This window comes from Acinonyx jubatus, chromosome A1 (assembly GCF_027475565.1).
Source record: "Acinonyx jubatus isolate Ajub_Pintada_27869175 chromosome A1, VMU_Ajub_asm_v1.0, whole genome shotgun sequence".
In the NCBI taxonomy this organism is placed as follows: domain Eukaryota; kingdom Metazoa; phylum Chordata; class Mammalia; order Carnivora; family Felidae; genus Acinonyx; species Acinonyx jubatus.
Genome location: NC_069380.1, coordinates 183589753 through 183733931, shown reverse-complemented (window position 1 = coordinate 183733931; position 144179 = coordinate 183589753). Strand labels below are relative to the sequence as shown.

Here is a 144179-nt window from a genome sequence, read left to right as displayed (position 1 = left end):
TCAGAGGCTATATAGATTTAAAAAAATTAAACAGATACACGAAATAAAGTGCTGGATTCCTGGTTCCATAATTTCTGTTCTACTGATTGGATGAACTTATAGTTTTGTAGAACTGTAAAACTATCATTTGAAATGATCTTTTATTAATTTATTTTAATTAATTCATATTAAATTGGATGTATTATTAAATATATTTAATTAAATTATAATTATTTTATTAAATATATCCATATTTTATTAATTATCAGTTCAAGCTTGTGCTGTGAAGTCCCCAGTAAATGAAGTTTGATAGTAATATCAGCTACTGGATAAACTTCAGTTGGAAAGTATATTTGATAATGACTCTTACAACTTCCACATGGATTGTTTGTATACAGGAGTATGGGATGAAATTATCAGCAAAGTTGTCAAAAAATAGAAATGATCTATCTTCATTCCTTATCTTGTGCTGAAACTGCTCTGTAGACTAAGAATTGGAAGCAAATTTTGTAATGTGTACAAAATTTGTAATGTGTACCTCTTAAAAAGACAAGTGAACTTTGACATTACCAAAACTGTAGATTGGGAAATCCAATATTTTCATATTTGTGTTTCCTAAGCCTCGGAAACCGTTGTTACGGACTACTCTGATAATTATTCCTATTATGTAGAACGGGGAAGCCATATCTCAGGTTAAGTAAACTAAGAGAGTAAACACCTGATATGACAAATGCAGATTTCCAGTTGAAATGTTTCTGAGTCTGGCACCTGATATCTTAAGTGTTAAGGCATGCTGTCCGTAATAAATCAGGGGCATCTCTTAATATAGAAGATTTTTCTGAGCCCCTGAAATAATGGTTATTTACCCTCCTGTGGAAAGTCAGTTTGACACCACTCGCCATTTATTGATCTCACCATCAGGGACAAATTTATCCATATATAGATGGGAAATTCAAGATGCTGGGATTCTTTTCTACCTATGAAAACAGGGTCAAATAACATAACCCTTTCAGAACTCAGTTTCCCCTTTCATATAATGGGAAGATTATAACAGATGATCTTTGAGATCCCTTTCAGATTGAACACTGTTCACAATTCCATCACAATTTTCTCGTTATGCCTAAGAATATGATTTTAAAACTCTTCCAATACAGAACTCTTTTGGATAACAGGGTCAGACAATAACTAATTAAATTCATAATAAATAAAAAATAAAATTGTTGTGACAGGGGTACCTGGCTGGCTCAGTCAGAAGACCACGTGACTCTTGATCTTGATGTCGTGAGTTCTAGGTAGTGACTCTAGCCCCACACTGGATGTAGAGATTATGCAAATAAGTAAATAAGTAAATAAATGAATAAATAAAATTGGTGTGATATCAATATTTTTCAACCTACATTTTATAGATCGACTTTATCCATTTTAAATGTTGTATAGTGCTCCATAGAACTCCATGCTATTCTAAAATGCAACAAATATATTTAGTCCTACAGCTTTGTAAGGGCCTTTCTATTTCCAAGGTTTCTTTTTCTTTTCCTTTCTCTCTCTTTTTATTTATTTATTTTTGGCTTTTACAAGTAGGTTGCAATGTATATATTTTATTTAAACTGGACATATTCTTAAGATTTCTAGTATTGCTAACTGGGACAAAATGAGGTGAAAATTTTAGTTTATTTAGTTATTTGCTGATGATTATCCAAAATGTTAAAATAATTTGTGTTATCACTGTTAGTATTTGAGATCTGGCCAGGGTACTTTGGGCTGCAATGAATAGAAAGTGTCAATTTAGTGTATTTAAATAATAATAAGATTCATTATCTTGCTTAACTCTAAGTTCAGAAGATGAAAGGATACTCTTCAGATCTCATTCCCCTTATGTTCTCCTATCCTTTTATAGCTCTCCAAGATATTGAAAGAGGCTGTAGCTCTTCTGGGTGTCTGTTCTAGATCTAACACCATTCAGATACAGAAATGGACATGTTTAATTTTCCTTTTCTTTGAGTATAATTGACACAGAGTGTTACAGTAATATTGGGTGTACAGCATAGTGATTCAACATCTCTTTCCATTATGCTATGACCCCACAAGTGTAGCTGCTGTCAGTCACCATAAAATGTTGTTACGATATTGACTATGACTATGTTCCCTATATTGTGTTTTATATTTCCATGACTTGTCCATTTCATAGCTAGAAGCCTGTATCTCTTGATCCTCTTCACCCATGTTGTCCATGCCCCCATCTTGCTTCCTTCTGGCAATCAACAGTTTATTCTCTGTATTTATAGGTCTGATTCTGCTTTTTTGTTACTTCATTTATATTTTAGATTATACATGACTGAAATCATTTGGTATTTGTCTTTCTCAGACTTAATTCATTTAGTGTAATATCCTCTAGATCCATCCATGTTGTTACAAATGGCAAGATCTTATCCTTTTTTATGACTGCATAACATTCCGGTGGAGTGTGTGTGTGTGTGTGTGTGTGTGTGTGTGTGTATGTGTGTGTGTGTGTGTGTGTGTGTGTGTGTACACCACATCTCTATCCATTCATAAATTGATGGACACTTGGGTTGTTTCCATAGCTTGGCTTTTGTAAATAATGCTGCAATAAACACAGGGTTACACATACCTATTTGAATTAGTGTTTTCATTATTTTTGGGCAAAGACCCAGTAGTGGAATTATTGGACCATACAGTATTTCTATTTTTAATTTTTTGAGGCACTTCCATAGTGTTTTGCACAGTGGCTCTAACAATTTACATTCTTACCAAAGGTGCACAATGATTCCTTTTTCACCACCTCCTCATCAATAATTGTTATTTCTTATCTTTTTGATTTTAGTCACTTTGATAGATATAAGGTGATACCATTGTGGTTATGATTTGCATTTCCCTGATGATCTGGTGTTGAGTTGTTGATCTGGTGTTGAGTTGTAGAAGTTCTTTATATATTTTTGGTATTAACCCCTTATTGGATATATCTTTTGCAAATATCATCTCCCATTTAGTAGGTTGCCTTTTGGTTTGGTTGATGGTTTACTCCACTGTGCAAAAGCTTAGAAACGGATTTCTTAATTTATTTTATAAAGAGTGTGCAAACCTGTAGAATTTTACCTCTTATCTTATTGGCCTGAGTTATATGAGAAATCCATGCTTAAACCAATCACTGGAAATGGATTGACTCAACAATATTTAACCCTGGAATTGCAAGGAGAGCCAGCATAGTCTCTAGTATTTGAGTGTGTTGACAAGGATGAAAAAACTAAATGAATTTGGTTATTTTCAGAAATAAAGAGGTAATTGGTTGTGGTTAGGCAACCAACACATCTCTTATTTTCAGTCTTGGAAGGGTAGCATTTGCTCCCATCTGATGGGCATAAGGATAGCACATAATTCTTTTAAAAAGCTTTAAAATTTTTTTTAAATATTTTTTATTTATTTTTGAGAGAAAGAAAGAGAGACACAGAGCACAAATGGGGGAGGGGCAGAGAAATCCAAAGATGCAGAATTGGCTCCAGGTTCCAAGCTCTCAGTCCAGAATCCGATGCAGGGCTCAAATTCATGGACTGCAAGATCATGACCTAAGCTGAAGTCAAAAACTTAACCAACTGAGCCACTTAGGTGTCCCCACACAGTTGTTTTAATATGAATTCCCCTGGCTATTGGTATAATTAAATCTCTTTTTTTTCATTTATTTATTGGCCTTTTGTAATTTTTCTTCTGTTAACTGACTGTTAGAACATGTTCTCATTATTCTGTTGGAATGAAATGCTTGCTGGTTATATAAACTCTTGGCAGAATAATGTAATAATACATTTTGAGTACAATAAGTTTTTAAAAATTTGTGGTCTATAGTTGGGCTTTGATTTCTTTTATATACCACTTTTATTATGAAGGTTTCCATTCTCCTGACTCCCCATCTTTTTGAATCCTGGATTTTTGTCTTACTTAAGCTATAAAAACATTTTCTTGTGACTTTTCAAGTAAATCTAACTCATTTAAATACTTATTCTGATATATTTTGATACAAAAGTATTCGGATAAAGTGAAGGGAGAATTGCCACAAAGTGCTTATTTATTAGAATAAATGAAGCATCACAGGGAGTATTTGTTAAGGACTCAGCGAGGCCTTCCTTGACCCCATCTCAATACAAACAAGTTCTCCATTCTGCGATCGCTTCTCACCCAACTTATTAGTTTCTCAACAGCGCTTCTCACAACTGGTTTGTTTATATTTATTAGTATGTGTTTTTGTTTTTAACAACAGTCTTCCCACCTAAAAAATAAGCTCAAAGAAGGAAAAGACTATTCCCTTTTTAGTCATTGCTATATCTTCAGGACACCTAGAACACATTGCTTGGCACAGAGGTTTTCAATAGTATATGTTAAATAAATTAACACAAAGTGAAGTGGGGAGGTGTGTCATGAAGAAAAAGAACACTTAGCTTTCCATTGTCAAACAAGTGAAAGAAAGGAGCTATAACTCTGGACGGTCTGTTTCTAAATTCTGGTTGCCGCCAAATTCCACAAGTTTGGCAATATTGATCAAAAGTCAAGAATTATAAAAATACTTGTGCCATTTTACTTGGGTGGCTGAGTTCATTAAGCATTCGACCTCCGCTCAGGTCATGATCTCACAGTTTGTGAATTCGAGCCCCACATTGGACTGTGCTAACTAGTGAAGAGCCTGCTTGGGATTCTCTCTCTCTCCCTCTCTCTCTGTCCTTCCTCCATTTGTGTTTTCTCTCTCTCTCTCAAAATAAATAAATAAACTTAAGAATACTTGTGCCCTTTGACTCAATAATTCAACGTCAAGAAATGATTCCAGAGAACCAAGTAGAGAGGTAATCATAGGTTTACACATAAGAAGTTTTTGTAAGTATTATTTACAACAGCAGATATTTGGAAATTATGTTGATGCCCAATAAAAAAGGACTCATTAAAAAATAAAAAGATATGTCAGACAAAGCATGATGGAATATTATCTAATCATCACACTTGGAGTTTTAAAGACCAAAGCAAACAGCCAGCATTAATGTAATGACCAAAGCAAACAGCCAGTATTAAAAGGGGAATTTCTTTTACTTTCTTCTCTATTGTTTATACATTTTCCAAATATAGTAAAACCTTAGTTTGTGAGCATAATTTGTTCTAGAGACAATTTGTAATCCAAATTATAATTATATGATTATATATAATCATATATATGATTATATATAATCATATATATGATTATATATAATTATATATTATATGATTATAATACTGTAGTATAATATAAAATATTAAAGAAAGTACAAAATAAAAGGAAAAATAAAGAAATTAACCTGCACTTACCTTTGGCAACTTTTGTGGCTGGTGTGAGGGAGACAAGAGACAGGAGGGTTATTGTGTAGGATGACTGTGATTATTACTAACAGATGTTGACTACAGTACAATGTTATTAAACTCTTGTTACATACTGTGTTTAATGTAACTGGCAATAAGGCAATAGAGGGAAGGGTTTAATCCTGCAGTGAGAGAGAGAGAGAGAGAGAGAGAATGAGAAGAACCATTGGATCAGTTGTGATCATGTGATGTTCAGGGTCATGTACTACTCATACTGCAAGACATTGCTCATTTATCAAGTTAAAATGTATTAGAAATGTTTGCTCGTCTTGCAGAACACTCACAGAACAAGTTATTTGTAATCCAAAGTTTAATTGTAGTGCACCTGGAATGTGGATTCCTTTTACAATCAGCAAAAGGGGAATATTATAAAAAGTATAAAGACTGATTTCTCAGAAGTAACATCAGCATAGTCCGTGAATTATTCTTAATTATTTTACAGACTTTCCCCCCTGCCCCACAACTAGAAATTCAATTGACTACAATCTCCCCAATCTCCTACCTATGAGTGATACCATTTTGCAAATTGTGACTGAGATTTAATAGTTTCTTTATCATTCTATTTCTAATAGTTGCATCTAATGAGTAAGAGATGGAGGCCAACACAACAAATATCACATTTTACTTATGTATATTATTTCCTCCAAGATATTCTCGATAGTTCTAGGAGACTGAAAACACTTCTTTATTCTATTTTTGCTCCTGTTTTTCCCACTGTTGTTTGCATAAACTATAGGAAAGAAAAACATGGGATGCCTGGCTCGCTCACTCAGTGGAGCATGTGACTCTTGATCTCAGGGTCATGAGTTCGAGCCCCATGTTGGGTGCAGAGATTACTTGAACAAAAGGTAAAAAGAAAGAAGAAAGAAAGAGTAAAGATGGAAAGAAAGAAAAACATTAGGTAGGCTTGAAAATATTTGTGTGTATTGATGCAAACAATAGAGGAAGGGCGCCAGAGTGTAAACCTCTCATCAGAACTGGATTTGACTTCACTTATTCCACTTCACAAATATCCTCTTTCCCTAGTGATCTTGTCCCATTTACTTCTGTTTAGGAATTTAACCCAACAATAACCTTTGCCACTTGTTAATGTCTTTGGCTAGAGATAAATAACCTAAGGCAGTGTGGAGGTAGTTACACAAATATAGGTTAGGTTTTTCATTGAAGGGGGCACAGTCCATATATAATGAAACATATAATTTTCAAAACCGAAATAAAAATCAAAACTTGAAAGATTGTAAGTGTACTAAGCTTATGCTTATCTGCACTGGTGGTTTAGAATTTAATACCATATTAAACTGTGTCATGTCGATTAAGCACCAAAATACCTGACTGAAAGCTTTTGCAAATAAGTATCTTTCTAAGGAGCAATTATAGAATTTCTGAGAAGGTATACAGAGTACTAAAGTGCACAGAGCATAAAAAACACCTCGATGATTCAGTTCAATTTTATAATGGTTCTTTATTTAATGCATAGTAGATGGGTGTAAATTAAATGAGAAATGCAAGGATGTCTTTTCTTTTGACTTGAAGTTTCTCTTCAAGGACAAGCCATAATTTTAAAGGGTGGAGGAGGGAAGGAAGAAGGGGGACATGGCATGGGCGGCAGAGGATCTGAAAGAATTTCTTCCAATAGCATGGAATAGTGGATAGGGACATGGCCTCTGTTATCAAGCAGATCTAGTTCCTAAGGGAAGCTCTGACACTTATTAGTTGTGTTACTTTTTAAATGTAACTTAATCTCTTTAAGTTTCAGTTTTCTACTTGTGAAATTTACAAACACTGCTTCCTATTTCAAGGAGTTGTTGAGACTAAAGGAGATCACACATATGAACCAGCTAAGATGTACTTGGTACAAAGCATTCACTAATTCCTTTTCTGAGGCAGCTAGTATTGAGGGTTCATGACAGTGACCACTTCGTCTTGTGACCCTGTCCTCTTGTCATAGTTGATTTAACAAAGGAATATATCTTACACACATAGTACCAGTTTTCTCCCTCTGAGAAATGTGTATTTTCTGATGGAGGAAAACACAGAAAGATTAGAAGACTTCTGCCTGCTTCTTTTGCCCTTTCTTTATATTATATTAGGCAGTCACTCAGTGTTTCCAGAATTCAAGCTATTGTTTTTAAGTTTTATTTATTTATTTTGAGAGAGAGAGAAAAAAAAAACAAGTGGAGGAGGGTCACAAAGAGAGGGAGAGAGAAAATCTCAAGCAGGCTCTGCACTGCCAATGTGGAGCCTGGTACAGGATTTGAATCCATGAATCATGAGATCATGACCTGAACTAAAACCAAGAGTTGGAGACTCAGCTGACTGAGTCACTCAGGTGCTGCAACTTCAAATTATTTTTTTGGAAATTGAAGCGGTGTGGGTGCCTGGGTGTTTCAGTGAGTGAAGCATATGACTCTTGATTTTGGCTTAGGTCATGATCTCAAGGTTGTGGGATCGAGCTCTGTATCAGGCTCCACGTGTGGAGCTTGCTTAAGATTTTCCCTCTCTCTCTTCCTCTGCCCTTCTCCTAAGCACATGTTCATACCTGCACTCTCTCTCTCTAATAAAAATATAAAAGAAAAGAAAACAAAATAAAATAAAATAATAAAAGAGGTTAGATTTAATTACCTGTCACTAGAGTTCATTGAACAAATAACTGTAGGGTTCTGTTTGAAAACAATAGTATATAATTTATAATTTGTTTTCCTTAATTGTTGGGATTTTAAGTTCTCAATGCTGCATGCAAAGCAAAAATGAGAATAATTTAAATAACACTGTAAATACCAACATTGTCCATGAAATTAATTTTATTAAAATAATGTCAGACCTGGTAGAATGCTCAATTGTGAGGGCATGTAGGAAATGAAGACAGATAAGGCAATAAAGAATTAAATTCACTTCATCCTCTGCTTCCTCTTGGGTGTACAGTATGTATAAAATTATTTTTGATGTTTATTTGTTCTTAAGAGAGAGAGACAGAGCAGGAGCAGGGAGGGGCAGAGAGAGAGAGAGAGGGAGACCCAGAATATGAAGCAGGCTCCAGGCTCTGAACTGTCAGCACAGAGCCTGACATGGTCCTTGAACTCACAAGCTGTGAGATCATGACTTGAGCCGATGTTGGACGCTTAACCAACTGAGCCATCCAGGCACCCCTACAGTATGTTTAATAATAGAAATCATGAGAAAAAATCATGTGGTCTTTATGTTCTCATTTTTGAACTTTCACTCCCTGGCTCTTAAGTTTGAATTCTCTTATTTTCGCTTTCCACCCACTGTGATTACCATTCTCTGACTTCATAGCATTATGGCACATGTATATGTCCATATCTCTCTCACAAACCTATACATAATAGGTGATTGATAAATGTTTACTGAAACAAATATCAAATTCAAAAATTTAAATGTTTTTTGTTTACCAGTGAGACACTTATGTAAAAATTTGCACACAGCAAATTGTATATAAAAATGTATATAGTTAAAATATTAGCAGTAAATGTTCACTATTATGATATTGCTCATTATTATGTTATGTACTTGACTGGGATTATTTTACTCATAATGATCTGTAAAGTAGTTAACAGTGTTACCCACATTTTACAGATGTGAAAACTAAGACTCAAAAGGGTAAATAATAGACCTGGGGGTATAGCTCAGGGGTAGAGCATTTGACTGCAAAAGGTTAAAAAGTGGGTATTAAGGGGCGCCTGGGTGGCTCAGTCGGTTAGACGGCCGACTTCGGCTCAGGTCATGATCTCGCGCTCCATGAGTTCAAGCCCCGCATCGGGCTCTGCTGACCACTCAGAGCCTGGAGCCTGTTTCAGATTCTGTGTCTCCCTCTCTCTCTGACCCTCCCCCGTTCATGCTCTGTCTCTCTCTGTCTCAAAAATAAATACACGTTAAAAAAAATAGGTATTAAAAATAATTAATACAGAACTAGTGAAGTTCAGCCACTATCCAGTCAGTCAATTCTGGCAGCCACAATATAGTCTTTCTAAGTATCTGTCTATCTACCATCCCCCCATCTACCTCTCTCTCTCTCCTCAACTTTCAATAATTTATAACTTTATTAAAATTATATAATTACATACTTTTCAATCCTGCTTCTTTATTTAGCAAAATGTCACCCACATTTTCCATGTCACTAAATATTGTAATATAGTCTTGGTGAAACACACATATTTCCTTGTTTTTAACATTATCTTATCTTTCATCAAATGTAAATTGTGCTATTTTTATTTTCTTGTTACTTAACCTACGCCTCAACACAAATCAATCTTTAGCTTTTTAAAAAATTGAAGAAGCATGGCATTTTACTCAAGAGCTATTCATAAAATAAGTAACATGTTGTTCTAAAGTTAATTCTGTATTCATTAGTTAAGTATGCCTAAAAAAACAAAGCAAAACAACCAGCCCCTTTAAGTAGTTGCATATCGCACTGGAGTTTGAATTGTCCAGGAATTTTTCATTCTTTTAAAGACTGAAGCCCAAAGTCTGAAATAAAATGATAAATGACCAGATAAGTCCTCCCTGCCAGCAACTGGAGATGACAAGGTTAATATAGTCTAAAGCAAAATGAAAATGTTTGAAAGCATAGATTTTTATATTAGGAAAGAACATTTTGTTTTTCATATCTCTTTGCTCATACTAAACGCTTAATGCTAGCCTAGTTTAAATGAACAAATTTTTCTCAAAGAGAAATAAAACTTACAATCACGGCTTACATGAATGTAGACTTAAGGTATACAAAGTACTTTTTTTAAAAGTAGTGAAAATAAAATAGTCAGTTGTCAGTCGGTAATTACCTGGGTAGAATCAAGATTCCAAGAAAGAAATAAGGCTATCTGAAGGGACAAGTAGGAGGTTGAGAATGTTACCAATACTATGGTTCAAACCAAGTTGTATTATTGAACTAAACTCATGACCAACTGCAACTACCTACCTGAACACCCCAAAACTCTGCCTTTCAGGAGTATGCATGCCTTTCTTCTTCATCCCCTGGTGTCATCAATGATAACTGGCCTTCTACCATATTGAAGAGTTAAATGGCAAGACTCAATAAAAAGTAAATTATCCATTGAAGACAGGATAAAATAAACAGGAAAGAATCTCATATTGCAGAGGATTCAAGAAGTACTGAAACAAATATTTTATGGTGATAATGTATACTGTTGTCTTAAACTGTAAACTAAAGTTGTTTTTTGTGGTTTGGGAGGAAGATCATTTCCCAGTCAGGAACACTGTATTTATTTCTTATCCTCACTCTGCTATTGATTATCTGAGTAACTTTGGATTAGTCATTAAAACTCTCTTGGCCTGATTTTCTTTTTCTTTCTTCTTTCTTTCTTTCTTTCTTTCTTTCTTCCTTCCTTCCTTCCTTCCTTCCTTCCTTCCTTCCTTCCTTCCTTCCTTTCTTTATTTTCTCCTAAAAGTAGAAACATTAGTTGACTATTTTCTAAAATCAGTTTTAGGCCCATATTATATTTCATAACTTTTTTACTGAATAATTTGATAGTGATTAATAGAAATATGGAAAGGTAATAAAAAGTATTAAAGTATTTAATTTTACAAGTAGAATATCAATGAACTACAATCATTTAAAAATGTTTAATTGATAGTTAAATTTTTTTAAATGTTTATTCATTTTTGAGAGACAGAGAAAGAGTGCAAGTGGGAGAGGGGCAGAGAGAGAGTGTGGTAGAGCCCCTCCCTAAGGGATGTGGTAAAAACCTCGAGATAAGGGAAGACAACCTGACTATGTGCACATGCACCTCTGTAATACAGACTACCCATTCAGACTGTATGCTGCCATATATGGGAGACAAAGGAGCAAAAATTGTACAAATGGCAAACCCCCACTGTGCTCGGGGCTCAGCCTTTTGGGTCTTAGCCTGCTGAGCCCATGCTGGCACAAATAAAGCTGCTTCCTGGAAAGGAAAGCCTTGATGTCCCGACTCTATGTGTGTGACTCACTGCTACAAGATGAAGACAGAGAATCCGAAGCAGGCTCCAGGCTTGAACTGTCACAGCCCAGTGCGGGCCTCAAACTCAAGAACCATGGGATCGTGACCTGAGCTGAAGTCAGACGCTTAACCAACTGAGCCATTCACATGCCTTTAGTTGATAGCCTGTTCAACATCAAGTTCCCAAAATCAGCCACGTATAATCTCTTAGAATACCAACAAGTATTTATCTTCTTAAATCATTTTTCCAAAATGTATATACAGTGCCCTGAAAGTGAACACCAGGCTGCCCTCCTTACAAATCTGTGTAGGGCTTGAGAACAAAAATCATGGTGTACCTACCTCTATATCACCAACACCTGGTGCAGTGTTGACACCTTAGCTGACAATTAAAAGTACTTGTTAAATGAATGACTGCATGAATTAATAAATGAACTTGAAAGCATACTGGTTACCTGGGTGTCTGGAGAATGAAGTTCAAAAGAATTTTCTTTTAGGAAAAGGATTCAAGCAAATCAGAATAAACTTTATAAATAAGTGAAGTAGTTGCTTTACTAATATGAATTGAGGAATCAATGTCAACGGAATTCTCTCTTCTAATTTTTGAGTAACCATTGCCATCATCCATCTCCAAAACATATTACTTCTTATAAAACTGACATTCCATACCCATTAAACAATAATTCCCCATTTCCTTCTCACTGCTGCCCTTAGCAACCATGTCACTTCCTGTCTCTATGGTTTTGACTGCCCTAAGTAGCTCATATAAGTGGAATCATGCAGTGTTTGTCTTTCTGTGACTGGCTTATTTCACTTAGCACTGTGTTCACAGGGCTCACCCATGTTGTCACATATGTCAGAATTTCCTTCCTTTTTAAGGTTAAAAAGTTTTCCATTGTATATAAGTACCACATTTGGTTTATCCATTTACCTATTGACACATACTGGGATTGCTTCCACTTTTTAGCTGTTAGGATTTCTTCCCTTCATTTTAGGCCACAGGTTTGGAATTCAAGAGGACCATTCAAAGGGGTGCCCAGTGGCTCAGTCGGTTAAACCTCTGACTCTTGATTTCAGCTCAGGTCATGATCTCATGGTTTGTGGGATCAGGTCTGGTTGGGCTCTGTGCTGCCAGCATAGAGACTGCTTAGGATTCTCTTTGTCCCTCTCTCTCTCTGTCTCTGCCCCTCCCCTGCTTACAAACTTTCTGAGTCATTCTCTCTCTCAAAAAGAAAAATATATCTATATATACACATGTATATATATATGTATATATATACGTGTATATATATATGTATATATATACGTGTATATATATATGTATATATATACGTGTATATGCGCCACTCAAAGAGAATGATAAGAGTTCTTTGGAGAATGATGGGGGTGAGGGCGGAGGGATCTGCATATGACTCAGATTTTAACAGTCTAAAGACAAGAGACTATGACTAGAGTTTTCTGGTAGCAGAGGAAGAGACTGGGTGCATTGGAAACACTCTGTACTTTCAGAGCTTGGCAACAAAATTGTGTTTTCCATGAGTCAGATATGGCTCCCAGGAAAGGGAGTTGGCTGTGGGCTGTCTTGAGAGATTCCATATAAAGCCTTTCTGATCAGTACGAAGACGAGATCTACCTGGCAATGCACAAATTTAGGGAATCCTCACCACCACTCAGATGCGTTATCTGTACCAGAAAACTTCTGGTGGCTCTTAGTGGATATCTCTTAGGAACACTCAAAGGTGCACTATGAGAAGATAGCAACTATGTATCTAAGGCCCTTGCACCAGATGCTGATAAACCAATCAAGTGATATCTACCCTTTGCCCCTTGTTAAAAAAACAGCTAAAAGGTGTGTACATGTTTGTGTGTGTTTGCTGTGTTTATGTGGGTGCTTCTGCATTAGGGACAGAGTGAGGGAAGATATACCAAGGAAAAGCAGAAATGCCAATTTGCCTCCCCTTCTCTTTTCAGATATCTTATCATGAGGTAGGTCTCTTCACTGCAGCAGGAATGTTTATACACTGGAAAATGCTTAGAGTTTGATGTTAAGTTGAATTGTACACGTTAGTACCTGGTAAATTCCTAGTCATTTGTCAGCTTACAGTGCCAGGAAAAGCTATGAGATATGCCTGAAATTTCATGTGCAAGAAAGAATAATGAGCACAGAGAGAGACTTGAAATGAATTTTTGCAAGGAAGATATTATAGAACCTATGTATTAGATATACTGAGTTTGTTCTGCCTGCATTTGGACATAGGAAACGGAGGAGTATGGGGAAAGGGTGTGCTAAGAGTGAGATGGTAGCAGTTCAGATAGTTAAACTGTAATTTCTGCAAGGGCACAAAATTGGTTTCAAGCAACTTCATTTAAATGATGCCTAGACTGGGGGTGCTTGGGTGGCTCAGTCCATTAAGCGTCTGAATTCAACTCAGGTCATGATCTCCTGAGTTTGAGCCCATCAGGCTCTCTGCTGTCAGTGAAGAGCCTACTTTGTATCCTCTGTCTCCCTCTCTCTGCCCCTCCTCTGCATGCACTTGCTGTCTCTCTCTCTCAAAAAATAAATAAACTTTAGAAATGAAATAAATAAATGATGCCTACACTAAGGCCTGATAACTTAGGTGCTAATAAATTTTGATGAATATTATTAAATAATAGAAAAATACATAATGATAATAATAGATAATATTTATTAAATTTACAATATAGCCCATCAATTGTATAATGTGTGTGTGTGTGTGTATATATATATATATATAAATACACACAGCAGTATTATTAGCCCATATATGGATGAGGCAAATATAATAAATCCTTATCAGTTGTGATTCACACATGTAGTAAGATTTCTAGTAAGACTTAAAACATGGATTAATTTTTCATGTTGAAACCTCTCCCTTTTTGACAAAGGCAGTAGAAATTTTCACATATTTTCTGTAACTTTAAAGAAGCCATGTTTTAAGTGTCAATTTGAGGAGCTGAAATTAGTTTCCTCAATACAATAGTCTGAAATTTTAAACTGAAAGTTTTTTTCTTAATGTTTATTTATTTTTGGGAGAGAGAAAGAGAGAACATGAGCACCTCTGCTGGGAAAGGTGTAAAGAGAGAGGGGGACCAAGGAATCGAAGCAGGCTCTGCACTGACAGAAGAGAGGTTTCTTCTGTGGGTTTCTTCTGATGTGGGTTTCAAAATCAGGGACTGCAAGATCATGACCCGAGCTGAAGTCACACATTTAACCACTTAACTGAGCCACCAAGTCCCCTGAAATTTTTTTCAGTTTGGTAGATCCATATTGTATTTAAGTTTCCGCATTTGTTTTCTACTGATGAAAACTATGTCAAATAAACTGTGATGTTTGCAATAATGATGGGATTTATATTTATATTTTTACCACAGTTAAATTTTTTTTAAATCTTCTTCTTCTTGGGGCACTAGGGTAGCTCAGTCAGTCTGGCAGCCGACTTCAGCTCAGGTCATGATCTTATGGTTCATGGATTCAAACCCCACGTCAGGCTCTGTGCTGACAGCTCAGAGCCTGGAGCCTGCTTCAGATTCTGTGTGTCCCTCTCTTTGCCCCTCCCCTGCTCATGTTCTGTCTCTCTTTCTCTCCCCAAACAAATCAACATTAAAAAAAAGAAAAAAAAGAGAAAAAATTAAAAATCTCCTTTTTTTTCAAAAATCTTTATTTATTTTTGAAAGAGAGAGAGAGCACAAGCATGGAGAGGCAGAGAGAGATGAAGACAGAAAATCCCAAGCAGGTTCCATGCTGTCAGTGCAGAGCCCAATGTTGGGCTCGAACTCACAATCCATGAGATTGTGACCTGAGCCAAAATCATGAGTCAGACACTTAACTGTCTGAGCCACACAGGCACCCCCTACCAAAGGATTTAATTTTAATTTTAAAAATTAATTAATTTTAAAAATTAGAAAGTTTTAATATTAAAATTAATTAATTTTTAAATTAAAAAATTTTAATTTGAAAATTAAAATTTTTTAAAAAATGAAATCGTTTAAAAGCTGGTTGACCTTTCAACTGAACAACAACAAAAAGAATGAAATTAAACTGATTTGAAGAATGCCATAAATTATCAATATAATTATTTGCTGTTATATTTATTTGCCCTTATTTTCCCCTGTGGTTTAAAATCCTCTTGTAAGGGGTACTTGATTCTGGAGCCAGTAACAGGGAGTTCAAACTGTATACAGCTTCAGGCCTGTCTGCCCCACCAGTCCTATCCACTAACATTGCCACACTCAATGGCACTCTTGTGACTCCAGAGTCTAAAAGAAAATCCCTGGGAGGCCCATAATTAGCAATGAGAGACATTAGCCTGGGAAAAGTCTGCTTTACTGTGTCATGATTGCCTAGAACATCTGAGAATCATTACAAGGTAATTCACAGCATTGATCAAGTGCTTACATGGTGTGCCATGGTAAGTATATGTTGAGAATGCTTGTAATTTTCAGACCATACTTTTGACATTAAAAAAAAAATTATACGCTGTGATTTTGGAAGAATGGCCAACTTGGCATTCTTAGCATTTATGCACTGTTATTACAAATGTAATAACAAAATGTAAATGAGCATGCTCATTTCTGGAGCATGCTTTATAAGATTCAACTTTTAGATTTTAGCAGATACTCATTGAACACATACCATGTTCCTGGTTCTCTTCTAGGTGCTGGATAAAGTGCACTGAAAATCAAGCAAGCAAATGCACTGTTGTCACAGAGAACTGATGTTTTTATGTGATGGCAAGAGCATTCCAAGGAGATGAAGATAAAAGTGGAGATGCCCTTTGAGGCTCAGACTGCAGAACTCACACATCTGTACATTCTATTGGACAAAGCAAATTCAAGGTCAGTCCAAATTCAACTATGGGGACATAGACTCTTCCTCAGAATGTGGCTTGTCTAGTACCCTGAGCATTGAGGTACTTTGAGTTTCCCAGGAAACAGAAGGAGACTGAGATTGAGATAATAAAGCCAAACTTTTTTTTTTAATGCAAGAACATAGATATCGACCCTGTGAATGTCATGCTGTAATTGAGGGAGATAAATCTATTCGGAGGAACTATAGATACTCCTTCCACGCCACTACCCTCAAAATGCTATTGGAACCATAGGTTGCTGAATGTTAGAACTGAAAAGATCCATCTATACCACACGTATCATCCCGTATTTTATTGATGAGAAAATAAGTCCTAGAGAAATGAAGTGAATTTCCTAACGTCACAGTTGATAGAACCAAGATTCCTGACTCTGGACTCTATGCTTTCTGTATTACAACATAATGCTTCTCAAGTTTTAGAGAAGCCCATAAAAACTGTCGCTTTTTAAATTGCCATCATGTTACTCAGAAACTGCATGCAATTGGGCTTAAGAGTTCGGTTTCTTAAGTCAGATTGCCTGGGTTTAATATTTGCTCTGCCATGGACTGTATAACCAGTCTGTGTGTTATTAAAGGCAAATAATTGAACCTCCCTAAACTTTAATCTTCCCTTGAGGAACACTGCAATGGTAATAGTTCCTGCCTTGTGGTTTTTTTAGGAAGATCAACCAATGTCACACAGCACAGTTCCTGATAAAAATTATGCCTTTTGATAAGGATACTACTTATTTTATCCATAAAATTTTAAAATTAAAGTGAAATTAACATATAGTGAAATGCTTAGGTTTTAAGTGTGAATTTCATAAATTTTGTCAGTAGATAAACCAGTCTACTAACCTTCCTAATCAAGATATAGAATATTTCCTTTATCCCAGAAATCTCTCCTGTGCCTCAATTAGCACTTATTATAGTCAAACTTTGTTCTGATTTTAGTCACATAGACTTATTTTGCTGACTCTGAAGATCATATAACTGGAATGCTTTATTTATTTATTTATTTATTTATTTATTTATTTATTTATTTATTCCTGGCTTCTTTTGCTTAACATATTTTTGAGACTCAACTATGTTACTGAATGTATATATGTATGTGTGTATATATATTTTATTTATTTATTTTTATTTTTTTGGGAGGGGGGAGAGAGAGTACAGCAGGGGAAGGGCAAAGGGAGAAGGAGAGAGTCTTAAGCAGGCTCCATCCTTAGTACAGAGCCTGATGCGGGGCTCAATCTCATGACCCTGAGATCATGACCTGAGCTGAAATCAAGAGTAGGGCACTCAACCAACTGAGCCACCCAGGTGCCCCTATGTGTATGTGTGTGTGTGTGTGTATGTATGTATGTATGGATAGATAGATAGATAGATAGATAGATAGGGATACGTGTTTATATATATGTGCATGTGAGTAAGTGGCTTTTAAGATTATTGCTAAGAAATTTATTTTTCCATTTTTTAAATATGGCATGGAATCTGATTATTCATTCTTCTGTTGATTATATTTAGATTGTTCCACATCTAATAAATCTTCAACACAATTCTTGTATAGGGCTTTTGGGGGGACATACATTTTTATTTTTATTTGATAAAATATCTTGATGTAGAATCACTTGGTCATATGGTAAGCAGAAGTTTACCATATGTAAGAAACTGCTAAAATTGTTGTACCATTTTACATTTTCACCAGAAAAAGAATGAGTTTTGGTTGCTCTCCACCTTCTAAAATTTTGGCATTGCCGGTTTTGTTAATATGAAAAAAATCATTGTGGTTTCAATTCATATTTGGTTAATGAGTACTGACAATGAGAAACTTTTCATGTCTTATTAGATACACATACAATTTTTTCATTAAATGCCTATTCAAGTATTTTGACCATTTTTATTAGGTTATTTGTATTTTCATTCATAAGATGTAGAATTTCTTTTTTTTTAATGTTTTCATCTTACTTTTGAGACAGATTGAGAGAGAGAGGTTGAGAGAGAATGAGAGAGAGAGATTGGATGAGAGAGCAAGCAGGAGAGGGGAGAGAGATGGAAACACAGAATCTGAAACAGGCTCCAGGTTTGGGCTAACAGGACAGAGCTCAAGGTGGGGGGTGGGGGTGACTTGAACTCAACCCGTGAGATCATGACCTCAGCTAAAGTCAGCTGTTTACCAGATTGAGCCACCCAGGTGCCCCAGATTTCTTTCTTTCTTTTTTTTCTCAATGTTTATTTATTTAATTTAAGAGAGGCAGCACAAGCAGGAGAGTGGCAGACAGAAAGAAAGAGAGGATCCTGAGTTTGCTCTGTGATATCAGCACAGAGCCCCACATGGGATTGTATCTCATGAGCAGTGAGATCATGGCCTGAGCTGAAATCAGGAGTTGGACACTTAACCAACTGAGCCACCCAGGTGCCCCAAGATGTAGGATTTCTTTATGTATACTGGATACAAGCTCTTTGTTGGATATTTTCATTGGGAATATTTTCTCCCTGTATGTGACTTGACTTTTCTTTTTCTTTCTTTCTTTTAATTTTTTTCTAGTGGAATCTTTAGATAAACAGAAAATTTGATTTTTATGAAGTTCAACTTATCAATGTCATATGTTTAATAATTTTTATACCTTCTCTAAGAAATTTTTCCTACCCCAAAGTCATGAAGATAGTCTTTCTAAAGACCATAATTTTTAGCTTTTGCAAGTATGATAGAATAAAAGGCAAAGATTATTTGAAAAAAAACTTATCCATCTGGAGGCAACCTGGCTGGCACAGTCCATAGACCATGACTCTTAATCTCAAGGTCATTAGGTTTAAGCCCTATGGTGGGTGTGGAGCCCTACTTAAAAAATAATAATTATAAGATAAAATTTACCCATTTTTCCAACATGGTTTAAAATATTAATCTGTCCCCTTTAAAATGGCTTATCTTTGTTGAAAGTCAAATGAATATGTATATGTAGAACTCATTAATTGATTCTTTTTGCTAGCTACTGAAGCCAGAAGCTTAGATAATTAATTTTAATTTTTCTTCTTTCCTATATATATACAATTATAAATTTTCTCCATATCCTGCTTTAGCTCGACAAAACAAATGTTGATATGTTGTATTTTCATTTGTTTTGAAGCAAATGTGGTTTCCTCTTTGATCTATGAATTATTTAGACATATATTGTTCAATTGTCACAGTTTTTGGAACTTTTCTATTATTGTTTTCCAATTGAAATCTTTTGTTGTAAGAGAATATATACTATAAGCTTTCAAAATTTTGAAATTTACTGAGGTTGTTTAATGAACATTTTATAGTTATGCACATTGGTTAATTTACTCTATAATTATTGAGCATACTGTTGTATAATTGTGAAGTCAGAAGACTTTTAATATTGCCAACTGGGACTGTGGGATAGATCTATTTCTCCTGTCAGTCATTGCTTCATTTTATTTTTAGCTCTATTATCAGGTGTGTAAAATTTTCTAATTTTTATGTCTTCTTTATGAATCAATCTTTTTGTCATTATAATAAATAGCACTTTATATCTTCTAATACTCCTTGTATTTATATCTATTTTCAGCCAGCATTTTGCTATTTGTATTCTCCTTATCTTGTTATTTCCTCCCCATTCTGTAATTTTTTGCCGTCTTTTGCATTCATGAATTATTTTTTAGTATTTGGTTTTAATTTCTCTAATGATTTTTAGCTACATCCTTTTGTAGTATTTCCAGGGGTGCTTTAAGGGTTGCTGTATTCATCTTTAACTTATCAGTCTATTTATAGTTGCTATTATGTCACTTCATGAAATGGAAGAAACTTGGAACAGTGTAATTTACTTAACCCCATCTCTGAGATACTTTGTGCTATTATACACATATGTGTTATTAACTCCAGAATGAGCTGTTATAATATTTGCATTAAAATTCTGGTCTCTTGTGGGTGCCTGGATGGCTCAGTCAGTTAAGCAACCAACTCTTGGTTTCAGCTCAGATCATGATCTCACCATTCATGAGTATGAGCCCTGCATTGGGCTTCACAGTCAGTGCCTGGGACTGTTTCTCCCTCTCTCTTTCTCTGCCCCTCCCCAGTGTGCACAAGCACTCTCTCTGAAAATAAATAAAAATAAACAAAAAGAAAGAAAGAAAAAGGTCTCTTTTACATGAAACACAATAAGGTATGTGGTTTTTTTTTCTCACATATTAACCATTTTCAACGCTCTTCACTTGTGTAGATCTGGGTTTCTATATGGTATCACTTTCCCTCAGCCTGAAGAATTTACTTTATTAATGCTGTCGCAGCTCTGCTGGTGACAGATTCTCTCACCTTTCATTTATTTGAAAATGTCTTCTTTTTTATGGGGGGTTCACTTTTGAAGGATCCATTTACTGGATATAGAATTCTATATATACTTTTTTTCAGCACTTTAAAGATGTCACCCACTGTTTCCTGCCCCAAACTGTTTTGATCAGTCAACCATCATTGCAATGTTAACCTCTAGCAATTAAAGTGTTTCACTGTTCTCTGAATATTTTCAAAATATTCATTTAATCTTTAGATTTTATATGTGTGATTATAAAGTTCCCAGGGGTACTTTTCATTATGTTTACTCTGCTTGGAGTCCACTGAGCTTCTTGGATCTATAATAAATTTTTTATTACCAATTTTGGGAAATCTTTTGGCTATTACTACTTTAAATATGTTTCTGCTTTACTCTCTTCTCCTTCTACGATAGCTTATCAGGAGGCTTGAGACTGTCACACAGAGTTTCGTAGCTCTTTTAAATTTTTTTTAATATTTTTTTCTGTGATTTTTATGTCAGATAATTTTTATTGATCTATTTTTATTTCTACTGATTATTGCTTCCATTCTGCATTTGTCAATCTGTTATTAAAACCCATACCTTTCAGGTATTATACATTTTGGTCTAGAATTTTCTATTTTTTAAAGTAGTTTCTATTTCTTTGCTGAGATTCCCTACTGTACACTCACTGACCACATAACTATCATGATAAAATTAGTTGACTGAATATCCCTTATTTGCTAATTACATATCAGGTTTTGTTTATATTGAATGCTATTTTTAAAAAATATGTGTCCTATTATGCTGTATGTATAAGACTTAGAATGTCTTTATTTTTTTATCATGAATCAAACAATTTTACCATGTATCAAAACAATTTCTATGTTATCAACATTCTGATTCTTAATAGTCCTCTAAAGAATGTTGATTTTTGTTTTATTAGGAGTTAAATTATTGACAAATGACCTTCATCTTGGGCAGGATTAGTTCTATATTGTTTTCAGGTTAGTTTCAGTTTTGTCCTTAGGCTTAGAACAAATCCTGTTCCTACAGCAGAGAAGGGTCATGGTCCTTCTAGGGTTTTTAAGAAAAGTGTGATGTATTTATTATGATCCTCTAACTTGGTGGATTGAAATTCCAAACTCACTCTCTCCTGCACTGAGTGGCAGTTGAAATACTGGCTTAGCTTTTTCAGTCTTTCTGTTTTTAACTTTTTTCCAGGCTTTTTGGTGTCTTTCACCCCAAAACAAACAGGTAAGGGAAGTTTGCTTACAGATTTTGACTCTTACTTCTCTGTTATTTTTTTTTTCTGTGATTTCCCCCTCAGCTTGAGCAGCTCAGGCACCCCCATGTCCTTCTTTGGAATCTCAAACTAATAAGATTGCTGCCTTCTGATTCTAGCCATCCTTTCTGGGGTTGAGGGTTTTCCTGGAATTTGGGACCTCCCATGCTCAAATCAGGCAAATTGGAGGCTAATAGGGACAAGTTGGTCATCCTTTAACTGCCTTCTGTGGAAAAGCCACATAATTGTACATCTCATCCAATTCAGTTTCATCTTTCTGTGGTCAGATGTTCAACACTTTCTGCTTGCTTTGGTAACTTTCTAGTACTTTACACAGTTTGTTTAATATTTTGTCCACTACTTATAATTTTTAGCATGCAGGATGGCTAGCCAATTTCTACATTACCAGGACTAGAACTGCAGTAATATACTTTGATTTCCCAAGTGATAAGAGATTTGCTATCAACAACCAAACTGGTCCAACTTTTGACCTCATAATTCACTTTTGATAATAATCATAATAATATAATAATAATAATGTCAAATTATTAGTAAAAATAAAACTTTATTCAGGAAAAGTTAAACTGCAAAAAGAATCTCAAACATATTGACAATGGCTTGCTTAGATGACAGAATCAGGTAGTAGTTTTTTTTCTGTTTTATTACAATTTTAAAATTTTAATATAAATACATATTTGCATAGGTATACATATATTATTTACAATGAAAGTATAAGCATCATAATTACCAAATAATGGTTAAATATGTGTTATAAACATATTTTCTTAAAAATGGGCAAGAATAAATGCCCAAAACTAAAAGGTAATTAAAAAATAAATTAGTGGATAAGGTGTCTTCCAAATACCAGTGAATATAATATGTATTGCAAATCTTAGAAAATATATCAAAATAATTTTCTTCAGAGTACTCACCAGACAGGAAAGGTCCTGAGAGGCAAACTGAAGCTTAGCCAGGAATAGGGCAGGTAAAATTGTATACAAATGCTATAAAAAAATTTTAAAAAAGTAAAATTTCACAGATTCTTTTAATATGCTGAAAGGTGTTCCATTATTAAAATAGATTAGAATTTACAGAGACTGTTATGATACTGAGAAGGGATCAATATATGAATTACTACTTTGGGAATATGATAGCATTCATTCTCTCAGGTTAATATGCTTGTCACTAAACTCAGGAGAAAAAAAACCTTAAGATGCAAAATTGGAAATATAGAAGACAGAATTGTCACATCAATTTTTCATGTGCTATAAACAATATTTGCAAGCTAATGGCCTACATATGTTTGGTGTGGCTTCCTTTGTGTTTTAAAAATGGGAACATTTCTCATAATTTTATTTCCATTTCCTCTGGCAACTCTAACTAGAACAGAGCAGTGGCAACTCCATTCAGAAGCGGTGTGAACACTTCAATGTGTATCATTTCCAACCCTTAGTTATTCAGAAACACAGCCCTTTTCTTTCATTTATCTTATTGGCTTGGTTTTGGTAGGCATCTGGCCTTAGCCTACAAAAATACAGTAGGATATCTTCATTAAAAACAAAGATACAGCTGGGGCGCCTGGGTGGCTCAGTAAGTTAAGTGTCCCACTTTGGCTCAGGTCATGATCTCATAGTTCCTGGGCTCGAACCTGATTCTCACTTTAGTCTCTGTTGACAGCTTAGAGCCTGGAGCCTGCTTGGGATTCTGTGTCTCCCTGTCTCTCTATACCTCCCTTGCTCATGCTCTATCTCTCTCTCTCTCTCTCTCCCTCAAAAACAAATAAACATCAAAAATTAAAACAAAACAAAGATACAACTATTAACAACCTAGCATCTTTTTGTAAATAAATGTAAACATAAAGAGGGCCAAAGTTCTTCACAGTGTAGCAAGGAACAAGAAAATTACAAAGATAGACATTTACAATTTTTCTCCCTCTCTTTTAATAACAATAGAAAGAAGTCACTTGCCTGCTTCCTGTGACTATTGTTTTGACTGGATTCTGTTTAAATGTCATAAAATGAGGCAGATTTTTAAGGCCTTTAGGATTCCAGGTGTGTCTGTTAGACCCTTTTTGCTTCATTGTCAGAATGAATTTCCTCAACTTCTATCAATTCTCTCTGCTTTCCTTGGGCAGAGTTTAGGGTTGTGGTTGGAATATTCTATTCCTCTGCCTCCTGGACTCCTTACTCAAGTTCCCCAGTTGGAAGACTTTCTGGTTTTGAAATGACTCCCTGCTATATGGCAACAAGGCATCTTATTAGTCCTCTTCACCTGTATCTGTTCATAAACATCTTTGCTGTGGTCTGGACTCTACTGGAAACTTGAAACAATTTTCACTTTCTTCTTATGATGAGTAATGGGGTTTCCTCTGAGGCATATGAACTAGGATGGCACAGAGGGATATCTCCCATGTATCAGTATCCATGGTAACATTCTAAGCAAGAAGGAAGCATGCTACCACGACTCATCCGCCCCAGAAATTTTCAGGATTGTCACCAAGCAGAACAACAACAAAAAAGGCAATTCCCATACAGTGAATAGAAATCTCCTTATATTATTAAATGTCCTCTTGACCTTTCCCTTTTGACCAACTCTCTTCAAAAAGCAGCCACTATTTTGTGGTCTATATTCTTTACTTAAACAACTATCTCAGTGTAATTATTTTCATCCTTCAAGTGTTTGTGTCTTTACATTTTCACTGGGGAAGGGGAACAAAAAAGGGAGGAGTGAATCCTGGGGAGCGTAGAATTTTTTCTTGTCTTTTAATTCTATCAATGTTTTCTCCCTTCATTCAAATGGAAAATTCACCAAATCTGTTTCCCTACAGGGAGATTTAGAGAGAAACGGTCATTCCTCCCCCATCCCCCACTTCTGCCCCTCCTTCTCCTACAGTGTAACCGTGACTTCTAAGACTTCACGATTTTAATAAGGATTCTTGGCAGATCTGATGAGACAAACCTGTCACTGGTGATATAGTTTAGGGGCTTGCTAAAGCATCTCTCGTTCCCATGAAAGTCAGTCTTTGCATGCTTGTGTGTGCAATAAGGAGTTTAAAAGCGCTGGGAAGACACCACGCATGTGTTAATTCGTGCTGCAGCAGCGTGCACCACTTCCACTTTGACCTCATAGTTAATCTGCGTGATAGTTAATCGCGCAGAGACTCTTTGATTTTTTTTTTAAATTTCTTTTAAACACACACACACACACACACACACACACACACACACACACACAGCCTTAGCCCTGCCTGCTCTCACTAAAAGAAAAAAATCAAAACAGCAAACAAATAATCCTAAAACGATGGACCGGGGGAGTATGTGTAAGTGTCAGGGGCAGGAGTATGTGTAGAGTGTGCGCGCATCTCTCTCCCTTATTTGTCTCGGTGTGCGTCTCTCCCTGTACCCTCCCCCTGCCTCAAATACATTATTCCCCTAGTCTTGGAAGCCGCTCCCAGAGCTGACGCTTTGATGGTATCTGCAAGCGTTTGTGTTGATCTTATTTCTGCCCCCCTGAATATTAATTCCCAGAGCTGATGGCAACACAGCATCTCAGTGAAGGGACCTACTAGAGGCAGGTGGGGGGAGCCACCATCAGATCATAAGCATAATAATAATACAAAGGGGAGGGATCCTTCTGCAACCAAGAGGCTAGAGGCAGAGGAGGAAAAAAAGCGATGAGTCCGACAAATATATGGAGCACAGGAAGCTCAGACTACTCGACTCCTGTATTTTCACAGAAAATGACGGTGTGGATTCTGCTCCTGCTATCGTTCTACCCTGGGTAAGATGTGCTGTTTTCAGCGTTGTTTTGTTCCGGAGACGTGGGGGAGGGGAGAGGGATGTGGAAATAGGGAGACCACCCAGATTTTAAACACTGTTCTGGGATATGGGGTTATAAATGAGGGGAATGTGAAAATAGGGGGGCAGAAAAGAGAGGGAGAAAAGGGGAAGGTCACTTTCATTTATTTCTTAATTTTTTTGGTTTTATTTGTTTTGTTTTAGAGTAGAAAAGCTAACGTCATGAAGACTTTGTATTTGGGGAGTAGCATTTTGATAATACTGCAATCTGATATGGAGGTGGGCTGAACTGATACATGCCGGCAATTGAGGCCATGTTGGAGGCATTTTGGGTGGGGGGTCTAGAGCAGAAAACTGCAAATGGGATCCTGGATCACACCCAGGAGATGTATGTATGTGGCAGGGAGGGGTTCTGTTCCTGTACACCAAAGTATTGCTTGCTCCTGCACCTGGACATTCTTAAGATCAGTCAGCCAGATTTTCTATTCAGCCCCATTGACCTAGCAGCAGATTCCCTGATGGGCAGACATGGTTCAGCACCAGGGACAGCAGTCCCAGTTAGGGCCAAAAGGAAAAGAAGCTTATCTAATCCCATAGGACAGCTCTAATTCTATACAGGACATCCCTATAGTGCAGACAGGCCAAGGGAGCCAGAGAGCACTAAAAACCTCTGGGGTGGGGGGGGGGGGGCTATTCTGTTTTCTCTACACCCTCCAGGAGGTGGGAGGAGGACTGGGGCATGGGGTGGATAATGTAGTGATGGATTTATAGAGGATATATGGCTAGAAAAGAGGTGGTCTTGCTGCAGTGTTGAAAAATAAGCTGAACGAAGTAAATGTTAAGCCAAAATTGTGAAGTTATGCATTGATACCTTAAAGCCTTGCTGCACTAAATGGAAAATGGGTAAGGGAAGATGAATTCCTAAAAACGCTGAGCAATTATATGCTCTGAAGTGCTTTGCACCCAAATTTTCCTGAACTTCATTGCACCAAAAGTATCAGGAGAATATTCTTCCACCTATAGATCATCATTTATTTACACACCTGAATAGCCCCTGGACCTCACGTACACATACCCTCAGGATTTCTAGCCAGGGCCAAAGTCAAGTTAGAAGTCCACTACTTACACTTCTTACTTTCCTCTATACTGTCATTTTGAAGTAAAGCTCTGGAAGAATTACTCTCATCTTTCTCCACCTAGCACCCCACAAAAAGAAGAGAAAAAAACTAGCTATAGAAGAAATCAAGTCATTGCCCTAAGGTTTTTGTGAGAGTTGATACTCTTGTGTAGTAGTTGTGGCAAAAGAAGACAAAAGGCATGTGGGTTAAACTTTTATTTTATCAAAATTTTCTAGTTAACTTCTCTGGTCCTCCATTCTCTAGGGTAGGTATTGGCAGATAAAGATTTCTGATAAAGAAGAGACACAGGGAAAACAAGGAGTGAAAGCCTTTTTTTTGGAGTTTTTAAGCAGAGACAGGTTCTGCTTAATTCTTTCAGCACTTTTCATACCTTTGTTCTTTACTATAAAAATAGAATGTGTTTTCATTAAGAGTATAAGATTAGGTAGCTTTCTCAGAAGTGTATACTACCTTTCACTGGAAATTGTTCTACGTAATACATTTGAGTGGAATCCTGGAAAATCATTTTTTCTATTTAAAAATTATGCATATATATTTCTGTTCAGTGTTTTGTGTAGCTCTTAATTTGTCTCAGGAATTAAAGAGTTGATAGTTGCTTATGGATAGAATATCATTCTCATATTGTTACCAGTTATGAAACCTGTGGATTGAAATCTAGACAGGACATAGGGAAATATGTCTTTCCTTCCTCTTCATGTCTATCTTAGTAAACAATTTTATAACTAAATCAATGAAGATATTCTTATTTATCTCCAATAGCCTTATTTTAATGAAAAATATATAATTTTATTATTTTTCATAATAGTGTCATATTTAACATGCCTTTTTGTTGCCACAGCTCTGACTTTTCCAATATTACATAAAAAGTAAAACTTTAGTGATACATTTTAATTTTCAATTCTTTGCTTAGTACCCTAGATGAGCTTTTTAGATAGTTCTAAATAATGTAAATAATGTGTAATGTAAACTCTCCAATAGGAAGATTTGCATGTTTTCTCAGTAATGAGAGGGAATGGAGTCATTGCAGTTTAGTGCAGAGAATGTGATCAGAGTTTTAGTTTGCTGCAATCTCATAAAAAAAAGCCATTTGAGTGGCTGAATAGGGCCGGATGGAAATAGAAGCTTTGATGTCTAAAGCTGATTCTAAAGGAGGACAAAAAAGCATCTGGGAAAATGTGGGATCCTAGGAGCCAATTTAAGAGAGGTTTGGGGGGTAAATAGTGGCAGTAGAACCACCTAGAAGGTTGAAGGGAACTTTAAGAAACAAATATTTAATTGACTTTTTCATTTATATACCTGCAAAGAATAAGTTTTTACCCCTTATTAAATTGACTAAATTTATTACGTTGTGTTTATACCAAAGGAAAACAAAGAGGATATAAAGCATTGGGATGAGGATGTTAGCACCTAATATCTCTTCTTGTGTGGGAAATATTAGTTTCTGAAACTCAAAATTATGTATAGTGCTGTCATAAGAATCACCTAAAAAACTTGCCAAAATGGAGATTCCTGAACCCTACACTGAAAGATTCTGAATCTTTATTTCTGGGATGGATCTCAGGAATATTCACTTCCAATAAGTACCCTAGACCCACATTGAAAAAAAGTGGTATTTACTTTGCTGATTTCTAGAAGTTTATTTATCACCATATTTAATATTTACAAGTGCTTTGAATAATGCCATTTTATTCAACTGAGCATAATGAGTCAATTTCATATACAGAATTTTTCATTTGTAACATTGGGCATATTATATAAACCACAAAGGATAAGGAATACCTAGAAAGAATTTTAGTAAACCCAACTCATGTGTGAGTAAACATTGGCTGAAAAAATAAAATATGCATACATGTGTGAATGTGTGTGTAATTATATTCACAAACTACATACACTCCATGTACAACTTTTCATACATACAGGTTTTAAAACAAATTTTACAATTTTATAAACTCTTTCAATGTAACTGCATTCCACCTCAGAGTAAAGATACCCTAACAAGAAAAAAGAAATAGAAATTTTAATGTAATAGAAACTTTTTAGAATAAATAGGAATAAGTGTTAAAAGCAAATATATTTTTATTTCTATCAGAATAAAATAAGATTTTTATAACATAATTTTTTTCAAGGATAGATTGAATAGACATGAATTTGATTAACTTTCTGATATTAAATGTAACCCTTACCTTGAAGTTTGAGCACTGAATTTTATTTCATTTATTAATTTATTTTTTTTGAGTTTATTTTGAAAGAGTTAGAACATGAACAGGGGAAGGACAGACAGAGAGAGAGAGAAAGAAGGAGGGAGAGAATCCCAAGCAGGCTCTACGCTGTCAGCACAGAGCCTGACTTGGGGCTTGAACCTATACAGACCTTGAGATCATGAGTTGAAACCAAGAGTTGGATGATTAACTGACTGAGCCACTCAGGTGCCCCACACTGAATTATAAAAGAAGAAAACTGAGTTCAAGACTTGTAAATATTTTCTGTTCTTAGCTGTTCTCTAAACAGAAATGCTTCAGGTGACTCTTACGGTGAGTTGCTAAAGATTTTGACCCATAACCAATTTTTTCATAGTTTTAACTTTAACAGGCTATGATCCTGCTTGTAGAGAGGATCTTGTGATTCTTCACTATAACCCTGTTTGTTAACAGAATTCATCTCTAGCTACAACCTTATTCTTTCCTATATTTCTAAATCCTCCACTTGATTTTATTTAGAAGAAAAATAATTTCCTCAGCATAGTTAATTGCTTAGTTGTAGGTGTAAAATTTCAAACAGTCTACCCTGGGGCAAACATGTACCTGGAAAAAAAAGAGAAAAGAAATATATGATCACCCAGTATTTCTCAAAATCCAGCTGCCCATCACCATCTACACAAAATATTTGACTTATAGGCAGGAATTTAAGAATTGGCTTTTAATTTAAGTAGTTACATAAATGTCTGTCTGATATCTTAGACTTCATTTAGAATAATCTCAAAATAATTGAACTACAGAATACTTAATGATACAGGTCTCTGTTCTACACACTTGAAATTTGCTTCCATGTCAAAAAATTTTCAAGTTGGGAGTGCCTGGGTGGCTCAGTTGGTTAAGCATCCGACTTTTGATTTCATCTCAGGTCATGATCTCACAGTTCATGAGTTCAAGCCCCACATTGGTCTCAGTGCTGGTAGCGTGGAGCCTGTTTGGAATTCTCTCACTCTCAGTCTCTCTGCTCCTCCCCACTTGCACTGTCTCTGTCTCTCTGAAAATATATAGACTTAAAAATTTTTTAATGTTTTTACTTATTTTTGAAGGAGAGAGAGAGACAGAGCATGAGTGGGGGAGGAGCAGAGAGAGAGGGAGACATAGAATTTTAAGCAGGCTCCAGGCTCTAAGCTGTCAGCACAGAGCCTGACTTGGGGCTTGAACTCACGAACTGTGAGATCATGACCTGAGCTGAAGTCGGACGCCCAACTGACTGAGCCACCCAGGTGCCCCTGAAAATAAACAAACTTAAAAAAAAAAGATTTTTTCAAATTGAAGGGAAATAATGTTAACTTTGGAGACTTTATCTTTGTTGTAAATATGTTAGTAGGGCTCTGGCTCCTTGTCACTGCCACAGTTTCCTAGCCATTCCCAAACAGGCTTTTCATTGTTCAAATACAAGTAGACTTTGCTGGAATGACACATACTTGTTTTTTTTAATGTTTTTTTTTTAACATTTGTTTATTTTTGAGAGACAGAGACAGAGCACAAGTGGGGAGGGGCAGAGAGAGAGGGAGACACAGAATCTGAAGCAGGCTCCAGGCTCTGAGCTGTCAGCACAGAGCACGATGCAGGACTCAAACTCAAAAACTGTGAGATCATGACCTGAGCCGGAGTCAGACGCTCAACCAACTGAGCCCCCCAGGTGCCCCTGGAATGACACATACTTGTAATTGAAGGGGAACAAGTACATATTTGTCTTACTACATAGACTTTCGTTCTACAACCAAACTTGTGTTCATGGCAGGGTTTCAATGATTATAAAGGATCTTTGCTTAAAAGTATTGTTTTCCCCACTATTATTTTATTTGCTATTCATATGGTTTTCCTTATTAATGGGTGGAGAGTGTAATGCCAGTGCTACTTATTTAGCATTTACATGGCATTTTATCTATAGAGTTATACAATGATTTTTTAATGATATAGAATTATTACCATATTTTGCAATCTTATCACAATACTATAGGGATTAATATGATTTGGAGTTAAATTTTATTTTTACTCCAAGCCACTAATGTGTAACTTAAAGAAGGGTTTTTTATTTTCTTTTAAAGGATATTTATTCTCCAGAATATGGGAGAAATGAATAGCAAACAAACCTCTCAGTAAAGTCAACTAGAGAGGCCTTTCATATCTCAAAACAATCCAAGTATTTTCTTACCGTTAGAAAGCAAAAGGGTGGCTATACTTGTGTAGTTTGGATTATTGCCCTAAGAATGTGATTAGAGGAGTTTTAATCCTGCTGTACAACTAATATTCAAGAAGACTCAGTCTAGTCCCTTAACTCCTCCATATCTCATTTCCTACAGCTTTCACAAAGAAAATATTATTTTCCTTATCAAACTCATGAGACCAGAGAAAAGAATGTGCATGCAAAAATTCTCAGAAAAAAAATAAAGCCCCAATTTCTAGGTATAAGTTCATACTCCTCTGGAAATTAAAGCTTAAGCACTTTGATATTAAGCTATCATATGCCAAAGTTAATTAAGCAGTTGCTTGTATGATTGAGGTGATTAAAATGTCAACCTTAACTATTAACATATTGAACATAGAGATACCCAGATATTGAAGTAGTAATATTATTTCTGCTTGAATATTTAGTTTAGTTGCCTTGATTTCGTCTTTCATTATTTTTTTTTCTAAGGATTTTTGTAGATCTTTAATTTCATGTCTTCTCTTAGGAGATGATACTTAAAATTTGCCTGAACCTCCCAATAACAGATTTATTGAACTTGCTATGTACAGCCTAGAAATTGTGTTTCTCTTCAAACCTCATCTGTTGAATCTCTTTTCCTCACACCTGGACAATATCTAAGACAAATCCTATAAGTTTTCTCTTTATTTTAGAGTTTAGAATAATCTTGTTTTTAGGTATTAAACTCTCATCTAAATTGATCTTTCAACCTCCCAGTGAGTTTTGTTTTGTTTTTTCTTCTATTCTTTTGATCAGGCTTGACCTAGGATTTGGCTTGTTATGCTTGTTTTTGACTATTTTTTGTTATGCTGTTCTTGTTATGCTGTTAGGCTTGTTATGCTCTTGTTATGCTGTTTTTGACTATTTTTTGAGATTGGAGTGCAAAGATAGAAGATAATTAAAGGAGGAGAAAGATCTTACTTTGTATTATCTGGGTGACAGATATCTAAATGTTGAATTATTCTTTCATGGGGAGATTGGATGGGTTCTATGAAGATACCCTCTTTCTCCTTCCCACTTTTGGGGACCTATAGCATCACATTATTCCCTGACATGAGTTATACTATATGATGGCTGATGTTGGATGACACCCCTTCAGCTCCACTCCAAAATATATCCACCCTGATTCCCTGCTAGCATCATCTCACCAGATAGACAGTTTTTAAAGACAATTCCAACATGATTTTGTTTCATTTTGGCATTTATTTGTTTTGGCATTCATGGGAAGGGCAGAGAGGAGAGGGAGGGAGAGAGAGAGGGAAGAAGGAAGGAGGGAGGGAGTGAGGGAGGAATAAAATATGAACTGATAGACTTAGCAAACTCCCTGTCAGATTCTAGAAGTGAAGATCTTTCTAACTCTATTCACTATTGGGTCATTCAAATAAGCCTATTACCTTTAGATTTCTTCAGGAAAGAATCAGGCTAGTCATTTAGACTCTTCAGATTATAGAGAATAAAGGCCAAATTTACCTAAGAGTTCTCTATCCACTCTGTTTCAGAGAGCACTAAAGCAGGTATGCAATTTTCTGTTTGGGGTAGGGATAGCAATTGCCCTCCTTAGTTTTCTCTCACAGTGGACATCTATGAGTAGATTTTGTGACTTCTTTTTTAATTGTCTTGAGATAGAAGTGGAGCAAGTACCTCCATGGGAGGAGGGGATATGAAATTGCACAGCTCTTTCTACTCATAGGCCAATAACCTTCTTCTGTAAGAACACCTCTGTCATTGATTCCTTACACATCTATTATGTGGCTCCAAACTGGGAAAAGGAAAAGGAATCCATGACCTGTTTTAGCCTTCTCTAGCAAGGTCTGCCTCTTTTTGGTGCCTAACATATTTGTATTAAATGAGATCCTAACACTTCTTGCCATTTTTTCTGCCATTTTTTCTTGCCATTTTTTCTCAACATTGGTCATGACAACAGGGAAAGTATATTTAATATTCTGTTCCCAGGGCGCCTGGGTGGTTCAGTCATTAAGTGTCCGGTCTGACTTGAGATCAGGTCATTATCTCACAGTTCATGGGTTTGAGCCCTGAGTCAGACTCTGTGCTGACAGCTCAGAGCCTGGAGTCTGCTTCAGATTCTGTGTCTCCCTCTCTCTCTGCCCCTCCCCTGCCTATTCTCTCTCTGTCTCTCTCTCTCTCTCTCTCTCTCTCTCTCTCTCTCTCAAAAATAAACATTAAAAAAATTTTTAATTAAAAAATTCTGTTACCTTTGCAATATTTCTTCCAGGTATCCACTGGCTAGTTCACCTACTTCAAGTCTTTTCTCAAATATTACTTTCCCAATGAGGCCTACACTGATTATTCAATGTAATGTTGCAAACAACCCTCAACCTTGTACTCAAAATTCCACTTATCCTCATCTATGTTTGATCCTTTGTTATACTTCAAGCCTTCAGTAATTAAGCAGATAATTTTATTATATGTTGCTTACAGGTTTATTATTTTTTACTTTTCATTTTCTGCCTCCCTTAGCTAGAAGCCAGGATTAATGAAAGCAAGGTTGCTGATTTGTCTACTGATATAACCCAGGCTTTTAGAGAAGGGCTTTGCCTCTAATAGATCTTTAATAATTCTTTTTCAATTAAATAATTAAAAATTCATTTTCTTTTCCCTGAAATTTGTCTTTTTTTATAAAAGGAAGAAAGAAAAGCCTTTTTATTTTCCTAACAGTATCTCACTCTAAGTTCAGCATATACAACTGCCAGTAAAAACAAAAAAGCATATAGGTCCTATAGTGTAATGTAGTCCTTAAAGAACATAAGCTATGGAGCCACACTTGACCAGAATTCCAATTGCTATCCCTACCATCATTTGATGGCCCTCAGCCACCTTCATGTAGTCTTAGTGTCTTCAAATAAAAAAAGGAAGATAATAATTTTACATAAGATTATTTTGTGTAGTAATTGATATGATACATGTAAAGGGCTTCACACATGTTAATCATCCCTTGTATGTTGTCATTTTTGTTATTGTTTTTGTTACTACTATAGGGTCTATTTCCTGGGGATATTCCTAGAAGCAGAAGTGTCTTATCCACCTCTGTTAAACTCCAAATTTTAGGAGAGTGCAGAAGAGTATCTTAATAAAAATTCTCTAGTTCTTTTGTCTCCTACCTTAACTTGTATAGGAAAAGAAAATAGGGGAGAGGTCCCCAAGTTTGTATAATGCCTATGCTAATCATTGATTTTAGATCATTATTGTAAACTTAATATTTCTAACAGATGTCAATTAGATGCCAATATAATAAGAAAATATATGCTAACATATGAAACTTCTTGAAGATAGCTTCCTTAATGATATGCAAAGGAGCATCTTTTTCCAGAGATAGTGTGAAATCACTGTCTTTGAGTTTCTGAGCAAAATTACTCAACCCATTTTTCAGAGCAAACCCATGTTGTTGTCCAGCAAACCCTGGAGAGTAAGGAGGAAGGAGACAATCCAAGCTGATATTTTGCTATTAAGTGTCATGACTAACTCATGTTTTTCTTTGTGCCTAATAGATATGATCATAGAATTAAACTCAACATGATCTGTTGTGTAGGGTACTATATCAGTCACCCAAAGTATCGTTCTGATTCCAGTTTTGCTATCTTACTAATTTACCACACAGCAAAGAGACTTTCCTTGTATCAAATATATTATTTAAATAAAGACAATTGGGATGTAATAAAAATATTCAGAATTTAGGTGTATAGTTAGATGAAATTTTTTCAAATATATCCACTAGTATAACCATCCCTCCTACACACACACACACACACACACACACACACACACACACACACACAGGTTTTTAATATATATTACTTTCCATCACAACTGTAGATTTTCTTGTTCTCCTTTCCAACTAGCTACCTGTCTACTCTCCCTTTCCTCCCTTCTTCTGGTAGTCTCTCTTGTGGCTTTTCTCACCATAGACTTTTTTTTTCCTGTTCTAGAACTTGATAGTGAGAAATCAATAAGTTGTACCTAGCTGCTTTTGCTAAACATAACGTTTTTGAGACATAATAATGTTGCAGATATTATGAGTTCCTTTTTATTGTTAAGAATCCATGGCATGAATTACAGCATGTTTACTGAGTCTTTTCTTGATGTATCCAATTTGAAGCAGTTTGGACAAAGCTGGCAAGGACATGACTGTACAAGTGTTTCTTTGGACCTGTTTCCGTTTCTCTTGGTGGGATTGATGGGACACAGAATTGATTTATTTGTATATTATAAGAAATTATTGGAACAATTTTCTAATGTGTGACAGTTCAAGTTGCTGCAAACCCTTACAACTTTAGGTATTGTCTGCCTTTGTTTTAGTTATCTATTTCTATATAAGCAGGTATCCAAAGCATATCTTACAAGGTTTCTGAGGATCAGAAATCCGGGGGTGACTCAGTTGGATGATTCTGGTTCACGATCTCTCATGAGGTTGCAATAAAGTTCTTGAACAGGGTTCCAGTTACCTGCAGGTTCTGGACAATCCTTTCCAAGTTCACTCCTATATTGATAGGAAGCTCCATTTCCTTGACTGGTGGCCTTACCATGGTGATGGAGAAGTGGAGTGAAAAGAAAGAAGAGAGAAAGAGAGAATGCACGCTCATGCATGCAAGAGAGAACTCAAGATAGAAGCCACAGAATTTTGTAATAAAATCTTATAATTATGTCCCAATACTATTGCCATGTGGTGTTAGTAACAGAGAACAATCCTGATACACAGTAGAAAAGGTTTAGGTAAAATTGTGAATGTGTGAATACCAGGAAGATAAGGATCACTGGGGACATGTCAGAAGCTGGTAACTAAAGCCTATGGGGTTTTAACCATTATAGTGGGAGTAAAGTTGGACCTATTCAGGTTTTTTGTTTGTTTTGATATATTTTATTATTGATTTGTAGGAGTACTTTATGAATTATAAATAAAAGTCCTTTGTCAGATATAAGTAGTGAAAATATTTTTCCAGTCTATGGGCTTATTATTTACTGATTAGATGAACAAAATGTTCAATTTTAAAGTATAATTCATCATTGTTTCTATTCTGGTTAGTGGTTTTCTATCCTATCTAAGATATTTGCCTCCCCCAAGTTTGCAAAAATATTTTCATATTTTTTTCTAGAGGCTTTGTAATTATAGTTTTCTCTTTGATCCATCTCAATTTTTTATTATTTTCATTTAATATGTTAGAGGATGAGATTCATTTCCCCTATACATTTATCCAATGGTCTTAGCCCTATTTTCTGGGAAGATTTTCCGTTTCCTATTGACATTCCTTTGAACTTTGTCAAAATGTTATTAACATGTATGTTGAGGTCTGTTTCTGAAATCTGTCTTCTATTCCATTGGTCTATTTGACTATTCTTAAGTCAGTACCATATAACTTTGATCATTGTAGCCTTGTAATAAATCTTGAAACAAGGCACTGAATATGAAATAGATCCTTATGTATTTTTCTTTTGCAAGATCTGATTTGTCTATTTTACATCTTTTATATCCTCACATATTTTTAGTAAATTTGTCAACTTATACAAAAACAAACAAAACAAAAATGTCCTGCTGTGTCTCTTTTGAAGTGGTACTGAATGTATAGATCAAGTTAAAAATTATTGACATTTTGACAATGTTAAGTCCTACAATCTATGGACATGGTTTATCTTTCTTTATGTTTAGGTTTTCTTAAGTTCTTCTCACTAATTATATATTTCAATGTAGACACTGCACATTCTCCTTAAGTTTATTAAGTATTTTGTCTCATTTCAAGTTATGTTTTTAAATTATTTTCTGTTTATTATTATTATATAGAAAAACAATATATTTTGTATATTACTTTTATATCCTCTGGTATTTGTTCTAAAAGTTATTCCAGTAGTTCTTATAGGTCCCTTATGATTTTTTATATGCAATATTGTTATCTGCAAATAAAAATAGTTTTACTTCAGAATAACTTATTTTTTAAAAATTTTTTACATTTTATTTATTTTTGAGAGAAAGACAGAGCACAAGGTGGGGGGAGTGGCAGAGAGAGAGAGAGAGAGAGAGAGAGAATCCGAATCAGGCTCCAGGCCCTGAGATGTCAGCGCAGAGCCTGACGCGGGGCTCAAACTCACAAGGTATGAATGAGATCATGACCTGAGCCGAAGTCGGAGGCTTAACCGATTGAGCCACCCAGGGGCCCCCAGAATGACTTCTTGAAATACAAATATGGTTGTTACATTGCCACATTAAATATTTTCAGTAACTCCCCTAATACCATAAGATCCAGTTGTCTTAGGTAGACTTGCAGGTAATATACCATATATTTGTTATACAAAATGGAGACATTTTTATAGTGAAAGGGTATAATTATTAATAATTCTGTCAGGATCACAGGTGCCAACTGGAACTTTCCCAGGCAAACTGGGCTTGTGAATACTCAATATGGTCTTTCATGATCTGATCCCTGACAACCTCTTGAGTGTCAGCTTCTGATTTCTCATCAGATACAACTTGACTCTCCCACTATATTTTACTGTTTTCTTTCAAATGCTAGTTTAATTTTCCTATCTCCTTTACACATACTAGTTTCAGAGCTTCTTCCCTCTCAGTTTTCTTTTGAAGATTTTGAAATTCTTTAATTCAGAATTTCCATCATTGAGATGTTTTAGGATTGAAGAATATTTTTAATATAAATCTCTTCTATTTCATGGTTAAAAAGGAGAGATCATAGTAAAAGATATTTAACTGAACTAATTCTTATAGTTAAAAGGATGAAAAATATCCGGTAGTGATACCTTACCTAAATGGACAAAGAAAACTTCTTAGTCACACCACATGTCACCTCCCCCAAATATTTATATAATACAATAAACAACAAATAAAATGAACTCAATGGACAACATAATGGCCCTGTTGGCCATTAAGTACTCCTTGAAACATGTGACTTTTCAAATACCTTTGTGGTCAACAGGCCATTTACAGAGTTTCTGAGGTCCATGATAAGAGCTCCTTTTTGTAGATATGCTACCATTCCCATATACAGCTCAATTTCTCTGATGAATAAGTATGAAAGTAGACTCTGTAGAGAATCAAAATAGGGAGAGAGATATTTTCTCATTAATTTTATTATTTGGACCTCAGATTCCAAGTAATCTCCTAAGCAGAATCTTAGTAGATGTTTAGGTATAAATGAAATTTATCAGAAAAATGCACATAAAGCAGAAGTTTGGAATTAGTGGTTACATACTCTGATTTAGGTGATGTGAATAGTGCCCTTCTTAATTCCTGTTTATTTTGTGAATCACTTTTTGTTTAATCCATAGCCACTATGTTCCTGGCACTATGCCGGAAGCTGAAAAGCATTGAATGAGACAAACCAGTCCTTGCTCTTGTGGAAGTTATTTTCTAGAATAAAGACGTGCTTTTAAAAGCAAAACACTATACTATTTATTATATATTATAATTATACTTTTATAAATTTACTTATAGAAAATATTCTATTTTATATTTATTTGTTTCACTTACTGCCTCTGATTTAAGGAAATTGTGTAACCAGGTAAACATTTCATGCTCAATCATTTTTTTCAACCCATAGGTCCATGTGATTCTGTCCATTTTCTCCTTGAAATAGGCTAACATGGGATGTCATTAGACTCTTGTTGAGCTTTAAATTGCTATGTTAAATGTGAATTTAACAAATGTAAAGCAGACAAATTTCCTCCTTCTTGTCTCCTGCTTTCCTGCCATAAATAAATATTTGTTGCATTCCCAATACTTGTTTGGCACTATACTAGCGGATGGAGATAAAACCATGAGAAAAATAGATACCTTCTTAATTCTTTTAGACCTTACAGTCTAGGGAAAAACAGTACACAAACAAACTTCAAAGAGAGGTGAGTGTTGAAGAAATAAAAATTTGATATGATGGAGAAAAGAAAAGAATTACTTTAGGTAGAATGGTCAGGAAAGGCCATTCTGACTAATGGATAAGATATTGAGTTTATATGAGTATTAAAAAAATTATCCATGAACAGATTGAAGTGAAGATGGTTCTTATCATAGGCAACTGCATGTGCAAGAGTCCTGAATGGAGTAAGAACTTGGTGTGATTTAGGAACTAAAAAAAGGCCCAGATGGCTGGAGGATAGTAACTAAGAATGAAAAAGTCAGGACATAGGATTTAGGAGGCAGAAATCTACTTCCTATTACATGGAGTTGTAGCTTTAGTGAAAAAGTTGAACTATATTCCAGATAAGGGGTTTGTGTCAGGGGAAATGCCTCATATAATAACACCATCAATTTTTTTTCTTAAGGAAGAAGTGTGCCTCTATGATTTGGGGAATGGTAAGAGTTGCAATTTACCTACCAATTCTCAATTGCCTGCAATTAATGAAATTTTTGACTTTAACCTTCCTTAGAGTTATATATAGTAGCGTTCTACAGTTTGCTACAGAATCTTAGTGGGATCAAGAGTTAGTTATTAATTCTGCTATTATGTCAATTATTTGAAGTGTAGTAATTATTTTGTGGCATTGTTATGAAATGATTGCACTATATTTAAATAATGTGTTTAAACAAATATATTTTATAAAGATGAATATTTTGTATCTAAGAAGTAGCAACGTAGTCTCTTATTTCCAAACTAATCAATATGACTTAAGAGCAGTTACTTGGATGACTGAATTTTAGATTTTAAGGGATTCTCCAAGAGCATTAACAAAAGTATACTTATTTCTTATCCATAAAATATGTTGCTGAACGTAATCTGTGAACAACAAAGCCATGAAAAGTAATATTCCATCTAAAAAGCTGAAAGAAATCCAAATATCATTGTACCAATTTAAAAGGAAATCACATTACCATTTCATTAATAAAATTCCTTTTTCCCCAGAAGATTTTTAAATGTTTAGACTCAATTACCGCATACTTTAGTATCTGGAAATTTCACAAATATCTCATATCAAAGAATATTTTCAAATGTTCAGTGATTTAAGTTTACAGCATAATAGCTCTTTGTTTCATTTTTAGGTTAACATCAAGCATAACTGACCTTTTTTGGTAGGGAGTTTTATGAATTTTAATACAAACATAAATTCCTGTAATTCAGTATCAGGATACTGAATTGTTCTATTACTCCCCATCCCAAAATAACTCCCTCCTACCACCCTTTGTAGTCAAACCATTCTCCCTCCCTTAAATCTTGGCTAAAACTGGTCTTTTATTCATTAGTGTAGTTGTTTTCTTTTGAAGAATATTATATAAGTGGCATCATCTAGTTGACTCCATATAGTGCTTTTGAGATTCATCTAAGTTATTGAGATGTCAGTAAGCACACACAAAAAGAGATTCAACTGTCATAGCCATTAAATGTAAATGTACATTACGATGCCAGTATACGCTTATCAGAATGGGTAGAATAAAAAAATACTGGCAAGGCTAAGGGTTGGTAAGGATGTGAAGCAACTGAAACTCTTATACATTGCTAGTGGGAATAATTGGACAATTTTGTATAAGGTTAAACATACATACTATTACTCAGCAATCGACTATTTGTATGACAGAATTAAATATCTTATGGAATAATAACTTTAAAAATGGATTAGTAGATTATTTGTTTCTGGAATGCTTACACAACATGATCATATTAAGTTTTTCCAGATGAGATGGAAGTTTCTTTTATATTGACTCGAGATTGTACTCTTGACTGAATTAATCAGGACTTTTTCATTGATAGTGATATCACCGAAATGGTAACCAGCAATTTGATCTACTTTGACACCACTGGTGTTTATGTACCTGAGGATACTGGAAAGAATGGAAAGAATACCGTTAGGGAACACATGGAAGTATGGATTCTCTGGGAGCCTCTTTTTGTAGTTTGTGCATTAGGTTATCAGTCTCTTGAAAAAAGTAATAATACACTATCTAGAAAAGACACTAATTGACATTGTTATTCCATTAAGGCACTCTGTACATGATATGAATTCATTATCATTTGAAGCTTTTAACCTTATTTCCTGATACAGGATCTAAGTTTGTTAGTACACAAATGATAAAAACTGGGCTTTCTCTGTTAAAATTTTTAATTTGCCTATGAACCAGCATGACAATTTAAAATGTGCTTAAGCTGGGGCGAAGTTAGGGTGATTTCAAATTCTATTGGGATTTCTTTTTTTCCATTGTTTTGGAATTCTAAGAACGAAAGTAAGTATGGACTCTGTAAAATACATCTACAGAGCACTTATTCTCATTTTCAGTACAGTTTTTTTTTTGTTAACATCTACAATACTTTCATAATGATTAATACAAAGTGAATTAATGATTGAATAAAAATTTCTATGATCTGGAGTATTTATAATTCCTAGTTATGTAAATTTACATTATAATGAGATAAAAATGGATTACTTATATAACAGGGATAGGGAAATTGAGGAGGAAGAAAACCGAAAGATAAGACTTGATTAATTTTTTTAACGTTTTAATTATTTTTGAGAGAGAGAGACAGAGAGAGAGAGAGAGAGAGGGAGAGAATGAGCAAAGGAGGGACAGAGAGAGAGGGAACAGAATCCATGAAGCAGGCTTCCGGCTCTGAGCTGTTAGCGCAGAGCCTGACGCGGGGCTGGAACCCATGAACCACTGGATCATGACCTGAGCTGAAGTCAGACACTTAACTGACTGAGACACCCAGGTGCCACAGATTTGATTAATTTTTTAAAGTGACTAATAAAACCTTGATTTTAAGAAAATGTTTTAGGCAGGAAGAGCCAAATAATAAAACATTAAGAGTGATCTAGAAGTAACCATGGCCACAGAGAGGGTGTTGGAAATTGTATTGACTTGAACTTAAAGATACAGTACAATTTTAGAAAATACAGAAACAAAGGAGAGAAAAAAATTTTTCTAGAATTATGCTCACTCAGATGTATGTACTCATGTTGGTAAAATTCCACATAAAAGTGAAAATTCAATCAGCCACCTGAATAAATGAGCTCCATATTTCCAAACATCTGAATATTAAAACAAAATTGGAATATTTTACTTTCTGCTCTCACAGAACAGTGTCCAAAGATAGGAATTTTCAATATATTTTGAATACATTTGAATAAACATCTGAATATATGTAGATATTGCATATAATAGAATCAGCCTTCATTTTCCTTTCTTTTCCTTTCTTTATTTTCTTTTAAGATTTTATTTTTTAAATAATCTGTACACCCAATATTGGGCTTGAACTCATAACCCTGACATGCTCTACTGACTAAGCCAACCAAGTGCCCCCATCCTTCATTTTCTTACACTAGTTTTCAGTGACCCTTAAACTAACCTAAATCTGGGACAGTTTAACCTTTGGGAGAAAGTACACAGAGGTCCTCCTAACCACATGTGTGGCCTCCTTGCAAATATGGGAACAGTTTTTATATGTGTGACTTTTATTTTGCTGGAAGAGCAAAAGTTGTATCAGTTCTTCAAAATGTTTTATGTTCCAGAGAAAACTATCCTTCTTACTACAGAAATTAAGGTTTTGCAGCAAATGCAAAAGCACATTCATAGAAATAACCTTAACATCAAGTTGGAGGTACTGCAGACAGAGATTAGTCATGGTCTACCATATGACAGTGTTTTTATTATTGCCTTGTGTTGTTAGTTAAGTGTTGCCTGTTTCTAACTTTTCAGGTATTTGTTTCCTCAAATAGATGAAAGGTGTTTTGATATCAGCACTGAACTTTCTATTTCTTTCCATCTGCAGTTGTGCTCTGCACAAAAGAATCTCAAATACATGCTAATTAAGTGAAGGACCAAGAAATCTAAATCTATAAGGCATTATTTCCCAAATTTGGCTACCTTCATGGTTTTTGCCACATCTCAGTGACATCTGATCATTTATTTCCTTGATATCTTTCATAAAACTGGTATCTTTTTAAAGCATATTATTTTATTTAATACATTAAATAATAAAAGAAAATCTTAAAAATCATTTTCCTTTTCATAATGCAAGACAACTGCAAAGTAAATACAATGAAACCAGGGTGGTGTTATGACATTTTAAATGTATATATTACTTTCTACTAGAAGTGCTAAGCTTGATGTTCTCCTTAGAAAGCAGATTAGTAAATTGGCAAATGTGGCTAAAGACAAATTACAAATAAACGAAGACAGTGTCCTTAATATAACTGAATATGCTAAAAGAAAATTAAAAAGGGAAAAATTTAAAATTACATGTTTCAGTGTCTTAATTCTATTCCTATGTGACATTTAAAGCTGCCTTGGTTACCAAGGACAATTGTCCTAAGTTCTTGGAAATACTGATATGGGATGATCTTAATAGGACATAAATTTTGAGGATAATGCTATCTTGAATTTCCAGTGTACCCTGAAACACTATTTCTAAAAATAGAAAACTGTGTATTTCTAGAATGAAGGAGAGCAGCCCCCCTAAATTATATTGGTTGAGTTTGTCACTGCGTTGTCACAGTGCGACAATGATGCAAGTGCAGTGGCTAAGTTCTGCTACCTCATAGAAAAAAAATTGTTGCATGAGATCAACATGTTATGGCCCCACTTTAGGGTACTACCTTTTAAAAGTTCCATATTAGTATATAGATTGCAAGAAGAGTTGTTTCACTTTCCCAAGATCATTCAGGTTTTGAAGCCATAGCTTTTACTCTGTGGCAAAGTTTACCCAAAGAAGAATTTGAGAATATTATTATTTTTATCACTTGGTAAAAAAAAAATCACATAAAAATACTTTATAAATAAAGGGATAAATTAGGAATGTGCCAGTTTAATAATCATTATTATCTATATAAATATCAATGTTTACACCATAAGAATTCTAGTATTCATTGACATTTCTTTCTTAGCACAATTTACCATCCACACTTTATTTCTATTCTATCCTGCAGCTATAGACAGTTGGTGTCTGGTTTCTAGAGTTAGCCATGGCCTTGTTTCCTTTTTAACTCTCAAAGACATCTTCAGTGTATGTTACCTGAGTTTTCACATGCAAAGAATTATAGCATTTAACAAAAAAGGTGATGGCAATTATATGATGGCATATTATATGAGCAGCTCATTTTAATATTAGCTATAATTGTTACATGTGTACATTTTTAAATAGAGTAAATTTTACTATGTGAATTTTGCCAACATTCAATTTTTAAAAATAACCCACATTCTCCTTGATTCATTCAGTATTTTGGAAACTATTCATTGTGTGTTTTGTCAAGTGGCAGGCACTTGGCAAATTTTCTGAAAATGACACTGCTGGAGACGGAAAGATTTCTTGCTCTTAGGAACCTAATGTTCTACTTTTAACGCTCACACCTAAACCTAATTTTTAAATGCTTTGCTGTTGTTATTGTTGTTGTGAAGCAAAAATGTATGCAAAGTACGAAAGGACTAAAGATGGCTCAATGAATCATCACAAAATCCATATAATCACCAACCACAACTGGCAATAAAATATTGTTAGCACCCTAGGAAACAGCCTCACCTCCTTCCTCATTTTCTTCTTCTTTCCCTTCCCCCAAAGAAACCATTGTTTTGACTTTGAGCTCGATAGTTGAATTTTGCCTTTTATTAAATTTTTTAAAGGTTTATTTATTTTAAGAGAGAGAGAGAGCACTAGAGGGGAGGCGGTAGAGAGAGAGAGGAGGCTAGAGAATCTCAAGACATGGGGCTTAATCCCACGACCATGAGATCATGATCTGAGCCAAAATCAAGAGTCAGACATTTAACCAACTGAGCCACCCAGAAGTCCCTGCCTTTTATTACATTTTATATGCAGAAACAGCATGTGGGTGTGTGTATATGAGTGTATGTGTAGTATCTTTTGCTCAAATTTTTATTTTTCAGATTTCATTTTGCTGAATTTAGTAATAGTTCACCAATTTGTATTGTTGTATAATATTATGTGAATATACTGTATTTTATTAATCCATTCTACTGAATTATGTTCTTATCTGTTTGGGTCATGTTTTGTTTTATGTTTATATCTATTACTAATAATGCAACTACGAATATTTCTGGACAAGTCTTTGAGTGGATATGTGCATGTGTTTCTTTTTGAAATAAATCTAGGGATGGACTTTTTGGGGGTGATTATCACTAGCAGACAATGCCAAAATGTTTTCCCACCAGTAGTGAATGAGTCCTAGTTGCTCCACAGTCTCCCACTTTTATTCAAGAACAGTTAAAACAAACCAACAAGGATGGTGAAGTGGCTAACCCAGAGAAAATGGACTTCAGGGATAATTCTAGACCTAACATTGATTTTCTTTTCTTTTCTTTTTTTTTTCCTGTGTACACCCCTGGACCCCAATCAGTGTTGTGGTTGCCTTTTCCACATTTCCTCTCCTCACTTTATTAATTGTCCCAATTTCCCTTGGGTGTCTGTGAAGTCCTCATGCTTTTTTGTGAAGCTAATTCCATCTTGAATACTAGTGGTAGGATAGTTAGACTAAAATAATTAATATAATCCCACCCTTGGCCTTGGATCATAGTTTCATATGTGTGAATTCCTATGTATTTGGCTAGTGATGCATGAAATTAGACTTTCTGAGGACTTCCTTCTTTTTGAGAGAATTTCTGGAAGAGTTTCTCTATGTTTTCATAGATGTAAATAAAGAGGCATAGAAGTTAGGAGTTGGAGTTAGCTTCTCCTGACTGCAAAGTCAAGCTACCTTTGCGTTGAAGCTGACACCGTGGAGGATAGAAGGGTGAGATACAAAGAATCAGAGTTTTTAAATACATAGTTGTGAAGCTAACCAGGGCACCATGAAGCTTATCCTACATTAGGCTTTATGATTATATATTCCAGTGCTCCCCAATTTAGTTTGAATGTTCTGAGACTTGCCTTGAAATTTATCTTACCTAATAAAACCCCACAGAGAGTTATTTGATATGGATCGTTGGTGATTGCTAATAAAAAAAAACAGTTTGCATTTACACACTGGAATATATATGTGTGATAATGGACTCAGTCAAATAAGCATATTTACCCACAGCTGTTAACCTAATATTAAAAAATTGAACCTGGTAAGAGCTAAGGAAATCATCATAAATAGGAAAATTCATTACCAGAATTGATACTTAGGGATTTGCTTCCTTGCTGTAACACTCCCCTTTTTGTATATCCGCACTTGGGTACACACACGGGCAGAGAGCATTCCCAACAGGTTATGCACAGGTTCCTTACATGTCCTTACTGGGAGGTACAGAATCGCATAGGCCACTAAAGGCCCTAGGTGAAAGAGTAACTGGTGCCCCAATGCTCTTGTTTACAGAACAACACAGCATCCTGTGAGAGTTCCCAGTCCTCTTGGACAATACGGAGTGGAGTCCCTTCCTCCCATGATCACATTATGAGTCCCCATGTCCTTTGAGACATATATTTCACCTTCCATACCTGCTCTGACACTTTTTGCAGTGGCTGGAGGACATCGTTTAAAATGAACTGGTTGATATGTATGTCTTGCTCCTGGAGTGTGCACGGCTCTCCAAACTTATTGATAAAGAGTTTGAGATGCTTGACCACATCCATGAAGTTAAATTACAAGCTCTGCTTTTTTTTTTCTTTTAATGTTCATTTATTTTTGAGGGGGTGGGGAACACGATCAAGCGAGGGGAACAAAGAGAGGGAGACACAGAATTTTATTATTTATTTATTTTTTTCAATATATGAAGTTTATTGTCAACTTGGTTTCCATACAACACCCAGTGCTCATCCCAACAGGTGTCCTCCTCAAAACCCCTCACCCACCCTCCCCTCCCTCCCACCCCCCATCAGCCCTCAGTTTGTTCTCAGTTTTTAAGAGTCTCTTATGCTTTGGCTCTCTTCCACTCTAACCTCCTTTTTTTTTTTTTTTTCCTTCCCCTCCCCCATGGGTTTCTGTTAAGTTTCTCAGGATCCACGTAAGAGTGAAACCATATGGTATCTGTCTTTCTCTGTATGGCTTATTTCACTTAGCATCACACTCTCCAGTTCCATCCACGTGGCTACAAAGGGCCATATTTCATTCTTTCTCATTGCCACGTAGTACTCCATTGTGTATATAAACCACAATTATTTTTTTTATCCATTCATCAGTTGATGGACATTTAGGCTCTTTCCATAATTTGGCTATTGTTGAGAGTGCTGCTATAAACATTGGGGTACAAGTGCCCCTATGCATCAGTACTCCTGTATCCCTTGGGTAAATTCCTAGCAGTGCTACTGCTGGGTCATAGGGTAGGTCTATTTTTAATTTTTTGAGGAACCTCCGCACTGTTTCCCAGAGTGGCTGCACCAATTTGCATTCCCACCAACAGTGCAAGAGGGTTCCCGTTTCTCCACATCCTCGCCAGCATCTATAGTCTCCTGATTTGTTCATTTTGGCCACTCTGACTGGCGTGAGGTGACATCTGAGTGTGGTTTTGATTTGTATTTCCCTGATGAGGAGCGACGTTGAGCATCTTTTCATGTGCCTGTTGGCCATCCGGATGTCTTCTTTAGAGAAGTGTCTATTCATGTTTTCTGCCCATTTCTTCACTGGGTTATTTGTTTTTTGGGTGTGGAGTTTGGTGAGCTCTTTATAGATTTTGGATACTAGCCCTTTGTCCAATATGTCATTTGCAAATATCTTTTCCCATTCCGTCGGTTGCCTTTTAGTTTTGTTGGTTGTTTCCTTTGCTGTGCAGAAGCTTTTTATCTTCATAAGGTCCCAGTAGTTCACTTTTGCTTTTAATTCCCATGCCTTTGGGGATGTGTCAAGTAAGAGATTGCTATGGGTGAGGTCAGAGAGGTCTTTTCCTGCTTTCTCCTCTAGGGTTTGGATGGTTTCCGTCTCACATTCGGGTCCTTTATCCATTTTGAGTTTATTTTTGTGAATGGTGTGAGAAAGTGGTCTAGTTTCAACCTTCTGCATGTTGCTGTCCAGTTCTCCCAGCACCATTTGTTAAAGAGACTGTCTTTTTTCCATTGGATGTTCTTTCCTGCTTTGTCAAAGATGAGTTGGCCATACATTTGTGGTTCTAGTTCTGGGGTTTCTATTCTATTCCCTTGGTCTATGTGTCTGTTTTTGTGCCAATACCATGCTGTCTTGATGATGACAGCTTTGTAGTAGAGGCTAAAGTCTGGGATTGTGATGCCTCCCGCTTTGGTCTTCTTCTTCAAAATTACTTTGGCTATTCGGGGCCTTTTGTGGTTCCATATGAATTTTAGGATTGCTTGTTCTAGTTTTGAGAAGAATGTGGTGCAATTTTGATTGGGATTGTATTGAATGTGTAGATAGCTTTGGGTTGTATTGACATTTTGACAATATTTATTCTTCCAATCCATGAGCACAGAATGTTTTTCCATTTTTTATATCTTCTTCAATTTCTTTCATAAGCTTTCTATAGTTTTCAGCATACAGATCTTTTACATCTTTGGTTAGATTTATCCCTAGGTATTTTATGCTTCTTGGTGCAATTGTGAATGGGATCAGTTTCTTTGTCTTTCTGTTGCTTCATTATTAGTGTATAAGAATGCAACTGATTTCTGTACATTGATTTTTGTATCCTGCAACTTTGCTGAATTCATGTATCAGTTCTAGCAGACTTTTGGTGGAGTCTATCGGATTTTCCATGCATAATATCATGTCATCTGCAAAAAGTGAAAGCTTGACTTCATCTTTGCCAATTTTGATGCCTTTGATTTACTTTTGTTGTCTGATTGCTGATGCTAGCACTTCCAACACTATGTTAAACAACAGCGGTGAGAGTGGACATCCCTGTCGTGTTCCTGATCTCCGGGAGAAAGCTCTCAGTTTTTCCCCATTGAGGATGATGTTAGCTGTGGGCTTTTCATAAATGGCTTTTATGAGCTTTAAGTATGTTACTTCTATCCCGACTTTCTCGAGGGTTTTTATTAAGAAACGTTGCTGAATTTTGTCAAATGCCTTTTCTGCATCGATTGACAGGATCATATGGTTCTTATCTTTTCTTTTATTAATGTGATGTTTCACGTTGATTGATTTGCGAATGTTGAACCAGCCCTGCATCCCAGGAATGAATCCCACTTGATCATGGTGAATAATTCTTTTTATATGCTGTTGAATTCGATTTGCTAGTATCTTATTGAGAATTTTCGCATCCATATTCATCAGGGATATTGGTCTGTAGTTCTCTTTTTTTACTGGGTCTCTGTCTGGTTTAGGAATCAAAGTAATACTGGATTCATAGAATGAGTCTGGAAGTTTTCCTTCCCTTTCTATTTTTTGGAATAGCTTGAGAAGGATAGGTATTATCTCTGCTTTAAACGTCTGGTAGAACTCCCCTGGGAAGCCATCTGGTCCTGGACTCTTATTTGTTGGGAGATTTTTGATGACTGATTCAATTTCTTCGCTGGTTATGGGTCTGTTCAAGCTTTCTATTTCCTCCTGATTGAATTTTGGAAGCGTGTCGGTGTTTAGGAATTTGTCCATTTCTTCCAGGTTGTCCAGTTTGTTGGCATATAATTTTTCATAGTATTCCTTGATAATTGCTTGTATCTCTGAGGGATTGGTTGTAATCATTCCATTTTCATTCATGATGTTATCTATTTGGGTCATCTCCCTTTTTTTTGAGAAGCCTGGCTAGAGGTTTATCAATTTTGTTTATTTTTTCAAAAAACCAACTCTTGGTTTTGTTGATCTCCTCTACAGTTTTTTTAGATTCTATATTGTTTATTTCTGCTCTGATCTTTATTATTTCTCTTCTTCTGCTGAATTTAGGCTGTCTTTGCTGTTCTGCTTCTATTTCCTTTAGGTGTTCTGTTAGATTTTGTATTGGGGATTTTTCTTGTTTCTTGAGATAGGCCTGGATTGCAATGTATTTTCCTCTCAGGACTGCCTTCGCTGTATCCCAAAACGTTTGGATTGTTGTATTTTCATTTTCGTTTGTTTCCATATATTTTTTAATTTCTTCTCTAATTGCCTGATTGACCCATTCATTCTTTAGTAGGGTGTTCTTTAACCTCCATGCTTTTGGAGGTTTTCCAGACTTTTTTCTGTGGTTGATTTCAAGCTTCATAGCATTGTGGTCTGAGAGTATGCATGGTATGATCTCAATTCTTGTATACTTATGAAGGGCTGTTTTGTGACCCAGTATGTGATCTAGCTTGGAGAATGTTCCATGTGCACTCGAGAAGAAAGTCTATTCTGTTGCTTTGGGATGCAGAGTTCTAAATATATCTGTCAAGTCCATCTGATCCAATGTATCCTTCAGGGCCCTTGTTTCTTTATTGACCGTGTGTCTAGATGATCTATCCATTTCTCTAAGTGGAGTGTTAAAATCCCCTGCAATTACCACATTCTTATCAATAAGGTTGCTTATGTTGTGAGTAATTGTTTTATATATTTGGGGGCTCCTGTATTCGGCGCATAGACATTTATAATTGTTTGCTCTTCCTGATGGATAGACCCTGTGATTATTATATAATGCCCTTCTTCATCTCTTGTTACAGCCTTTAATTTAAAGTCTAGTTTGTCTGATAGAAGTATGGCTACTCCATCTTTCTTTTGACTTCCAGTGGCATGATAAATAGTTCTCCATCCCCTCACTCTCAATCTGAAGGTGTCCTCAGGTCTAAAATGAGTCTCTTGTAGACAGCAAACAGATGGGTCTTGTTTTTTTTATCCATTCTGATACCCTATGTCTTTTGGTTGGTGCATTTAGTCTATTTACATTCAGTGTTATTATAGAAAGATATGGGTTTAGAGTCATTGTGATGTCCGTAGGTTTCATGCTTATAGCGATGTCTCTGGTACTTTGTCTCACAGGATCCCCCTTAGGATCTCTTGTAGGGCTGGTTTAGTGGTGACGAATTCCTTCAGGTTTTGTTTGTTTGGGAAGACCTTTAGCTCTCCTTCTATTCTAAATGACAGACTTGCTGGATAAAGGATTCTCAGCTGCATATTTTTTCTGTTCATCACATTGAAGATCTCCTGCCATTCCTTTCTGGCCTGCCAAGTTTCGGTAGAGAGATCGGTCACGAGTCTTATAGGTCTCCCTTTATATGTTAGAGCACGTTCATCTCTAGCTGCTTTTAGAATTTTCTCTTTATCCTTGCATTTTGCCATTTTCACTATGATATGTCATGCAGAAGATCGATTCAAGTTACGTCTGAAGGGAGTTCTCTGTGCCTCTTGGATTTCAATGCCTTTTTCCTTCCCCAGATCCAGGAAGTTCTCAGCTATTATTTTTTCAAGTACACCTTCAGCAACTTTTCCTCTCTCTTCCTCCTCTGGAATACCAATTATGCGTATATTATTTCTCTTTAGTGCATCACTTAGTTCTCTAATTTTCCCCTCATACTCCTGGATTTGTTTCTCTCTTTTTCTCAGCTTCTTCTTTTTCCATAATTTTATCTTCTAGTTCACCTATTCGCTCCTCTGCCTCTTCAATCCGAGCCATAGTTGTCTCCATTTTATTTTGCAGCTCATTGATAGCATTTTTTAGCTCCTCCTGGCTGTTCCTTAGTCCCTTGATCTCTGTAGCAAGAGATTCTCTGCTGTCCTTTATACTGTTTTCAAGCCCAGTGATTAATTTTATGACTATTATTCTAAATTCGCTTTCTTTTATATGGTTTAAATCATTTTTGATCAGTTCGTTAGCTGTTGTTATTTCCTGGACATTTTTCTGAGGGGAATTCTTCTGTTTTGTCATTTTGGATAGTCCCTGGAGTGGTGCAGGACTGCAGGGCTCTTCCCCTGTGTTGTCTTGAATAACTTGCATTGGTGGGCGGGGCTGCAGTCAGACCCGATGTGTGCCCCCAGCCCACCGCTGGGGCCACAGTCAGACTGGTGTGTGCCTTCTCTTCCCCTCTCCTAGGGGCGGGATTCACTGTGGGGTGGTGTGGCCCGTCTGGGCTGCTTGCACACTGCCAGGCTTGTGGTGCTGGAGATCTGGCGTATTAGTTGGGGTGGATCGGCAAGGTGCACAGGGGCGGGAGGGGCAGGCTCAGCTCACTTTTCCTTCTGTGATCCGCTTCGGGAGGGGCCCTGTGGCACTGGGAGGGAGTCAGACCAGCTGGAGGGATGGATCTGCAGAAGCTCAGCATTGGGTGTTTGTGCAGTGCAAGCAAGTGCCCTGGCAGGAACTGGTTCCCTTTGGGATTTTGGCTGTGGGATGGGCAAGGGAGATGGCGCTGGCCAGCGACTTTGTTCCCCGCCGAACTGAGCTCTGTTGTCCCTGGGCTTAGCAACTCTCCCTCCCTTTGTCCTCCAGCCTTCCAGCTTTCCGAGCAGAGCTGTTAACTTATGACCTCCCAGATGCTAAGTCCCGCTTGCTGTCGGAAAACACTCCCTCTGGCCCCTCCGCTTTGGCAAGCCAGACTCAGGGGCTCTGCTTGGCTGGCGGGCCACCCTTCCGCCCCGGCTCCCTCCTGCCAGTCCGTGGAGTGCGCACCGCCTCTCCACCTTTCCTACCCTCTTCCGTGGGCCTCTCGTCTGCACTTGGCTCTGGAGACTCCGTTCTGCTAGTCTTCTGGTGGTTTTCTGGGTTATTTAGGCAGGTGTGGGTGGAATCTAAGTGATCAGCAGGACGCGCGGTGAGCCCAGCGTCCTCCTAAGCCGCCATCTTCCCAGGATCCTCCGAGACACAGAATTTTAAACCGGCTTCAGGCTCTGAGCTGTCAGCACAGAGCCCAATGTGGGGCTTGAATTCACAAGCTGTGAGATCATGACCTGAGCCAAAGTCAGAAGTTTAACCAACTGAGCCACCCAGGTACCACCCAGGCATCTCTGCTTTTAGTCCTTGGTATGGGGAGATCAAATTTTTGGTATCTGGAATAACAAGCTTATGAAGTTTGAGTATTATTAACTTTGTGCTGAAGTTGCCATACTGTTATTGAGCTCAGGCATAAACGAATTTATTGTCCTAAAGGAATGAGCTTGAACAACTATTTATTTTGGGTGATCTTATTTTTTCATGAATGTACAGTAGCAGATTCTTTGGACCCAGTTTCTTTTTCAAAACCTTGCAGCATAATGGTTAAATGTTTTGGTTTTGGCAAACTGAAGTGACCAGTGGAAACATTGTGTTTCTTCATTGGCAAAATGGGGATAATTAAAGGAATACCACTGTTTTAAGGATTAAGTGGGAGAATGTATGTGAAGTTTTTAAAGTTATTCCTAGGACATGGTGAATATTGGAAAGTAGCTATTGTTGGTATTATTATTTACCTCAGAAAAACTGGTTAGCAAGAATATTTCTTTTTCACAAATCTTAATTAAGCATGCACTCATGGAATTTATAGTCTAGTAATGGAAACAGACAATAAGCAAATCAGTACACAGACATTGTATCAAATGCTATGAAGCAATCATGGGACTGGGTATTGCGTATGAAGGGTGGGGTGGGTGACAGTGTTAGATAAAACAATAAGGGATGACTTCTTTGTGAAGGTTATTTCTGTTGAAAAGTAAGAAGGGATAAGCCATACAAAATACTGGTTTAGGAGGTGAAGAGAAGAAAAGATTGTAGGAGGAAGGAATATATGTGTAAATGTACTGGAGTTTGGCCAAGTTTTTAGAACTCATCAAATGTAAGGATGCTATGTAAGGAATAGCACATTCTTCTGTTCCTGATGCTTTTGGAGTGTGAGGATTCTCACTGGATTCTATGGCCTGATGAGAATGTGAGGTCGAATGGGATCTCTTTGAGAGCAGAGATTTATGTTATATAAGCAGTGGAGATTCACAAGAGGTAATGTTAACAGAGCAGAGAATCCAATGCATAGGAACTTTTAATAGAAAAGATTCAAAAGGTTTTATTTTGTTGACATATATGTCTTGGGAGATTTATTTTGACATATAAAATACCCTGTATTTAACTGATTGCACCTATAAAATAAAAATAAACCGAGATTTGTACCAACAAAATATTGAAGCTAATGTTAGGAACGAATGAAACACGAATTATTTAAAAAGAGCTCAAGCATAAAAATGAATGAGTTTTTGTATATTTTTTATTCTACTTAACTACATATGTCAGAGAAAGAAAAAATATATATATATTCTGCCTTTATGATGCCAAATACCAGTGGGTTTTAAGATACCTGAATGAAATGACAGATATTTTTATATCTCACCCAAGCGTTTGCTGTTATATTACCCTGGGAGGATACAATGACGAGATTTTTCCTCTCACAAAACTTAGATCCTTATTGAATTTCTGGAAATGTGAAATACATGGATTAAAATTTAAAATTCCATAAACTGCATGATTAATCTTTAGTGTCAAACATCTAGAATATGTACCAAAATTTGAATATTTAGCTTCTTCTATATAATTGAACTTTCACTGAACATCAATCAAGTATTTGTTTTTTGTTTTTCTTGAAAAAAATTTTTAATGTTTGTTTATTTTTGACACAGAGAGAGAGAGAGACAGCGTAAGTGGGGCAGGCACAGAGAGAGAGGGAGACACAGAATCCAAAGCAGGCTCTAGGCTCTGAGCTGTCAGCACAGAGCTCATCCCAGGGCTTGAAATCACAAGCCATGAGATCATGACTGAGCTGAAGTCAGAAGCTTAACTGACTGAGTCACCCAGTTGCCCTCTTTTTTTTTTTTTGTTTTTTTTCTAAGCCACTTTTATTTTTCTAAGTAAAATCAATTTTTGTTTCTGATTATAAACATGAACTCAAAACATGTTTGTAATCATGCATAAATGAAAATAATGCATAAAACTGTAAACATGAAAATAAAAATATAATAACCTAATTTACAACATGGAGACTCAGATCTAAAGGGGGAACTGGGAATCTGTATTTTTAAAGAGCCTTCCCGCCGCTCTCCGCCCAGGAGTACACATCACTGGTTTAAACACAGACTGAGTTGCTCAAATTTTAATGTGCAGATGAATCGCTTGTAAATTTATTAAAGATTTTGATTCAGGAATCTCAGTGGGGCCCAAGGTTCTGCATTTGTATTAATATCTTTAGGAGATATTCATACTGCTTGTCCAAGGTTCGTGGTCAGATGGCTTTCTCACGTTTTTTTAGAAAGCTTTTAAGGATGAGGGGCACCTGGGTCAGATTAGGCATCTGACTTCTGTTCTGGTCATGACCTCCAGGGTTTAGGAGTTTGAGCCCCACTGCTGGGCTCTGTGCTGACAGCTCAGAGCCAGGAGCCTGTTTCGGATTCTATATCTGCCTCTCTCTGTGCCCCTCTTCTGCTTGCACGTTCTCTCTCTGTCTTTCTCTCTCTCTCTCTCAAAAATAAATATTCAACAAATAAAAAATAAAAAGCTTTCAAGGATGAAAAATTTACAACCTTTTCGGATATTGTCTTTGACAAAGTTTACTCAGATTACAAAAGAAATGTTTTTCAGGATGGTAAGTTCATTTAAGATTAATTTAAATATTGGTTCTCTCTCTTTATAAGATTATTTTTTAAATTAAAATGTACAAGAACAAGTAATTGCTTCTAAAGACTATTGCATTTGGATAGATGCTGTTAGCTAGAAGTTCACCTTTATGTTTGTGTTCAGCGCACTCAACGGTCAAGTGCATTTTCTTGAATCATTATCAATTTATTTCCACCCAGGCCTTCTTCTGGAGTTAACAGTTCTGCAGAATGCCTTTTCTAATGATCAGACTTCATTTATTTCTAGACAGCCTACCTATAAATGAAGTCTTGACTCCTCAGAATTCTGAAGAAACAACCGATGTTGAATGAAAGAGGTGCTTTTTTTCTTTTTTTAAGACAAATCTGGAAACAATCCCAGATTATGTATCAGTCCCATTAATTTAGACCTCAGCTGGGAAAACTGTAGAGAATAAAAACTTCATTTATTATAATGTAGGGGTTCATTATTTTTCTTCCTGGAAAACATCTGTTTTTAGTTCTTCTCAGCATGTGTTACATAAAAGCCTGGAAGCAGCTTCTATAGATTCAGGTTTTAGATACATGGTTGGACCTGTGGGTATAAATCTAACAGTGGTCACTTTATAACAATAATTACAATGGACCTATTTTCAGGGCTGTGTGTCTGGTACTGTGTGAAATACTTCATAACCATTATCTTAATCTGACATAAAAATGTCAAAAAATGCTAGAATACTAGCATTAACTCTATTTTAAAGATGATAACTTTGTGAAGTTTAGCAAGGTTAAATAACATGCCCCAGGCCATTAAATAGTAAGTGATAGAGGAAAGACATGATAAATCTAGAAAGCAGAACTAGTACTTCCTAACTTCAAAATGTATACTCTTAATTTCTCAACTCTTTTTTTTTTAACCTCTCTCTGGCTCAGTAGGCATCCTCAAGTATGATAAAATGTGTCACTGATACTTTTATATGAAATAATCGATTTATTTACTGTTTTGGCATCTAACAGATGATGACTCTAAATAAATTATTGGTGCAATTCTACAAAGTGGTATTCTTTCTAAGCAAGTATCCTTTGTATTTTTACTTAATGTATTTTTCCTACTTGTCTGCCAGATGATGGTAACACCAGTAACACAGCACCATCATGCTTGGGTCATTTAGTTGTTAGTATGAGGAGTTGCTATAAGTGAGCAAGCCAAATGATTTAACATTTCTTCCCTTCCCTTGAAGAAACTTGAATAGGGTGCATTTGTCTGACAGAGACAGAAAGAGACACACAGAAGGCAGGGGAAAGGAAGAGGGAGAAATGTTTTTTTAAAGACATTTTTGCATGGATGAATTAAATGGTGGTACAATTCCATAGTGATGATGTCCAATGGGCTAAGCACAGTCTTTTCTCAAAGTTGTTGAAGGGATTTGAAAATTTCTTTATCAGAGAGCTGTTATTTCTTCTTAAACTAGTAGGATTTAGGTCATAGGATTAGAGCTCTATTAGGCAGTGTTCAGCAGTGCTCTAGAGAAATGATGAATTGAGGTCCAAGAAGGATTTTCCTAGCAGAGAACTTGCCTCTGCCAGCACCAAGGCCTTTCTCTTTGAGAGCTCCTTGAAGCTTTGTCTAGCCCATCATCCCCTATATGGGTGCTTTATGAAATTTAAATGTTGTTTAAAGTCATTATGGCAATTGTAGTGCAAGATGTAAGGCTGGCTATGTTAGGTTTTATGCAGATGTGTGGCTCAGTTTTTATAACATTTCCTATTTATAAAGCTTTAAAGGAATGAAAGAGGAGATTACTTGCTTACTAAGTTGATCCATGCCAGTGATTACTCTTAAAACTTCATCTCCCATCCACATTCTCAAACCTGGTTAATCATGCAATCAGCTTTCGTCTGCCATATGTAGTCATCTATTTACCTATACATACACACATATACATACATATATTTTATATATGTAAATTGATGAATGAGTGTGATTGAAGAAAGATGATAAATATGGTTTGTGTGTGTATGTACATACGTATGTATGTATATTCAGGGTAATGTGGCATTACCTAATGGATCTGATCCATTCTTTACCATATATTTACAAAAGTAAATGAAGATAGGGATGGGACACTTTACATTTTAAGTTTGTAATTTTAAAAATTTTACCATAAACCATAGAAATAACCAGCTTTCACTGAATGCTGCTAAAAATGAAAATGGCAATTGTTGCAAGGTTTACATTGGCCCTAGATCTGAAAAATGTAATTCTCTTGTGTGGGCGGCAGGGAGAGGGGAGTTGGACCTTGGGGCAAGAGGAGAAGCAAGGTCTAGGAATTCCAATATCTTTCCAAAGTCAGCCTTAACTTCTGGTCTACTTGCGGGGGGTTTCTCCCAGGTTCAGGCATTGAAATCTGAATCACAGGATATTATATGGCTTTTTGATCACTCAAAGTAGGTAATTTCAATTATACAATTATAGTACATTAACCATTAGTATGAGTTTTCAGATCAGGAACTTTCGCTGTAATAAAGACTGGTTTAAAGTCTACAACCAACCTCCATAGTGCCAGGTTCTAAACAATCAAAGATAAATGAACCGCCCTTGCTTTCAGTGCAAGTGAGAGGAAAAAATACACATACACACACCCTGGGGGAAGAAAAAGCAGCAAGACTGAGTTCTCCTTAGTAGTTCAATTGAGAGGGGAGAGGCTTGTCTGGTGGTTTGTGGGAGTGAATCTAATTATCAGTCTCTTACTTTCATTAATAGGTTGGAGCAAGTTAACTTCGTAGAGGAGGAAGAAGTAGACATTACATCTGAATTCTTGAACTACATTATGATCATTTAAGCATTACTTAAAATAGTTTAAGCATTCACAAAAATTGTTTTTTCTTAATAAGTCCTTCATGAGGTTGGGCATGTAGACAGGAAGAAAATCAACTATGGAAAAGGCAAAAATATACCTACAGATGGGAAGACAGAGCATTCTGGAAAACTGGAGAGTACACTTTAATACATTTTAATTTACATTTATGCAGTTTAATTAGCTAGACTAACCCTCAATGAAAAATGTCATTTTCATCCATTGTAATACCTTCCTGTAATTCTGTTTCATTTCTCCTTTCTCCCCAGTGGTCTGTGAGTAAAAGTCCTCTTGGATGTAGTCTATATGTTTTCTGACCAATATTTTTGTTTTCTTAGCCTCACCAGCCAAAAATCTGATGATGACTATGAAGATTATGCTTCTAATAAAACATGGGTCTTGACTCCAAAAGTTCCTGAGGGGGATGTCACTGTCATCTTAAATAACCTCCTGGAAGGATATGACAATAAACTTCGGCCTGATATAGGAGGTATATTAAAATATTTTGTGATATGGCACAGGCAGAGGCAAACACATTGGAAGAAAAAATTAGCATATTTTAATAATCAGAAATACTTAAATGATCATTATATGTTGTAAAGATGGATACAGAATGTATAAATAGCATTCAGGCTTGGAGGTGGGAGGGCATTGATCAATGCAAAATGAAGAAAGATGATCTTCAAGTGAGGCCTGAGAACTAGAAATTCAAAATTTCCTAGATATCTTAGACAAAGGCTGTAGAAGAAATGTGACAATTGATTTATGAAGTAATATCAAAATGTTATATGTTATATGTATATATAATATCAAAATGTTATGAAGTAATATCAAAATAATAGTAGAAGAAAGGATATATTAGTTACGTACTTCTGTGAAATAAAATATCACAACTCTCAGTAGCATATAATAATAAGCATTTATTTAACATTTTGCCAGGGGTGGTCTAATCTAAGCTAAGCCAGGTTAGGGCTGCTCATTTAAGAAAGCTGTATTCTCATTCTACTCCTGGGAGCAGCAGACTAGCCAGGAGTATCTTTATCATGAAAAAAAAAAAAACACAAAGAATGAGACAGAAAGTAGAAGCTCATAAGGCTTAATGCTTGGGATTAGAACTTGTGTACTCACTTATCTGTGTAGTATTAGCCAACACAAGTCAGATGGTCAAGCCCCAAGTTCAGAGGCAGAGAAGTAGCCTCACTGGAGTACATGCAGGGGCATAGATGCAGGGACTACTGAAGAATTCAATCCAACACAGAAAATTAGGGCATGGCACTTTCAGGGAAAGTGGATAAAGATGAGAGAAAATGTACTTGTTGACTTGAAGTACAGGATGATATTATGAATCCTTGTTCATTAACTGTTAAATGAAAATGGAGCACATCCATTTGGTCATGGATGAAATACTTCATGAGTTTTAATATAATTCATCTTTGACAAATAGGTGTGTATTGAGTTTCCATATGGTTTCCTCATATTATTTGATGAGTCACACGATTGAATAAGTCATTTAGGAAGATTGATTTTGTGTTGGCTGAAGTGTATGAGAATTAAGTGGTCATGAAAGGAATCAACAGAGGGAAATATTTTAAAAGAAACTTACAAAATTTGTTGTACTAAATGTCTACTTTGTGTTTCTAATGCTTAGTTTTTTCTAGATCACTAAGTAGTTATTTTTTCTACATGGGTCAAGTCAGACTATGATGCCCAAAAGATTCTGGGGCTTGAAGAAAAATGGTAAAATTCAGGATATGTAGAGAAGGCTAAAGAAAATCTAAGCAGTGTTTTCTCATTTGTTCATCTTAATGTAATTTTAAAGCTTAATCAGTTTCAAAACTCTAATATGCTTAGTTATTGCATTTACGTGCTTAAAAGGAGATTTTTTGAAAGTAAATAGTTATTTAAATGTAATAAATTAGTCACCGACACCAAATTAGTTGTGAATAAATCACTTCTAATGTGGCAAAATAAATCTATTTCTAGAATAACACAGACTAAAACATTAAAATGTTTAATTCACATATCTTTATCATTCTCTTTAAAGTGAAACCAACGTTAATTCACACAGACATGTATGTGAACAGCATCGGTCCAGTGAATGCTATTAATATGGTAAGTTTCTAATGGTTTGTCAATTTTATTAACATATTAGAGAGGAGATGTGGTATCATAAAAATAGCAAAGAATATGCTAACAAAAAATCCATAAGGGAGAGATAGTCGTTCAGATTTTTTTATTGTAATATGAAGATAATTATTTTTTATAATTTGTTATGAGACTTAAATGTAATCATATGTGTACAAATTAATTTTTGTAAATATGTTATACTTTTAAAATTCAACAATCATTGCTTACTTGGCAAGTACTCGTTACTACAGAATAAAATACAGTGTTCCACTAGTTTTTGGAAAATGATGGGGTAGAGAGGACAGAGTTTGCTTCATACTGGAATTATTTATCAGAGAAAATAGTGCATTAGATGTAATGATAAATGTAGCTTTATTATTATATGATTCTTTCTGCCCAAATCTGACCTAAGAAACTAGATTGGAGTCTAGAATAGAATAGAGTAGAACATGCTATAACATAATACCTAACCTAACATAACATAATATTAGTGATACTATAATTTTGAAATGGTGTTTATCAAGCTAGCAATAAGGACACTCTATTGAGTCAGAGAGATGAGAAACTTTAAGTGTTCTCATGTACAGTGATGATAAAGTATATCACCTGCATACTCCAAGCAAGTAAGTTCATTTGTTTAAGAATGAAACAAATACCAACAGTTTTCTTCCTTATAAATAAAATTTTCAGCATATTCAGCATTCTAATGCAAAATGTAAATATCTAAGAAGCTATATGGGTAGTTTATTTAAACATAGAACTTTTAACTTCAGGAGTACTAGTCCCCAGAATTGTTATCCCAGGATCGCATTTTATGAAATGCTGGTTCAGTGAAAAAAAGATTTTATTTTTGTGGGATTTGTTTGTTTGTTTGTTTGTTTATTTATTTATTTTTGCTTCTTGCCAAAATGTAGTTTAGAATTATTTAATTACTTTATCTACTGGTACGTCACTAATTAGTTGATAAAGAATTTCATAAGATAGGTTCCTTTCTTACTACTTACAGACAACAAATATGGAACAAAGTGTTATGTGGCTTACGCCAGTGGAAATGTAGTCAGTTACAGTGAGACACCTCAGCAGGAGGTGCAAATAAATCACACAGAGCAATGCAAGTGAGGCAAAGGAAGAAGATTTTAGTCTGATCCTGACAGGCTATGTATTTTTGGGTAACCTTCCTGTTTTATGTGTGTTCTTCATTATAAAGTGGTGGTTGGTTGATGGTATTAGACAGGAAATGTGGATGATTCCCAACACTCAGCTCTCATATTCTAAGAACACTGAGTTTTTTCTCATTTATAGGCATCAGTGAAATTGTTACAAAATAATGTTAGATAATATCTAAATATGACAAACCAGAACTTGGGTGTTCAGATTCCAGGTCTAATGGTCTGAATTCACATCAAATTTACTTCTCTTTAAGTAAAGTCAATCACTTGCCAATTTAGTGATGTATACTTGAGCATAGTCATTACAGAATCATGTCTCATCACAGCACTTTGTGAATGTGCTTTGTGATGGAGTTAGTACATTAGTAAAAATTATTTTTAATTGGTTAATTTCCTCGTTATTAGTGAAAAGGACAACTATAATAGTAAAAATATTTTAAAAGTTACCTTGCATTTGGTTTTTGCTATCTGCCAGACTAAAACCATTTTATGTGAATTCTCCTTTTCCATCTTCACACTACCTAACAAGGCAGGTTCTTAAAGATCCCAATTTTATTTTGAGGCAACTGAGCCGTTCTCCAGAGCTCCAGTTGAGGACTGTTTTGAGTATTATGGACTTTCTTCACTCTGTGGCAGTGATTCTGAACGTAGGTGATTGTTTTCCTCAAGATACATGTGGCAATGTCTGAAGATATTTTTAGCTATCACAATATGCAGGGGGTTGCGTTGGGGGTGGTGGTGTTGGTGCTACTGGCATCTAGTGGGTAGAGGCTAAGGATGCTACTACTAAGCATTCGAACATACACAACACAGCCCCCACAACAAAGAATTAGCTGGCCCAAAGTAACATGAGAAACTGCTGTACAGACACTGAATGCAAATGACTATATTACAACTATGATCTTTTGCTAGAATTCATCTAAACAGGTCTATTTTTTTTATCAATTTGTCTATAAAAGATGGATGTATCTCCTTAGCAAAGCTTTTTCCTTCTTTAAATTAATTAAAACCAGAGTACCTTTGCTTTATGTTGGTAATGAGAATACAAATGATAAATACAAACAAATGTTCTACATTACAATTCTGTGTTTAAAATGTTCTATTTCACTTTTTTTTTAAAAAAAAAAAACAGGAATATACAATTGACATATTTTTTGCTCAAACGTGGTATGACAGACGTCTGAAATTTAACAGCACCATTAAAGTCCTCCGATTGAATAGCAACATGGTAGGGAAAATCTGGATTCCAGACACTTTCTTCAGAAACTCCAAGAAAGCTGATGCACACTGGATAACCACCCCTAATAGGATGCTGAGAATTTGGAATGATGGTCGAGTGCTCTACACTTTAAGGTATTCTTTTGAAAAAGAAAAAGAGGAATCTCTGGGAATAAAACAAAGATCACCCACGCTCTCTTGACACAAGAGGAATGAAAGAAATTTCAAATCTACATCAGGGTGTGCATGTTTGATCAAAACAGTATGTGGTAGTACAAAATTTGTATTTCTTTCTGTTTTCAATGTGCTTTGCAAAGTCATAGGTAGAACTTATTTCTTTGACTAATGTAAGAACTCTGTTTTCTCACACAGACATGAAATGTCCCTTGACTTCATAAGGTTACCTGATCTTTGTGCCTGCCTTGGCTTTTGCATGTGTGTCCTGCTACTTTAAAATAAGGAGACTGAAACACAGTTACCATTGGGATCGCCAGTTGTTATGCTTGGAAATATCTCTGTTTCCAAGGAAACCATTGCTAAAGGAGAAATTTTGGTGTGCAGATCTCCTGTACCTCCTTTTCTTTTCTGCACAATAGCAAGTAACTACAATGAGTTCTCTCTGCCAGCACCCACTCCCCACTACACTGATAGGCTATTTGACTTAATTTATTGGCTATTTTGGGAATAGACTTCTTTAGGGGTAAGTTGAAGGAGGTATCTTTTATTTTCAGAACTTAAATATGAAATAACTTTTGGGAGATTTTCTACTTAAATTCCTGTATGCCATTATCTTAGCACTTTATTTTATCTATTTATTTATTTACTTACTTACTTATTTACTTATTTATTTATTATTTTAAAAATGTTTGTTTTTGAGAGAGTGCAAACGGGGCAGGGGCAGAGAGGGGGAACAGAGGATCTGAAGCCGACTCTGCCCTGACAGCAATGAGCCCAATGTGGGGCTCGAACTCACAAACTGCAAGATCATGACCTGAGCTGAATTTGGACACTCAAGCTACTGAACCATTCAGGCGCCCCTTATACTTACGTGCATTTAAAATGTTTTTATGTTGAGGTTTCAAATGGGTGAGAGTATATTATTAAACATAATAATAGGTAAGTATATAAACTTAAGAACCAGACAGATCTGACTTTGGTTCTTAGCTCTATTTGACTATCAATATGAATTAGGGCAGCTGTCCAGAATTTCTATGTATATGACTTAAGGGCAGCTATCTGGTTGCAGGGGTCTTGGTGCTAGAAGGTATATCTCAAAGCTTTATTAGTAAGTTTAATGTTTTTACTTGGTTACATTTTTATTTAGAGGAATTAGGTAGGAATTGATGGAGATTATTGGAAATAAGGCACCACCACCCTCATGACACATTCCCCCACCCAAGATCAGTAACTAGGAAAAATGGCCACAATTACAAAAGAAATTCATTGCATATAGTTTGTATTCATCATGGGTTTCATTAAATGAGAGATAAGATAGTGATTGAAATTAGAATCTAGTGGAAATCAAAGTTTGATATATCAGAGCTCAGTCTAGCTTTTGCAAAATTGAGTCACTCACACTATCTCAAGTCCCTTTATTGTCCTTATAAATGTAGTCATTTTTTAACTTGTAATAACTTGCAGAATCTCTATCCAATATTTAATTATGGAAGTTACTTCAAAAATTCCACTTGTAAGATTCAAAGTTTGAATGAGTTGTGAATCTATAGAGATGATTTTATTCTTGTTGCCAATCTATAAGTTATGAATATTTGTGTGTGCACAGATTATCTATGTGTGTATCTATTTTTGTATCTGCAATCTTTCTAAAGGTGTTTTCAATTTTAATAATTCCAGTTGAACGTGAAAATAATAAAATACCAAATTAATTATAATTTCACCTACAAATAAAACTAACCTTTTCTTTGGAAGAGCATATAATTATTGAATGACAATGATTAAAACCTTCGGGTTTAGAGACAAATAATCTTGGGTTCAAATCTCAACTGTGCTGCTAGTTTTGTGACTGAACAAGTTAAAGTACATTAAAGCGATAATAACATTTATTAAATGAGAGAAAAATTTATCATGCCCAGTGTCACATAGATGATTAAAGGCTGAATAATTATTACTTATATTTTAAGATCAGTAGTTGCTCTATTATACCATAGAAAAATGAAATCTCCCCAATTAATAATTATGCTGAGTTATAAAATCTTTTAAAATAAATTAATATTTATAAAATAATACTTTTATTAGTTCAAGATTATTCTCTGTACTTTGTAAGAAATATAGCTAACAAATAAGAAATCTTAAAAATAATCAACCCACTGCCATTACAATTTTAGAGTATATTCCTACTTGTCCAAAGATGGTCCAAAACATCTGGGACTCCATTAAATTTCTCCATCCTAGAGTCCTAGCCTATATCGAGATCCAGAAAATCTGTAACTTTAATAAACACCCCAGATGCAAACTAATTGAGGTTCACTGGCAAACATTTTTCGAACATGTCTGTATATGTGTATTTAACATGTCTTGTTTGCTATTAAGTATTCTTCTACTCTGTAACATCCTGTCTAATGGCTTCATAGTGTTCCATTATAAGAATGCATAATACTCCATTGTGAAATATAAGTGTGTTAAAACTCACATATAGTAATTTAAATCTAACAGCTACCAAGTACTTACAAACAGAAGGTTCTGCTTTAATTAGCAGATAAGATCTGAGAATTATCAGCATTAATTTACATGCAAACAGTAAATGAGCTTAAGTTCCTAAAACAATTTGTTCTGTTAAGTTAAATATATTCACCAAGCAATCTCATGTGTGCAATTAATTTGCCAAAAAAATTACGTGGTCATAAATTTTGGAAAAAATGGAATTGAAGCCAATGAGATCCTATTGTTTGTTCTGTGAAAATGAATGGACTACATTAAGTCTTAAGTAATTTTCTCCTGGACTTGGTGGGTTTCTTCAGGGAGAATCACCTTGAATTATCAATAGGAATATGAGATATATTCTCCAGGAACAAAGATGAAGAATAGTCATTAAAAATTGCATTCATGTACATTCTTAAAACTGTGTCTAAACTCTTTCTATTTGTGTTTCATATCCTTCTGTTTAGGTTGACAATTGATGCAGAGTGCCAATTGCAGTTGCACAATTTTCCAATGGACGAACATTCCTGCCCCTTGGAGTTTTCCAGCTGTAAGTAATCTCATTCTGTATTCTGTATCCTCTCTCACCAACAGTTTCCTAATTGCAATGCCAACTAATTGGGATACTCCTAGAGAATGCAGAAACAAGCAATGTTGTTGACTTTGAAGATTTTGACAGTTACTTTCATCATAATACCAGCTTAACCCTATTAGAGTGATTTCCTGCAAAAAAGGATCTATTTTATTAGAATTTACAAGTAGCTTTCACTGGGGCATAAATTTTTAATAAATTCACAGTGGTTGCCTGGAGATATTTTTGTTTCCTTTTTTTTTTTTTTTTAATTTGTATTTATTTTTGAGAGAGAGAGAGCGCACATATAGGGGAGGGGTAGAGAAAGAGGGAAACACAGAATCCAAAGCAGGCTCCAGGCTCTGAGGTGTCAGCACAGAACCCAATGTGGGGCTCAAACCCACAGGCCCCACATCATTACCTGAGCTGAAGTCCAAAGCTTAACCTACTGAGCCACCCAGACGCCCCACCCAGAGACCTTTCTCAAGAAGGATTGTAAAGCCAGGCCTGAACTCAATGGAAAGGTATAATGGTAGGTTTTACATCCTTCTTCCCGGCTCCCACCTGCCCCCAATTGGCTCAGAAGAAGAGAGTAGCACGATCTTTGCTATTTGTTCTCTCCCTTACAGTGTCATCTGCTTATTTCAATTTCAGTATATGCGTTAAAGGTAGCAAAATTGAAAATTACCCACTTCATATGGAGTTTGAATAATATCTAGAACTAGTTATCTACCAGTGAATAAAAGACTAGTTTTTGGTGTCTTTTGGGTCTAGTTCAAATCCCAACTCCATCACTATAGACTTGAGCAAATTATTAAATCTTGCAGTGAGTCCACAATCTCAGGTGCCCAGCAGAGACTTTGACATGTGCCCTCCCACAATATTGTTTTGTTGATGTAATATATGTAAAATGCTTGATATGCTACCTCACACACAAAAGGATTCAGTAAAAAGATCTATTATTTCTATTAATTATTATTATTATCAGGAAATAGATTATATAGCAAAATGATCTGTGATGATTATAATACAAATTAAGCTTCATAGATAATTTCCTGCCTGAACTAAACCCAAGCTTCAGTGTCCCCCCGATGTTTGCCTCACTAATTGTTCAGGTCCACGTTAGGTTGCTCACCTCTTTCTTATTTTTGGTCTGACAACTATGGATAATAGGCAGAATGAAAAACTTATTATGAATTTTAAGCTTATATTTCTATAAGTAGAATTTCCCAGGCAGGGAGTGACAGAGACCCATACAAACCAACTAAATAATAATAGCTGTCCTTTCAAAAAGAAAAAAAAAAAATCAATGATGAAAGCAGCAATCATCTATTCATCATTACATAAATTCCAGAAGGAACTAGAGGAAAATTATCACTATCTATCGTATCTATTTAGAAAAGTTCCCATTAAATTGGGGCACCTGGGTGGCTTAGTCAGTTAAGCGTCTGACTTTGGCTCAAGTCATGATCTCATGGGTTCATGAGTTTGAGTCCCACATCTGGCTCTGTGCTGACAGCTCAGAGCCTGGAGTCTGTTTCAGATTCTATGTCTCCCTCTCTCTCTGCCCCTCCGCAACTTATGCTCTGCTTCTCTTTCTCTCAAAAATAAAATAAAACATTAAGAAAATTAAAAAAATAAAATTTCCCATTATAAATCTTATTTCATATGTTTTACTTTATCCAAGAATGGAATATTTTTAAGTAAAATCCTCCCCAAGCTTTAGGAGATGAGACTTCTTTTCTATTATTTTTTCAACTGGGACTACTCTTCTGAGTCAAATAAAATCTAGAGCTGGTGATTTCTGTGTCTTTAGGTCACTGATGGACACTTGTCTTCTGAACCCAAACACAACTTAATGTTTCTTACTGCTATCAAAAAAGTTAAATCATCAACATGTTCTCCATAGGGAGTTCCCTAACATTACTATTCTTTTTCTTGGTTCAACACATCCTGTCCCCTACCCCTTCTCCATGCCAGTCTGGGGATCATGCTTTGTTTTTTCTTGAATCTTAGTTAATAAGCACACAACACAAGCCTAGTTGGACCAAAAGAAAAGAAAAAGGGACGATGTTAGGGATCCTATTCCAGGTAGTCAATCAGCCTCCATAATTAAGACTTATATAGCATTATTAGTTCATAAATAGTTGAGATGATGTCTAGTTTTATTTATCATCTATCTATCATTTATCTATCATCCATCTATCTGTTTTTACTTGAGTTTATGCTTTTCTTTTAGATTTTATTTTTATGTGATCTCTACACGGAACATGGGGCTTTAACTTCCAACCCTGAGATCAAGAGTTGCATGATCTAGTGACTGAACCAGCCAGGTTCAGTCAGGCACCCCTACAGAGTTTATTCTATAATGTACTTCATAATGTTTATCCACTCAACAATTATACATTGGCCATCAGTCATGAAATAAGTACTACCATCATCTCCATAAAGAAACAAATAATTGAGGGAAAAAAACAAAGAAATTTGTCTAGGGTATTATGGCTAGCAAATGGTACTGATAATCTCTACATAATCAGTGCAATACCTCTCTCATGAAGGCTTTCTGTTCTCTTGGCTGAACATAATTAACTTCTTCAGAATCTACATAGTGCTCATTGGTATCTTCCCCTTGGCATTTCTACTTACTACTTTTTTTTTAAGTGTATTTAGTTTGGGGGGGAGGGGCAGAGAGAGTGGGAAAGAGAGAGAATGCCAACCTGGCTTCACATTGTCAGTACAGAACCCAACGTGGGGCTCAAACTCATGAACCATGTGATCATGACCTGAACCAAAATCAAGAGTTGGATGCTTAATGGACTGAGCCACCCAGGCATCCCACTACTTACTACTGTTAATTGTAGATTTCTGCGTGTATTAAAATGAAGTCCCAACAAATTGAGAGAGAGAGAATAATGTAAATAGTTGAGGTTATTTTTCTCAGTCATCTTCCACTCTAAGAGCATACCCTGGAGAGGCATTTGAGTCTCCTCTTCCATTATTTTCTGTTTCTGCATGACTCTCAAAACCTTGCCTTGTTTACTCCTCATCATCATAAAATAATATCTTGCATATGTGCTATTTATCATATATTGAATACTTTTTATATCTTACCTCAGACAATGTAAAGCATGCGTATAGTATATCCGAAACCATGTTTAGCATATCTTCTATGCAAATTAAGTTATTTTCAAGGGTAATCTTGACCTTATGACTTCTTAACTTCTTGTTGGGGTAAGATGTCATGTATTTATTTCCTCTATTGTGATGCTCTTTAGTTCAAGATCCTTTTCTAACTTAAAACGCCATCTCTCTCATACCTACTTCAGTGTCTTGTTCATGGAAGGTGGTTGCTACATACATTCATTTATAAATAATTTTAAATATGAGCTTTTCCATCTCATGGCAGATGGCTATCCACGTGAAGAAATTGTCTACCAATGGAAGCGTAGTTCTGTTGAAGTAGGTGACACAAGATCGTGGAGGCTTTATCAATTTTCATTTGTTGGACTGAGAAATACCACTGAAGTAGTGAAGACAACTTCTGGTAAGATGCTCTTGAAAGCAATTTTGAGTGACCCCTTCCAGAGTTAATATTCTGGTATAAATAATTCACAGACTTTTCAATACCTATCTACAAATAATATGCAGAAAATTAAATGAAGTGTTTTAATTTACCAGAGAAAATTATAATTGGTATTCTAGCATAATAGATAAATATAAATGGATTCTATCAGTTTGAAGCAAAATGGATTAAAATTGGATTAGTAACTTATTTGCTTAATTTCTTTAAGCAGAAATGACTGGCAATTATTTTAAAAGCAGACAATATTTATTAGGTGTAGGTGTAATGTTTCTTTTAGGAAATAACTTTTATGGTATATTAAAATAGCAGCATTTAAAGTAATCACACAGGGAAAATTAACTTTCTGCAAGTACAGAAATGTGATCATAATCGATATGGACTGATTCTGCATTCACTAATTTAATATTTTGAACTGGCTCTATTATGGATAAGGGACAGGCCTCGTTTCAAACCCCAACTGCATCAGTTACTAGCTATAGATGTTGAGAAAATTACTGAATTTCTCAGGGATTAAATCTCCCAGATAACTAATGTGGACAAAAAACCTGTTTCACAGGCATACTGTGTGTATAAAGGAAAAAACAAAAAAACAAAAAACAAAAAACAAAAAAACAAAAAAGAAGAGTGCTTAGAATGATACCTGGAACTTAGTGAGCATTCAATAAATAGTAGCTTTTACCAATACAAGTGTGTGTGGGACCTAACGTGGTCAGGAGCTCAGATTTCTTAAGAGAAACTAAAAATCTTTATTTTTACAACAAGTATCATGGATTTTAATGGCATTAATTGAATTTATTTGAAAACCCATGTGATATAATTTAAGCCTATTTCAGAGACCATATCTGTCTCCTGGGTGGCCAGTATAAACCCTCTGCAATGTTGAGTACATACTCCAAGCAAATTATTCCAGCTACTCCTTTTAAAATTGAGTTTGATATGTCCCAGTTTCAAATATAAATGATGGGTTCTCAGCTTAATGTCTATTAAGACATGTATTTTGATATATATTCCTGTGAGTTGAACTGTTTTCTGTTGATTTATTTGCACAAACCTGAGTTTTTTCCCTGAAATTCATAGAATATACTTTTGTGTTGACTAATTTGGAATAAGGTCTTGGTCTGCTATACATAGAGAAGCAAGTTAAGGACCTATGCAAAAATAGAAATTTAAGATTATATCTTCATAACCATCATTCTCCACATCAAAGAACTATCTGGTTTTAACACTATTATCAACAGTGTTTGCATATTTCTCCAACTCTCTTAATTTGCAAAAAGAATATAAAAGAAGGTCAAAGAAATGCTTGAGTATATTTTTGAAAAGTGGCCTTCTGTTCCCTTATTCACTGCAAATCCTGAACATCAAGTACTAGAACAGTCTTTTATTTGGTCCCTAAAAAAGATTTAGGATTGCCTTAGAACTGGTTTTCCATCTGTGAAAGGAAGAACATGTGTAAAAATAATTTCTAAGTCTGCATGCTTCCAGAATGAGAAATTGGGCATTAAATTGTGTTGTATATTCATATTTCTGTAATTGCTCCAGCACCCTAAAACAGAACCCCAAAACTGATGACTGGCCAGTCTTTTTAGTCATTTGAGCCCAGAGGGGCATTAAAACCAAATGGTGGTAAGGGAAGTGTTGGCTTTATATCATAGGGCCTAAATCATTCCCTCCCCAATATTTCATCTTGAGAATGATCTAGAGTATTTACTGTCTATTATGAGATATTTCCAGAAGTAAATGACCTACTTACTTAAAGCATGGCAAGAAATATTACCAAGGTTCCACAAAGCTATTAATCTTCCTAGGGAAATCAAAGCAAGACTGCATTGATATCAGATTTGATACTGAGTAGCATGATTTAATTGATTGCATCATTTGTGAATTTTAATACGGTGGTTAGCCTCCCTGTTGGTCTTGTTGTTCACTCCTTGCTCTTGTTGGTTTGTATTTTGTGTGCAGCACCATCTTAGTTGTATTTGTGAAGAGAAAGGACTGAATGGAAACTTAACACCAATGCTGAGAGGCAGCCTGATTCTCATGACAGTTGATTTTGTAATGACTTGAAGTTTCTGCATGACCTTTTGTTTGATTTCTGATGCCATTCTTACCTTCAAAGCAGAGCTTTACAACTAGTTAATATCTACAAGGAAGTTATAAAAACAGCTTTCTTGGGAAATTATCAGATCAAATTATACTCCTTTTAAATTTATACTCCTTTTAAATACGTTATTACAATGTGCTTTTCTCCTAGACTTACCATAAATGTATATCAGTTTAAGAAGCCTTGGTCAAAACTGGGTGAGAATATTGCCTACTATCTGACCTAGCTTACTGCAAGGCTTTCTAACCTTCATTCATTCAAGCCCACCTCTCATGACTTTATTATATTCAAGTGGTGACTATACTGCTGATTCCTTAGTATTTTTTTCTTTAAATTGATTCATTATTGTTTTTAGTAAAATTAATTTTTAAAAAGAAAGTTCATATTAGGGCCATAATGAAAAAGCAGAAGCATTTGACACAATAGAAGTTGATGCAAAAATACAATGAAAAGCGAACAAATGTTCTTAAATTTTAAGTGCATATATTAGTGTTCTGCAGACTGAGTATATTGAAAATGAGGGAAGGAAAGATATTTGAGAAATGGGAAATTGCAGCTGGCACCAAAGTAAAACATTTCATTGATGTAAACAGAAGAGTAGAAGACCATTTCTCAGGAAAGAATCTTCTCACCATGTAATTCAATGTCATCAGTGACAACCTTTGCTCACACAACCTGAACCTTCTTAATTTCCCGCCAGTCACATCTGTATCATACTTGAGAATAATATTGCCTTGGTGGTAGATGGATATGACTTGAAGAACATCTTTAGTTCACAGTCAATATATCAAAACAGATTCTGCATCCATGATTTTTCCTCCAAACCATCATGTCTTTATAATTGCTCTGCATCTGGGAATAGCACCATCATTGTCTCAGTGAGCCAGGCGTGAACAGTTAGAGTCATGTCTCTACCTCCCACCTCTAATGAATCACAAAGGCACTTACGCCTCTAAAGCATCTTGTGTAACTGTCCTCTTTTCTGTTGCCAATGCCCCGTCCTAGTTCAGGATTTGTCTGTTCCCATCTGGACTGTGTTGGTAGCCTATTAAGTTATGTCCCTGCTGTCAGTCTCTCTCTTCCACAGTCTATCTTTTACACATTAATCATAAAAGCTAGTGCTTACTGAGCACTAACTACATGTACTGTAGCAAACTTTTTATCCAAACAACCTAGTTGAATTTTCATAGCCATGGTCCTATTTCCTACACATCACACCCAAGGTATCACTGTGGATGAGGAAACAGACTTCTAGAGGCTCATTTACTGCAGGGATCGGTTACAAAACCTGGGCTATGAGTTCAAGTGATTTGCTCCTAGACTTGTGCTCTTAATTATTATGCTATTTTATTCCCACTGTGGTCTAATGGATCTTCTGAAAACACAACTTTCACCATGTTTCAAGAATTTAGTAGGTCATTAAGCACAAGCTTTTGTTCTCAGGAACTTTCCAACATTGTTTTCTATAATTTCCCACCTTGTGACAGAACTAATCCAACTATATTTTTCTGAATATAAATAGCCAATCATATACACACACTTAATCTTAATTTTTCTTCTCTGAATGGCTTCACAAATCCTTTCTATCTTCTTTATGACTTTAAGGCTTAAAAGCATAGCATCTCCTCAACGAGGTCTTTACTACCTTTCATCAAAACAACTTGGAGCAATTTTTAAATGTGTACTCTTGGAGTCAGGCAGCTCAAGTTTGAATATTAACTTGTATAAATTATTTAATATATTTAAGCTCAGTATCGCCAATATTTCAGGATTGTTCTGAGGATTAAGTAATACACTCAATTAAAAATGCTTAAAACTTTCTCTGACACACAGAAAAGACTCTGTAATAGAAGACATTCTTATTAATAATTATCATCATCGTCATCATTCCATTAATTCTCCCTCAGAGCATTTTCACCCACTTTATGAAGACATAATTTCTGCTTTGTGTTGCTTAAGGCACTTTTTTCCCTACTAATTTATTTATTTATTTATTTATTTATTTATTTATTTATTTATTTATTTAGAGTTAAATTCTAGTTAGTTAACATACAGTGGCAATATTGGCTTCAGGAGTTAGAATTCAGTGATTTATCACTTATATACAACACCCAGTGTTCACCACAAGTGCCCTTCTTGATACCCCTCAGTCATCTGGCCCCTCCCCCACCCCCTCTGTCTCATGGTTTGTTTCCCTCTCTTCTTTTCCCCCTCCCCTTTCCATGTGTTCATCTGTTTTGTTTCTTAAATTCCACATCTGGGTGAAATCATATGGTATTTGTCTTTCTCTGAGTGGCTTTTCTCGCTTAGCATAATACACTCTAGCTCCATCTCCATCAGTGCAAATGGCAAGATTTCATTATTTTGGATGGCTGAGTAATATCCCATTGTGTGTGTGTGTGTGTGTGTGTGTGTGTGTATACGTATATATACAACATCTTCTTTATTCATCCATCAGTCAATGGACATTTGGGCTTTCTCCATAGTTTGGCTATTGTTCATAATGCTGCTGTAAACATTGGGGTTCATGTACCCCTTTGAATCTGTTTTTTTTAATACTTTGAGTATATACCTAATAGTGCAATTGCTGGATCATAGGGCTTAGGCACTTTTTATTTACCCCTTTCTGACCCCTCATTCCAATAAATCATAAATTTCACAAAATTCACTTCTTTTAATCATCTTTGTACCCATGATGTTATTAGTATAGTGGCTTGCTTAGAGTTGTTGATGAGTAGCAATTGTAGAATTGATTGTTTATGACAATTATATTGATAAACCTGCAAAATTTCTCTCAATTTAATAAGCAGTGCAGAATTCTATTATGTATATTCTCATTACTCATTGTTTACTCTAAAGTAGAAGACTTTGTTCTTTCTGATCATGTTGCCATTGCCAGTTCACCAAATTATCTACATGATTTTTAGTATCAGGCAGAACTTTTTTCCTTCATGTTCTTATCCTGATGTGTGGGCTACAAAAGTGGGCAAATAAGTTTCTTAGGAGAATATGTGATCCAAGCGCCATCATTCTGAATCACAAAGAATGTATCACATTCTTCCCATGTTAGAATACCATGAAAGCTTCCATATTTTCTTTAGGATGCAAACTTCAGTGTTTCATGAAAATCCTCATAAATTTTTTGGTGAACCCATGAACATTAGATATTATTTACTTTTTTGTCTTTAATTCACCATTTTGGTTAGGATCCCATGTGCTTATTGTATTTTCCTAATTTCTATTATAAGAAATACATAAATATTAAAATAAAAAGTCCCTGTATCACTAAATTTACCTTACTTTCCAACAGTACCGGTCAGACCACAATTTTAGAAATAGCAGCTATGTGGATAGAGTCCATGTTCATTGCTTCATTTCTAAAATATTTAAAATTTACCCTATACCTTCAAAGCTTGACCACTATTCTTCCCCCATACCCTTAACCCCCTGAGGTGTTCTGTATAGGTAGTACGTACTTCATGTCTTTGTGTCCTGTATTCCTTATTTAATACCAAGCTCAAATCCAACCTTCTCTACCTGTATCAGCCTATATGTATTGGCCAAATAATTATCCAAGTAGAAAAAAAAAAAAAAAGGAAGAACTCCCACCTTCCACGATGTGTTTTAATTTAGATGTCTTTGGCAAACCAGGGGGACACTTTTGAAAACTTTACTCATAATGGAGGTGAACTATTTTAAGGGAAAGAAAAGGGGGAAAAAAGATCCAAGTTAACAGTATTTTTTTTTCTGAAGAGGTTGAAATAAACAAAAAAATTCAGAAACCTAGTTGGTAGGATAGAAACAACTGTGCATTCATCTCACAGTCTCCTGTGACTTTGGGTCACAATAAGCTGTGAGTTCATTTTAGTCAAAAATATACTTTCAAACTAGTTGAAGAAATGTAATGTCTTAAAATAAATCCATGGAAAACTTCATAGTAATTGACTTTTATTTTATTTTTAAGCTTTGATTTAGAAAAAAAAATAAGTTTGGTTTCAATAGAAGAAAACATAAGAATAACATAAAGAGAGCTGGACCAGGAATAGCCATCTCTGGGATGAAAGTTCCTTGCTTATAATAAGATGAATGCATTTTACTAGTTGCTTCTTTGAAATCCTTGTTCTTAGACCTATCCAGAACCTCTGACGTCACCACAGTTACACTATAGATGTCCTAATGTAGGAATGCCTTTTTTTTATATAAATTAAGTTTTCCTAGAATGTTCTCCATCAAGTTTTCAATAGGTTTTCAAAGCAAGTCAAATACAGAAACAAACTCCTTTACATTTTTAATTTAAAGGGAATAACAGTCCCATGCATGTATTTGTTTTTAGTGACATATGATGGTATATATGTTAACCCAAAATTTTATGTTTTTCTTTCTTTCAGTTGTAACCCTGCAGTATTTATATATTACATTTTAAAAAGTTCCACATCAGAATTTTAAATTCCAAGGTTGCTCTGACCTTGCCTAGTGGGGAGACAGGGCTTGAGAGATAGGGAGAGGTTGCATAGGAAGTCATATGAAATCTAAGGAAAATTGTTTGGCTTCAAGGTGATACACTTTATTTATGCTTACATTCCACTGGCAAGAATATTGTATGTTCCCGTGATGATAAAATGAGTCTGGGAAATGTAGCTCAGTTGTGTGCTAGGAAGGAACAATGGGTTTTATGGCTTTCTAGCATCTGTGCAACATGGTGTGCTATCATATTATTTCTCACAACAAGCCTCTAAGAAATACATTTTTTTGCTATTTGACACATGAAGCAACTTAAGTTTAGAGGGGCTAAATAATTTATTCAAGGATATTCAATAAAGCAGAGTTATTTATCCAGATACCAAATTTTTATCCCATTGCCTCTCATAAACATATTAGGCAAAGAGATGAATTAATTAAAAGAAAAAGTTAATTCTTAAGCTTGAAAATAGGTGATATTACACAAACAATGCAATGAAGTCATACAATAACCCTATATATATGCATCAAAAAATGTTAACTTATAAGAATAGGAATTATATTTGTATATAGCAATAACAAGTGAGAAACAATTTAGCAATGATAGCCTTTCATCTTTCAGAAGCATGTTTACTGCCTATGAGCTAATACTATTCACTTGCTTAGTGGACCAATTAGTCACTATCTAAATAAGGTTTTAATTAAGAAACTGTCAGATCCAGTGTATTTGCTATTTGTTCTTATAAGAAAGAAAACCTAATAAAGGGTTTGTATGACTACTATTTACAGTAATTTTGGGGATTAATACTTTATTGTGACAGTCTATGAGAACTAACCAGGTCAAGACATTAATTTTTATCCAAGTCTTTGGTGTTTCCTAATTCAATTGAAAATCTTACTTTGCCATATTTAAAAGACACATTCATCCGTGACTGATATGACTAATAGAGCCCTCCTGTCAAGCTGCTGCCCCAAATAAATGTAAAATATTAAATAAGTATTAAAATATAAAAATGGGAGATATACTGAGTCTACAGACATCATGCTTTCCACACAAACTCATTAATGATTCCTTTCACTCTGTTTGATGCAATTGACTAATTTCCTCTTCTTATTTTTGCACTTTCAGAAAATAATGCTATTCAAGCATTATAGATATGCAAATTTAAGCATATCAGAGACTGAAAAGGGAAGCAGACAGCAATGAGGAAATTTTTTTTTAATATTTCACTTTTTTTCCCAAAAAGAGTTTATTAAGAAGGTCACGACACATTGCAGTGCTAAACAGCTCAGAAAAGAATTTGCTGGACATATAAGCAGTGGCTGACCAGAATTTGTTTACCATGTTCACCTACCTCTCATGTAATCTATCTCATTCAGAAAAGCAAGAACAGTCTATTCCCAAAGGGCAGAAATAGGTCAGAAAGTGCAAGGAAAAGATAATTGACAAATATCTTAAACATGACTAAATTATTTTTTTTATATATCGATATCTCCACTGTTTAAGAAATTGACAGTGCTTCTCATTAACAGGTGAGTCACATCATAAATGTTTGATTTTTCATATTTGTCTTCCAGTTTATCTTCCCCAAAATTAGCTTTTCCTTGCTATGAATTATCTATCAGAATAATGACAAAAAGAATACTAAAAATAGCATTTTCTTAAAATTACAGTTGTTCTTCCATCCCCATCACAAATCGAATTGATTTGCCCTTAAATGCTTCTCTATCAGCTCTATAAGAACATTGAAGTACAATAAATAAGTGGCTTTGTTTAGAAGATAAAGCTTCAGTCAAGAGCGCTGAGTTTACTGGAATAGTTTCCAAACATGATTTCTAGTATGTTTAGGCTCACATGACTTAAAGCACCTGGAATTTCATTGGTAAGTGGTGAAGAGCTACATAACATATAAGACAATGTGTAATTCATGAGCTGTGTAATAGCTCCTTGTTAACCAGACAATGCAGTCATGGACATCAATTATAACCACCTAACGATTATACTTTCTTAGCTGGTGATTTCTTGCTCGCAGTATCAGTACTGAGAGTGGAAAGAGATGGATAGAGAAAGGTAAAATTTTAGGGCTAAATCTTGAAGATCAAGCCCAATTGTAATTTTACTTACAGGGAAATTACTCCAAAGAGGTAGAATCATTGGTTGTAACTTGGTAGCCACTTGTCCAACTCCAGCTTAGAGCATGAATCATTAGACATGGATGAGTTTCATTTAATTTTAGTCAGTATTGAACAATTGAAAATTTTCATGTGAAAATCTTAAACATATTTACATCTTAAACATCGGGGTCTTCATTTTCATTTGAACATGATTGAGTAGAGTTGGATTGTGACATTTCTGAAAAGGTGAGGTGCATCATTACCAGTTTACCAAAGTCCCTGTTGTGTTTTGGGGGCTTTGGGTCTTTTTTCTGTTACTGTTTCCTTATTTTGAAAACTAAGTGCATCTATATCTCTGTGGAAAACTGGGGAAAATGAAAGATAATCCCCAAATGAGCACTTATGTATACCTGGAAATGAAACTTTTGTTTGTTTGTTTGTTTGTTTGTTTGTTTGTTGCTGTTGTTTTTACTTTTAATAGGCAAAAAGAAATGAGCATGGAAACTATTATTCAGCCAATGTTTACTTGAGAATAGACAGTGATTTGCAGGGAAGTGCCAGAACCTATCCAGTCTACATTTCACTTGCTTTTTTATATTCTACAGCTGGATTTATTTGTCATAAATATATAGTATATGCAGTGCAAATCAATTTTAAGTTTATTCAGTTTATCTCTATAATCCACTTTCCTGGCAGATGGATTTTAAATAAAATCCTGGGTGGCTCAGTTGGTTAAGTGTCCGACTCTTGAATTCAGCTCAGGTCGTGATCTTGTGGCTCGTAGGATAAAGCTCCACATTGGACTCTTCTCTGACAGTGTAGAGCCTGTTTGTGCACTCTGAACACACACACTCTCTCTCTCTCTCTCTTTCTCTCTCAAAAATAAATAAATAAACTTAAATATATTTGTATATAAATAAACATAAAGTGGTGCAGTTACATAGATGGACATCTGTGTATCTAGTCTTGTTTGTATTTGTCTTTTTCAGCTCACATCTAAGCAGATAAAAGCTTGTTGCAATTTTCCTGAACATTACTGAGTAGCAGCCTTGCATAGCCAATTGACACTTTTTCCTGTTGTACTTTCTTGAAGATTGATACAATTATTGTTCTGCAATAAAGCTCTGTTCTTTATTATCCCGGATGAAATGATACAGCTGGATATAGAGCAAACAAACAAACAAACAAACAAACAAAAAAACCTGATTCCTATGTAAGAGTTGTCTTTGTGGTTGTACTATCATATAGTTGAATGACCTTGAACAGTCATATTTTGTTTTGACCCTCAATTTCTCTGTCTCAAAAAAACAAACAAACAAACAAACAAAAAAAAACCCCACACTATATTGAATTTGAAGCTTCTTTCACCTCTAAAATGCTGTGTTATATTTCCTGATATTTGGCAGTTTTGTTATAAAGCAATCTTCTGGTGGGCATTTATGTCCCCACAAGTTCCTAGTATAAACTTCCTAATGTTTTCTTATTCCATGAAACTTAGAAATTAACAGATCTATTTTATCTATCATGTATAGAGAACTTCAGTGGTAACCATGGGGGCAAGAGGCCCAGAGTGTTGCCATCGAGATGGTTGGTAAGTTAGTTAAGGTCTGAAAAAATGAATTTGGCATGGGAAAAATAGGCCCACAGTGGGTGTGGGGAGAGAGGATGGATGTGAACCACCTTTATTCTGAATGAGAAATTAGGAGAGGGCAAAGGTAAGACAGTGGCTTTGGCATGGCTTTCAGAGAGGAGAAAGAAGAGGCACTTGGTATCCTACAACAAAAAGAACACTTGCCCTCAAGTGTGCATAGTATGACCATAATGTATTATTTTTAAGAGCTTAATTGTGTAAATTTGGCTAATGGATATTGTGCTGAGAATTGGTGATCCCTTAAAATAGTATTGATCTACTACTTCTAAAATAATATGATGTACTAGCATTTGTAAGCTCTCTCTATATAAATCACCTCATTAACTTTTCACAGTATTTCTATAATGTGATGTTCATTTTCCAGGTGAGATGATTATGTATAACCAATCTTGTAGAAAAGTACCCAAAGAGGACAAAGACCTTGTGCAAATCATAGAGTAGGTCGCTAAACAGACAGCTTCCTGTCCAGCTTTCATCTGTGCATCTGTGTATGGCAGAATTGGACTATATTGGTCAGTTTAAGCTAGATTATGCTATGGTAGCAATAGCCCTCAAATATCAGTGATTTAAAGCTGAAAAAAAATATATTCCATTCTTTGGCATACTATTCTGTTGGCTGAGGGGGAAATAGAAGAATAAAATGATTCTTAAACTTCCTGCTTTGATAAACATAAGTGATTTGGCTCATATTCCCTTTGCCAAAGCAAGTCACATGGACAAGCCTGTTGCCCATGGGGTAGAATGCATGCTTCTCTTACACAAAGGGTCACTGGGCAAGGCCTTTGTAGGGAAAGACTTGGTAGAAAGATATAACAAATATTTGACTGCCAAGTCATAACCAAAATTTACCATTATTATAATCCTTTCTGCTGTACATGGCCCATCCCCTGGCCAGGTAAGCAGGTGTAGCTTGAGATGATATGGCAGGGAAAAAACCCACTAGCAAGGGGGAGGAATGATGAACTCTCAAAGAAAATAGAAACCAGTTTTTAAAATGTCTCCGATTCTGAGAATTATTCTCTTTAAAAGAGACTGTTTTGGTCAAGCTTGCTTATTTTGTCAATGACCCAGCCATGATTTCCTATTTATGTAAAATTGGCTTCAGAAAGAGCAGATGAAAAGATACAATATTAACATGGAAATGATTGTAGGGTGATATGAACTGTCACAGTTTATAAACATGGGCAGGATTTTCCCTGCTATACTTCTGGGACAGCTTTATTAATTACATTGAAAAACAAGTCCGTAAATATTGGCCCCATACTAAATCAAATTTTACAGATATTAGGCAGTGTAACTTCTAAGAAACAATAAACTAGCATCATCCTCTTGTCACTAGGAGGAAGTAATTGAACATGATTTCATAAAGAATGGCCACAAAATAATGAAAAGGTCAGGCTGTCTTGATTGCTGTTATTTTGTCATGATAAAAAATCTGTAGTAGTCTTGTATAAGAAAAGAGTGTAAATACAGTAGCTTCAAGTAAAATTGGAATCATTTTGTTTAATCTTAACAATAAAGCTATAATTTTAACACTTTCCTTTACAAACATTCTTAAAATTAATTCTGTCCCTCTGTTCTATAGGTGAAGCACATGAAGTATAGGATAACAATAATTAAAACATTTTTGCGTGGCTAGTTATCAGTACAATTACAACTCATCAACAAGAATCTGTGTCCCCAAGTCACTGTTCCCTGACCATTTATCTAAAATGAAGCTAATATAAAATGGAATTTTCATTTCACTGGCTGACGCCAAATAAGTGAGTAATAGGAGATATTTTGGTCCTAAAGATCTGCTCCTATTAATCTACGCACAGATGAGTAGTGTTGATAATGAGGGGGTGGTAGTGGTGATGAGGATGATGAGGAGAATGTTGAAGCCAGGTTTTATTGGGCATTTCCTGTATGCCAGGCTCAGTGCTAAGGATTTTACAAGGTTTATTAAATATATACCTGCAACAGCTTTAGAAGGCTGACCTTATTTTCATTTCTATGATCATGTAGCTAGGAAGTGGCAGAGACAGGGTTTGAACCTGTGCTCTGAGACTGAGCCATAGCATTTTTGGGAGGTCTCATTTGTAGGAAATAGCAATTTCCTTTTTATTAAGGAAAAAAGCTATTCACATCAACAGGTGTGTGTGTGTGTGTGTGTGTGTGTGTGTAGTATACAATAAAGGGCACATGCTTTCAAGGTACCTCATGCCCCGGCATACCATAACAACCTAATACGTTCCACTATTCAAGTTGATGGCAACGTTTAGAATGTTGATAATTGGATATATCAAGTTACAGTCAGTTTTTCTTTACAAAGATAAGAATGAGGAAGTAACAGGAGCATCTTGAACAAGGCTAGTTAAAATGCTTTCTATTACTAGAAGTATTTTCTATGACTCAAAACTCTATACAAAATGACATGTATACTATATTAGTAAAACATGACTTTAAGGAAAAGTTGAAAGGAAAGAATACTTGGCTAAGGGTGATATGAGCTGGCCTTAAGTCCTAGCTGACTTTATTAATAGGTTTATATATCTGAGCAAGTCATTTAACCTGTCAGACCTCACTTTGTTTATCTGTAAAATGGAAGAATTATAATTGCCCTACAAGAGTTGGTATGAGTATCTGAAAATGCCTAGAAAATTGTGAATAGCTTCGGAAATAGAGGACAACATGATCATAATATAATTGTATTTTCCCCTCTTTCTCATTCCTTTCCCTAACCTTCGAAATTCACATATTTCTGCATGATGATTTCAGGCATATTTAATGACTGAGAAAAGAAAAGTGATTTATAATTTATTAAAAGGTCATAGAAGATAGTGATTGATGCAATGATTCACTTCTGCTTGCTTTTGTAACCTTAAATTTAGACTAAAAAAAGAAAGAAGGCTGAATTTTGTCCAAAAAGGGCAGATGTGTGTGTGGGAGTGCTCTTTTAATAGCTGTCCCATAAAGTGACTTTGGAAAGATTTAGGAAATGGATGTTAAGTGGACTTGTTGATTTTATTGGCCATGACCAGATTGGGGTCTCTAACACACACACACACACACACACACACACACACACACACTCACTCACACTCACACACAAACACACGCACGCTAAATGTGTCAGAGAAATTATTTTCCATTCCACAGTACCAATAATATTCAATGCTGCAGTTATGTAATAAAGACAAAAACATGTAAGTCAAAGAGACTCCAGAATTGCCTACTCAAAGTGTCCTTATTTCTCATATTAAAAAGAAAAATAAAGTCCATGGAAGTGACATGGCCAGCCTAAGGTCTCCCAACTAGTTTCATAGGAAATGAAGCATCTAATAATTGGCTTCCAGATTTAATTCCAACAGACTCTCTCAAGCCTCTCTGTTAAGTTCTATAACTCAAATGTTTATGGGCAGGTCCTTTCCTATGTATCAGATATTGAGGTAAAATAAAATGAAGAAAAATAAAAACCAAAAGGGAAAGAATGACTGAGTTAAGAAGATGACCTATTTCTATTTCTATGTTGGCAGAAGATTTTGCATTCAGTGCTGTCTGAGAAATAAGTCATATGTGGCTTAGCAGTGCTGATAGCATAAGTCTACATTATTAGAATCTTATGGAGTGGTGACAGAAAAACTAGAAAAAGAGTTTTAAAACCCAGGTTCCACTCACAGTCTGCGTCTAACTTGCTGCATTACCTTGATCAAATCCTTTTATCCCTTTGTGTTTTAGTTTCTGTCAGTAAGATGTGCATGGCATTAGCGGGAGTCCTTTCTCATAGAGGTGTGGGGAGAATCAAATGAGATAATGGATGTGAAAATGCTTTATAACATGTTGGGAGTGCAGCACATATCCAAAGCATCACTGTCATCACTTTAACAATTACCTATAAGGCTTCCTCTAGATCTGAAGTTCCAGAGTCATGTCGTAAAGCTAAAGCCTAAGGATGTATATATCTTTGTGCCAGTAAGGAAGCTGAGAAATGAAAAACAAAACAAAACAAAACAAAAAAACCCTGAATCATTGAATCATTGATCTCAGCTCCAGATGGGGCAAGGCTGGGAGTGTGACTCAATTCTTGCCTTTCAGTCCTGGGTCCCTGGGATCAGATTTTGTCATCAGGACTTGATGAGGATGACAAGCTGATCAAAATTAAGGGTATTATTAAAGCAACAGGTTTTTTTTTTGTTTTGTTTTTGTTTTTGTTTTTGCTACTCTCTGGGGGAACCTGATATTAAAAGATCAAGGCTAAATGTACAAATGAAAGGAAAATGAAAGTTATACTCAGTGGAAGGCACAGGAAAATGGAATTTTGATGTTCCTTAGGATTAATGCATTTTCACCTAAAGTCAATAAAATACCTGCTCATTTGACAATCTTTAAGTCATTGTGGGTTTGTGAGAGAGCCAAGCAGGCTAAACTCAATGCTTTCACTTTTCTTGAGATCAAAAGTTAAACTTTTATTTATTTATTTATTTGTTTATTTAAAAAATTTTTTTTTGAGAAAGAATGGGGAAGGGCAGGGGAGAGGGAGAGAAAGAGAGAGAGAGAGAGAGAGAGAGAGAGAATGAATGAATGAATGAGAATGAGAAGCTTAAGCAGTCTCCATGCCCAGTGCAGATCCAGATGCAGGGCTTGATGGCACCACCCTAGGATCATGACCTGAGCCAAAATCAAGAGCTAGATACAACTGACTGAGCCACGCAGGAGCCCCAAAAGTTAGACTCTTATATGGAAAATATAGGATGGGAAACATTTTGAAATTAAAATTTGTGTAGGGATTTAGAAACATATTTTAAGAAAATTATCTTTTCCTTTCAAAATATTCAATGCATTCTCATGATTGCAAGTGTGGGTGCAAGAATAAGGACAAGAGTCAGCATTAGTGCCAGTCTCCATTCTGTCTGGGACTAAGAAAAAGAGATGCTTATTTCTTCTTAAGAACGAGTATCCTCACTGAACATTTCTCTAGGAATAAATGGTGCTTAATTTAAGACATCACAGTTATTCAGTGGGACAATTAATAACATGATTTATTTATTGAAAACATACTATGTACAACAAACTGCCCCTGGTAATTTCTATAAAACTTCTTTCTTAATCCCCATAAAAACCTCCAAGTAGATATGATCAACTACCCTCCTTTCAGAGATAAGAGAACTGTAACTCAAGGAAATTAGGTAACTTGTCCAAGCCCTCCCAAGCAGTAAGAGAAATAGAGGATTTGAAATCAGATTGAACAGGTCACATACCCCAGGTTCTTAAACATTCTACTTAGTAGAATTCCTTAGGAGGATGTTTTTGGTGAGGGACAGGGGATGAAGAGGAAGAGGGAAAATAATTCTGTAGTTAAAATTTACTTGAGAAATCACTGGAAATTGAGACCAGCATGGCCAGAGCACTTGCTAGAGATGTTAGTAGATTTTGCCAAAGGTAGGTTCAACAGTGTGCTTCATTTCTCTGTAGTATTCCCTCACACTGTGTTAAATAATTAAAAGAAAAAATGGTAAAGGTCACCTGCCATGTCCCTGAATGGTTCAGCTTTTTTATTTCTTAAATGCTATGTACTGGTGAATTTCACCAACTCTAAGAATAGTCAGAAAGTCAGTGTAGATGAGGGATTCATGAAAATTAGTGGGTAAACCCACTCAAAACATACTGCATAGAAAGATGGTTTCTCCACTGTTTTGTTTTAAACTGACCCAGGATTTTCAATCTTTTACAGAAACTGTACCTTTTTAGGAAATGTTTAAAAAATCTAAAAAAGATTTTTTTTTTTTTTTGCTATTGGAATGATTGATCCCTACTACCAGTGTTATTTAATTCTCTCAATTACCCCATGCAGTGGGTAAATTAGTACAGCCACTTAAAAATTTTTTAATCTTTATTTATTTTTGAGAGAGAGAGAGAGACAGAGTGTGAGCAGAGGAGAGGCAGAGAGAGAGGGAGACATAGAAACTGAAGCAGGCTCTAGGTTCTGAGCTGTCAGCACAGCTGATGGAGGGCTCAAACTCACAAAAGTGAGTTCATGACCTGAGCCGAAGTTGGATGCTTAACCGACTGAGCCACCCAGGCGCCCCAGTACAGCCCCTTTACAGATGGAAAAATCGATGCTCAGAAAGGATAAGTACCTTACCCAAGGTCATACAGCTAGTGAGCAGAAGAGCTGGGATTCAGACTCAGTTGAGACCACAAAGCCTCCCTCTGTATATCTATGCAATGCTGCTGAACTCTACCAAGAGTGGCTGAAAGCTCTGACCTCTTTGAGGTCACCTAAGTTCCGTTTGTTGCTTATTTATGCAGGACTTCCTATGTTCTAAGCACCATTAATAGGGTTCAAGACAATAAGTTAACCATAGTCCTTGCCCTTGAGCAGCCCACAGTCCAATGGATTGACAATGAGCTGCATCTAACTGAATTTTAAATAACTTTTACATGAATCTCTGTGACAAGACTGATGAAGTATCACACACAAAAACCCATACTTTTCACTAAACCAGAGCATGTTAATGCATACATGCTTCAATAGCATGCCATCCTCACTCTTTTTTCCCCCTGAATGAAGAAACTATTGTTCTAAAAACTTCTCAAGTTCTTAAAATACATTAGTATACATTTGCAACATAATTTGAAAGTACCAGTATGCTCATTATCTTGTTTAAGAGACATTGTAGTTCTTAATTGTGACTGCTCTAGGGGCTTCATTTAGTGAGTTGCCTACTTCCATCCATCCCTCATTCTGGCAGTTGGGATGCTTGCCCCTGTGATGCTCAATGCCTCCCAGATAGAAGCTGGTGGGAGAGAGGTGTCTGCAGAAGCCAACTGCCAGTCTAGCACTCTGAGAACCAATCTGGGGAGCATTTGCTAACATATCAGCCAGTATGGCATTTCTATACCTATGCTGGCTTAATGATGAGTAAAATTCTGAACTGTTTCTAGTTGACTTCCCTGTCTTTCATTCAATTTTTGGCCCATGTAAGTACCAGGCATGAGCATTGTGTCCAGAAAAATCTGATCTGTCTGTAGTTCCAGATTTGATAGTCATTTAATGTTTCATCCAACCTTTCAATCCATGCTCAGTCCCTCAGGAATCCATTTTGTAATAGGTCATAGCAAGAAGGGTATCAGGAGAAAAAAAAAGAGTACCAAGTTCTCTTTGAGACCCTACAGCTCTAGCATTGCAATTTCTTGTCTAAACATGACATTATATCTACTAGAATTGTCTGTATAGTGCTGATATTAGGAAATTACAGTCAGCACTCCAGCCTGTAGGTTTCACTTGAATAATCAATCTTTCTAGCCTCTTGACTTGGGTAAATTCTGGAAGAGGAGTCAGGTAACCTGAGCTCTGGGGCCATCTCTGTAAGCTGCATGGACTTTGGCAAGTTTCTAGCCTATTTTAGCCACAGTTTCCATGCCTATAAATAAACCAAAATATCGTATTTAGTCAACCATAGAGAATATCTCTAATAATTAAATGAGATTAAAGTATATGAAATTGGCTTTGTAATTGCAAAGCACTACGTACCTCCACAGGATCATTTGTATAGTGTTATATAAGTTCAGTTAGTTACGTTGTCCATTATTCATTTGGTAATTCCAGAGCACATGTGGTAAAGAAAATGTTTATTTAAAACATGATACTAGGTTCAAAGTTACATGAGGTATCAATCTCTCTGTCAAGCTTAAAACCTATTCATTGAAATAATTATAAAACTGTAGAGGAGAGAAGCTCTTTACTCTCCTTGTTTAATTCAACTCAAACTAGTCTGCATAGCTACTTTTTCCATTCCCTCAACTAAAAGTATTGACTGATGCCCTTGGTAATTTGAACATTTGAGGTTCATGGTTGACTCTATTACATGTCTATGTAATTCTGCTGAATTTACTATTTATCCAGAGTTCTGTTTTTGCCCAAATATGTTTATGAATGGCAAACTATTTTAATGACACACTAGACATTACATGAAGTCATATATTTGGGTGTGGGTTAATTGTGAGTGATTATCAAAATAATAGATATTAAAACAAATGTTATACTTCAAATTCTTAAAGTAAATGAATCTAGATTTATGGTCTATAATTTTAGGATCTATTTATGTGGGGAAGGTAACACTGATAAACAATTGGTAGAATCTTCTCCAAAGAAAGAGTCTTGGGTCTATTTTTTTAAGTGGTGGATAAAGTATACTTTTTGTAAATTTTTAGGTTAAAATGCACCTAAAGACAGCCTACCACAAGCTCTTTGTATTTGAGGAGAGGGCTTCTCCTTTATAAGACTGAAAGTCTTGTTATGGAAGTCCATCTTCATTGTTATCTCCTGAGCAACTAGCACAGGATCTGACACAGAGAATGTTCCATAGAAGTCTATTGTACAACTGAAGGAAGACAGCTAGAGGAAACATCTGACTCCTCACCTTTTGGTAGTAAATGGCCACAGTGCAAAAGACTTCATATCTCCCCAACATTGTCAAAGACAAAATCTCTCCTTGGAATTCCTGGTATTTATCTACTATTAACTTTATTTTTTTTAATGTTTATTTATTATTTTGACAGAGAGACAGAGCATGAGCAGGGAAGGGGCAGAGAGAGAGAGGGAGACACAGAATACAAAGCAGGCTCCAGGCTCCGAGCTGTTAGCACAGAGCCTAACATGGGACTCAAACTCATGGACTATGAGATCATGACCTGAACCACAGTTGAACGCCTAACCAACTGAGCCACCCAGTCGCCCCCTATTAACTTTAAATTTGGTCAGTTTCACATTCCTGAACCAATTGTTCTAGCCATGAGGATAGGATTGTCCCAGTAATCCTCTCCATAGGATATGGAGTGGGATGAGTACTTCCCAAATTTAGTGGCTGAGAAAGAAGAGTAAATACCCAAAGGTAAGAAAGTAAGGTACTTGGGTCAAAGAGGGAGGGAGGAGATAGTAAGTAAATTATAATGATACTCATTTTCTTAAACCTTGAGAATATTTGAATAAAATCCTAGTACCAAGAAAAATAAATAGGTAAAAAGAAAAATCAGTTAAAAATATATCAGTATCAAATTTACCACTTCTCATTTAATGTAAAACCTAGAGGTTAAAAAAAATATATATTTGGTATCAGAGCTTAAATAGAACATATTTTCTTGTATTCTTTAAAAAATGCATTCTTGGTGGAAATGGTCCAAGGTAGGAAAGAGTGTATTGTCAGTAGCAAAATTTACACATTATTAATGTTTACTTCATTCACTGTATAAACTAGGAATGAAAGTGAAGCCAATAATATAAAACAGTTAAGAGCAGATTATGAGTGCTGTCTCAATCCAAAGAGATTAGATTATACTACAGTAGCAATCACATGGCCATGTCTAACTTCAAAGGGGGTGAATGGTTTTCTACCCTGGTCCAGAAAGAATATTTGTAAACTGCATAAGCATTCTACAGACACTTAGTAAAACATTTTAGGAATTAACAAAAAAAGAGATTTCAAAGTTGTAGTTATATGGCCACTGAAGCACATTTTTCTTTTTTAACTTAGTGGTGAACAAGAGAATTTTTGAGCAAAGCAGTATAGCACAGTATAAAGAAGACTATCATTAGAGTCTCAGCCATGCTCCTATCCTGGCTTTGCCACTCACTAGCCTGTCTTTGAAACAGTCACTTGAACCCTCTGGGCCTCAGTTTCCTCACCTTTACAATAAGACCACAAAGATGTTTTTCATAGGAATATAGTGAAAACAACAACAAGATCATATGTAATACACTAAATACAATGCCAGGCAAATATTAAGTGTTTAATAAAGTATAGCTGTTAAAGCCCTCAGTGTCTTATTCACAGTAATTAATTTCAAGTAAAAGTGTTAATTTGACAGTTGTAGTTTTTATTTCATCATAAAAGTAATACAGCTTGATCTCAACTAATTTGGTTGAAAGAACTTACTTATAAAGACATGAGGCTTGTTATAGATTATGTCCCATTTAGTATGAATATTATCATAACACAAATGTGCTTGATTATGGCTACTGCTCCAGACTCTTCTGAATTGTTCCATAATCCATGTCATATGCATAGTGTTCATTTTGTAAAATCTTTTTAGAAAATGGCTTCAGAACACATTTATCCCCAAGACGAGTGGGGGAAAGGATTTTATGTCTTTACTTCAATCTCTGCAGTTGATCCAAATGATTGTGTTTCTCACCCATGCAGGGCATTAAAATGACTTAAAAAGACAATTGGTTCTTTCCTCTTTTATAGCAATGTGAGGGCTCTGAAATAAAACAAAGTAGAATCACCTTGTTAATTTTTCCTTTACTCCTTTGATATTTTTAGAGTGTTTTTTCTCAGAAGACATTATGGGTACTCCAGCATTGCTCCTGCTACTTACTCAAAATACAGACTTCTAGACCCCTCCTCATATCTGTAGAATTAGAATCCCAAGATGTGCAGCCCTAGACTCAGCATTGTAAACAGGATCCCAAGGTGATTCTTAGGCATAATAAAGTTTTAGAAGTGCTGCCTCAGATGCTAAGGATAAGCTGGCCTTTTTATTTCCTATTGCATAAGTGATTCAGTCCATCCCTTACACGTTTCTTCCCATATTATATTGTGTAATGCATCCTGTATTCCCGTCTTCTATTTGCTATCATTTGAAGTCCCTCCTATTGTATTTTATATGCCTTTTAGTCCCCTGGCATATTTAGTTGTACTTTTTTTATTGCCTATGATTACCACCAGTGCTTTCTAAGTAGAGGTCTTGGAATAGCTCATAGGAAAGGAGAGTACATTGACCTTCTTCAGAAAATTAATCCAGACATGGCAAAGATACAGGGAAACTCTTTTTCTCTTTGTAGATATGATAGGAATGTAACAAAAGGTATGGCTTCTTTCTTACTACAACATCTGACCAAAGTGACTAAGAACTATGTGGTGATGTGAGAGTCTCAATGGTCAAATAATACTGTAAAGATTCTAATATTTCAAAAGGCAGGCATCTAGGAAGACACTGATTTAACTTAGAATTATTAACTTCCAGCTAGCCCTGGTTCTTTAAACAAGCATTGGGAAAATATGGGTTCAATAGTAGGAAAAGTTGAGGTTTAAACCACAAACCCACAACTGGTCAGTTTAGTGAGTCACTCATGTGGTCTATTTTAAATGGCCATTTCTTTGTAAAATGGAAAAAACAGTATTTACTTCAAAGTTTAGTTGGATTAAATGGATAATATAGAGGGCAAAATATAGTTTGGTGTTTTGTATTTTATTTAACAGAACACTATCTTCAATCCATTCTAGAATTGGATTATTTTCTTAGGAAAATATCTACAGATAAGAAATCAGGATACACTTATGAGCATTATCATACACAGCTCAAGTGCAAGTTTCTACCCCAAGGAAGTGAAACTGTTGAGCAATTTATGAGTAACCTCTGTGAGTGTCAGTGACAACATGAAAGGTGGAGTGGAGGTGAGTGTGGGCTAAAGAGGAATAAAACTGTTTATCCAAATGGTTATTTGTAAACTCTGTTGAAATCAATAGCATGAATGATAAAATATAAATGTATAAGCTAAGAAATAGAAGACAGGAAACTTGTAAAGGAAATTCTGAAGGGTCCAATTTCAAAAGTTGCTCATTTGTGTCTTTGTCTTAACATTCTTAATCACGTTATGTACATATATTGAATTCTTAGACTTCAAGCCCAATATGTTCATTAGAAATGGAGAAGTTGAGGCCTAATGAACACTGGGTTAAATTGTGACAGAGCTAGGGTTAAAACACCATGCTTTTATTGTTGTATCTAGTGTTTTATTCACTACAGGAACCACACACTTGATGATACCTGCACCATAAATGTACAGACTTAAAATATTTTATGAGTTTATTCTTTGCTTTCCCATCTGCAATTCATGATCATATATTTTAAGCCTCATTTCCAGTAGTGGCATTACAGGCCCCAACAATGAAACTGAGAAAAAATCCTGACATTTTATTAAGGGGTCTGTGAAATTCCATGAGATGGAAATGACCTGTTAATGACTGACATTTTATGATCTCTTAAAATATAAATCATATAAGCCAAATAACAATTAAATAGATATTTCTAGACAACATATACCACCTAAAACTTTGCTTAATATGGCTTTTACACCTGCAACAATATTCTGCTTTTTTATTAATGCTTTTTATTGAAATATAGTTGACATAAAATATTAGTTTTAGGCGTAAAACACAGTGATTTGACAATTATATACATTATGAAATACTCACCATATGAAGTGTAGTTACCATCCATCACCATGTTAAATTATTACAATATTATTAACTATACACCCTATACTGTACTTTTCATCCCTGTGGCTTATTTATTCTATAACTAGAAGTTTGTGCCTCTTAATCCCCTTCACCTGTTTTGCCCATCCTCCCACAATCACCAGTTTGTTCTCTGTATTTATGAGTCTATTTCTGTTTTTTGTTCATTTTTAAACATTTATTTATTGAAAGAGAGAGAGAGAGGAGGGGTAGAGAGAGACGGAGAGAGGGAATCCCAAATATGCTTCGTGCCGTCAGCCCAGAACCCAATGCAGGGCTTGATCTCATGAACTGTAAGATCATGACCTGAGCCAAAGTCAAGAGTTGGACACTTAACCAACTGAGCCATCCAGATGCCCCTGTTTTGTTTTTTATATTGCATATATATATAGTAAAATATTATGGTATTTGTTTGACTTGTTTCACTTAGTATAATGCCTTCTAGGTCCATCCATGTTTTTGTGAATGGCAAGATTTTATTCTTCTTATGGATGAGTAATATTCCACCGTGCCTGTGTGCCTGTACTCGTGTGTGTGTGTGTGTGTGTACCACATCTTTATCAATTCATCTGTTGATGGACTCTTAGGTTGCTTCCATATCTTGGCTATTGTAAATAATGCTGCAATAAACTTAGGGGTGTATGTATCTTTACAAATGAGTGTTTTTGTTTTCTTCAGGTAAATACCAGTAGTGGAATTACTGGGTCATATGGTAATTCTATTTTTAGTTTTCTGCAGAAACTTCATACTGTTTTTCATAGTGGCTGCACCAATTTATATGCCCACCAATAGTGCACGAGGTTCGCTTTTCTCTACATCCTCCCCAACACTTGTTATTTCTTATCTTTTTGATACTAGCCATTCTGACTGGTGTGAGGTGTTATCTCATAGTGCTTTTGATTTATACTTTCCTGATAATTAGTGATGTTGAACATCCTTTCATGTGTTTCTTGACTATCTGTGTATCTTTGGAAAAGTGCCTATATTGCCTGCCCGTTTTTAATAGGATTATTTGTGGGGTTTCCTTGGTGTTGAGTTCTATGAGTTTAAAAAATATATATTTTCCATATTAACCCCTTATTGGATATATCATTTGGAAATAACTTCTTCCATTCAGTAAGTTTTAGTTTTGTTGATGGCTCCTTTGCTATGCAAAATCTTTTTAGTTTGATATAGTCCCAATAGTTTATTTTACCTTTTGTTTCCCTTGTCTAAGGTTAATGTCCAAGAGATTATGGTCTATGTTATCTTTAGGAATTTTATGGTTTCAGATCTTATATTTAGGTTTTTATTCCATTTTGAGTTTATTTTTATGTATGGTATAAGAAAGGGATCCAGTTTCAATCTTTTGCATCTACCCGTCCAGTTGTCCTTGCACCACTTACTGAAGAGGATCCTTTTCACATTGTATATTCTTCCCTCCTTTGTTGCAGATTAATTGACCATATATGTGTAGATTTATTTCTGGGCTTCTTTATTCTGTTCCATTGATCCTTGTGTCTATCTTTGGGCCAATGTAATTATTAAAGAATAAAGCACATGGAGTAAAGTGCAAAAACAATGTTTTCAGCTTGATGAATTTTTACAAAACAAACACACTCATGTTTTCACCACCCAAATAAAAATATAGAATAATACTAACACCACAGAAGCCTCCCTAATACACCTTCTTAGTAATACCTACCTACCACTACCTCAATCCCTATTCTGGTTTTTTATTTTCTGAGCTATGTTTTTTATCAGGTTTTGAAATTTACATGACATTTTATCAGTTTGATGTTTACATGAATGGTATCATATGGTATGCAAACTTTTTCATCTAGTATCTTAGATTCAATACATTCTTCCATGTTCTGAGCAGCAATAAATCATTTCATTGATATGTAATATGCAATTTCATTAATATACCACAACTTATTTTATGCATGATGAACATTTTGATTGTTTTACTTTTGACTAATATAAATAACATTGCTATAAGCATTGATATGCATATCTTTTGGTGCATTTATGCATTACTTTTGGATATATAATCAAGAGTGAAATTTCTGGGCCATAAAGAAAGCAGATGTTCAGCTTTTGTAGAAACTGCTAGTGTCCCAAGTGATTCTATCACTTTACACTTTCAGTATAAGTTTTAGATACTCTACATTCTAGCCAAGTCTTGGGATTTCCATGAAAAGTTACTGTTTTAAGTTTTAATTTTAATTTTTAGCCACTCTGATGGATGAATGGTGGCATCACTTTGTAGATTCAACTTTGATTTCCATAATGGCTTCTGAAATACGCTTATTGGTCATTTGCTTATTTCTCCTTGCAAAGTGCCTGCTCAAGACTATCCAACTTTTTTGTCTTTGTTTTTCTTACTTGTTTGTGGGAATTCTTGAATATATGGATACAAGGCTTTGGACAGCTAGATATATGTCTTCTCCCATTCTCTGACTTGCCATTTAATTTCTCCGTGATGCTTTTTCATCAATAGTAGTTCTTAACTTTAATGTAACACAATTTTATTCTTATGGTTAACTGCCTTTTGTGTCATGTTGAAGATCTCTCTGCCTATCCCAATGTCAAGAAGAAATTTTTCTATGTTCTAGAATTTACATTTTATTGTTAGACCTTTCATATTTACATCCATGATCTATCTGGAATTGTTTTTGTGTAAGGTGTCATGTAGCAATCAAGCAACAAACTTAACCAAATGTATATTCAATGATGTTATCAGCATTTTTTTTAAAAGACTGTCTTTTCCAGATGCAGGTTAGTGGCAATTGTATAATGGGTTAAGTGACCATACATATGTTTCTTAGAGTAAATATAGTATGATTTTCTACCTTTGTGCCAGTGTCACATTGTCTGAATGACTCTAGTTTGTAAACATCTTGTTACCTAATCTAATTATCTAATAATTGCTCAGCTTGATTTTTTTGGTTACCATATAGAAAAATAACATTATGTTTTTCTATAAATTTTAAAGCAATATTATCAACTTAAAAAATACCTGAAATTATAATTGATGCTGTATTGATTCTATAAATCTTTTATGGACAACTGGCATCTTTATAGTATCAACCTTCTATGAACAAAGTATATGTCTTCTTTTATTTAGATCTTAATTTGTTACTTAATCATACCTTTTGTGTGGATGTCTGTGTGTGTGCATGTGCATGCATGCATGTATAAGTCCTGCACGTTTTTCATTAGACATCATACAAGTGCATTATAAGACAAATAGAAAAAGCCCAAGAAGGAGAAAAAAAAGAAGGGAGAAGAGGAGGATAACAAGAAGGAAGGACAAGAATAATAACAAGAAAACAAAAGCAAAAACAAAAAGAGCAAGAAAAAAGAACGCATACAAATAAACTCAAACCAACCTTGCTCATGAACTTGAAGGTAAAATTGTAATGAAGGTGTTGACACATCTACTCCAGTGTTATTTAAGAAGAATATTATTTCACGACCAAGTCAAGTTTATTCTTAGAATGCAGAACTGGCTTAATATTATAAAATCAATAATTACATGCTAAATTTATCACAGTCCTATAATAAAAAGGGATATACATATGATTCTATCTCTGGATGCAAAAACATTCATTTCGAAGACCTAACATTAATAATAAAAATTACTAGTAAACTAAGAATAAAAAGGCATGTCCCCAATACAATAAACAGCATTTAAAAAAGAAAATAAAAAAAAAAAACTAAGGCAAACATTCAGAGGTGAAATATTGAAAGATTCTCTCTGGAATAAAAACTCAGTAAAATCACTAAATCAAATGCCAACAGAAAAATCACTATTATTTCTCTATATTAGAAATAATAATTAGAAACTCAACTGAAAGCTTAGGTTGTTTTCCAGATTCCCTCTTTCTGGTCTGTCCAGGAACTCCATTTTTTTACTGTCCTAGCAACATGAAAGTGCTGAATCAACAAACATAAGTGACTGTAGTTTTCTTTTTTCTAAAATTTTGAGAGAGGTCCTGGATGCCTCCTTTGTTACCTGATGCCTTCAAACTATGTGCTTTCATTTCTTGTCAAAAAACTTTATCCATTTTATTTCTAAAAATATTTTTATACTTTTGTCTCATCAGGAGGTTTGGTGTGATATAGGTTCTTTTTTTACAGTTTGAAATGGACATCTGTACGATTATTTTTTTCTTGTTCTTACCATTACTAACATCCTTTAAAAGTTTATTTTTGATTTTTTAGTCGATTGTAGTTAAGTCAAAATTACCTTTGAATAAAAATTTGTCTTCAATTTTTGATGCTTTTAATCCCTAACTTTATTATTTTTCATACATTTCCCTTATAATTTTTGTTGGTGTTCATTAAGGTAGGAACATTGTCTCTCGGTCTGTGTTTTATACCCTCACATAGAATCTGCCATATATTCTCAATAAATCTTTCTGAAAAAATAACTTACTCTCTTATTCTACAGTGCACATTCATTTTATATCTTAGTATCTCTAAAATTAAGACACCTTTTATTTTTAAAAAAATTTTTTTAACATTTATTTTTGAGACAGAGAGAGACAGAGCATGAACGGGGGAGGGTCAGAGAGAGGGAGACACAGAATCTGAAACAGGCTGCAGGCTCAGAGCTGTCAGCACACAGCCCGATGCAGGGCTTGAACTCACAAACCACAAGATCATGACCTGAGCCGAAGTTGGCTGCTTAACTCACTGAGCCACCCAGGCACCCCTAAGACACCTTTTAAAATCTATGTTATTTTGCAATACCTGTAAGATAAGTAGATTCTGATACAGCCAAGAAACCAACAATATTAACATTTAATATTAATTAAAGCACTTTAGAACATATTAAACATGATAATCATTAGATATTTGAGAAAAAGTAATTATGAGGAACTGAATTATTAGTATTCTGCAGATGACGAACTGAGATTTGGAGAAGTTAAGAAGCTTGCCTTGTATCGCTTAGTATGTGGCAAAGCCAAGACTTGAAAACAGGCCCTTCTGACTCCAAAGAATGTACTTAAATAATCATTGTGTTAACACTTTCATTTGTGTGTAAAACATTTAAAATAACTCCCACTATAGGGGCACTATCTTTAAATTATAAATCAGCACAAAATCTATGAGGAAAGTCAATCCCTTATGTTCACATATCAAAACAGGGCAGTAAGCAACAAGTCAAGATTAGGACAGTAAATTAGAGTTAAAGCAATGCTCAGTATAGGCTTAAAGATGCAAAATAAACCAGAGCAGGCTCCCTAGAAGATTGCATGCTTGAATTGGGTTTTAATGTGAGATTTTGTTAGGCTGAGGAGTGAGGAGAGGCATTTAACCAAGGATAAGAGCTCAGATGTAGGAAGGACCAAGCTTATTCAAACAATTGTGAATGTTGAGTGTTTAAGGAATCCAATTAGTAACATGACATTTTTGCCTCTCGTGTTCTAAAACAATTGAAAAAGTAAACAAGTAAATGGAAAGCAACCAAAGTGTTTTCTTCATTACTGGCAAAGCTGATCTTGTTTGTTTGTTTGTTTGTTTAAAGTTTATTTATTTTGAGAAAAAGAGTGCATTCAGTGGAAGGTCAGAGAGAGAGGGAATTTGATTTTGAAAAATCTCACATATACCTATGTGAGCGTGAGCTTGACAATACTAAACCCCAGAACTAGAATTACCCATCCAGAAGAACTAAGATTACCCATACCTGGATAACGAGTGAAACAGGTATGTCCTTTAGGCACTCACTGCCAAGAAGAAGGAGGAACAGGAAGGCACTGAGCAATGACTGTCCAGCTTCTCCTTTTAAAGCTCATCACTCACCTAAACAATTCCATCTTTCCTGGGATGGATTGAAATTCTATAGAGTGGATAGTAGTGTTATTCTAATGAAGTTCTTTCACAGGGTGGAAAACATTGGGAGTGGAGATGAAGTATACCTTCAACTTGGTCTAACTTGAAAATCTATACCTAAAAATCATAAAAACTGACTCCCTTTCTTAATTTTCTACTTGGCACATAATGCTAGAGATACAGCCCTTCATTCCTAGCTTGCCTTAAATATTTCCAAAAGCCATGAAACAGAACTGAAATACTGTCATACAAAATAGCTCAAGGGATCTCATAAGTCATCCAGAAAGAGCATTTTTTAAGTGCCTTTTAAATGCCTTTAAATAAGGTACACTGTTCTCGGTTCCTTTTGGAATAGAGGGACATGTTTGCACCTAAGCATATGAAAAACTGAATGCCAGACAGGGTTTCTCAGATCGCATCATGGTATCTTTCCAAGTGTACCTCCTATGTGTTCAGTAGTTCAAATAATTAAGTCTGAAAACAAAAGGCCTTGGGATAAATATTCTATATCCTAAGATTTTCACTTTCTGGTAGAGAAACAACTAGAAAAATTTATGGCCTAGAGACATATGTTTTAATTCCTAGAATTTATATTTATTTGTTTCCAGTTGAATCTTTGGGCCAACTATGTTTGGTGCTAGAGTCCTTTTAAATTCTCTGGATATTCATTATTATATCACTATTTCCTCATGTATCCTTTCTAGCATTAATTTTTGTTTTCATGAATAATTTTAAATTTTGTTAGGAGAGTAAAATAATAGGCATCTGGGTTCTACTGACCAAACCATTTCCAACCAAGGTTGTGGGTAACATGGGCACTAAGGAGGCCCATAGTAGTAACATAGTAGTTACTATGTAGTAACATAGTAGTTATACTTCAAGGTCTGATATATAAGGTTTATTGGGGTCCTATACACCATTTTGGAGTTAAGATTCTCAGATTTCTAGATACTACTTGTTAATTACTGCGAAGTTCCTAAGGCAAAAGGATTCTTGGGCTGTCTCAGGAACATCAAGAAGATCAGCGAGACTAGAAATAGGCATCTAGTACAAGGAATTTTACTTTAACCAAGGTGGTGGTTTTCACAGATGTATGTGATGAATGGCAACAAAGTTGAGCGAGTATAAGGGGATGGTGTAATGATCAGACAAAGAATTTACAAAGAGTAAGGGAGGAGAGGATACCAAGGAGACAAGGGAGAATAAAAAGCTTATAGAAACTATGGATTGAAGGTCCCTGTTGGGTCAAAAGATTTTGGAGACCAGAGTACCAGAGAAAGTTAACTAGAAACAAGAGATTTTAGTCACATAGTAGGATTCAAAAAGTAGAGGTTATGGAACAGTTGCAGTTAATTTTTAAAAAGTGGTGTTGCAGGGGTGCCTGAGTGACTCAGTCAGTTGAGCATCTGACTTCAGCTCAGGTCATGATCTCACAGTTCGTGGGTTTGAACCCCACATCGGCTTCTGTGCTGACAGCTCAGAGCCTGGAGCCTGCTTCAGATTCTGTGTCTCCCTCTCTGTCCTTTCCCTGCTCTCTCTCTCTTTCTCTCAACAATAAACATTAAAAAAATTAAAAAAAAAAAAATAAAGTGGTGTTGCAGTGCCACACAAGTGGGTGAATAAAGTGGCACTGAGGTCACTGTCATTATATCAGCAGACTAGAGGAATTTAAGGAACTCAAAGGGTTTTATAAAGATCATACAGTGATCTTTGACAACTCAGAATTTACATAAAGGATGTCAGAGAGTGCGATAGTGAGCCAAGAGTTAAAAATCTTTAATAAGTGGGAAATGATCTGAGCATATTGATTAGATATGGAACACTCAAGGTGGCTACTGCTGGGATTGTTGTTGAGGGTATGGCTAGGGAGAAGTTATCTGTGTCTCCTCCTTCAACCTTACAGATGAGGAAAGGCATTCTGGAAAATCATATGTTTATGCCAGTATGTGATCCAGACCTCTCCCCAACTGATCCGTGACAATTGGAAAAGGCTAGGGAAATCACAGTCTTACACTACTATGTGGATTCACTCTTGACCTCAGTTGTGGGTGAATGAGCTTATACCAAGTGTGAGACTCTACCTGAAAGCTTTAAATAGAGTTGAAACTTTAGAAGAAGGCAAACGTTATCATGAGGTTTCCCTATTCACCATGATAATGTGGCAGAAGGCCTAGGGAATGCTGGGCATTGCTCTCAGGTTGAATTCCAAATTCCTTAGCATAATTATGTAAGCCTCAATATCTGCTTCTCCAAGCATTCTCTCTCTGCCTTCTTCACTCAATCCTGACACTCTACCTGATACCCACAGAACTGTTTGTAGTTTCCCAAATATTTCAGGCTCTCACATGCCTCAGGGAATTTGCACTTGCTGTTTTCTTCTACATAGCATTTTCTTGGATTCTTCACCTGACAACTCTTTCTGTCCTTCATGATTCAGCTGAGATGAAGCAACCGCTGACAATGTTTGCACCTCTCTTCCTTCATTCTCTTCTTTTGTGGCACTTGTAACAGTGTTATGGATTACCTGCTTACTTCTCATTGTACATGAGTGGCACTTTGTGAGCTGAGAAGTTCTCATTCAGCCGTGTATTTTCAGTTCCTCCCACTAGGAGTGGCTTATAGCAGATAATCAATAAACATTGGTTACTATAAATATATTTAATTTCCAATAGTAATAAATATTCCTTAACTTTTTAAAACTTACAATTCCAAAATTTCAGAGGTAATTCCCAGGCATCATTACCTCTGCAAACCTATCATTATTAGAATTCAACAGTGGCACTATTAAGAGATGATAAGAGAGGAAAACAAGTAAGTACAAACATATAAGTAATAGAAATTTAAGAGACCATGATTGCCTGAAGCTCCATGATTCATGTGAAGGATTGTTTTTAGCAAAGTTATCAAATCACCACACACTGACAAAGAGTGTGTTTTGAACATAAATGTCATTTTTCTTCACAGGAAAATCTTCACTATTGCATGCACCTTAGATATTTGGAGTAAATGGATTTTCCTTCAAAATTAAAACTGTGCTCAAAAAAATTAAGATTATTCTAGGTTCATATTAGAATGTTTTAGTCTGTCTTTTCTCTCTAATCATCTATGTAATCTGTTTAGGATTTACAACTAAATCTAAGATTTGTATAAGATATTAGAATTGGGACTATTCTTATTCATCATGTAATCCAACCATCACTGGAAGCTCATATCTCCAGATGTGAGCAGTACTAAGGTTTGACTTTATGGTGGTTTAGGCTGTCAGCCTTCTCAGTTTAGTTTCAGTGGCTCTGGATATGAGGCTGGACTCGTGAATCCCAGAGATCCCAATTTTGAAAATCCTGTCAACTGAGTTAAAGCATTGTGTCTACAGGAATCCCCTATAAAATGCAATGCTGCTAGGAAAGATAATCATTTAGACCCCTGGTCTATCATATTGTCTTCCTTTCTACCAGATAAGTCAAAAGGGAGGGCATGTGACACAGAAAAGAGTTGAGTGTAGATGTGAAGAAACGTGTTCCATGGAGTTAAGTAACTTACCTTAAGTTGTATATCTATTAAGAACTAGAGTTAAGGTGTATATCCAGAGTTGATCTCAAAGCCCACACTGTTTTCATTGCATAAACTTGACTAGAATGTAGAGGTTGCTGAAGGCAAGCAGGTCAGACAAGGTCCTGTATGAAGTAGGGCAGGGGGCAGAAAGGAGATCTTTGGCCACACAGGACAGAGAGCATCAGGAGGAAAAGACCAGAGAAATGGAAAACATAATATACAATTTCAGCCTTTATCATGTTTTTTCTTAGATCCTCAGAATTAACCAAAAAAAGGGAAAACCATGTTTTCTTGTAACTACTGGTCCAACCTTCTGAATGCTCTTCCTTTCCTGGGGATTAGAGAACATGGCTACATGCCAAGCCATGTTATCTCTCCTGCTTAGCTATCCTGAGTTCTCTTCCCTGGCTGAGATACAGGTGAGGAGGTGGATTGATTTCAGCTCAGATTTTCATCTTGGTCATTCAACCTACATTCTGCAAGTGGCATTATTTTACTTCTGCAGGCAGAGAGACAGTCAGTCCCTCCCTGGAGGACAGTTGACTAAGTGTGGAGAGACTGTTGGCATCCTTTCCCTTGTCTGGGTTTGCTTTATATAACGACATGCCACAGCTCTTCAAGGAACAATGCTAGAAACTGCACCGGTTTCCCTTCCTGTGACATGTAGTGAGGAAACCTAAGTACTTGCAAAATGCTGTTGCTCCAAGCTCAGCTCCCAGCAGGCAGATAATCAATTTTCTCCAATGTCAAGTTCCTTTCTCTGCTCTCCTCTCCCTCTTACACCACATTACACATAGTAACCTATGACAGAGGATCACTGATAGCTTCCAGTTCTCTGGGAGGAAGGTTGAGGGGTGAGGGCTTCCCTCTCTTCATTTCTAAGATGCAGCTATTGAACAAGTTGATATCTAGAATTGCATATTTGTGTAGTTTTGGTTATTGTGTTATTTTGTCAGTGCATGCAGCAAAAAATATGTGCAACACTTTTAATGGAAATTCAGCATGGAAATTGAGAATCAGCCTCCTGGAATTCCATATTTTAGATCTGATGCTAACTAATTGTGTGGTCCTGGATGTATCATTTTAACCCTGAGCTTCACTTACAGCTGGATTAGATGATCCTTGAGATGTCTTCTAATTCTAAAGTCTAAGCTACATGCATTCTCTTTTTCTATTAGTACATCTTTCACTTAACTCTAAAGCAATAGTTGTTTAAAGGAATTACTCTAGAACTAGGAACAAAGAGACTCTGTCTGTATTCTATTCTTTATCAGTGTCTTTTCTTAACAAGAACAATGGTCAGACTCTATAGAGGAGCCATGAGGGGTTGCAGGGAATGTTTATGTCACCACATTTTTTATGTCTTTCTCCAAAGATGAGCTATAGAAGAAGGATACCCTTTGAACCCTGTGGTAAGCTGTTCTTTTCTTTCAGAGATTTCAATTTGGTAACAGCCAAAAATAAGTAAAAGAATAGCCCTAAAATGCCTAAAATATGGTAAAAATGTAGTCCTCAAAAAGTTTTCACTTTGTCTCAGTATTGCCCAATAATTAAAAGCCTTTTATGAAAGACTTCCCTACTAAAAATGTTCTAGGTTCATTGCATAGTGAGGTCAAAGGGCAGTAGGGGTCTTTGGGCAGTTAGTGAGCCCCCCTCCCATCTGCATATCCACTCCTGGCAACTGGGGTCTCTCTCAGTGCAGGTCTTTGGTAGTTCATTTTGGCCAAAGTCATTTTAGCATTGCTATTCTATATCAAAATTTTAGGGTGCTCATAAAATATGGAACAGTTTTTAAATTCAAACACTGTCTCAGTTATGCCACTGGGAAATCAAGGCTCTAATTCATTTCAGACATATACTGCACCAGGTTCTACTTCATTTTTAATTTCAGATTTGAAAGTTAAATGTCAACAGTTCCTTTAAAAGTAACCATTGTTTTTTGAAAACACATCTGCCCCTATGTTTCATTTCAAGCAATGTTTTCATCAGCTTTTGTAGAGATGGCTCTAACTAAGTTTTGAGCACTGTGTGTGTATGTGTGTACAGGACACTGAATTCTTTACACTCATTTTGGATTTCTCACGTGGATTATTTTAGTCATCAAAACAATCAAATCAACCTTGATTGAATGACTGTTAGGGCATGATGTTTCCTATTTTCAGACTGTTCTAGTTCCTTGTACTTGATTATTCTGCTCCCATGATGAGCCCTGGTATATCAGATTTAGCTTTTCTTGTCCCTTATTGGGAACTGTGTTAATAGTGGCTGCCTCACGTAATTTCTAAATTGGGCACATCGCCTTGTGTTGTATTTTTATGATCTTACATGAAAAGAATCTATACTGGAAGTAAAACCTATCCCAATAATTTTTGGCCTTGAGTCTGCATTAAATAGTAGAATTCATGTTCATGCAAAGAATGGCTGGGGATGTCTGCCTTCCTTACTTTATGTTTAGTCACCACTGATCTCAGATAATTCTTTATTCAAGTACATTAAAGTCAATCAATCTGTAATGAAATAGTTATGAAAATAGATGTATATGTCTACTAAGTATAGTTTAATACTTTATTTTGCTAAAATGCCTTGGTATAATATATTTGATAAAATTTAGTATGCCTGAGAAGTTTAACTAGTTTTTCTTATTTGTTTTACTTGGCCAATTTTTATCTGTTTTTTGAGGGTCTAAGTTTTTTCTGTGCCTATAGGTGTTGTTGTTTTTGTTTGCTTAACAAAACTTTTCCGCTTCTAACTTGCCTGGTATTTATCTCTTAAGAAGAATTGGAGAAATATTTGCCATTGATGTTGATGTGTAATACAGATGTCTTATTCCAGCAGGCCGGTTCCTATTCCCTCTCTCTTCATTGTATGACTACTATAAGAGTCTGTCTTCCATAATTCAGTTTATTTGAGATACACATTGTAGTGTACCCTTAATTACTAATGAAATTAAAATCTTATAGCTTAAAAACAAGATGAGCTGCATGTAAGCTTGGTGAATTTGACATTGTGGCAGATTGCAGATTGTTCACCAAAACATACATGGCAAACAAGAAAAGAGAGAGAGATCTTCTCTTTTTGCAGAACGGAAGTCTTAAAACATGGCCAGGAGTATCTTCCCTACCAATATAAAGATTAAATATAGTAATATTTAATTTAAAGCAGCTATTTTCAATTCTTTAATATCCTATAGCTTGAAAACTAGGTTTTGTGAATTTTTCCAATTACTTCTTCATGCCATCAAATCCAATATGTTGTCAAAGAATTGGTTGGGCCAAAGGAGCTATAGATTAGTGTTAATAAATTCTACAAATCACACATCCTTTAGAAACTGATTGAAAACAAAGAGTGGTATTTTTTTCTTCCTTCCAAGAAGGTTATAGAAGGGAAGCAAGGGACTTCAATTTGCCATTATTTAAATACCAGATTCCAAGTAGGCTACAATTTTATGAATGTCAACATCAAATCCTCCTTGAGAGATCTCTTGGGATCAGCTGACAAGAAGTTCTTGCCTCAATGCTGAGAGAACAATAGTTCTTGGCAAATAACAGCTCTCTACAATTAATATTTTTTCCTTCTTATTTGCAAACCATAAAAATGGTTACTCCACAGAAAGAATTGGTTAACTCTGAAGTTTATTTAGGAACTCAAGCATGGGAAAGAGAGAGAACATCTAATTAAATGTTTAATGCATAAAACCATACTTCAATTTTACAACTCACAATTTAGTTATTCAAATGACAGTATTAATGAAAATAAGAAGGCTCTTGGAGGTAAATTGAGAGACCTAGCTTCTGGTGAAAGTTCTATCGTGTGACCTTTGGCAAGCTCTGGTATTCCTCAGAGGTTTACTTTCTCATCTGGAAAATGAAGGAACTGGCCTGATCTCTAAATTCTCTTTCAGCTTTGACACCCTAGGATCAAATCCAAATTCTAATTCAGCAATGAAAGTACTGAAAACCCTCTATATAATGAGGCCAAAGACACTTTCAGTTTTTGGTGAGCAGAGCATTACACCATTGTTCTTGATGCTAATTAGACATGGAATACCATCTGTGAAAATAAAACAAGTGCCAACTCAAAAAAAAAAAAAAACAAAGAAAAGAAAAGACTTGGAGGGCCTTTAATAATCTCTTATATCAATCCTGCAATAGCAGAAGCCAAATATGAGGCAGATACCTACATACATTGGTTCACATAATTTCTCTCCTAGAACATTTGCTCCCAGAAGCCCATTTTGTTCAAAAACACAATTCTTTATCTTCCCTGTGGACAAAGAATGCTGAGCATCAACCCCCTAATCTAGACTATCCTTCATAAAGTGAAAGAGACACAACATTCCATGTGGCAAACAGGTCGATGCTAGAATTCATTCTCTGACATACAAAGCAAAAAGCCTTGAGATGTGAATCTCAGTATAATCAGAAAATGGATGTGGTTGCATGCTTTTCTCAACTCTTTATATTACTTTCTTTTATTAATCAAGTCACAACAAGGGCTTTTTGGTGGATAAAAGGAGATGACTCTGTCTCATAGTTGAGTAGAGGACACATGTCATCTCATCAGCCCTGGGGTGGAGTCTTGAGTAGATAGTGTCAGGTATTGAGTACAAGGCCTGCTGACCCCTACTAGGGGCATTCTTATATCCTGGCTACACTGTGGCTTCTTAAGTTGTTATGTCTGCAGTGGAGTCTTTTCAGGGGAAGGAAGACGATAGATTGTTCTGCTCTCTTGTCTTTGACTCCAAGGCCATTACAGTGCAAGAAAAGAGGTTCTGTCAGATGTACAGCTATAGAATTCTTACATTTAAAATCAGAGAAGGAAGGAATGGGACTAAGATTTGACTTCCTGATGGTGGAGAAAATTGAATGTTTATTGTAGATACAAATCAAAACCAACAGCTCTGATCTAAACTAGTTTTTCAAGGTCATAAGACCCTCTCAGTTCAGTGAAAACATTAGGAAAAGGAAAAAAAAGTAACGGTAATAAAGGTCAGTAACATTTATTAAGACCTAGGATGCCTCAGTCCCTGTTCCAAACACTCTACAGCAATCATTCCCCTTAAACTTCACTAGAATTCTAGTAGGTACGGATGACTATTATCCCTATTTTTCCATGTGCTGAAGCTGAGACCAGACAAGTTAAGAAACCTGCTTAAGGTTGTCGAGCAAATTAATGCCAAACTAAGAAATAGCCAGTTTTTATTTTACTTTTTGTCAAATATTTCTTCATGTTTCATAGATTTTACAACTCCTGTTGGTGAAATTTGAATATATGTTTCAATATGTAGCTTGAAACATCCCTAATAATAAATTTAATATTAAAAGAATAATTAACATTTTATGTAGGGTCTCCACAAGATTCATTATCTAACTGATTTAGTTTTATCTTACAAAAAAGACAAAAAAAAAACAGAAAGGAAAATGGATTTACCCAAGATCACACAACAAGATCATAAACAGGCAGGAATTAGAGCATAGGTCTGCTGACTTTGAGTCTAGTGCTTTCCCTACCAAAATAAAGCTTCCTTTCTCAGAGAAGCTGAGTGTTTTAGAACTCTATGTAGTTTTATATGATTTACAGAGTTTTAAAAAATATATTAGTAATGATTTTTTACCAGACATCCTAAAAATTATCTTGAATATCACAAAATGTAAAACTTCCAGGGTGAGAGAATTCCAGTGGAGGATGGGGGTGGGAAGCTTTAAAACTGACTGCTTGGGCATTGAACAAAGAGCAAGTGAGGTCAAGTTTTTAAGCTTACAGTTTTGCAGAGTATCCCCAGGAGTGATTTGACATCTTGGGGAACATTTTGTGATTTGACCTTTTGCAACCATTGCCTGCAGTTGCCTGAATTTGGATGTTCTTTTTCCAGCTGCTTTCAAAGCTGTTTTAGAAAGCTTGGTGTTCTGATAACATTAGGTTTCTCAACTGCTGTGGAGTCTTTTCTTTAAGAAAATGTCAGTGCCTGGGTTAGATTAATCAGGTCTGGCTTCAAACACAAAATTATGCTGGGCCCATCAAATGAATAAAAACAAGAAATTACAATATTTCTACTGACATGGTTATTTCTCCAGAACAGTTTTCTGGGTTTGAATTAAAGTCATTAACAACCTTTTGCTCTTTGCCTCCTGATTTTGAAACCATTTGTGGCATACCTCTATAAACCCAACAGAATTCTAATACCATCTTTATTGGGGGTAGCATTGATTTGGAAGATACATTTGTAATCACAGTCGGGATTCTTACTAATTTATCAGGCATATCTAACTTTTGGCATCACCCAACTCAGAGGAGAAGTTGGTGTACAAGACCAATTACTCGCTTAGAATAGCTGGCTGAGAACAATTCAGTACCTAAAGTAGGGACTGAGTAGGACAAACTTCTAGATTAGCCTCTAAAAATTAGTCCTTGGCTTGACTCAGGAGACCTTACCAAATGGAGAACAGATGCAAGAAATTATTAGATCTGTCCAGTAAGGAAACACCTAAGTGGGCATGTGTCTCAATTTTGCCTATCAGACAACAGAAGGAATGAAGCAGAAGAAAGAGTGGAATCTTTACTTTCCAGTATTTTCCAAAAGTGTGGAAATTCCTGTTTAATAGGTGAGGGAAAATAGAGGAAACTGGCTGCCCGGGGCTAAAGACTCCATTCTTCATGAACAGACCTGTGGACTATGCCTTTCATATTGGGAAATCTTGTTTCTTTCTGAAGGTCACAAGTAGAATTTCTGTACTTTTCCTCTGTGAAGTGCAGTCTCATCATGTACATGTCAGGATGGAAAAATATAACATATTGACCCATTTGCTGTGGCCCTGGGATCACAACTGTGACAAATCAGTTATAACCTCTAATTACAAGGAGCATGAAGTCCTTCCTCATCGAGCACTTACCTGTGGTTGGCTGGAAGTAAACAACTGCTACTTTTCTTAGGATTTCTCAAATATCCAGTGATACCTCTATTAGCCCAGTTTAATTTTCTTGTTCAAGTTGACAGATTTAACTATGCTATGGTGTGTGCTTCTTACAGGTATCTCTCTCTCTCCTGAGCCATTGACAATATTTCCAGTCAGCAACTTAGAGCCATGAGAGCTGAGTGGAATATGAATTCACATTTTAAAATCTCCCCTACAATGGGACTTCTCAAAGAGAGAAATTTGGAGATCTGGTGGTGTCACAGTACATACATAAAAGGATATTTTGTCACCTTTGACTACCAAGCTATTGATATATAACTAGTCCATACTTCAGTTACATATTGAACAGTGAATCATTGAACAGATGATTTTTATGACACAAATCTGTGAACTATGTTAAAATGATGGTATTAATGATTTTCATGGACACACTGATGTTCATACAAACAAGAACAAGACTGAACGCTTTACTATTATTCCTGATGGTTTCAGGTAGCCTTTTAACAAAGGATAAAAAATATATAGATATCACCTCAGGAGGAAGCTCACTTACCAATGCCATAGAAGTTATTTTGCAAAACAACTGTATCATCGTCTCTGAATTTTACAAAGCACTTTTGCTACAATTAGCAAATGTGGTTTTCACAACAGCCTTAGCAATAGGTATGATTATCTCTATTTTACTGGGAGAATGTAAACAATTTGCCCTTGTCTCTGAACCTTGTTAATGTCATTAGTAGTAACTTGAATTCTGGAACTGGATTCAGTATATTTCCTGCTACTACAACCTACTCTGAATTTACATAAAACATGTTTTAGTATCTAGTCAGATGTTTCTAGGAGTTAGATTTAATTATGCTGAGAAATTGCATTCTTTTTGGATGGATCAAAGTGGCAAACACATTCATTTGTATCTTCAGCTTTAGACTTCTGAGCCAGAGTTGTTTTATTTATATAAATCCCAAGGTGAATTATTTGCTACATTGTTGGAATTTGACAATGGACCCAAAACAATGAATTGTATTACAAAAGGTCACACTGAGCTAAGAAATTGTGGTGGCTTCTTCAGAGGGTGAGAAAGGGAAGTGATTTACACTAGTAAAGAGAATTTTCTAGGACAGAAATACAGAGAACTGAGTTATTAGCAAACACTTAGGTTCACTGCACAAATCTAGAGAAAACCACTCATCTCTGGAATCTTTACAAATATTAAGCTTCCTTCTATGTGAAGCTATTCTCCAGGAGGAAATCTCTAGTATGGTTAAGTTTCCATTCTCCTAAAAGTAATTTGCCTATCATAAAAGGTTCAAGAGCAAATGAAAAGAATTTTTCTCTTTGTGGTTTGAGCCCCCAGTTATCCAAATCATGCTTTTTTTCCATGATCCTAGCCATTGGCTCAAAATAAACAGGCTGTGGGCACCTGGGTGACTCAGTCAGTTAAGTATCTGACTTCGGCTCAGGTCATGATCTCACAGCTTGTGAGTTCGAGCTCCGTGTCAGGCTCTGTGCTGACAGCTCAGAGCCTGGAGCCTCCTTCAGATTCCATGTCTCCCTCGCTCTCTGCCCCACCCCTGCTCACACTCTGTCTCTCTCTCAAAAATGAAGCTTTTTTTTTTTTTTAAATGAACGAGCTGTTTACTACAAAAATAGTGTTGCTTTGGGAGGCAGAAGTCTGGGGTCTGCCACAAGATAGCTCTGTGTTCTTAGATAAAACACCAAACTTCTTTGATGGATCTCAACTGCCCCTCTATCTTTAAGAGGATAGAATAGGTTGATATAGATAAATTCTCAGACCCTTTCTAACCAGTTCTCTTTTGGAGTACTATTTCCTCCATGCTTGTATGTGCCAGAATGGTGTTAATAATATTACACAGATTATGCTAGTTTGTACTAATAAATTACATTAATGGGCTCTTTATTATGTGCCATGAATTATACCAGACACTTTACATGCATTCACTCATTTCAGGTTCAAAATAACCCTATGAGGTGAGTTTTCTTAGTATCCCTACTTTACATGTAAGGAACTTGAGACTCAGAGAATTAAGGCATTTTCCCCAAATCGCACAACCAGTTAGTGACAGGACTAGGACTTGTGAACCAAGCCAGTCTGACATCACAGTCCTTAGAGCAGATGTTTTTGATGTACCCTCCTTCCCATCTTCTCTGAGCTGGTGTATCCATCCTCCAGGTGTTGTAAGGGGTGACTGCTTACAGCTCACCACTGTTCCTTCTCTCCAGAATTGCCTTTGACCAAGACAGAACCATCTCAACAAGGAGATTAAGACCATTACACTTTAGCCTACAGAGTACACGTGGCTGCTGCTCTTGCCTCCAGGTGGCACTAACTCTGTGGTGTACTTTGTTCCAGAATCTCCTAGAAGCTTTCCTCCTTAGGCTGAAGCAAATCTATGCTTAGTAGTTTTTCCCACTGCCAGTTCTTGCTTCCTTCTCTCACTCCCCTTCTTCTGAAAGCTTAAACCCACAAGTAACTCAACCCAGCAGGAATTCTTGACTCCACCTCTGCTTCTAGGGAATATAACTTGAAGCAGATGTCTTCATAATCCTATCCTCTCTTTGCTCAGTGGAGAAGCCAGAGGGAGACTTTAAAAGATAGATTTAGCCTAGAAAAAAATTTAAAAAGTATAAATTATACTTTAATTTTCCATTTTAATTTTTCAAATTGTTATTTTTTTCCATATATGAGTTTAAAGAAATAATAGATGGAATAAAAATGGCGAAGTTTTGAAATGAAAACACACTATTAGACTTAATGGAGAAGACTGATTGATCTGTTTCAGCAGCCAAGCCCCTTTGTTTTCTTCTCTCATTAATTGAATCTGGCTGAGAAACTCAAATCGCCAATTGATTTTTTAATAAGCATAATGCGGTCACTCTGATATAACTGATTTCCTATCCCTTTTTTCTTCTTGGCAAGTGGTTAAGATTGCTAACAGCTCACTGTGACCTTATATTCACATCTCCAGGGATTAAGTTCAGCAAGGTGCCCACTAAAAATATTTCCAGAAGCAATAATTTCTAAAGTGAAAGCTTAATATTTTAAAAGCTCATGGTGATCTCTGCCTTGTTCTTAAATGTTTTTGATATAGAGCTCACCCAAGATTTTCTGCATGACTTTCTAAGCTAAAACATTTATTCACTTAACAAATAATTGTTGAACTCATTCTGTACCAGGCACTGTACTAGATGCTGTGACTAAAATAGATGAATAGGTATGGCTATTTCCCTCGTGGAACTCGTGAACTAATTATAGATTGTAATCCAACATTCACACCAATCATAGACTTTGAATTGTGATCAGTTCTCTAATAGTCATACCTACTATGAGGTTTTACTGAAGACATTAGAGCTATTGATTTCTTTGATGATGGGATAAATTAATGGACATCTGAAGGCAGAATGGAGTTAATTAAATAAAATAGGTATATTAGAATTTTAGCCAAGACAATCAGCATATGAAAAGATCCGAAGGCAAGAAGTAGCAGGGCCATTTAAGGAATCACAAGAACCCCAGTTGGAGTGTAGGGAATACTATTTAAGATGAAGTTAGAGGCTAGAGTCAGGGGAAAGACCATACAAAGTCTTAAAGGGCAAGTTAAAGGATTTTAGTGTGTACTGATATCATTGGATACTTATTGAAGGGTTTAGAGGAATGTATATGTGTGTGACATGATCAAAGGAGCAGGGGGTATTCCAGAAATTGGAGGTAACAGGTAAATGAAGACATAAGAATGAGCAATACCCCTTGGCAGAGTAGAAAGTAAATCAGGTTAGGTGGGCATTAAATGGAGAGATGATAAATGGTGTGAGATACAGCTGGGATCGTTCAGTATGGATCGAGGTAAAATGGACTAGAAGCATATGTTAAGCAGTATGGATTGTATACTGAGAAACATGAAGGGAATGGCATGAGCAGAAATGCATTTTAGAAAGATTGGTCTAAACTAGCACTGTCCAACTGAGTTTTCCAAGATGAGGTAGCTTTTCTAAAATCTGTACTATCGCAATATAGTACTTACAAACTGTGTATAGTTACTGAGCATTTGAAATGCCCTTGATGAACTGGAGGAATAGATATTTGAATTTTAATTCTATATTTCACTTAAGGTAACTACCATCTTAGCACAAGTCTAGTCATAGTACAGAGCACGTGTGTATGGTAGTGTGGTGGTGTTGGGACATTGGGAAATTAGAATGAGGAAAAGGAGCAAGGAGATGAGCTAGGAATCTGAGAGAGACAGAGGAGGTCAGATCTTCCTGACAGAAAGATCATAGAAGTGTGAAATGAAAAATATTTAATTTACTTTGTCTAGGGCTTAAAGAACATGAAGGAAATAGTGAGAAAGGTTTAGGTTAAATTCAGATTATAGACAGCCTCCCATGCCAGACTAAAGGGTCTGGACTGTGAGGAGGAACATGGATCTCTTTAAGGCTCTCAAAGATTGGAATATTTATGCAGAAATTTCAGAAATGTTTCTTGCCAGAAACTTAATTATGGTACTGAGCACCTGACTGGCTCAATCAGTTGAGCATCCAACTCTTGATTTGTGCTCAGGTCATGATCTCACGGATGACGGGATGGAGTCCCATGTCAGGCTCCACACTGACAGCACAGAGCCTGCTTGGGATTATCTCTCTCCTTCTCTCTCTGACCCTCCCCCGCAGGAAGGTGCACTCTCCCAAAATAAATAAATAAACTTAAAAAAAAAATGACATGTTATCATATATATGTTTTGATAGACCCTTTGCCATTGAGTAGTGATGCCATATCCCTAGGTCTTTCTTAGCCTGAGGAGTCTTTGATGGCAAGGATTACAGTTTAGTCGTGTTTCCCTTCCCCTGACTTCACAGGATCTAGTTACTGAAAGAATGTTGAATGTAATTCCAGAAAAATTAATAAGACTCTGAGCATCATTGGGAATGGTGGGCAGGTGATGGACACAGAAACACATGGGAACAGAATGTATAGAAGTTAGCAGCCATTTACCATTTAAATTTTTAAGTCATTACTTCCCCATAATACTCTAGACTCCATAAGCTCAGGGACTGTGATTGTGCCCAAGGTATGCTACTCATTCTTTTGAGCACACAACAAACCTGGAGAAAAACTTCATGCCACTTGAAAGGCAATATTTACAAAGCATTTTTTGGGGAAAAAGTATTTATTCTAGATATCTTAAAGTTAAATATATTTTTGAAAAAGTTATTTCCATATTACCTTTCAAAAAGTGAAGTATACCCCCACCTAGAGTGTGCAGCTCTTTGTTTACATGTTGTCTGTACTGTAAATTTTTTGTCCCCCAATGTAATAGGCTGAAAATGAAATACTTTCACTTGGCCTTTCACTGATCACTACCAAAGTTGAGACTCTTCATTTATCCATTCATTTGCCATTCATTTTGTTTAACCTAGTTAAAAATTTGGGTTTCTTTTCTCAATGATTAATGGGAATTGTTTATGTATCAGTGATATTAGCCTTTGATTTCTTATTTTGGAGATAGATTATTCGGCTGTGGTATTTTGCCTTTTAAAATTGCCTAAAGAATTCTTTAAAAAAATTTTTTTAAGTTGTCATCTGTCTGTCTGTCTATCTTGGTAAGTAAACTCTCTTCCCAACCTGGGACTAACTCACATCCCCAAGATGGAGAGTCACATTGCTCTACCAACTGAGTCAGTCAAGCACCCCTAAAGCATTCTTTATAATACGGGAGTTGTACCTTTTTTAAAATTTTTTTAATGTTTTGTTTTAGTTTTGACACAGAGAGAGAGAGACAGAGGATGAGCGGGGAAGGGGCAGATGGAGAGGGAGACACAGAATCTGAAGCAGGCTTCAAGCTCTGGGCTGTCAGCACAGAGCCCCATGCAGAGCTTGAACCCACCAACTGTGAGATCAGGACCTGAGTCAAAGTCAGATGCTTAACCAACTGAGCCACCCAGGTGCCCCATGAGTTCTTGTACATGCTAAAGACGTAATATTTTTTCCATTATGCTTTTTATGTTTTATGCCTTTTTACAGTAAGATTATAAAGATATTCTCTTGTAGTTTTCCTTGTGTAGGATCACACTTGGATCTTCAGTCCATTTTAAATTTATTTTTGTGAGGTGATTTACAGATCTAATTTAAAAACAAACTCCCCAAAGGAAAATGTGGCCAAGCAACTCTCCTGCTTTCCTATGGTCAAAAGCAACCTCAGAGAAGGATACCACAGATTCAAGCATTTAATAAGGGGTGATAAAATTAGATCTAATGCATTGTATCAATACATGTCTCTATCTTAATTATAGTCAAAAGAAAATTATCTTTTCCCCATTTAATCTATTTAATTTAGAATAAGTTGTGAGATTCCATTGGTCTTAATCTCCATATTCCCTAATAGAATGCTCTATGCATAGCAGTGATTCAAAAATGTTTGTTGATTTAAATAAAGAAGAGACTATAAAAAAAAATGTAAAGAAAAGCATAGTACCAATAATGCCTTCAAGTCAATCTAGTAGAATAATATATACTCTATTCAATGATATTTAAGTGGAATAAGAGTCATGAGTGAGGAACAAAGTGAAGTATTTGTTTTACTAACTGTCCTGACAAAGTATTGATGATGTTGAGATAATATATGCAAATCATTCAGCCCCAGTCTCTGTACACAGTAGGTCCTTGTTACTATATGGTAGGTAACCAGAAAATACTTGTTTTCATTATTTCAGATGTTCATTGGGGTGGAAGACTTTTCTACTGTGGAATCTTTAAGTTTTTAGGAAATAGTTTTATATATGAAATAAAATCCTAAACACCCTAATAAACGCTGAATTTTAAAGGTTTAAATGATTAACAACATAGCTTAAAAAAATGAAATTCATTATTAATTGACATTGATGGTCTCTTCATAAAACCAGACATAAGCTTATAAAACAATAAAGAAAGAATGGACCTTAGTGGGTGTCATTCAAATTCTTTCCTCTCTTTTCAGTTATAGCTTGTGTCTATTATATGCTAAATTAGGACACAAAGAGGGACTAAACTAATTTATAAAATGCTATGACTTTAAATATCATATGTTAGAATAAATCAATAGATGAAATATATTTGAAGTGGGTGAAATAACCACTTTTGACTTGGTTGGCATTTAAACCTTTTGGGCTTAGGAATCACTGATGTGGCACTTTCAGAGGATTTGATTTTATAGGCTTCTTGGCCCAGAGTTTTTAAAAATACAAAAAGGGATGTGGCCTTAGAGATAAGACAGGCATCAGGCTGTCACTGTGAAGCTGCTTTGCTTTTAAATGGCCTGTTCCCAAGTTTGAATTCTTAATCTAGTGGTAGAAAAGCTTTGGATTTGCTGGCAAAAATGAAAGATGCTCAGAAGCTATTACCTTAAAATAGAAATTGATAGATAAATAAGCTATGGAAGTTTAGATTCTGACCTGAAAGGAAGTGGAGAATTGAATTAGATAACTATCTTGTTAACTTCAGACAAAATTAAAGTTCACCTTTAAAAGAATCAGATCATTAATGCCAAAGTATAGATTCTCATTCACTTACATGATACGAAGTAAAACGAAATTACTAATATTGTGTAGATTTATTTAAAATATTTTAATTTGTAAAGTCTCACTTAAACACGTGTTTAAAATGTGCAGAAAACTCTCAAGGACTCTGAAAATAGGGAGAAAAAGTGCCACTGAATATTAATTATTTAAAAAGAAAACCTTGCCTTGTTTTTCCTATCTAGCATATGAGAACTTGAATTTGCCTTTGGTATTCTGATCAAAGAAAAAGGAAAGAAAAAGACAGACATTCCTAGGGATAATCTCAAATGAAATGTTTTTACTCCACGATCATAGCCTGTGTCTGTTATATTCTAAATTAGAAGAAAAGTAGAGACCAAACTAATTTATGAAATGCCATGACTTTACAGAGCTTAAGTTCAGATAAATCAACAGAGAGAAGCATAAACTAATCAAGACCTACTTAATATCAGTGAGAAATTCCTACCTTTATGTCTTCAGGAATAGTTGCTAAATAATGGCTACTCATTGATCTCTGAGAGGGAACTTGTGGTCAAATGGAAGTTGAATTTCCCAGTTAGTGTCTGGGTCACTGTCACTGACTTAACCAAGCCTGACTTGGACAAATGACAGTACATTAATCCACCAAAAGGCAGTGTTAGGAGGTTTCATAACCCCACTTAGGAAACTGCAGGATTAGAGGAAAATCATTACTTCTTGGAGGAGTAACCAAGGGGGTTTCCTGTCTCATCAGCTTGGAAGGGTGTGGAATGACACTTGCAAGTGGGAAGGAAGACCTGGACTGAGGAGTCATAACTCATTCTGCTAAGTCAGTCATCTCTGCCTGAGGCTTCTAAAGTACTTGATTTTCAAATCAAATCTAAATCTCCTAAATAAGTAGAGAAACATAGGCACAAAGCCAAATAATTAAACCAAAACACAGGATTTGTATTTTGTTCTTTATGTATTCTATAACAAATTATAATTTAGTAAAGAAAAGAAACAAGATTTGAGAAGTGTTCTCAGGTTCATCTCCCATTGCAAGAGCAGACATAGTCTTTGAAACTAATATTCTCTAAGAGTATAAAGAAAATATAATTGTATAGTAACTGAAATGTGTCTCCATAGCATATTATCTAGTTAAAAAATGTAATTCCCTAAAATTTCACTTGGAATCATACAAAATGCAAGACATGATTCTTTGTTTTGATCATTCATTCAACAAATGTTACTGAATACCTATTTGGAGTCAATTAGGATGCTAAGTACTGATAGTGCAACAGTATGCTAAAAGAGACACTGTGAACTTGTGCAATAAATTCTAATAGGACAGATATTTATAAAAATAGCCACACATATGAATGAGAAACTAAGAATTGCAGTGTTATGAAGGAAAGCCATAAGATTCAATGAAACATGAGAAAAATGTCTCAGCATAGAAATTTGGTTATAAACTGGGTAAAATAGGTACTTACTGGTGTCACTCACCAGAATATTGTTCTGTGGCTTGCATAGAGAAAGGTCCTGAGAATAAGAGGAAATTGTTACAAATCTTAGGGTTCATTATAGGCACTGTTTCCTTCCCTACCCACGAAGCAAAAAGTTTTATATTGTATATATTTAAGTAGGCAGCCAAGGCACCATCAAAAACCACCTCAAAGAAAAAAATATTATCAATATGCTCGAAAGGTTTCCTTTCATCTAGTGGTCATATTACTTATGAAAGGATCAGAAGTCAGTTTAATCTGTTTTTTTTTTTAACCCAAATGGGCAAAAGATAGTTTTCAACATACCCCTTGTACAGAACTCTCAAATGTGTGAACATGAGAATTCAATATATGCTTATTTTCAAATGCTTTGCAGTTTTTTACTGAAGTATAATCGACATAAAATAACCTACTGGCTTTAGGTATACCTCATGGTGATTCGGTATTTTTATACATTACAAAACGATCTCCATGATACATCTAGTTAATATCTGTTACCATATAAAATTATTACAATATTATTGGCTATATCCTTACGGCTTATGTTTTATAACTAGAAGTTTGTAACTCTTAATCACCTTTACCTATTTCACCTACCCCCAACCCCTCCCCACTCTGGTAATCAGTCTGTTTCCTATACCTATGAATCTGTTTCTGTTCTGTTTTTTAGTTTGCACATATAAGTGAAATTTGTCTTTTTCTATTTAACTTAGCATCATACCCTCTAGGTTCATCCATGCTACTACAAATGGCAAGATTTAATTTTTTATGGTGTAGTAATATTCCATTGTACATATATTACATCTTCATCAGTTTGTCTATGGATGGACACTTAGGTTGCTTCTATATCTTAGCTATTGTAAATAATGCGGCAATGAATATAGAAATGAATATTTCTCCTCAAATTGGTGTTTTTGTTTTCTTTTGGTAAACAGCCAAAAGTAGAATTGTTAGATTGTATGGTATTTCTATTATTAATTTTTTGAGGAACCTCCATACTGCTTCCCATATTGGCTGCACCAAATTATTTTCTTAGCAACAGCACACAAGGGTGGTTGACTTTTCTCCACATCCCTTCCAATAACTTGCTATTTTTTTTTTGTCCTTTTGATAATAGCAAATATGACAGGTATAAAGTGATATATCACTGAGGTTTTGATTTGCATTTCCCTGATGATTAGTGATGTTGAACATCTTTTCTTGTGCCTCTTGGCATTTGTAGGTCTTCTTTGGAAAAAATGTCTTTTCAAGTACCACCCATTTTTTTCATTGGATTTTTTATATTAAGTTATGTAAGTGCTTTATATATTTTGGATATTAACCTCTTATCAAATATATCACTTGCAAATATCTTCTTCCATTCAGTAGGTTGTCTTTTCATTTTGCTGATGCTTTCTTTCACCACTGAAAAGCTTTTCAGTTTGAAGTAATCTTGTTTGTTTATTTTAGCTTTTGTTGTGCTTGACTGAGACTGGTCCAAAAATATGTTTAAGACTGATGTTGAAGAGCTTACTGCTTATGTTTTCTTCTAGGATTTTTGTGGTTTCAGGTCTTACATTCAAGTTAACCCATTTTGAATTTATTTTTGCATATAGTGTAAGGTATTCATCCAGTGTCATTCTTTTGCATGTAGCTCCAATTTTTCCAAAACTATTCATTGGAGACTCATTGTACATTTTTGCCTCCTTTGTCATTGACTAATTGACCACATCAGCATGGGTTTATTGCTGGGATTCCTATTCTAAATGCTTTTCAGTTTTGATAAGGGTTTGCATGGTGCTATCTTTGTTCTGTTCCAGGAGATTATGTGGTCATGTCTGTCTACTTTGACCTGAGCAGAAGAATGGGATACTTCACCATCCAGACCTACATCCCCTGCACACTCATCGTTGTCCTATCCTGGGTATCTTTCTGGATCAATAAGGACGCTGTTCCAGCCAGGACTTCTTTAGGTGAGACACATTCCTTTGTGTTTTAGTGTTTCAAGTACCCAATATCAATAATCTTCATTCCCCTAAGTTGATTTGCTTTTACCTCAGTCAGCAATTACATAGAAATGCTGTTATGTTATGCTGTGTTATGTCATGTTGAGAGAGAGGCAGAGAGATAGAGACAGCGAGCAGGAGATGGAGAGAAGGAATCTTAAGCAGACTCCTCACTCAGCGCAGAGCCTGACACAGGGCCCAATCTCATGACCCTGATATCATGATCCGAGTGAAATCAAGTATCAGACACCCAACTGAGATACCTAGGTGCCCCTATTTCATTTTGAAGAAAACTAGCATTAAAAAAAGTGTTTAAAAGTTTTCTAGTTCTAGTTCTCCTTAATTACCTTTATTTGCTTTCTTTGGTAAATTTTCTTAATAAATTTCAATTAACTAGGAAAAATTCAAACTTCTAATTTCAACAGATTTTTGTTTTGGTCTCTGGACAGTTATATTTTGGAGTTTCTCACACAAACTCATAAGAGCTCATTGTGTTTATTCTTTCCAAACGTTGTATTGAGAGATGTCACATTGGTAGACTGAAGTCAGCCAAGGTGAGAGTATTAACATCATGGAAATAGGCAAACACTAAAAATCAGGACTCCCTTTTTTTCCCCCAGTAAATTGTCACACATTTACCAGTGCATAAGTGATGTCTATTAATTCCAACATCCACAATTATAATGACATTTGAAGACATATACACAGCCATTGGCTCTGTGTAGAAGAACAAATTTAAAACGCTATTTTTGAAAAAATACCTGTAACATTTTTGGAACACCACCATTCACCCACCGCACACACACACACACATTCTTTTAAGATTATTTGAGGTTGCTTGATGTATTGTATATGTGATATTACCTTGGATTTTCATACATCTATCCTCATGTGAGGAAGAAGGTTCACATAGATTATTACAAAGCCACAGACTCACAGGGACATTACAGTCTAGGTCCATGAATGATATTTTCATACTACATAAAATCCCTTAGATAACTAAGAATAGAGCTGTCGAAAGGTGAATTATAAAATCACAATCCTCTTTCATCAGCTCTGTGAAAGCTAGAACCACATCTCTTGCTCAGTCTTTGGCTAGAGAGTCAATACAATTGCAATAGTAAGGGGCTTGGGTTTTAAAATCCAATAAACCTGGATTTCAACCCACATGTATAATATAACCTTGAAAATGCTCTTTAATTTGTATAAATCAGTTTCTTCAAATGGAGAACATATATCATTTTCTGTACCTAACTTGTAGGGTTTTATTATGTTACATAAAGTATTCTATGTAACACATATGAAATATAGTAAGGCCTTAGAAATGTTAGCAACTACAGGTGACCCTTGAATAATGTGAGGATTAAGGGTTTTGACTCCACCTGTGCAAAAATCAATGGATAATTTCTAACTCTCCCAAAACTTAAGTACTAATAGCCTATTGTTGACTGGAAGCCTTACCACTAACACACACACTGTATGCTACACGATCTATGTACTGTATGATCTTACAGTAAAGTAAGGTAGAGAAAAGCAAATGCTAAGAAAATTGTAAGGAAGAGAAAATACAGTACTGTGATGTTTTTATTGAAAAAAAAATCTGAATAGAGTGGACCCATGTAGTTCAAGGGTCAACTACATAGTCATTTTCAGACAAAATGACCTGTACCAGGTTATTAAAACTGAGGGCAAAAGATGTTATGGGAAGAAGACATCATTTGCATGTTTATCCTCTTCTAAACCTAATTTATTTTCCCAATTTTCAAAATAGTTTTATTTTGATTTTTCTGTTATATGGAGTACTTTATTACAAGTCCTATTCAAAAGTCATGAGATCTTGTCTGATACTTTAAGTTGAAACAAATCCAAAATATGTTGAGAGTATTACTTTAGGACCATTACTTGTCACTGTGATTAGAATGCATTGCATTACATGCTCACATGTCTATCTCTCACAACAGAATATAAATTTTTTTTTCATTCCCAGTATAGTGCCTGGTGCATAGCTGGTACCTCAGTGATTATTCAAGTAATGTATGCTCTTAAGAATGGATGGAACAAATGCATTAATGCATTTCAATCTACCCCTATCAAAGATATTTTAAGGAAAAGCTTTTAAATCAATCTCGTCTCTTGAAATTCAGACATCCACTGGTCAAAACCCCTCTTAAGACCATTTGGTAATTCATTTCGACCACCCATTAAGTGAATGCTCATTGGCAAAGCACCATGGTAGGAGAAGGGATCTAGGTGAGTGAGCTAAGGAATGAGGGAGAGGCCCCTGAACAAATAACAGGTAGGTGTTCCTATTTGTTAATCTTTGACTACAAGTCCTGCATGTTTAATATAGCACCTGTGCCCTTTCTGCTCTTTACAAGTGCATATAGAAGTTGAAATGACAATAAAAATTATTATCACATATTTTAGGGGTAAGCAGAGGGCTGCAATGTTAAATGACATTAACAAAGTCACAGGACCAGCAGATAGTACATCTATCTGCACCTTGGATAATGGGACTTATATTTGCTCTGTGAGGCCTTGTTGAAGGCTGTAGTGGGGAAAGGTGGGCCAGCTGAACTGACACAGTTTCTCTGTATTAACTTTGCTGTCTTCTCCTGATGTAGAACTTCTTAAATTTAACTGTGTATTTAAATCACCAGAGTGCCATTAAAAGTACAGCTGCCTCAGTCCAATCACAGGACATGTCAATTTCATTTTTTGAAATCATGGCCTGGGTGTCAGGATTAAAAAGCAATTTTGCAGGTGATTCAAATGTGTGATCATATTACCTTTTCCAGTGTTTATAACCTAGAGTTAAACCAGATGACTCTAAACCCCTGTGGATCATAAGTTTCTTGCTGCAGAATAGTGATAGGCAAGTTGTTTAGTAAGTGAGATAAATATACCTGTGTGGCTCAGATTCTGGCTGCTTTCTGAGCTCAGACCACAAGGGCATGGGGGGAGCAGTTATCTTGGAGCTTGTAACACTTGAATGTAGTTTGGTATGCAGGCGGTAGCTGGTAAACCTTAATCATGATTTAATGACGATGGATGAAATGGTAAAAATACCAGTTGGTATTTTTCACCTAAGTAACCTGAGGTACTTAAGTACCTATTTTTCACCTAAGTAACGTGAGGTAACATGCCTGAGAGCTTACTTGATGCCAGGACTGGAGGAATTGATAAAACTTGTGGATATTTTTCATCCATCCCAGGTAAGAGAGGTCTAATTCTTTGCTTAGCAAAACTGTGCTTAAAAACCACCCCCAGCTATCTTGTTGGTTGGTGAATGAGTTAAAACTACACTTGTCTGCCACTCATTGTTCTCTTTCCTGAGGCTCCCAGCAGAAACTTGAAAATATCATGAAACAGATTCCTTAAGGTTTTTCTTTTAAATGTCTGTGATGAACTTCCAAGTAGCCTAAATAACATTTTCTCAACTTGCTTGATAAGTGTTTAGCTTACATGTCAGATCTGTCAGATTTTCTGAAGTGAATTTATCTATGGTATCTACTATAAATACTGACATTTTCACTCCTCCATAGGTCAAGTGTGGCTTGAGGCCTGAATGTGAAGGGAAGATCAGGTCCCAATTTAGTTTTTAAATTCTCCTCCCCCAAATATCAACTGTAATTAAGTAGTCAAGAACTTCTACATGAATTAATGCATAGACAACTAAAGTGAAGCTTTTTCAGTTTGAGAAGCAGACTGTTCTTCTCTAAAATAAATATCTTACATTTACTGATATCTTACTAGGAATTGACAGTTAATGAACATTACTTAATCTTCATGAGAATACTATGGGGTCTGCCCCTCTCCACACCATCCCAGTTTGTAGAGGAGAAATTTGGCCATTGCTGAAGTTCTACCATGGCAATATGGAAGACCCACAGTCCACATCATCCCAGATTAGGAATATACACTAGCTTCCAAGTGTCTGGGGCTTCATGCTGCATATTAGATACATATTTGTAGAGAACGAAAGAATATAACAATGTGGGTCAGAACATAGCATTTTATTTATTTATTTATTTATTTATTTATTTATTTTTTTTTTTTTTTGAGAGAGACACTGAGCGAGCATGAGTGGGGAGGGGCAGAGAGAAGAGTGAGACACAGAATTCAAAGCAGACTCCAGACTTTGAGCTGTCAGCACAAAGCCTGACACAGGACTCAAACCCATGGACCACGAGATCATGATCTGAGCCGAACTCAGATGCTTAACCTACTGAGCCACCCAGGTGCCCCAGAGCATTGCACTTTAAATCAGATTCCACAGGCTTGCATCTCATCTCATCTCTGTCACTTACTACCTTGGACAAATTTCTTATTTTTTCGGTGCTTTTTTTCACCTGCAAAAAAAAGGGATAACAGTGATAATCCTCATTGTGAGGATAATACATCAAGTGCCTGACACAGTACCTGGCCAAAGAAGGAGATCCATAAATGTTAGCTGCTTTTATGTGCAGTTAAAACTCTCTCCTCCAAGTCATCAATATGAAATCCTATTTTCAAATGTAGGGTAACTGTCTCTGTCCTTTCATGTATACACTATTCATTGATTGGTTCATTTATGAACTCAAAAGATATTGAGTCCAAGAACTACACTTGTCCATAAAATCACAAAGGACATTAAGATAGAGGGCTTTTCTGTTGTCTCAGAGTATACAGACTAGGAAGGGAGATGGGTTATTCCATAATAATAATATAGGAAAGAGGATAGGATTTATAACTGCAGTTCCCTGATCGTTCCTCCCTCTCTGTGAAAGGCTACTCTTTTCTGTGAAGTGATTTCACCAGCACAGATCTTTCCCCTCTTGAGAATTTCATAACAGAAAATCAGAGGAAACTTGATTTTAACTAAGACATAATGGCCCAAGAGAGCCACATGGTTCTCGTGACTTATTTATTCTATAACTGGAAGTTTGTACTTCTTAATCCCCTCCACCTATTTTGCCTATATCCCTCCCCACCTCCCCTCTGACAAACACCAGTTTGTTCTCATGAGTCTGTTTCTATTCTTGTTGTTGTTTGCTCATTTGTACATTTGTGTTTAGATTTCACATATAAGTGAAATCATATGGCATTTGTCTTTGCCTGATTTATTTCACTAAGCATAATACCCTCTAGGGTCATACATGTCACAAAAGGAAAGATTTTATTTTTCTTGTAGCTGAGGAATAGTCCATGGTGTGTACATACCATGTTACCTTTATCCATCCATCTATCGATGGATACTTGGGTTTCTTCCATGTCTTGGCTATTCTAAATGCCACCACAATAACCATAAGGGTGCACATATCTTTTTGAATTAGGGTTTTCATTTTTTTCAGGTAAATGCCCAGAAGTGGAATTACTGGATAATGTAGTACTTCTATTTTTAGTTTTTTGAAGAACTTCCATACTGTTTTCCAGAGTGGCTACACCAATTTACATCTTTAACAACAGTGTGCAATGGTTCCTTTTCCTCCACATCCCTGCCAAGACTGCTATTTCTTGTCTTTTTGATACTAGCCATTCTGACAGGTGTGAGGTAATATCTTACTGTAATTTTGATTTGCATTCCCCTAATAACTAGTGATGCTGAGCATATTTTCATGAGTATCTCGGCCATTTCTGTGAGTCATCTTTGGAAAAATGTCTATTCACATCATCTGATCATTTTAATCGGATTCTTTACTTTTTTAGTGTTGAGTTGTAGGAGTTCTTAATATATTTTGGATATTAACCCCTTATCAGAGATATCATTTGCAAATATCTTCTTCCATTCTGTAGGTTGCCTTTTTGTTTTCTTGATGGTTTCCTTTGCTATGCCAAAGGTTTTTAGTTTGATATAGTCCCAATTGTTTGTGGTTTCTTTTGTTTTCCCTGCCTGGAGAGACATATTCAGAAAAAAAATATTGCAAAGGCTGAGGTCCATGAGTTTACCAGCTATGTTTTCTTTTAGGAGTTTTATGGTTTCAGGTCTTACATTAGATCTTTCATCCATTTTGAGTCTATTTTTGTAGATGATGCGGGAAAGTGATCCAGTTGCATTATTTTTCACATAGCTGTCCAGTTTTCCCAACACTATTTATCAAAGAGATTTTCTTTTTCTCATTGCATATTCTTGCCTCCTTTCTTGTAGATTAATTGGCCATATATGCATGGATTCATTTCTGGGCTCTTTTCTTCTGATCCATTTGTCTATGTGTCTGTTTTTGTGCCAGTACCATACTCTTGACTACTACAGTTTCATGGTATTGTTTCAAACCTGGGATTGTGATACCTCCAACTTTGCCTTTCATCAAGATTGCTTTGGCTATGAAAGATGTTGTATGGCTCCACACAATTGTAGGATTGGGAAAAATGTTTTTGTTATTTTGACAGAAATTGCACTGAATCTGTAGATTACTTTGGGTAATAGGGACATTTTAACAATATTAGATCTTCCAAATCATGAGCATGTTCTATCCACTTGTTTGCGCTGTCTTCAATTTATAATCATTTTCAGAGTCAGGTCTTTCACTTCCTTGGTTAAATTTATTCCTAAGTATTTTATTATTTTTGATGCAATTAAAAGGATTTGTGGTGGAGTCTTTAGGGTTTTTTGTATGTAGTATCATACCATCTGCAAATAGTTAACAGTTTTACCTATTCCTTACCAATTGAGACACCATTTATTTCTTTTTCTTTTTTAAAAAAATTTTTTAATCTTTTTTTTTAATGTTTATTTTATTTTTGAGAGAGAGAAAGAGAGCGTGAGCAGGGGAGGGGCAGAGAGAGAGGAAGGCACAGAATCTGAAGCAGACTCCAGGCTCTAGGCTGTCAGCACAGAGCCCAACATGGGGCTCAAACTCACGGACCGTGAGATCATGACCTGAGCTGAAGTCACATGCTTAACCGACTAAGCCACCCAGGTGCCCCCATTTATTTCTTTTTCTTATCTGATTGTTATAGCTAGGACTTCTGATACTATGTTAAATAAACGTGGTGAGAGTGGACATCCTTGTCTTATTCTTCAGCTTTTCACCATTACGGTGTTGGCTGTGGGTTTTTCATATATGGCCTTTATTATGTTGAGGTACATTCCTTCTATACACATTTCGTTGAGAGTTTTTATCATGAATGGATGTTGAATTTTGTCAAATGCCTTTCTGCATCTATTGAGATGATATGATTTTTTAAAATGATTTTTATCTTTCATTTTGTTAATGTAGTGCATCACATTGATTGATTTGCACATACTGAACCATCCTCACATCCCTGGAATAAATATCACTTAATAGTATTGAATGATCCTTTTAATGTATTGTTAAACTCAGTTTGCTAACATTTTGTTGAGAATTTTTGCATCTATATTTATCAGGAATATTGGTCTGCAATTTTCTTTCTCTCTCTTTTGTAGTGTCTTTTCTGGTTTTGTTATGAGGGTAATGCTGGCCTTATAAAATGAATTTGGAGCATTCTCTTCTCTTCCATTTTTTGAATAGTTTGAGAGGAATAGGCATGAAGTCATCTTCAAGTGTTTGGTAGAATTCATCTGTGAAGCCATCTAGTCTCAGACTTTTGTTTGAGTTTTTTTTGAATACCAAATCAATTTCATTACTAGTAATTAGCCTGTTCATTTTTCAAATTAAAAAAAAAAATTAATGTTTATTTTTGAGAGAGGGAGAGAGAGTGTGAGCTGGGGAGGGGCTGAGCTATCAGCACAGAGCCTGACACAGGGCTCAAACTCACGAACTGTGAGATCATGATGTGAGCCAAAGTCGGATGCTTAATCAACTGAGCCACCCAGGTGCCCCATTAGCCTGCTCATTTTTTAAAAAATTTCGTCCTGAGTCAGTCTTAGATGATTGTAAATTTCTAGGAATTTATCCATTTCTTCTAGGCTATCCATTTTTTTGGCACACATTTTTCAAAATAGTCCGTTATTTTTTATATCTCTGTCTTATCAGTTATAACTTCTCTTTCAGTTCTGACTTTGAGTCCTTTCTCTTTTTTTCTTGATTAGTCTTTACTAAAGATTTCTCAATTTTATCTTTTAAAAGAACAAGTTTTAGTTTCTTTTCCTTTTTAGTCTCTATTTCATTTATTTCTACTCTGATCTTTATCATTTCCATCCTTCTACTAACCTTAGGCTTCATTCTTGTTTCTAATTCCTTGAGGTGTAAAGCTAGATTTGAGATTAAGTTTTACTTGAGATTTTTCTTGTTTCTTGATGTAGGCCTGTATTGCTATAAACTTCCCTCACAGAACTGCTTTTGCTGTCTCCCAAAGATTCTGAACCGTATTATTTCTATTTTCATTTGTCTCTAGGTATTTTTTTATTTCCTCTTTGATTTCTTTCTTGACTCATTTGTTCTTTAGCAGTGGGCTGTCTTTGTGTTTCTTCCAGTTCTTTTCTTATAATTGATTTCTACTTTATTTTTTTATATTTTTTTAAGTTTGTTTATTTTTGAGAAAGAGAGAACTAGCAGGGGAGGGACAGAGAGAGAGAGAGAGGGACAGAGAAAGAGAGAGAGCGGGACAGAGGATCCAACCAGGCTTTGTGCAGACAGCTGAGAGTTTCATGCAGGGCTCAAATTCACAAACTGTGAGATCATGACCTGAGCCCAAGTTGGATGCTTAACCAACTGAGCCACCCAGGTGTCCCAATCTCTATTTTCATATAATTGTGCTTCTTAAATTTATTAAGACTTGTTTTGTGGTACAATGTGTGTTCTATCCCTAGAGAATGTTCCATGTGCACTTGAAAAGGATGTGTACTCTGCTGTTTGGGGATGGATTTTTCTGTGTATATCTCTTAAGTCCATTTGGTCTAATATGTATTTAAAGCCACTGTTCCTCTAATGATTTTCCATCTGAATGATCTATCCATTGATGTAAATGGGCTTTTAAAGTCCCCTATTATTATTGTATTACTGACAATTTCTTCCCTTTATGTCTGTTAATATTTATATGTTTAGGTGCTCCTATGTTGGGTTTGTGTAGATATTTACAAGTGTTATGCCCTCTTGTTGCATTGGTCTTTTTATTATATGTAATGCCCTTCTTTGTCTTGTTACAGCCTTTGCCTTAAAGTCTATTTTGTCTGAAAAAAAAGTATTGCCATCCCAGTTTTTCCTACTTTCCTTTTCATGAAATATCTTTTTCTATCCCTTCACTTTCAGTCTGTATGTGTCTTTAGGTCTGAAGTGAGTCTCTTTTAGGCAGCATAAAGATGGGTCTTATTTTTTTTTAATACATTCAGTCACTCTGTCTTTTGATTGAAGCATTTAGTCCATTTACATTTAAAGTAATTATCAGTAGGTATGTATTTATTGCCATTTTTAATTATTGTCTTCTCATTGTTTTATAGTTTTGTTTTGTTTTAATTTTGTTTTAGGGATGCCTGTGTGGCTCTGTTGGTTAAGCATCTTACTTTGGCTCAGGTCATGATCTCATGGCTTGTGAGTTTGGGCTCCACGTTGGGCTCTGTGCTGATACCCGGGAGCCTGGAGCCTGCTTTGGATTGTGTGTGTGTCTTTCTCTCTGCCATCACCCACTCCCTCTCTCTCAAAAATAAACATTAAAAAAATTTTAAGTAATAATATTTTTAAATGTTTATTTTTGAGAGAGACAGAGCATGTGCAGGGGAGGGACAGAGAGAGAGAGAGAGAGAGAGAGAGGGAGACACAGAATCCAAAACAGGCTCCAGGCTCTGAGCTGTCAGTACAGAGCTAGACATAGTGCTTGAACCCATGAACTGTGAGATCATGACCTGTGCTGAAGTCAGATGCTTACCAACTGAGCCACCCAGGTGCCCCTATACTTCTATCTTCTTTTGCTCTCTTCCCTCATAGTTTGATGACCTTCTTTAGTGTTATGCTTCAATTATTTTCTCTTTATTTTTTGAGGGTGCATCTATTTTAAGTTTTTAGTTTGTGATTACCATGAGGTCCATATATAACATCCTAAGTATATAGTAGTCTGTATTAAGTTGGTGGCTGCTTAAGTCCAAATACATTCTGAAACACTACATTTTTACTCTCCATGTTTATGTATATGATGTCATATTTAACATCTTTTTATTTTATGTATTCCTTGACTAATTTCTGTAGATATAGCTGATTATACTAATTTTGCATTTTAACCTTCATACTAGGTCAATGATTAATTTGCTAACTTTAATGTATATTTGCTTTTGCCATTGAGATTTTTCTTTCTTTCATAATTTTCCTCTAGGTATAGCCTTTTATTTTCCACTTAAGAAGTTCCTTTTACATTTCCTGTAAGGCCAGTTTAGTGGTGATGAAATCCTGTAACTTTCATTTGTCTAGGAAACTCTCTTTCCTTCTACATACCAGCCTTTTCTGGTGGAGTATTGTTGTTTATAGGTTTTTCCTTTCAGCACTTTAAAATCATGCTACTCCCTTCTGGCCTGCAAAGTCTCAGCTGAAAAAATTAGCTGAGGACTTTAGAGGGTTTTGCCTGTTAGGTAACTGTTTGCCCCGCTCTTGCTGTTTTCTTATCTTAAATTCTGCCATTTTAATTATGTGTCATGGTGTGGACCTCCTTGGATTTGCTTGGGACTTCCTGGACTTGGATGTCATTTTTCTTTCCCAGATTAGGGAAGTTTTTAGCTGTCATTTCTTCAAATAAGTTTCTATTGCCTTCTTTCTCTCTTCTCCTCTGGGACCTCTATAATGCAAATGTTAGTATGCTTGTGTTGTGTCAGAGATCCCTTAACCTATTCTCATTTTTCAAATTCTTTTTTCTTTTTGCTATTCAGCTTGGGTGCTTTCCATTACCCTGTCTCCCAGTTCACTCATCTGTTCTTCTGCATCCTCAAATCTTCTGTTGATTCCTTCTAGTGCATTTTTTAATTATAGTTATTATATGCTCTGACTAGTTCATTATATTTTCTATTTTTTTGTTGTTGTTCTCATTGTGTTCACTCACCCACCTCTCAAGTCATGTGACCATTACTTTGAACTCTTTTCCAGGGATTTTGCTTATCTCCATTTTGTTTAGCTCTGTTTCTGTGGTTTTGTCTTGTTTTTTTTGTTTGTTTGTTTGTTTGGAACATATTCCTCTGTCCCCTCATTTTCTGTAACTCTCTGTTTGTTTTTATGTATCAGGTAGGTCAGCTATATCTGATCTTGAAATTAGTGGCTTTATGGTGAAGGCATCCCGTGGTGCCCCACAGCACCTTTGTTTCCAGAGCCAGGTGCCCCAGAGATATCCCCTGTGTGTGCATCTTCCTGTTGTGGCTGTACTGCTGTGGACACATTGGTGGGTGGGGTCTGCCCCTCACACAGCTAGCGGAGAGGCCTGTTTATATGGGCAATAGACTCTTTGAGGGGTCACTGGTCCCAACTGAGGCTACCTGGCCGGTTATGTCAGGACAGCAGTCACTTTGGAGGGGTGCCTGCTGAGGCAGGTGGATTATGTGGGATGGACCTATTGAGGAATGAGGGGGTGGTGCAAGTGCTGCTCACAAAGAAGATAATTTCAGAAATGGCCCTTGCAAGCATCCAGACATCTAGGCTGAAGCATGCCAAGAAAAATGGCACCTGTCAGTACCTCTTTTCCTGGAGAAAGCTTCTGCAGATTTCTGACCCTCTGGCACATATTTGAAAATCAGTCATAAATATCCTTTTCAAACTGGTTCTTCTGTGTTTGAAAAGTTGGCACTTTTCTTATTGCTTCTTCAGTGCTGGCTCTTTAAAAGTCAAGACTTGGTGTCCTTATAACCTTCTGGCTCTCCTGGAGTTAAGCCATGCTGATTTTTTAAAAAAATGTTTATTTACTTTTATTTTGAGAGAGAGTGTTCACAAGTGGGGCAGAAGCAGAGAGAGAGAGAGAAATCCCAAGTAGGCTATATGCTCAGCATGGAGCCCAACATGGGTCTCTTATCTCACAATTGTGAGATCATGACCTGAGCCAAAATCAAGAGTCAGACACTTAACTGACTGAGCCACCCAGCTGCCCCAAGCCCTGATTTTTAAAGCCAGACATAGCGACTCATCTCAAGTGTAGGAGCCCAGGGCTGGGGGGCCCAGTATGGGGCTTGATCCCATTGTTCCTCCATGCTTCTGATGTCCCTCCTACTTGTTGGTAGCTGCAGCAGTTAAGTTCCTCAACATATCTCTGTTCCTCTTACCTTTCTTGATGTAGCCTTCTTTTTATTACTTTAGCTGTTAGAGAAGATCTGTTCTGCCAATCTTCAGGTCATTTTCAGAGTGAGTTGCAATATAGGTAGTTGTTACACCTTGGTATATCTGTGAGGTTGGTGAATTCATGATTCTTCTACTCCACCATCTTCTTTCTATATCATATCCTTTAAAAAACTCATTAATCAGAACGTGTCACTTAGCACATCTCCTCTATTTAACAGCATTGAATGGATTCTCCTTGTATTTTAAATGAAATGCAAACTCCTTTGCATGCTATGCATGATACAACTTCTGTTATCCCAGTATCACCTTGACACCCCTGCCTCTCCCCAGATGCTAGGTATTCTATTTTTTTTTTTAAAAGACATAGTGGGGGCGCCTGGGTGGCTCAGTCGGTTAAGCATCCGACTTCAGCTCAGGTCATGATCTCACGGTCTGTGGATTCGAGCCCCGCGTCGGGCTCTGGGCTGATGGCTCAGAGCCTGGAGCCTGCTTCTGATTCTGTGTCTCCCTCTCTCTCTACCCCTCCCCTGTTCATGCTCTGTCTCTCTCTGTCTCAAAAATAAATAAACGTTAAAAAAAATAAAAATAAATAAAATAAAATAAAAAAGACATAGTGTCCCTTCCTCAATATCTTCCTTTTACTCTGCAATTAGCTAAAAGTTGGTGTCTTCTAACTTTTTAAGCTCCTTAACTATCACCTCTTCAAAGATGCCTTTCCTTAGCATTCCATCTAACTAGGTTTTCAACACCTATGCTGTTTTCCATGGCATGAACCATAATTTGTAATTATACTTTTGTTTGCTCACTTGATTTATAGTGTTCTTTGTCACTAAAATGTAAGGTACATACACTCAGGGAACATGTTCATCTTATTTTTCAGCATATATTCAGTGCTTGTCATAGTAACTGATACATGGTAGGCAGGCAATAAATATTTGTGGGCAGAGCGAATGGATTACACCTGCGCCTCCTTTCCCTTATTGAGGTTGCTTATCAGCAGTCACAAAACAAATTTTGTTTCAGTAGTGACTCAGTTACCCAACTTGCTGATAAGGTCACATGGTCTGTTTTACTGTACCTTTCTTCAGGTATCACCACTGTCCTGACAATGACCACCCTCAGCACTATTGCCCGGAAGTCACTCCCCAAGGTCTCCTATGTCACAGCAATGGATCTCTTTGTATCTGTTTGCTTCATCTTTGTCTTCTCTGCTTTGGTGGAGTATGGCACCCTGCATTATTTTGTCAGCAACCGGAAACCAAGCAAGGATAAAGACAAAAAGAAGAAAAACCCTGTATGTATCATTTCCCATTGGGATCATGGAGATTTTTATGTAGAAGCCCACCTGGTTTTGTTTTTGTTGGGTCTTAGTCTGTCTGCAGACTAAACCTCAGTGATTTGGGTTCCAAAATGAAAACAGAACGTATGGGTTTGGCTAGGACATAAGAATTCATTTTGGTCATTAGTTATTTGGGAGAGACCTGATTCATGAAGGAAGACTCCCACTCTTTTCATTTCATGGGAATTATAAATATTGCTGACACCTGCATTTATTTTCTATTGATTGTCACCTTTCTGTTCCTTACAATAACATTCTTAAGTTATTGTTATTTTAAAATAACATTTCCATTCAAGGCTTTCCACTAGGAAGCCATAATGTTCTTGAAACTTCAAAGATCACCACATTTTTGCAAGTAATTGTCTCTGTGCATGTTACCACCAGAGTACTGCTATTGGTTTCATACCAAATGTATATCATTTTGTTTTTAAATGAAATGATACTCTATTGTTTGGGCAAGTTACTTAGCCTCTGAGTGTCTTTGTTTACTCATATACAAAATATGTATTTTTTTATAATAATTACCTCAAAGGGCTACTGTGGTAATGAAGGTAAAAAGCATTACATGGTACCTTACAAATGGAAGTCCTTACCTTTAATTGTTGATGATGACGATGGTTGATGTTGATGATTTATACACTTACCGACAAGGATTGATTTCAATGATTTGGAAAAAGGTAGGATGACTTCACCTTGCCATCAAACTTTAAATAAAAAGGCACAGATAAACAAGCCTAAAGCAATTATCTTTTAATATGGATGTTGAAGAGAGCAAGTATACCCATTTATGTACCTGAATGTGGCCGGCTGGCTCATAGGAAGCCCTGTGGAAGTTAAGGTCCATTCCCTTCTAAGTCAGGGGCAAAGGAAGTCACCCTAGCCTCCTCAGTTTATAGCCCTTCCTTGTCTGCTGTAAGGGCCATGAGGGCCTTAATAGTGGCTAGTTATCTGGCCCACCAACTTAGGGGGAACTAAGTTATAATGAGGAAATATAGCTGATTCTAGGTTGTATCCTGATGGATCTCCAGGAAACCTGGTGAGATTCTACAAATGGCATATATTTACTTGAATGTAACAATTTGCAACAGGTAAAGAAAAAAAATCATCATTATTCTTGGTAATAAAAACAAAAAGAAATGCTTATCCTTAATTTCCCAACTATTCACTAAGCTTTATGCAGTCCTTTCCTTCCCTTTCTGTTTTGCTTGTCTTTGCATTTTTTTCTAACCTTATTTTATTTTTGTTGTTGTATTTTTTTAAATTATTATTTCTCCCCATTCTTCGCTTTCCATTATTTTTCCCAAGAATAGAGTTCTATACCATTCAGCATTATTACCTTCCAGCATTGATAAGGATGTGAGGGTGTGCTTTTAAACAAGAGTCCTTCGGAAAAAGCCTTTATGCCCTAACAGCTATATGATTGCAGAGGAGATTAAAGAAACTGAAAAAAAATTAAATTATCTGAGAATTTCATGGACTTCCCTATTTTAAGACAATCAAGTGATTTATCAAAACAAGAAAGAGACTAAGCTGTGAAGGAAAAGCTGAAACCTTATTTTTCCATTTAATATGCTCTTTGGTTCATTCTATTAAGACTTACCTATTAAGGCTTCTTTGACAATAATTAGAAAATAAAAATCACAATACTTCTATACAGGGAAGCCAGGCTATGGAAAGCTTCCTCACAAGTGGACAACACTGTCTTTTATAGTTAAGTAATTGTGGATTAATTTATTAAAATCCCCAAATTCCATTTTCCAACATTAGGCATATACTTTATTCCAAGTTCAGAATTGTCCTTCTGTGTTTATAATTTCAGTTCATTTTACTTACTATGTTTTTAAAATGTATTTTTAATTTGTCTTATTTTGTCTTTTTCTTTTCTTTTTTTCCTTCTTTTAATTAAAAAAAAAAATGCAATTCTCTTTTCTGTCTACAAACCCAAAGCTTCTTCGGATGTTTTCCTTCAAGGTATAATGTTTTTGGAATGAAAATTCACTGCATGCAACTGCTGAATTTAATTATTAACGCTTACATGGTGTTTCGAGTTCTTTTGTTTTTTAGTGAGTAGACCTTTAAGCATTCTACTAAAGATAAGGGCTTTGAGATGAAGAAAGCTTTATAGATTTCCAGAGTTGAGTCATCAACCCTACACTAATTCACAGAAGTGTTGACCCTATATAAAGCTCAAAAGCTGCAAACTCTATGAGATGTCCTTAGAAAAGAGGGCCTCTTTAAACATCAAAACCAAAACTTATCCTCTCTTCCCAGATAAAAATAGGATCCAATTTCACTGACAGCACCTAACATATATACTATATATGTTCTTAAAATGTAACTCTGTAAAGCTGAATTCAAAATAAGATTTGTTTTTTGTTAAGTAAATTTAATAATCTCCATTGGTCTGAACCCTACCTGTCAGTTTTATAAAAATAATACTCTTTGAAATGCTTTAAGTTAAAATATCCATCCCTTTCTTCTAGAATAATCCAGGGGCCTTTTGGCTCTATCATGTAATACTGCAATGATATTTCTTTTCCCAGTTGAATTCTGATAATTTTCCCAGAGACACTGGGATTTGTGTTTATAATATCCAAAACAAACTCCTCCAAATTAAATTAATCATTGAGATTTATAGTTATTTCATAATTAATGACAGCAAAAATCAAATTATTCAGTTTATTGATATTAGTTTCTTCTCAAATGCTAAAAAGGTGGTAGCATTTTTTTTTTCTGAATGTTGACTCACATATAGGTAAACATTGCTGATGTTCTAAAGCTTCTAGATGGTAAATGTTAGACAAAGCACTATATGTCTTTAAAACATAAGCCATACCATTTGTGGCCTATACTTAGGAAACTCCTACATTTGTATATATTTTAACATTTTCTTTTAATAGCATTTAGTACATTATACTTTGCTCAGTGTAATGGGGTTTACCATTTGCCTATAGGTAAGCATGACACAAAATTTGAGTTCAAAATTAATGCATTTTATTTCTCTGTTCTACTCACATGCAATACCATTAAATGCCTTCATGTAACCAATCTCACATCTAATATTTACTAGACTAAGATTCCATGTAGTTGTTTGATTTAAATCTTTAAACTTTGAGTTCTTTTGGTGTTCAATCTTCTTGCTATAGCTATTAGCTTGATGGTATTATTTTCAGCTGCACTGCTTAAGCTCAAAATTTGAAATCTGCAAATGTGCTATCCTTCTAAGTTCAATTTTACCATTGTAGATCACGATGTCATAGCAATTTCCTGAGTACTCATTTTCAGATTCATCATTCACATTGGTGACATTGTGGAGACTTAATCTAGGATTTATCAAGTATATCTAATTCTTCTTCCCTACCCTTGTCTCAGGCCCCTACCATTGATATCCGCCCAAGATCAGCAACCATTCAAATGAACAATGCCACTCACCTTCAAGAGAGAGATGAAGAATATGGGTATGAGTGTCTCGATGGCAAGGACTGTGCCAGTTTTTTCTGCTGTTTTGAAGATTGCCGAACAGGAGCTTGGAGACATGGGAGGATACATATCCGTATCGCCAAAATGGACTCATATGCACGGATCTTCTTCCCCACTGCCTTCTGCTTGTTCAATCTGGTTTATTGGGTTTCCTACCTTTACCTGTGAAAGAGGTATGGGTTTTATGGATGTGGGTCTTATTCACTAAATCTCATGGAGAGGAGATGTCCTTTCTAAAGTCCACTTAAATAATCCCCTGTGTGGTTTATGATAATTTGAATTTGTTTCTATGTTCTAACCTGCTAAATTGTATTAATGTCATATTGTTTGCGCCCAACTCTCCTGTGGTAAGTGTAATTTGAACTCTAATGTTTGCTGTGTTTCAAACCTGCAAGGCAGAGTGAAATTAGAGCAAGAACACTGAAATGAACAAGATACCTTTCAGCTACAACAACTGAAATAGTGAAAGCCATGACTGTTTACAGTGGTGGTGTCCTTAATCAATTCAAAATACAATTAGATGCAAAATGTCCAAAACTGCACCCTATGTTCATTTGGGGGCAGGTTGTGGTAAATTTGATCCCAGTAGAATATCTCCCTCATTTGAGAAAAATCACAAGTCACTTTAAATATAAGAGCCTAGACTAGAAATCTATTACACCTCTATCCCAAGATAGGAAGAAATTTTCCTCCACATCACATGTACAATGATGTAAATATTTCAATAACGTAGAATGCTTCAAGTTTAATGCATGCATCTCTTTAGAACCAAAATAAATGGAATGAAGTTAACATCACAAAGCATTGTCTTTTATTCTGTGTCTTTGGGCAATAAAAGAATCATGAATGTAACGATAAGGGTTTGGGTTTGGAATTGGAGGGAGGAATTTTCTCTACCTTCTCCCTCACGCATGAAGATTCAAACAGCTTTTTTTTTTTTTCTTTTCCTTGTAGGACAGATTAGGACACTTTAAGTAAAATATAGACTGAATAATTGACATTTGCCACTTCTAAATATGCCCAATTTCATAGAGTATAAAGTAATTGTATGTGCTTGCCGCTATTTTTTCTTCCTTTTAGGTTGATAGATTATAACAGAACTTATTCTCCATCTCAAGATCTGCTTCTAGTGATTGTGAGTGCCTTGTGGGCAGAATCCTTGTCATTTCCTCTTTGGGTCCTCAGCACCTTATATAGTGCCTAGCACATAGTTGGTGCTCAACAGATAGGGTTTGAAGTAAATTGGCTTCATATGCTTCTGTGAATCTCTCTGAGCTGGCCTGGAACCAGTGACTCATCTTTTGAACATAGGCATGGTCAAGTGATACTTGATCTTGTGAAAATGAACAAAAGGATCCAAATAACTTTGCCTAAAATAAATTTGTGATAATGAACAATAATAGCCAAAGTCCACACCCCTTTTAAAATAATACTTAAGTCATATGTTTATGCAAAAAAAAGATGAGTCTACTAGGGCATAATTAGAGTTTGTGTATTTTTTTCCAGGTTTGGGGATGAGTTAGCTTTGACCCATCCATAATTCCACTTGAAGACATAGGACAGGCAAGATCAGGAATCATACCTGACTAGTGTTCAGAATGTTGTTTTCTATGCTCTGTAAAAAAAAATGCACTGAAAATTAACTTCTAAAAATAAAACAAGAAATGAATGACTTACATGGAGGTTGAACCTATGACTGTGGCTTCTTTCAACTAAATGATAATCACATGAAGTGGTTGTCCCAGACTTCAAACATGATGAGTTGAGCTCCACCTTTAAGTACTCATCCTGAATCCCCTTTTTTCTAAAATAACACCCTTTGTCAGTTCTTCTTTATAGCAACCATTTCTTAAAGTCAGAATTCAATCATAGCCAGTATAACTTGATAGATAATCTAAAAAGAGTAGAAAAGAAAGAGTGGCTTTGTTATAAAGCTATGTGAAGTCCTCATTGAGTCATCTGGATGAATCTTGAAACACATTTAGCTGCCAATTTTACAAATCTTTAATATATCAGTACTCTCATATATAACCTCAAAGACATGTAAATAGAATTAATTATTTTCATGTTTTGAATTGTTAACAATTTAATGTTGACTCTTTAGGAGAGTTGTCGGCAAATTTTCAATGGTGAGAAACACAGTATTGTCAACTTGAAATGTATTCTGTAATGGGGACATGCAAAAAAAAAGCTAGCTTTCCAATGTATGCATAGTACTGGCAGTATGAATATATGTTATATATAATCTTAATTATTAGCTGCTCCCCATCTGTGTATTTCAAAACCTTTTCACAAAGGGAATTGCCTAATATGTGGACTTTTCCAATAAAAATGCTGCATTCTAATTGATGGTGGCATGTCAGTGGTCTGGTTGGACTTGTTTGTCATGAAGACCGTGACTTCTCTCCAGTAGCATTCCCCAATGCTGCTTTCCTTTTATGTGAGCTTTATTTGTGAGCAGTGTGATCATATTATGCATGGTGATGCTCCTCACTTCGAAGAAATTAAGAGATATATTTGAGGTGTGAAATGGAAATGGAAGGAAGTAATAACATCAAGTAAGTAAAGCTCAAGCCTTCTGTAACTCCAAACTTGTGGTGTGGTTAAGAATACGGACACTGGTGTCAAACATAATTGGGATCCCGACTCTACCATTTGCCTGTTGTTTGACAGTTATTAATTCATCCTTTATAATCCTCCATTTTATCAGCTAAAAGGTATAATAATGCCACCTCATGTAGTGACACTCAACAAATGATCAAAATGTCTTCTTTCACTTCCAGGGCCTCTGATATTCTGCCACCATGATCCTCCCACCTCCATCATATAAGCTGTCTTTAAAAATATCCAACAATACTCACATATGTCTTAATGTGACTCTGCAGCATGAGGTTTCATTTTTAAAGAGTATTTGTATTGCAAACATTCCTTTAAACTATAAAAATCTGAGAGCCTCTTATTGAAGAAATCTTACAGATTACTTTTAAGGCCAAAGAACATTTCCCTGTACCCCCAAACTTAAAAACATAGGGAGATATGCTCCAGAGACAGTGTCATATTTTATTGAAGTCCTCTGAAATTCTCAAAAGAAAGTAGCATAATCCTTTACAAGCACAGTTGCCCTAACCTTCCTCTGCCTGTCATTCTCTTGGCTTTTCATGGCTGCCTGCATCCAATTTAGACATCTTTCTCACCTTCTAGACATGTTTAAAAAACAATTTCACTTAGGTCTTGTTTTCTGTCTAACTCAATGCCTTTATATTTAGCTGAGTGCGTATTCATTGTATGGCCTTCAGCCCCCTTTTTAAGTCTCATATTATTCTGACTAGTAGCAACAATTTTTGTCTGTGATGAAGGTCAAATTAAATTAACCAAATGATGCAGTCTTTGGGGATTGTGTCAAAAATTGCTGTCTGTATGCTTTGTCACTATGAATTTTTGTCAAGTGTGTAGGAGAAAGGGGGGATGACCTAGACCAAAAGCTCTGCTATGTTTTTTAGTGCTGGTTGAATTGCCAAAGGTCACACAGCCAGTTAATGGCAAACCTGGGAGAGGCATCTGACCGTTGCTGTTTCTACTGGGTCATAGAGCATTTCAGGATTTGGAAGTAAAATTCTATAATACTTTATCTTTCTGTTAATACTTGAGGATCCGCCAAACTTGAGGATGCCTTTCTTTGATCTTGACCTCGCTTTGAATATTTTATTGCAATGAGACAGAAATTTTAGAATATGTAGTAAAAGAGATAGTGTGATAAATTTTGCATTTCTTTTATTCTCTTTCTAATGTAATGATCAAACACTATTCGGTGTTACCTGCTGCTTTCAGAATGCTGTTTGAAAGAAGACATCTCCAGTTACCTGAAAAATTCCAGACCCAGAGTTGGCCTTTGTCCCTTAGGACTTGAGACAATAGACAACTAAAGATTTTCCTATGGCTCCTCGGTATAGGCTCATTATTTCTATTATATCAAGAAAGTGCTAAGACTGCTTTATTGTTACCAGTTCTGACAATAAAAATCATAGGCCAATTATAAATCCAGTTGTAACTTTCTTCTGCCATATTTGGGATATAAACATTTTCCCTTTTTATTTTTAGAGCAAAATGGAAAAGCAGAGGCTGTTTCAGTTTACCTAGGTTCAAATCCAGGCCCTCTCAAGACCTATTATTCCTGAATAGGGGATAATAATGGCTTATAACTCATAACTTTGTTGTAAGGAGTAACTGAGTTAATACCAAAGAAGGACTGCATGTTAATAATTTTCCTCAGCACAGAAAAGAAAGGGCATGAGATCTTTCTTAGTCTATCTTGCTTAAGAATATGGATTATCATTTATGAAGTTAATTACTACATATTCCCACTTTGTGGGAATAATAAACATAGATAATAAATAATACCTATGTTTACTGACATGCAATACTTGGGAAATTCATGTATATAAAGAATAGAGCCAAGTACTAATAATTACTCCCAAGTGGAACAGTGTATCATTTCAATTACCATAGATGATACATATAAAGACACAAGTGTAGCTATCTTTTAAAAAGTAAAAAAGATTTCCCTTAAAAACATGGAAATGTGTAATGGGATTGCTAAATAAACATAAGTGACATTATCAACAAAGGTGTAGTTCCATCTTAATATAGTACATTTTTATAAGTCAATAACTTATTTTGTAGTTAATTTATAAAATCCTTAAAGAAATCAACATGAGGACTCAATCATAATTGAGGACTCTTGCCATTAAAAGAAAAACAAAATGTCACTGGGCCTGGGATAGAGAATTCAAGTCACATCTGGGGATGTTCCTAACTATTCCTATCTTGGGAGACTCAGTCTCATATGTAAATGAAGGTAATTGGTCTCTTCTGACTGATGTTAATTCTATCACTCCTCTGCTAATGTTACTGATATCATCTAACATTCAGACCCTCCTAAAGTCTGTCATATCTTCCACACAGTTGTCTTGACTCATTTGTCCTATTTCCTCCTTGAGTCTTTTCCAAAACAGTGACACATTGTTGGAATGCCTTTCTCTGTTCACTTTCTGAAGAGTTGCTAATTAAAGATTCTACCTAGTCCATGGAGACTTTCCAGTCTGACTAAAGTATGATAGGCTATTTTCTTTTATTTCTTTCAGTATTTGATGGGATTTTTGAGTAGCCTTATCCTAATGTTTACCTCAGCTAAGTACTTATATTTATTTAATCCTCTTAGTAAACAAATTTTAAATGAACAATTCTGTAACAAGAATCTGATATAAATAATTCAGCAAAATTTGCATCTTAAACCAGGTTATCTTCTATCTCCCTGCTCTATGAGTTTGCCTCTTATTTTTTTCTGTCACTTGTGTTTTTTATGGGTCTGAAAATAAGTCCCTCATCAAAGAAGTTTGGATGAAGCATCTGTAAAATCAACTTAATATAAAGCTTTCAGTAAACACATATCAAGAGCCTCACATAGGGCACTGTAAGTATAGGAAGAAATAAATTTTAAGGCATTCTCTGCTTTAAAATGCCCTTAATATGATAGAGAAGTCAGATAAGAATATAAGTAACTAAAATGGAGCTGCACTAAATAGTTGTAGGTAGAGGAAATTACTATTCTAACTGGGTGAAACTAGAAAAGATTTTCTCTGTAATACAAAGCATTCCACCATATGTAAGGAAGGCTCATTACTGCTTTAGAACTTTCTCTCTGAACACTAATGAAAGCCTTGTAGAAGTTTTGAAAAAATATGAAAAACTAAAAAAAAAAAATTATCCTAATCCACTAGCAAGAGTTAACCACTAAAATCATCATTTATATTTTTCCTTTATATAGTGAGACACTAGCTAGCTAGCTAGTTAACTACATAATAGAGGTATAAACATGGATACAAACAGAAGGATAGGTATAGATATAGATCTGTTTTGTAGCCTGATTTTTTCACACAGTTATGCATGTATTTATGTACATATATAACAAACAATTTCTGGTGTTCTATTTTTATATCAGATAGCAATACCATAATTTATTTAGCCAGTCCATATTCTGAAAATTTATGTTATTTCTTAACATAATTTCTGAAAATTGTATTGTTACACATAATGATACAATGAATATCTATATTTATCTCAGGCACTGAGATATAGGCATTTAACAGCGTCTTAGCAGAAATCAAGATGGCACACTCAAAGGGGATAAATGAAAAATTAATGAAATTATTCACAAAGGTCCACCAATAAAAGGATGATGTAGTATCATGGGAAAGCCATTATCATCTGAGTTTTCTATTGCCATTACATCAAGTTACCACAAATTTAGTTATCTAGAACAGCACAAATTCATGATCATACCTCAAAGTTTGTAGTCTCGCTGGCTAACCTAAAGGTGTTCTCTGGGCCAAGTTCCTTTTGGAGGCGCTAAGAGAGAACTGGTTCTTTGCTTTTTTCAGGTTCTAAAGGCTTCCTGCATTTCTTGGCTGATGGCCCTTTTCCATCTTCAAAGCCAGCAATTATATCAGTCCAACTTCTGATTCCTTCTTCATAACTCTAGCTCCAACCTCCTGCTTCCCATGTATAAAGGCGATTGTGATTACACTGGGCCCACCTACATAATCCAGGATAACCCACTCATCTCCATACTCTAAGCTTAATCACATCTTCAAAGTCCTTTTTGATAAGTAAGGCCTCATATTCACAAATTTCAGGGATTAGAACATCAACATGTTGGGGACACCATTATTCTGCCTACCACACCACTCTAAATCCTGAAAGTGCAAGAGGAAGGAGCAGTATTGGAACCTAGAAAATGCCATAGAACAGAAGCCACCAACAGAAGCTGTGGCTTTAGATAGATGATATAGCTACTGCCAAACAGTGGCCAGGCAGGGAGGGAGGGTGAGAACAAGTACCCAGAATTCTCTCCTCTCCTACCTAAAGCATCTCATTGGTCAAACCAAATGGAAACTAGAGAGCATGGAAAACCAGCTAGTGTGGACTAGAGAGATTAGTCAGGAAGAACCAAGTCCTCATGAAGACCAGATGTGAACCCTGCTGAACAGAAGAGTAGTCCAATTATATTTGGTACCAAAATTTGAGTTCCTTTCCTTCTTTAAGCTTCTACTGACTCTGTCTCTCCCCTTTTACTCTTATTATTTTTTTCCCAAAATACTTGATGCCTTTGTAAAGTAAGGATTAAACTGAGTAAGTGTGTTGAGTACTTACCATATGTCAAGTACTACACTGTGTTTTGGAAGTAACAACTATTGGCACAGGCTTTTTCCTTACAGAGTTTACACTGTATTGCCAAAAATTTTTTATTTAATTTGAAATTCAACAGGTGGTGTTAATTATTAGTGTAAAACGGGAAGATCTAATCACAAAATCCTTACCTCTTCCCAAATCATATACATATATATGGAGGATGCCTTATGCTGGTTTTCTTTAATTAATTTTCATATATAGTTGACCCTTGACAATTCAGGGGTTGGGTACTGACCTGTGCAGATGAAAATCAGCATATAACTTTTGACTCCCTCAAAATTTAACTACTAATTGCCTACTAATGTTGACTGAAGCCTTACTGATAACATAAGCAGCTGATTAACATATTTTGTATGTTATATGTATTATATATTGTATTCTTAGTATGAAGTAAGCTACAAAAAAGAAAATTTTATTTAAAAAATCATAAGAGAAAATATATTTGCAGTACTTTCCTGT

The 144179-nt window shown here is 35.7% G+C and overlaps 1 protein-coding gene across 2 annotated transcripts; it reads left to right on the top strand.

Moving 5' to 3' along the window:
• The first annotated feature begins 24974 nt into the window (after positions 1–24974).
• On the top strand, positions 24975–138817 carry GABRG2 (gamma-aminobutyric acid type A receptor subunit gamma2). Of its 2 annotated transcripts, XM_015067006.3 has the most exons (10): positions 24975–25539; positions 58623–58774; positions 60329–60396; positions 62713–62933; positions 65924–66006; positions 69434–69571; positions 119325–119477; positions 132742–132947; positions 134940–134963; positions 136365–138817. In XM_015067006.3, the coding sequence occupies exons 1-10, from the start codon at positions 25433–25435 to the stop codon at positions 136638–136640; spliced, it is 1428 nt and encodes a 475-aa protein (XP_014922492.1). In that variant the 5' UTR covers positions 24975–25432; the 3' UTR covers positions 136641–138817. The 2 variants fall into 2 exon arrangements, with proteins under 2 accessions (XP_014922492.1, XP_014922493.1); XM_015067007.3 differs by lacking the exon at positions 134940–134963 and having other exon boundaries at positions 24976–25539.
• Positions 138818–144179: the final 5362 nt, after the last annotated feature.

Bases quoted from the DNA above. Each gene is read 5' to 3' on its own strand.
- GABRG2 (XM_015067006.3), top strand. From the start codon at position 25,433: ATGAGTCCGACAAATATATGGAGCACAGGAAGCTCAGACTACTCGACT. The intron at 62,934-65,923 runs GTATTCTTTTGA...CCTTCTGTTTAG, and splicing joins CGAGTGCTCTACACTTTAAG to GTTGACAATTGATGCAGAGT. The intron at 132,948-134,939 runs GTATGTATCATT...ACAAACCCAAAG, and splicing joins ACAAAAAGAAGAAAAACCCT to CTTCTTCGGATGTTTTCCTT.